The sequence below is a fragment of the Cibotium barometz genome, chromosome 1 (genome assembly GCF_041138505.1).
Source record: "Cibotium barometz isolate CiBa-2024 chromosome 1, ASM4113850v1, whole genome shotgun sequence".
NCBI classification, from domain to species: domain Eukaryota; kingdom Viridiplantae; phylum Streptophyta; class Polypodiopsida; order Cyatheales; family Cibotiaceae; genus Cibotium; species Cibotium barometz.
The window spans coordinates 17,181,334-17,325,512 of record NC_141046.1 but is presented as its reverse complement, the minus strand read 5'-3'; the positions used below and the strand labels follow the sequence as shown (position 1 = coordinate 17,325,512).

Below are 144,179 nucleotides of genomic sequence, written 5' to 3'. Positions count from 1 at the left end.
TTATATACTCCATGGATCACAATTCATGGTACACAATAGATCTTGCAAAGGACACTTTTCATGTATCCACCAATGCAAGTGCTAAACTAGGTTTTTTTTGTGGAGTTCATTCATCTGCATATGAATTACAACCAATATACTTATCATCCAAGACATGTGCTAAGCCAAGCTTTTTGTGGAAAACTCATTTTAAGTGTATATGAATTACAGTTGTTTACTTATTTGGTTTTTTATGCCACATTGAAAACTCTACACCAATCTTTCATCCACATACCTTAGCCACACACTTTTCAATAGAGCTCAGGGATGGGCACTAGAATTGGAAGGGAAAAATACTACGGCAATATCTCCGCAACAACAACTTTTGTCAAACGTCAAGCGAAGGTTATAAAGATAGCTCCATAACACAAGCACTTGTTCAAATTAGGTAGAGTTACAACGATAACTCCATAGAACAACAAAACTTGTTCAACATGAAAAGAGGCGGATTGGAGCAAGGACGCAAAGTTGGCAAAGCTAGCTAGAATATTGGAATGGGTGAAGTTATTGGTCAAGGCAAACATTGAGGCAGATATTAAAATTCCCCTTCCATTATAAAATCTGTTTATATATTTCACAAAGCGGGATTATATTAAATTATTAAGGCTCAATTAGAGTCCTAGCTTGTAAAGGATTCAAAAATGATGAGCATAGGTGAGTAGAATGGAGTTAAATAAGTTATTATTGGACCTACATGATCTTAGACCTTTCATTTTTTTGGAAGCCTTAAATATGAAAGTCACTTTTAACTCTATTTGAGAGGTTGTTGTTGATGTTAAGCAACACCGGGTATAGTGAGCTATTGTCACGATGTCAGATCAAGATTTCTTGCATCCATTGTGTTTGCTTTTGCAAATTCGAGTTTAAAGTTACTATAAAGCAAAGATGGGACTTGGGTCTTTGCAAATTCACATCCAAAGTCCACAAATGGTCTACTATGTAGGCCTCTCTACCTTCCAAACAATATGTACTAAACCATTACCTTCAACCTCTCTCAAAACTGTTTGTCTTATTGGCAACTTGCTAAGTATTATATTATTCAAGTTTTCTCTCTTGCCAAAAGATTCTTATGGGGAGGGGATAATCAAAATAAAAGGATTTCGAAGGTTTCTCAAGCCACTTGTTGCCATTAAGAGAACAAAGAGGAGTCTTAGATATACTCATTATTGAGGCCCTGCTATAATCAGTTGGTAGCGAATGGATTTACAAATCAATCATTTTTTGGGACTATTGGGCATGGTTGTTGAAGCTAAGAATCAAGGATCTTTAGTAAATGCTACAAAGTTGATTTCCCTCCTAGTTCATAACATGTGACCCTCTTGGTCAACCCTAAAGAAAATTACATGTCCACTCCTAAATTAAGTGCTCTTGGTCTTTTAAAATTCTTGAATCGATATGGTTTGGATATATTTTGCATGACTGTGTGTTAAAGATGGCCCATAAATGTTGTAAGATCGGAGTAAGTGCTTGAAAGTACTTGTAACTAAGGGGCAACCTCTTTAAAAGATAGCTATCATCAACACATATCATGTATTCAATGTGTACAGATCTAGTACTAGACAAGACTCAAGGTTTTCTTAAGCTAATCTTACACCATGTCTTATATACCATAGACCCTCTCTTTGTAAGGACAACCCTCTCTTTCTAAGGATTGTCTGCTCCTTTTCTTTGGGGCCCATGTACTCTCTTCGCTTTTTTAATAAAATGTTATCTCATTCTACCTTATGATTTTGTTTATAGCAAAATAATTTGGTTTTAGATCTAAAATAAATTACAATGATCATAGTGATTAGTAAAATAGTCCTCGAAACTATCAAGAAATAAGAGGAAATACTCTCTATTAGAATAAGCAAAGGTCAATAGGATAAGCTTTTATATCTAGTCTAGTATCTGTCTGTAGTAAATCACTCTAATTTATTCTATTTTATTCAAATGCATTAGGATTGGTATTAAAAAAATAAAAACTTATCTTGGGGCAATAAAGAAGGAAAAATACCCATAGAAAAGAGAGGTCGACATTGATTTATGTCATTTATCTTTATTATGATTTTTTATTAACCAGACAATGAGATTTTTCTTTTGTCCCATAATTTATTAGTTATTTATTCTAAGTGTAGTTAATCAAGTCGCTAGCAAGATCATATAAAAAAGACTTTATACCCAAGGTGCAAAGAACCTTGACGTTGACACAAAGCAATCAAGTAAGTCAAGGTGAGCAAATTGTAGTTGCACGAAATGCACATAACAGTTATACATTTCAAATTAAGCATCCATTTACTTGTATAGTTAGGATAAGAATCCAGTTAAATGGAAACATAGACCAAAACAATGAGGATTAACCCTAAGAAACGCTACGTGCACAAAAGAATACCGTAAACAACCTATTTGAGCTAGGAAAGAATGTTCATCAAATATTTTTATAAGGTTCCTCCTAAAATACCTTACTTAATAAGTATTGATTTACCATTTAATTAAATAGAGAGTGGCTTTCAATTAAGTCTGCTAAGGAAAAAATAATCTAAATTTATCAAGCGTTTATTCCAAGTGAACACTCAAGATGGTGCAAATCTTGCTGACCTAGAGAAGGTAGCTCAAAATGGCAAGTGCTCTTTCCTAAGGAGCATAGTGTTTTGTATGTATGAGTTGTTGTGACCTTGCTATGCAATAATTTTCATTGAAAGAAACCTAATGTTAATAGTGTTTTGCGTCAAGAATTAGTCTCTATTTTTGTCTCAAAAATGATATCCCCAGTGTCGCTTGCATAGATGCATTTTTAACAAATGCAAACTCTAAAATAATTAAGGAACAATATTTTGTTCCAATAGTGCAATGGTAATTAGATAAAGATAAATATTGGGTGAGCACTTGTGAAAAGTGGGATAATGATGCTTTGATGATTTCATTCTAAGGACAAACAATCTTGACAAGTCGGGTAACTTTTTGTTATTACTTTCAATTAGTTAACTAGTAGATGGCCTACGGGTAAGGTGGAGCTCAATTGTTGTGCCTCTTAAATGTGCAAACAAAATAGTTAAGATTTACTCCTCTAATGACATACTCTTTTGGTAGTTGCAATGTTAGGTAAGATAGGGTTATCCTTGCATGTGGTCTATTGTGAGACACGACCAATCCTTCTCGAATGGCTCATGCCCAAAAGCAACTTGCTCGCTTTTGTGAAGGGCTAATCACTTGCATACTTTCATGCACAAACAAGCTGCTCATTTTTGTGAACGAATAGTCGCTCTTACATACGACCTCAAAGAAATGAGGTCAACTACTATGCAAGATGCTCTTTTGAGGGCTAAATCTTAGCTAAGGACCTAATCAATCTGACAAAGTGAGCAATAAATCAAGGACTATCTACAAAAGAGGAAAATTAACAAAATGGAATTAGAGGACCCATAATCAAGCCTTTTAGCATTGCCTTATAGTGGTAGTTTTGGCAAATAAATTGTAAAACCTTAAGGTCATATGGTATGAGGGCAATGAGTTAAATCATTGTTCAAAGCAAACCAATGCCCCTAATGCATGTATAGACCCCAAGATAAGGACATCCTAGATGTTATGGAAGAAGGAATGGAAGCCAATGTTGATCACATGGAATGGTTTCACACATGTGCCCTTTAGGAGTCTCAACCTTGAAAGTAGAAGAAGAAGAAAGAGCACAACTAGATGCTGCCATCAACAACCTTAGAGAAAGTAGAAGAAGAAGAAAGAGCACAACTAGATGCTCCATCAACAACCTTAGAGAAAGTCAACAAAATCATCAACGTGAAAAACTCGAGGTTCTCATTTATTATGGTAGTACATATTTCATCCAAGTTTTGAAGAAGGCTAAGATTTAGCCAACGTCATGGGAAAGGAGAAGAATAGAATTTAAAAAATGGTAAATAAGTGACATCATGGTTTATCGTGAAAAGCATAAATATTTAATTAGGTTGTTACTCTACTTTGGCTTTATATTAAACTCCTCCAATAGGAATTAACCATGGAATTTTGGGGATTAATTGGATAGTCGGTCGCCATACTCATATCCATCATGCAAAAGAAAACCTATAGTTGATTGAAAATCAAGGACTTGACGTCACCATTCAAGGAAAAAACAACTCTCTTCGAATGTTCCACCATCTTTGGGTAGCGGTGGGTGTGTGTGTGTGTGTGTGTGTGTGTGTGTGTGTGTGTGTGTGTGTGTGTAAAATTGGCCCAATTCAAACGATGCAAGCCAATTTAGACCATAGAAATTAGAATATAAAAATTAGATCAAACATAACAACTTCTTTCAAAAAACTATACTAAGACACAAAGATGTTGAGGTAAAATCAACACAAGGGAAATACACCTTTTAGAGTAGATTTGGATAGTTTAAGGTGTTCATATGCGAGGGAAGTGAGTTTTCTAGTCAATTGGGAGCACCATATCTTAGCAACATCTTTTCACCATATCATAGGAAGTTAAAGAGCTAGTATTTACCATCGTCAACCACAAAAAATCAGCTAAAATTGGAATTTAGATGGTTGAAACCTTAGGTATCAATGCAACCCCACAATGATGCCCACAACGTCTCACTAGTTCAAATATTTATGAATGACTAAATGCTAGCATAAAATTTCATAAAGAGACTGAACATTTAGTCTAATAGAATCATTTCAAGAACACCACTATCTATAGAGCAAAGAGCCCTGTCCGGTCTCAAATATCTGCTTTCTACAAAAACAAAGGAACATCCTTGTTCAATTAAGATCATATCTCTTGCACTATAGAAATAGTGTTTATTATCAAAAAATAAATAGCACGATTTTAAGGAGATTTTAGTCCTTATTCCATTCCGACAAGTTGCTATTTTTCTTTGTTTTCAACCTATAGATGTCATAGACGAGTCAAAACCATGTCCGAATTCAATTATTGCATACAATCTTTGATTATACATTACATCTTTCCCCTGAAAAACACCATGTCACAACTTGAATTGTCATAATATACTTCTAACTAAAAGATTTCCAATAGCTTCACTTGTTTCCATCTTCTACAAAAGACATGAAAATCACCAAGTTGGAACTTATTGTAGATTGCCACAGCATATCTATACATGATATGCTTTTGGCAATAAGCCTAAAGCTTTTGCAAAAAGCTTCAAACTTCTCCCATGACAGCCTTTGTGAACATATCTGCCATACTGTCGTGTTTAGAGACATAAGCCACGCTAATCTCTCCTACACTGACATAATGATAATGCACCTCAATGTGCTTGATGTGAGCATGAAACATTGGGTTCCTGACAAATGGCAAATGAACTCTAGCTCTCAGTGAAGATGGAGGTGTATCTGCCAAAATGTGTTTGACCCATACATACACCATGTACTTAGCTTCATACATACGGTTGGCTCTCAGTGAATTTGAGGTGGATCTGCCAAAATCCGTGTGAGCCATAAATATGCCAGAGTTACTGTAAAAGCTTCCATGTACTTAGCATTATAGCTCAAAGTGGCCCCACTATAGCTTCTTCTTGTTGAGTCTAATTGGAATCACTAAAAGCATGCAACTGAACATCACCCCCCTTAGCATAGAATAAGCCAAGGGGCTAAGTACCCTGTAAGTATCTAAATACTCACGTGGAATCATGCCAATGCTTACTTCTGAGACTGTGCATAAACTTGCTCAACTAGGAGACCCCAAACTAAATGTCTGGCCTTGTATTACATAGATAGATAAGGCATCCAAGTGAAGCATCAAATGGTTCAGCCTAGCACTTATCTCTACTAGTGTAGCGACAAGCTTACAATCTTTGAGACCAAACTGTGTAAGCAACCTCCATATGTACTTTGACTACAACATCACAATACCAATTGTATACCCAAATAATAATAAAATGAGTTGAAATCTGTCATCTCAAATAACACATATAATTCAGTCTTGTGAAGGATGAAATCTTCTCCTCATTAGGGCTTGTGAGAGCAACATGTCATTAATGTATAAAATGGACCAAAAAACAATCTTTACTTCTCTTTACATAGAGGGTACTCTTACTGCGACTGTTGCAAAAAATAATCTTTATTTCTCTTTACATAGAGGGTGCTCTCAGTTGGACTATTTCAAAAAACAATCTTTACTTCTGTTTACATAGAGGGTACTCTCAATTCGACCGTTGCAAAAACTATTTGCAGCTAAGTATGTGTTTACCTTCTCATACCATGCTTTGGGAGCCTTCTTAAGGCCACATAAAGCTTTTCTTAACCTCCATACGTTAGATTCTTACCCTTTCTGAACAAAACCACGACTGAGATACATAAAACTTCTCATGCAAGTCACCATTTAAGAAGGTAGTCTTGATATCCAACTAATGTACATTCTAACCATGATACACTGCCAACTGATGTACATTCTAGCCATGATACATTGCCAATGTAAGAAGGTAGTCTTGATATCTAACTGATGTACATTCTAACCATGATACATTTCCAATGTAATAATACACCTGATCATAGATATACGAGTCATGAGTGCAAAGGTCTCATCATAATCTATGCCCATTCTCTTGAGCATAACCCTTTGCAATAAGTATAACCCTTTACATCATAATCTATGCCCTTCTCTTGAGCATAACCCTTTGCAACAATCCTTATCTTATAGCAAACACTACCATCAGCTTTACACTTTGCACTTTGCATTACCCTTTGCAATAATCCTTGTCTTGTAGCAAACACTACCATAACCCTTTGCAACAACAATCCTTGTCTTGTAGTAAACACTAGGTTAAACTTATAGTTGTGTATGGTGTGCTTAATAGTTTAAACTTATAGCTATGTATGGCATGCTAATAGTTTAAACTTATATAGCTGTGTATGCCTAATTTTACTCCATATATTTCTTTATAGTTGTGTGTGGTGTTCTTAATAGATTAAACTTAGTTTTCTTGTAGCTTTTGTTGATGTAAAACCTTGTAATAGAAGTCCACAATTTTTCTTTTCTTTTTTCTTTTGGATTGGGTAACTAGGAGACTGGCCATATGAAAAAATATACAATTTCTTGTTGAGATCTTATCATACTTGTCTATCATGTCCAACGAGCTAAGCCTTGAAGCAACACATGCTACAGTCCCCCTAGTCTATTCAACCATGGGTTTGATTGGGATCAATTTTTGGGGTAGTCGCTTCAAAATTTGAATTCCATGACTAAAAATGGGGGAAAATTACACTAATCAAGAAAAATTACACTAATCAAAATGTTTTCCTTTCTCCCCTCTTTTTGCTTGATCTTTGATGGCTATGGAGCTTCTCCCATGAGTCAAATTACTGGCCAGAACCTCAAGATTCGCTTGGGAGATGTCTTGAGCTTCTTTATGCACCCTTTTGAGCATGGAATGTTGTGTATTTTGCCCGTGAGGATGCAATGAAAAATGCTGCCGTTTTCTGTATAATGTGAGTCAAAAGGGCATGATAATGCTGAAGGAACAGCAAAGCTACAACTAGACTAGAAAGCAGGAGCAACTACACTAAGACAAAGCTATGGAGGAAAGAACTCAAATAATGAAGGAGCTAACTACTCAGCATAGACTCAAGTTCGGTTAGGTTACAAGATTGAGACTTGTACTCATGAAAAGACTTGAGAGCTTGCTGGATGATATATTCATGATAGAGACCTCACTTATATAGAAGTGAGGTACACAAGGTACAACGCCAGTCCTCTATATGGGACAATATGAAACGCCACATGGCAACACCCTCAAACTCCTACAATACTAGCACTCCTAGGTGCATACATAAAAGAGGCAGTTCCTTGATATTCCCAACAAACCCCCCCTCAAGAAAATGCCTCATACTGTATCAAGGATAAATCATAGGCTCATGGTTTCTCATGCCAGTTTTTTTGGACAAGGATAAATCCAAGGCCCTAGTTTCTCATGTCAATAAGGCCCTAGTTTCTCATGTCAATTATGGGCTTCCCTTGGGTAGAGACAAAATGTGGAATATACCAGGACAAACACACAAAACCCCCTCCAATGGTTATCTGTCCTGCATGTACAAGGATAAATCTTAGGCCATATGTGGACCTAGTGTCTCATGTCTGCAAAAGGTACCATGGTGGAACAACATACACTTGGCCTACATCATATGGTGGCTAGAGGTGTTCACAAAGAAAGAACACACACACAAAATACCATCGATACCTCAAAAAGAGGTTTACAACCCTTTGGAAGGTGTTAACAAGATCGCAACAATAGTCCAAGGAAGCTACAATGTAGATTGATTTATGATGTATGTTGCCACATGTGCTTAATGTAGAGCTGAGGTGTTCATGTGATTGCAACAAAGGTCCAAGGAAGAACTTCTTAAGATGCAACATGGTTGGTAAATATACTATGGTAAATTAGTGACAATTCTATTTGTTCTTTCAGACGTCATTAGAACTTTGTTTGTTATATTACTCCAATGCCAAATGCAAAGAGCAAGGGTAAACAAAGTTGTGCATATCAGAGTCCTTGCATCCTGAGGACTTGGGTGGTAGTCTAGTGAGGTCCAAACTTGTAAAGGTAAGCCAATGAACATTACCTTAGTAAAGGTGTGCCCGTAGTTGAGGGTTCAGATTCTCGGTGATACCAATTTGCCGCCCATATTGCTTTTATAAGGCCATGCATTGGGTGCAAGCACATGTCATAGAATTGACATGTGTCTATAAAGAGTCTCTATTAAAACAAGGATTAAAGAAACCCTTCCCTTTTATTAAGTGGCTTAAAAATCAAAAATTCGATTCGTAAATGACTTGAAGGACAAAAAGAAATAAGTGATTTTTTCTGAATAATTTAGTAAAATAATGGCTCTTAAATTGTCGCACAAAATCTTTGATAGAATATCAAAAGAAACATAGTGCTTCTGGATTTTTTAAATTCTGAAAGAAAACACAAAAGCCTAGATAGATATTCTCATATACGGATCAAGAAACTTTGATTACAATGCACAAGCCATGTGATATCGATATAATTTTATCTCGTACTCTTAACCAATAAATTAACTTTCATGGCCTGCACTAACCTTACTTTCTCATTCATTGAGAACTAAATTCAAAGAGCAAAAATAAGGAGTATATCTTCAGAAGGATTCCCACTATGAAATAGCATATTTATTTTAACACATTGTGAAGGCCTTGGTGGTAAATGGAATCGCCCTTCACTCAACGTCCAAATCGGAGTACTTGCCGGTGGAAACAAGGGCTTGCAAGTATATTGTCTCCCATGCATAACTACCAAAATCCACATCCCATATATCCACATATTACCTCGGATTAAACATGCAATCTTCATGCAAGAGGGGCATGGTCCTTTACAATTGCAATATCTATCTCCTAATGCACCCTAAAAGCTTCATAAACATTCTTCATCAATACCTACACTTACACGCCAATGAGATGATAGCTCCCGTGGTGAAGGTGTTTGCCTAGGACCAAGAGGTCTCAGGTTCAAAGTCCCCCTAGGTGCTTCCTCGGTGACATCACACATGGGAGCTAACCAATCGGGCATATATACTGTTTGCAATGCATTCTTCCGGTCCAAAAGCAAGATTAACATAGACATACAAAAGTTGATTCTCCTACCTTAAAGGAACTTGCCCCTTCTCCACATCTTTGCAGGACCATGCAAGTCTTGCATATATAAGAGCAGTACATACAAATGTTCTTAAGGACCTTCGCTCAATCAGATACGCAAATACTTAAGGATGGAGTCAACATACATTTTTACTTTCCTATGCACTCGCTACTACTAACTTCTCATGTAGCCAAGACTTCATGGCTAAGAAGGCATCCTCGGCATCCTCATCTTCATCAGGCGAAGAAGGACAGTGAGCAAAGGCATGGCCACGTCCAGGATAGATTCGAGCTTGGGAGTCCTTAATCTGACTTGCTAAATTTTGGAGCTTGTCCGAAGCACACAGCTCATCCTGGTCGCCAGAAATCAAGAGGATTGGCACATTTATCTGTGTAGCCAATGCTGCATCGAACCTTGTGGGATAGAAGCTCACGGCAGTCGCATATTGCTGTGGGCCATTTCTAGCGAGCACCTCCAGTGTACGGCCTCCTCCAAAACAGAAGCCAATAAGACCCAGCTTCTTTGTGGCATCAGCTGCAGCTATTTCTTCCATCAACCAGTCTGCTGCTGTGTCTATGTCTTTCGCAACTCTCTCTACAGGATGCTGGGCCCGCCAGTCCTCAAGTTCGCTCCTAGGTCTACCCTTAGTCCACGGCATTCCACGAAACAGATCCGGGACAAGAACACTACAATAGGGGACAAAACTCGAGGTCAAGCACTTCTCTGTCTAGGAATACATCCAAAAAGATCTCATGGAGACGGTGAAACATACTTATAGCCAAAACATGAGAGCCGATAAGCAAAGTCTCGGGTATCATTGTTGTTGTAGCCGTAAATATCCGTCAAGAGTAACACCGCAGCACCATTGTTATTCTTCATAGCTTTCACCAAGTAGGCATCAATTGCAGTTTCCCCTTCACCCAATGTCAGCTCAAGCCTGCTTACCAGCTCACAAACATCATCATCAGCCGAATCCATTTTTTCCAACTGACCACTCACAGCCTGCTCGGTCGCGGCTCGGACCACATATAAGCTTTCTTCTCTCCTGAATCTAGTAGCTGCACAGGCTGCTGTCAACAAGAAATTAAGCCACCAAAAAATGCATTATGCAGAAAAAAACACACAAGCATAATATTTTCATGCATTTGGCAAAGACACGAGAAAAAAATGCTTTCATGGGGCCACAGATAATAACATTTCCTTTTCTTTCGTGGAAAAAACCACAAGAACCCATCATATACCAAGCACGACATATTTTAAATCCCACAATCCAAACATCCAGAATGCAACAAAACTTTAAAAGCATCTGCTTTAAAAGCCCATACATGATATTTATGGAATGGCACTGGGATAACAAACACAGGCAACTCTCAGTTTGTCACATGAATAATGTTTCAGATGCACGGAAGCCATTGTGAACCCTATAAGGACATAGTCAATAATCGAGCAGACCAGTAGCCATAGTAGTACGTGCATGTGTGTGATGGGAGATTCCAATGCCTGGACGCAAAGGCCTACAAAATCGTGCAAGCTGGAAACAGAGTGGCCAAGATAGACATCATTTACAGCCATAAAATCGGCATTGAACCAAAGGCACATGTTTGGGCATTGAACCATAAAACTGGTGGTGCTGTTGTATGGTGATTGAGCGAGTATTTCATTATGTTTCTTGCTGTCTAGACTCTATCCATGCTTAAATTTTAATGAATTGAGAGGTCAACAACTACAACAGAGCAAGGTCAACAGCGAGTTTTAGGCATGCTCTCTCTCTCTCTCTCTCTCTCTCTCTCTCTCTCTCTCTCTCATGGCAAGATATCAACTGTCTCATTCAGCTGGACTTCCACATAAGCCGGACACGGGTGTCCCCACCACCTCAGTTTTACACAGCATTTTTTGAGACTTTCACGGGATGGGTTCATTGAGGCAAAGGGTACTAACAGATGCACAAGTCACATGCCATACGGATAGCGATTGGCCAGCTGAGGGTATCTTCTCATTGTCTTAGGGTTGAGCCTGACAGAGCCGAGGGCATCCCACAAGATGCACATTTATGCACTGTATGCACCACTGGGGGGGGGGGGGACGAGGAGCACTATTTATTCAGAAGCCAACCCTACTATGAGATTTTCATTGTCTCTAATTTGGCCCCCTCTCCACGTCATGTAGTATGAGGACCAAAGATGCGTAGGCATGCATTTGCTTGGAGTTTCACCATCACAGAGAGCTCATGCTGAGGCAGCAATCTGGGAGACAACCAATGAGGTGCCTCCCAGACCACCATCACAGATATCTTTGGGTCGTCACAGCAACTGACTATAGTGCCCAACAGGAGCAGAAACACGACCAGCTAGGTCCACGACAGCCTACACGGATGCGTGATACTCTAGCCCAATGTACACAGGTGTCACTAGTGAGTGTGCATGCTCCCTTCACAAAGCCAAATGCCCCCCATCTCAGAGGCCTCATCCCTCCACCCAAAGGCTGCAGATCCAGGATATCCTTGGACAGCTCCGATCACAGAGGGGAGACACTATAGCTTCTTTGCGTTCCATTATGGAGGGGGGTGATATCAATGTATGATCACATATTGTCATCATGTAGCATCATCAATTGGACATTTTAGCTTATGTGGCTAGCTTTACATAATACTTTTTCTTTTCCATGGTTCATTATTCATCATGGATAACCTTTTCGGTCTCATAGACCCTCTGAGTCTTTTGAAGACGTTACTCTCTCTCTCTCTCTCTCTCTCTCTCTCTCTCTCTCAATAAAAACAATAAAAAACCACACATGCAAGCGTGCGGAGATAAAATCTCAGAGATGCTTGCCAATGACATTGATGTGAAACATCAAAGGATGCCCTCCCGCACCAGCTCTATTTTGGCTTTGCATTACCAGACTCACACCCATGGTGCCATAACTATGCTAGGCAAGAAAACATATACAGGCCATGCATTGGGTTGACCCTCGTCTTCGTCATCACCAATGTAATAGCATGGGTATATGTTTGCGTATTTCTTACAGCCGCCTAAAGGGTAAATTTAGAGATAAAAGTGGGGCTGTTTGGTGCAGATTTGGTAGCCCTATAGGCACCCGGAGGTGCCCACCAATGGTTGGGACAAGTATTGGCACAATATGAACACATTTTAAAGGTATTTTATGACATGAAAAGAGCTGGCCGACCTGAATCCGTCTTGCCATCAAATGCAGGTCAAGGGTCATTCATGAGCATTTAACGATAGGGGATGCAGAGCCAAGACCAAGGGTAAGAGAGCCAAGACTAAGGGCATGCAGCTAGAACATTTGATCAGAGTACACCTCCATATTAGCATTTTTTGTTAACGCACAGAGGAGAGCAGTAAGCATTAGTTTATGTATACCATCAAAAAACTCAGTGGCCATACCATGTTCAAAATGCAATCTTAGACACATTCTCGGGTTTTATATTATCTGATGATCTGAGATTAATCTTCATGAAATATTTTGCACCTTAAAATGATCAACTAGGTTATCCATCCTTTGTAAAAGATACTTGTTCTTGATGGTGAGATTGTTTAACCCTTCGTAATCAACACACAATTCTTTCTTCTCTGATAGATGGGTGCCACCTGTGGAGACACAATTCTTTCTTCTTTGATAGATGGGTGCCACCTGTGGAGACTTACTCGATTGAACAAAGCCCTTACTGAGATACTCCTGTAATTGCCGAGCAATCTCGTCCTCTTCCCTTGATACGGTTGCCAAGAGATGGGATGGCTATTAGACAACTCAATTCCATGGTCTACAGTCCTCGTAGGAGGAATACCATTGGGCACTCACTAGGAAACACATCACAATACTCATGTAAAATTTGATCCAAAAGTTCTTGTTCCTTGGTTATTTCATTAGAAGCAACAAAATTCTGTTCACTAGCAAATGATCCCAAAGAAATTTCAGAATTGAAAAGATAATTGAAACAACACAGCGAAGATCAAAACGAGTTTCATACATTTCCTCAATTGAAGCTTGAGTCACAAATGCATCTGATAATTGAAGAGGGACATAACCTTGGACTCGAAACTAGTTAGACCGTTTTGTCTTGCCACACATTACGGTGGTGAGGACAATCCCACTCGTGTCTACAATTGTAACCTTGGACTCGAAACTAGTTGGACCGTTTTGTCTTGCCACACATTACGGTGGTGAGGACAATCCCACTGGTGTCTACAATTGTGGAGAGTTTTAGACGCTCCACCAAACAATCCCGCACAATTCCGTTCACAAGCAAATGATCCCAAAGAAATTTCAGAGTTTAAAAGATAATTGAAACAACACAACGATTTATATTCAAGATCAAAAAGAGTTTCATACATTTCCTCAATCGAAGCTTGAGTCACAAATGCATCTGATAATCGATGAGGGACATAACCTTGGACTCGAAACTAGTTAGACCGTTTTTTCTTGCCACGCATTACAGGGGTGAGGACAATCCCACTGGTGTCTGCAATTGTGGAGAGTTTTAGACGCTCCACCAAACAATCCTGCACAATGTCCTCGGAAGCACCTCCATCAAAGAGAATGGACACCGGATTCCCATGGAGGATACCACAGCACATAACTGTATCATGCCATCCAAGAACTACAGAAAGCTGACTAGAACGGGTCAGACATAAGGATGCCACAAAACTTGAGGTAGAGGGAGCTGTAGAAGCTGAAATTCTGGGCCGGAGGTGCAACTATAGCTGTGACCCGGTCTTTTGCTTTTCCTTGCCTTTACCATCCTGTTTTAGCTTCTTTTTTGGGCAATTCTTGCCAATATGCTCCGTACTTTCACAGTAGAAGCATTGTCCAGCTGCCTACTTAGCCCAACGCTCATGAGGGGTGAGCTTTAGAGACTCTCCCCCACTAGGCTTTTCCCTTGCCATCAGAAGGCTTGGGCCCCTTGGCTTTGTCCTTGCATTGCTACTGCTGCTATTGAGAGTTCTTGGGCTTGGGAGCCTCTCGGGCTGCTAAAGTGGTGGCCAAATTGAAGGCCTTTTCCAGACTTCAAGGCTCAAGTGCCGTGACGTCAGACTGCAAAGGAAAACGAAGACCATCCATGAACCGCTACACTTGCTCCGACCGTCGAACGGTCCAGGGAAGCATATAAGTTTCCAGAAGCGGGAGAGGTAATCCAAAATCTTCTCTCCAAAAAGCTGTTGCACGCGATCCCATTGCCGCTTTAAGCCGAACCAGAAGGAACTGGCGAAGGACTGCAGTACAACAATCTTCCCAGTTACGGATAGTGTGATGGCAAACATAGTCTTCCCACCAGAGAAGAGTACCACAAGAAAAAGCTGTGTGAACCGAGTGAAGTTGGAACATATCCGAACCACCTGCTGCTGCGAGCGCAGCTGACATCTACCGTACCCAATTGGTGACACTTCACCATCCATCTTACCAGAAAACTTAGGGGGTTTGATCAACTTGAGCAGCCAAGTGCACTCATCCCAAGTCATAACATTTCTACTCCGCCCGAAGCCGAAGGGTGCTGTTGTCGATGAGAGGAGCTTCGCGAAGGGGAAGAACTACAGAAAGAGGAAGTCGACGAGCTGTTGCTACTGAAATGACTGTCAGGAGGGCTGGAAGCCAAGCTAAACAATCGCTTCCCGAGAGAGCGTGAACGGCACTTGTCATGACCCTGTGTTTTTCTCTAGACAGTATGCAGGTGTGCACGGGGACATGGTGGACACACGGTTCTTTTTATTTAACCCATGTGGAAAAGGGGTTTAAAACCTTTAAAAATAAACCAATACCCTTTATGGAGGGATCGTGGCCCATAAGCTATTTTTGGGGGAGACCCTTTTTATGGAGAGAGAGTCGGGCTGCAACTTACGTGTGCGTGCTTTCTCTCTCTGGGAAGGGCTGGCTGCAGTACACACACAGGAGCTTTAGCTTGTGGGAAGACTCATGCGCTTCAATCTTGGGGAAAAAGTCGGGCAGCTGCAGAGGGGCTCTATCTCTCGCTCCTTGGAAAGCTAGAGGTTTGGGCTGCAGGAAACGCAGGGCTGTCCATGGCTTTGGGAAGGAGGTCGGGCTGCAGCACGTGTACTTTCCTCTCTTGGCTATTGGCGAGCTGCAGACAGTTGTAGGAGGGAGGCGCAAGACTGCACCTTCTCTCTCTCTCTCTTGTGGAAGGCTGCGCAGGACTTCTCTCTCTCTCTTCGTGGGCAGCTGCAGCTAGGAAGAGGCGTTTTTAACTTTTTGAGGACTGTCAGGGCTGAACTGTGTTTTCTCTCTTTTGGAAGGAGGGTGGCCAGACTACAGGTAGTGCACAAAGATGAACAGGCTTTTCTCTCTCTCTCTCTCTCTCTCTCTCTCTCTCTCTCTCTCTTGTTTGGAAGAGGGGCGGGCAGAACTGCAGGAGGACCAGAAGACTGTTTTGAGACGGTTTATGGGCTGTTTTTGGTTGGCTGCAAATTCAGCTATGTGCCTGGGTTTCCGGCTCCAAGTACAGGTCACTTGATGTGTTTCTTGGCATGGGTGTGATGCAAGCTCGCAAGCTCGCATGCTCATGGAGCAGATTGTTTTCTTCCTGCTGAAAAGGAACAGAGGGACCTACAGTTATGGGCATCTCTATGTTCCTAGATGTTTCATGAGGGAACAGGTAACTAGATGTATGCCGTTGTTGGCACTGTTGTTGAATGGTGCTGTGAATGGTTCTGTATGGAAACAGGACAAAGGTTTCAAGGGAAAACAGGCCTAAGAGTTTCATGTGGAAACAGGTCGTAGGTTTCTTGAGGAAAAATGTTTTTGGTTTGGCTAGGAGATAGGTCACATGCAGGCAGAGGGTATAGGAATGGACACATGTTTGGTACAGCCTTGCTGCTGATTGGACGGGTTCGAGAATCCATGACTGAGATGGATAGTACCCATGGAAGGCAGAGAGGGTTGGTACAAGTGTGTCGACTGTATGGTATGCTCTGCTGTGATGCGAGTTCTCTTTTGGAGAATAGTTTGGAGTCTTTGTTGTGATGCAGGAGCACTGGATGTGTCAGGGCGTGATGCTGTTCATAGGGTGAGAGGCTTTGGATGGTTGTAGCAGCCCTGATCATGGGAGAAAGCTTCTGTATGCAGGACTCAATGTGAAAGAGTCTTTTGATGTGAACAATAGCTGGAATTGTTTGTGAATGCTGAGTGGACAAGAAGCCATGATGCAGGGCCTTTGCAGGCTTCAGGATTTCTATTGTGACGGCTGAGCTTCCAGCCTTATTGTAATCAAAGCTCTCTTATAATCAATTAAAGAAATACTGCAAGGGGCTGTCAGAATATGCAGCGGAGATGATGACAAAATCTGAGAACACGAGCAAGTGCACTGCAGGAAAATACAGCAATGGAGAAGGAGAGAGAGAGGCATGTAACTCTGCTCTATATACACAAGAAAATTCCGAAAATATGATACAACAAGTGGGGGGCCATGGGGCCATTTTATATGGCCCCATATATGTGAAGTCGGCCAGCATTAAGGACAGCCGACAGCCTCACAACTAGGCCAGCTGCAGTCGGCCAGCCCCAGATGGTCCACGACTTGATTAGCATCAGTCGGCCAGCAGTAGAGAGAAGAAGGACCAACCGGCAAACACCTGGACCACTCAAGACAGCCTCCCACACCTAAAAAATAGGGAAAAATATGGAGAGTGGGAAAAAATGAGAAAACACCTAATCTGGGTGGGCACACCCACAACAGAGGCCTGAGTGTAACTGTATAGACAGAAATGACTTCTAACACCCCTCTCAGCTCTTGGATGTGGAACCAACCCCAGGGAGCTGGAGTGCCGCCGGAGCATAGCCTGAGGGAGAGACTTCGTGAAGAGGTCCGCCGCATTGTCCTCCGCCGCCGTCGAACATTAAAGTAGCAAGATGTCACCAGCCAAGATCTTCTCACGTACGAAGTGATATTGTATCTCTATATGCTTGGTCCGGGCATGGAAGACTGGGTTCCGAGCAATAGCTATACAGCTCTAGTTATCACACTGGATGACTGTGGGCTCCTTCTGTGGAAACCCAATCTCGCCAAGCAACCTCTGCAGCCACACAACCTCGCAAGCAGCACCACAAGCAGCCCGGTACTCTGCATCTATCGATGATAAGGCAATAGTTAGCTGCCTCTTACTACTCCAAGAAATTGCTCCTGAGCCAGGGGTAAAACTGTAACCTGAAGTAGATCTCCTCGTGTCTGGATCTCCTCCCCCAATCTGAATCACTCCAACCTTGGAGTCGAACTCCATCCATCAATCCCCCTCCTGTGTAGAAGAGTCCAAGATCCTTCGTACCCTACACATACCACAAGATCCGCAATCCTGCGTCCCAATGAGACTTCAACAGTGTCTGCATGAATGAGCTCAACAGCCCCACAGAAAAGCTCAAGTCCAATCTGGTGTTCAGCAACCAGATCAATGAACCAACCAGCGTCTCATATACTGCAGGCTGCTCAACATACACCTCCTCCTGCAGGTCACCATTAAGAAACGCAGATTTGACATCCATCTGATACACTTCTCAGCCATCTCAAGTAAATCTGCCATTGCGGGGATATAACTGAAAAGGGTGGGTGGGTGGGAAAAAAGAAGAACTTAAACCTGCAACAAGTGGCTGTCCAGCAAATCAGCCCGCCTTCCTCTTGCTTCTCCTCGTCCCGAACAGTCCAAAACAGTCCACCAATCAGCAACAAAACAGCCCCCCTCTTGCTCACACAATTCCCAAGATCTATCAAGAGCCTAGAGCTCTGATACCATGTTAGAATATGCAGCGGAGATGATGACAAAATAACACAAGAGCAAATGCACTGCAAAAAAATACAGCAATGGAGAAGGAGAGAGAGAGGCATGTAACTCTGCTCTATATACACAAGAAAATTTTGAAAATATGATACAACAAGTGGGGGGACATGGGGCCATTTTATATGGCCCCATATATGTGCAATCGGCCAGCATTAAGGACAGCTAACAGCCTCACCACCAGGCCAGCTGCAGTCGGCCAGCCCTAGACGGTCCACGACCTGATCAACATCAGTCGGCTAGTAGCAGAGAGAAGCAGGACCAACTAGCAAACACCTGGACCACTCAGGACAGCCTCCCACGCCTAAAAAATAGGAAAAAATATGGAGAGTGGGGAAAAATGAGAAAACACCTAATCCGGGCAGGCACACCCACAACAGAGGCCCTGGTGTAACTGTATAGACAGGAGATGACTTCTAACAGGGGCGCCACTGCGTTTTGGGGCCAATCGGTGTCCGTGTACTATTTGCAAGAGCACTCTAGCTCCCTCTCTTTGTTTTCCTTTTCTTGGTCCTCAAAGGTGTTGAAGTGTTTTGTGTGCAAGTTTGTTTTTGCACCGCCCTTTGGTTTTTTCTGAAGACCGAGGCCGGTTTACAGCACTAACTTGCCGAAAAAGGAGTCGTCGGGTCCCGATGCCGGTGCCGTTCGGACGGACGCGAGCTAGCCCTAGACGAGGGCGGGGATAAGATCACGAACGGGGTACCGGGAGTCCGATCCACAGCCAGAATGTTCGGAACCGGCAACCGCTGTCTGGACTCCAATTGCGCCATTCCGGCTGTAAGGTCGGCCATAGCCATCCGCATGGCACACATGATACCTACCAAAAGCTCCGCCATTTCCTCTACAGAAGCCATGGTACCGGTCAAAGTTGAAGAAGACACCGAAGATTCCTCCGCCAAGCTTGACTGCGCCCAAGGGAAGCAAAAATCCAAGGCACTGTTTGTCTTCAACAAGCTCGGTTGCCAGCAAGTTCAAATGCCTGGCTTGCTGGGTCAAAGTGGGAACCGGTGCGTGAAGTGATGAAGATGGGAGCGCACTTGATGCGCGATGAAGTTAGGGTTTTGGGTGTGGCTATTGGTTGATGAATCAACCACTAGTCCAGGGATGACCCAATACAGCACTAGCCGAAAACGCAGCTGTAGAGAAGAGAGTTCCGAACTGAATTCCGCTTGCCCAAACCTATGGGCCCTTGAAAAAAATCCGGCTGGTTCTCTAGGCTCTGATACCAACTATAAAGACTTTGCCCTCGAGTGTCTGCACAGAGAAGGAATGTTGCACAACGGAATTGAAGACACAACCAAGAATCCTTATTTACAAACACCTGTTACAAGTGGCCCCAAGAGCTCAAGCTCAACACCGGGAATGGTAACCAAGTACTAGTGCCGGAGAATCGCCCCAAACGCACCACTCACACACACAGATTCACCAGAGTGTCGCTTTGCTCAGAAAACGCTGAGAGGAAGCGAGCCCCAAGGTCCTCCTTATATGGGGGGAAGGCTGGTTGGCTGGTCGGATGGCACTGGTCAGATGCCATGCCAGCTGCCGCTGCCAGAATGGTAGTTCGTCTGATGGACTACCTGCAGGTGTATCCCATTCATAGACCCACACTATTTCACGCTTGCTGAATTCTGCACTCTCTCTAGGCTTTGGTCATGTTGATTCTATAGAGGAACATCATGCTACGGCAGCTATGGCTATGGACTCTTTTGGTGGGCAGCCAATACATCTACCTACCATACCGGAGGTCACAGCTGAAGGCTCCACTTAGCCCATGGATACACTGCAGGGAAATCAAGCACACTTGTCTCCTATTGTGCAGGTTCCACTTCAGCATATGAGACATCCCATCTAGGGAGCGGTATGAAGTATTGATCCAAATCATTTTCCTGCTTTTACTTCATAAGTTCAACCATTACAACAATATATGTGCTTTATGTAACCTCCTCTGCCTCTCAGACAGTCATCACCTACTCCTCATCCCCCTGAATCTCCTCCTCCTCTTGTGACTTCACTGTACTCCACAGTTCTTGATATGCAGAGACAGTTAAAGGAGTTGCGCTCCCAAACTCCCCAAGTTGCACCTGGTAAACTCCCCACACAGATCTCTATCCCTTCTTGGGAGAGCGGAAAGAGTTTGAGGAACTTTACATTGAAGCTAGCTTTTTTTGATATGTATGGATACATTGATGATCCAACGTATCAGTCAGATACAGCTGTCATGCTCACCAACCCATCATCATTCATAGCCCAAGGATATGACTGCCATCAACTATTGTCACCATCCAACCTGCATGCAGTTTCACCTTCTCTCAACTTTGCCACCATCGGAACAACCTAGCATTGTTGCTTGCACAAACTTCAGCATTGTCAGCTGCTGTGCCATATAAGCCGTTGAAGTTGTCATGAATCCCAGGTTTCCGTGTTGTCATCATTTTAACCTATGTTCTCTGGTTCTGCTACAGTTACCATGTGTCTATCACTGCATTCCTAGGGTTATTAACCTTAGTCCCCTTTTCTTGTCTAAACAAGCAGCCCGTAATAACTCTCTCTCTCTCTCTCTCTCAGAGAGTAGGAGAGCGAGATTCAATGACGACCCAGTAAAATATGGGTAGAAGAGAAAAGCTGGACTCTGAAAGTAGTTGCAAAACGCCATAAACTATCACTACACAACAGCATGCCTCAGACAAAAGTGAGAAGTCATCAAAAGCACGTGAGCCTGAATCGAGTAGAGACTGTGCTGGCATCGGCGAAGATGGCCTAGCTCAAACAGTTGTATATGGTGAGATTCTTGAACAGATTGCATTGAATACTACGGATACAGGAGGCAGCCTCTGACCTGAAGAACATGATGCTCATCCTTGACCTGAATTTAAGAAGGTTCAATACCAAAATACCGATCCTCAGCTGTTGTCTTCAAAGTGATTTTAAGTGATGGCGCTCATGCCCATGGGGCAGAGTGGCAACCATCCATAATTATCACGTGTAGAATCTAGGTTAAGGATGAGGGAAAACCTCACTCTTTGACTGGATTGCATCGTGGCTATGTAAAAGGCCATTTTCCTTGATTTCTGATATTAGTGGGAGGATTTGTCATTGCCAATTTGACTCACTACTCGGAAAAAGACAGAATCGGCTATAGTTTTGAGAGGCCTTTGATAGGAGGTTATAATTATGCATTTTACAAGAACGGGATTCTATGAATGAGAAGAAGATAAAGGTCTGCGCTCTACGGAGATTAAGCTTCTGCTACATTAAGATTGAGAAAACCCAATTTCAATCCCAGAAGCTTGTTCTTTTAACAAAGGGAGAAAAACCATTTTCGTCTGCAGGCCTGCAAAATTCAACTTTTCCTTTTCTTTTTTCATTTCAACAAATGAGAAGATAAATATTAAATTTCAATTGCAAGCATCCTAATCCAAAGGGTTTTCTACACGACGACCAGAGTAATTTTCTTAATGTTATTTCAATTTTTTTTAATTTACTTTATATTTACGCCATGGATTGTTGGGAAAGGGCTTACTTGGAGAAAAATCGAGGCGAAGGCTGGTGGGAAGATGGCGAGCAGCTGCAGCTGAGAGAGAGGGATGCCCAGATGATGAAGAGCGCACGACGCCCACAAAATCCAGAGAAGGGCGAATTGTGAAGGAGCTGGCCATTGAAGTGGGGGATACAGGCTACAGCAACGCTGTAAAAGCATATTTGTAAGAGATATCTTGTAGTATCCACTCATCCTAATGGCTTGCTGCCACGTGTAATATCTGCCACATCAGCGTGTCACACATCCATCTTTCACATTGCACTATAAACCCCCAAGAAGGGTGTTGTCTACTCTCTCTCTATTTTATACAATTTCAATCGCTTGTGCAAATCTTGCTTTTCTACTCTCTCTCTCTCTCTCTCTCTCTCTCTCTCTCTCGTGGCTATCTTTTGCGGAGTACATACATATGTCAATCTGACAGCTCTGCTAACTACAATGGTGGGATTTTGGCCCACGTGATGATTTAGCTTTTATCATTATGGCCATTTATGGGAAACGAATATTTTCTAGATTTCCCCTATCAGACCAAGGAACGTGCATTTCTACTTGCAAATGTGCACTCGCGGGCTCTATCTCATACGTAGGCAAAGCAGAGAGCTAGGTTATTTTCACAGTTTTGGCCAAAAATCTAGGTCTATCTCCTCTAATCCCTACTTAATGATGCATTTTTTGGGTTTTGGATTTGATAAGTTGATTAATGCACTCTTAATCTATCTAATGACATGCTCAATATACAACCTAATGGTGTTTCTACAAGGTTTAGTGGTGAGATTAATGCCTAGAATGAACCAAAACTTAAAAACTTCGCGAATGTAAGAAGAAAGAGCTTGAATCAAAGGAAATTGAAGATAATTCTTACTTGTATACATGCAACTTGAGCTTGAAGGGTTGTTCCATACTACATTGCACCAAGATAATTAATTAAACAACAAAACATGAGCTAAGCAATACCAACCGATGGATTTGCATTCAACTGGGCTATGTCAATACTGCAATTGCAAAGTATAGCAAGGGAGTCCTATGCTGGGGTGCTTCCCCACTAGCACCAAAGACGTTCATCAATTTGGGACATCAATTCAGGAACACTTGAGCCTTGCATGAGGGAGAGAAGAAGATAAAGAATGTAAGGTTCTTACCAGCTTGCATCTCTAGCCACTCTTGGTAGAGCAATCCTCTCTTGAGGTGGAGAGCTAGTGGTCGCTCCTAACCTTTCCTTCCTCATTATCGCCACACAAGGAAGCCTTGCAAATGGGTGGGGAGCAAAGAGGTAGAGAGCTATGGAAAGCTCAACCTCTACCTCAATGCCTTGATGTGAGTGACAGCATGGGGGAGAAGGGAAGAGAAGGAGAGAGGGAGAAGAGAGCTAGCATCATCGCACTATCACTCACACACACAATCCTCAAGAAAGCATACATCAAAGGAAAGAGAGCACACAAGCAAGCATTAATCACAAGACCAAGAAAGACTCAAACTCAATTGTGAGAATGGAATTACGTCTTTTCTCATTAGTCACAACGTCTTATATACAAGACTCATATTTACAATGCCCGACCACCCAAGTAATGTCCTATGAGGCCCAAATGTTATGAGAATATATTTTAAGCTCTCTTAAAAATATTATTATACCGTCTTAGATAATTTAAGGATGCTTGGATTGCCTTTGCATCATGCCAAGGCATGTTAATATCATGGGTGATGCCATTATATATAAATATTAATACGTTTGGTATACATTGATGTATGATTCGGGCCTCCAATGTTTGTTACAGTTGGTTTGTATGGAAGGGTGATTCTTGGGTTACTTATGCCTGGCAAACATGTGTGGGGTGATGGTTTGTATATTTTGTTTACCAATTTATTGTTGGTTATTTTTAGGTGAAGAGGATTCAGAAGATTGAGGAGAATACGCACAATATTATTTGTTGGCACACATTTTTGTAAATAAACATGTGCAAAACATTTTGATTTATTTTGAAAGCTTTGATTTATCAATCTTAGACTTAAAATTTAATACTTTTGTAAAGCATGATGTGCTTTAACCCTAGCCTCAATTTATGGACACTCTATTTTGAGCATAAGAGAGTGCCATGCAAGTAAAAGGGGAAAACCATTCTTCGAGCGAATTTTTTCGAGCAAAGGGAAAAGCCGTGTAAAACCCGCCAAACAACCTCCAAAAAGAAGGAAATAGGTACACTTTCTAAACATGCACATACAAGTATAACACTATAGTTGACATATAAGTTAGAGCATTTAATCAAACAAATGACACCAGCCCCATCACCTAGAAAAAAAACATGAAAACATTGGTTTCCTCGTATGCCATCAAAACTCAGCCAGAGTGAACCTAAGTTTAGGTTTTTTAGTGCTATTCAAAGCTAATTTTTTTATTTCCACAAGGGTATAAGCATACCTTTAATATTGAGCTCACCACAAGAAACTTCACCACAACCCAATAAAAGCATTCTTTAAGCCACATGCGAGAAAATCTTTTCAAACGAGGTAGATTTCTTTTACGGGCCATGGTTCAGACAAGGCAAATTTTCAGGTTATTAACTTTTATGGCTATTATCCAAAGCTATGTAGTGAGGTATTTACTGGTGGGATCATATTAGTTTGACCCACGTTCTGGTGACTTAATTCCAGTAGAGAGTGTTAATATTGATGGATTTTTCTTGCATCTTAATTACCTTAACACAGTGGTGGGCTAAGTTCGAACTTAAAGTCTCTCAGTCTGTCAAATAGTAGAAGGGAGGATACATCAAATTTGGTGGCACATTAGACATGTTCAGAGAGAGATCAACTGATTGATCAGGATCTACCTATGATAATACCGAAGGTTATCTTTGGTATATTAACCCAAGTTTCGCTTGAGAATTAGAACTTAAAGATGTAGTTTTAGGTATAGTCCTAGAAAGAATTGACCTGCTATATAGCTAATTTCATAGTTATGCATTTGGCAGAGGATATAACACAATAGGAGAGTTATATCATGGGTGTTCTAACTTGGACACTCTCTTGATAGAAATACTTTCACATGACATTTATAATGAGAGTGTTCAAATATGTGATAGTTATGTGGTTCTTAGAGAGGGAATGTATATGTATCCCTTAGGGCACGAGGATTTACTCAATCCTAATAGGATAGGTAATTTGATTAGCTACAACAATTGCATTTGTCATAGCCAATCAAATTATATCATGAGTGTTCTGGCTTGGACACTCCCTTGATAGGAACACTTTCAGAGGACCTTTATAACATGACATTTAGATTGTATAGCCATCATCAATAAACAAGTGGCGCTTGTGTGGCAATGCTCCTCATTGTCCATCTCAAATTGTGGATCTTCAACCATGGATCTTGCCATCGCTTCGGCATACTCTAGCAATTAACTTTCCATGATGGAAGTAAAAATAAAAACAAGTTTTTAGGCATTACAAACAATTATGTACATCCCAAACATAATACCACAGAACCTCGTATTCATGTTCCATCAACCATAATTCATTAGAACTACGTTTCACTATCACTACATCTATAACAATGACTAGCATCTTGGCTTCATGACGAAGACTATAGCAACACAACTATATTGTGTTATTTTCCATTCGATGAACCAAAAGACACAAGAATCCATAACCAAAACCACAGTAAACATGTAAGACCATCGCTACTAAAACCATAGCAATCAAAAGACATAGGAATCCTAACCAACTATTATCAAAAACACAAATGACTAGTCACCACTATTAGTATGAGGAAGGTGTAGATGCTCACTAGCCGTACGAGTTTTCTCCCACACATGCATTAATCTCATCATAGCAGTGTATGAACTGCTAGCATCCTCATGCTAGCAGTGTATGAACTGCTAGCATCCTCATGTTTTCCTCGCTTCCTAGAATGTAATAAGGGCTGAACGTATGAAGACAATAGTCTATCATCCTTGGCCATCAATGCACACACACGTCCTCTCTTCAAACATGCCTTAAGACCACATCCTAACTCAAGGCAAATATCATTGCAGTGGAAAAATAACTAAACAAAGCATGCCATAAATGTGATGCTCCTCTCCAAGCCACCATGCCACTCCTCCCTACTAGTAGGCTTTCTATCTCGTGACACCTATGGCAAATGGTGGTAAGCCACTGACTCCAAAGGTTGTATATGTAGAGCCTCAAATTATGGTGAACTCAAAAAGAAAAACATAAGAAGCACTATCCCTTGTCGACGCACTACAAAGAGCATAGAGGAAGTTCGAAGACATCTCCCATCATACTCTGTTATCCCTAATCAAAGCAAGGGGGGATTATTGTGTGTGAAACCAGTATAGGTCATGGTTCACTAACTCCTAGAGTTACCTTGGCCCTTGAGTCTAAGGTGGAGACAAGCTACATGAACCTCTAAGCTATGCTAGGATAAGCTGTTATGGCTCACCCTAACCCCCCTTGAAACACATCCAATAAGAGATTACCTGGTGAACCACAACTGTTGTGAGGATCTTTCCAATGGGCAAGCTCGTAAATAACCCTTGAGGTCTCCAAGCTCTACAACTCCTTGAGAAGCAATTCTGCTGCACCTCCGTGAGCATTATAACACCACCGCATTACACTACATGTACTTGTCCCTCCTCTCACCTCACATCACTCACACACACTCACTAGCATGTATTAGAGAGAGAGAGAGAGAGAGAGAGAGAGAGAGAGAGAGAGAGATTAGCAAGAGGATTAGCAAGAGCAAGAATCAATTGCACAATGGGAGAGTATATTGTATTATAAAAGATATTCACTTATATACATGGCCATAAGTGTTCACACTCACTTAAACTGTTGCATGAAAGATAAATTTTTATATCAAAAGTATTACTTCTATTATTTGGCCATAAGTGTTCACACTCACTTAAACTGTGGTGTGGCTGACCGAGCACTTTAGGCTCATAAGAGGCCTAATGTTATTATAATGGCTACTCTCATAATATATCCATGAAGTACATCACTTATTAGGACTTCATCCTAACTTACTACCACATGCTCTTGAAGTGGCAATTGCCATAAGTATTCCGTCACACGATTACAAGCGCCCGTCCAAGTTGTAGCTTTGGACACCATTGCTTCATATCTTAAATGTATGACCTTTTGGTGTATCTACCTTGACTACTTGATGTAAGATAATGGTAGTATCTCTTGTTAACCCTAGGACTGGGTTAACAAGAGATACTTTTCTTGATGTGCTCCTTAGTCTCCGTATTGCTTCTTGAATTTGTTTTGCTGAAATGATGTCGAGGCAGAGGGAAGACTACTAATTGTTTGCTTGAACAGACAAGCTCTTATGTTGGTACACTGAATGCACGAGAGTGGTTGAGTGATTTGCTTGCTGTTTCTTGGGCCTCCATTCTTGTCGAACTATAGGTGAAGTTGGGGTTGAGGCCGGAGGTGAGGATTTCTTCACATTGTTCTTTTTTAGGAACCATATGATGAAATTACCATCATAGTATCCTGGTTGTTGAAGTACATGCACACACACCAATCTTTGAGACGAACATTATAATTTGGTTGCCGATGTTCTTGGTGTTGATGCTTTTTTCTTTGTGTGCAAGCTTAGGGGACTTTGTTATACGCTTAGGGACCCAAGCTTTGGTATTTCTTTGGTAGTATCCTTGTGCTTGCAGTAGTGTTTTTGGTACCCACACTTGTTGCATTAGTGGAGTTCTTTGAGGAACTCGCATAGGCTTTTGTGATGGTGTTGTGGAGTACTCTTCTTCTTCCTTGTCTTTCGAGTGCTTCGTTGAGTCGAGGCACCCAAATTTGATTGGCACCTTCATAGTAGCCTTAAGCTACAAGTAGCTGCTTCTCCACCCACATTTTGATACTATTAAGATATCGTAATTGTGTGGGAGTCTTGGTAAAGTTTTCTTTAGGGTTGATGTGGAAGGTTTGGGGCCTTCCTTGACTTTGGCTAGTGCTGAGGCTGCGGGTTTGAGACTCATGGGCATTGTTGATGACGTGGCTAGAGTCTCTTATGGAGTGGCTGTCGATGAACGAGGCCTTTGAGCATGTGGTTGTCTCCTTTGGTGAGGTTTGTCGATGAAGATGCATAGGCTCCGGGGTCTTTCCTTTGAGTTCCTTGTTAGAGATAGATGGTTTGGCTGTGGGAACTTCTTCAAGAATAGATGTTGATTGCGAGGTTTTGGCATTGAACTTTGTAGGTGAGGATGGGGTTGAAGGAGTAGAGACTTTATTGCAGCTGGTTATTGACGCAGATGGTAGGTCATTGTGTAGAGGGGCTTTTGTGGAAGAGGCTTGTATCCTTTGCGTTAAGCATCATAGATACCCATTAAAGTTGGATCCTCTTCCTGGCAGTATGTTATTGTCAACTTTTTGTCATTGACCATCATGAGTGATGACTCTATCGCTATAGCAAAGCACAGTGGTGCTTGGGCAGCCAATAGTCCATATATGCCCCAAGATTAAATCTGCTTCCAATACATACTCAACCACAAAAAACTTGCAAGCGAGGGGATTAGTTTTAATATACATTGTATGACATGGCATGTTCAAGTCTTGTGTAAAGGTAATCCTTTCAGGATGTGCCGTGAGTGTTGGTTGACCTAAAAAATCCCATAGCTCGAGGGTCATGAGATTGTGTTCTCATGTTGGTGGATAAAGCTGTGCTTGAGCTCTGGTGATTTTATTTGCAATTTTCAATCCAACCAAAATCCTAGGGATCTTTTCAGTAAGATATGTTGGAAGTTCCAGCTCTTACGAGGTTTCTTCCTCTCATAAATAGCAATTGTACATTGCCTACAGGAGTGTTCAAGGTGGATGTTTGCATGGATTCATCTAGTGAATACAATGATTCACTTATCCAAGGTCCACCAAAGATGAAATCATACTCAAGGGATTCTAGGGTAACATGGAATGTAAATTCCATATCACCATCAATTGTTTGAGTAGTGTATTTAAAGTGACCTGGAACTTCAATGTTTTGTTCATTGGCTCCTCTTGCAAGACTATTGCTTGAGGGATGAGTTTAGGTTGTCCCAATGACACCCAAGTGTCTATTGTCACGATGTTATGACTAGCTCGAGGGCTAATCAATGCGTGTTTGCACTGAACATCATTACATGTAGGGAAATCCAACCATACCATAATAGAATCTTCCAAGGGAACCATGGGTGTTTTGGTTATTGACTTGATTTGAGATTCGGTTTCTGTTTCATATTCCCATTCACGTTCATCCTCTGTTTAGGTCTCAGCTTTTTCAAGAGTACCCCCAATGCGTACAATGGCACACTTGGCCCTTTGACAATTCTTAATGAGGGCGGTTTGGAAACTTGCAAATCCTCACAGTCCTGTTTTATGGAGTTCATTATGTCCTTGTATAACTCAGGTTGAGCCATTAAAGGTGCAAGTGTTGATGTGATGGCTTTATTATGAGAGAAGAGCATTCCTCCAAATGACGTTTTGAGAGACTGTTTTAATCTTGTAAGGGAATTATCGAATTTCTCACGTGCTTTCTCAAGCCTATAGTTCGTACAGTTTGTCTCAAATGACTCTTCTATTATAGAGAGTATGTCGTTCTCTTGAAAGGGAAAGTAGTACTCTTCGAGGCTTTAAATCTTGGTTTTTCTTTTAGGATTGGCATTATGAGGCTCAATCACAACCGGTGACCCTGTAAGACATTCAACAAAGCTAAGCATGCTCTCTTGAGCTTGCTTTTTACATTCCGTATATGTCATGTGATCATTATTATCCATTTGGGGTGGTTGGGTGGGTTCTAGTTTCTTAATTGGTCTATGTGGTGCACTGAGTGAAGAGTAAGAACGTGCTTCATCCTCACTTAATGATGTACTAGAACTTGTTTCATTCTCTGACTTTCTTTGGTTTGTCAGTTTTTCATTATGTTTACCCATGCGACGAGATCGAATTTTCTTTTTGGTTTTTGTATCCTGTGTTGTACATATGGGTGTTGAGGTTCGTGTAGTGGTCTTTGATGTGGATGCTTCTGCATCACGTATAGCTTTTGGCTCTTTTGTGTTTATATCCCCTTTTGGGTTTATGTCCTCTAGAGACTCCTTTTCCTTGTCTTTTAATTCGACCTGGGTTTCGACAGTTTGTTGTCCTTTGTCTTTCTTGGGTTTAGAAGGTTTTGTTTTCTCTTTTGGGTTCTGTTTTAAAGTATATTTTTCTACCCATGTTGAGGTATTGTCTTGTGCTTTCCTTTTGACTGTTTCTCGTGCCTTGGCTTGTAAGCATGCAAGCACATTCAAGGGTATCGTGGACAATTGCATGTTTTGTACACTTAAGATATTAAGAGTTGTATTTTGTGAGACAAGTTGCATTGAAGCAACTTGTCTTGGGCAATCTTGGAACATGTGATCAATGCCACATCGTTCGCAAGGTGTCAGTGACTATAGGCATGGAAGTATTCCAAATTGTGCAGTCTGCCATCATCAGACATCTCTTCAATTGAATATCGTTTAATTTTTCCCATGACTCACAACGTGAGTCCAAGAGTTTTATCCGAAGAATAAAATCTCTAATGGATTCATTTGGTTGATGCTCAATTGAATAGAGTTCTGTTGTTACACTCCACCAATCACCTTGTCTGGAAAAGCCATGTATAAAGGCTGATTTCAAAGTTTTGAAGCTAGTTTTAATCGCCGGTATCAATGTGATGAACCATTGACTAGCTTTTCCCTCTAAGCATAAGTTCAACGCATGTACCTTAGTGGGGCAATTGGGAATTCCAAAGGCTTCACATCTCTGTTCAAACATTTGAATGAATTGAATAGGGTCTATTGTTCCGTCATATTTGCCCATAATTTTGGAAATTTGTACGGCCGTATTTCTATATGAATCATTGAGGCCGTATGTGAGTGCTCTTGTTGGAAGAGACTCAGTGAGTCCTTGGGCCACCCCCTTCTTAGACTAGTTAGTATGTCCAAGGTGTGGCCATCCAGGAAAGGGTTGGTACTTAGAGGATTTGTGGGAATGTTAGGCAAGGGACCAAAGCCTAGTGGAATCGAAGTGACGGCGGGTATAAAACCCGATGACACGCTTGTTATAGGCATGGCCAATGGCATGGGGTGGTGAATTTGTGAAATAGATCTCAATGGCTCAAAGATGACAGCCATTGGGTTTAGTCCTTGTGTGATCCCTGGCAGTCCCTCTATCGTGGCCATGTCAGAGTGCCTAAATGCTCCTTAATGAACAATCACAATTTGTTTTTCGCAGACCTTTTCACGTGCCAAGCCGTTCACATCCCAAGCCGTTCATGCCCCAATCGTTCACGTCCCAGCCGTTCACGTCCCAAGCTGTTCACGTCCTGCACTTTCATGCCCAACGTTCACATCCCAAGACGTTCACGTGCCAGCTGTTCACGCCCCAGCCGTTCACGCCCCAGCCGTTCATGCCCTAGCTGTTCACGCCCCAGCCGTTCAAGCGCCAGCCGTTCATGCGCCAGCCGTTCACGCCCCAGCTGTTCATGTCCCAACCATTCATGTGCCAGCCGTTCACGTCCTGCACTTTCACATCGAATCTTTTCACGGCCTGGCTTTTCACGTCTATTTTTTTTTAGTCTAGTGGGAAATACGAATTTCCCTTTTTGGAGGGAAAATATTTTTGAATTTAAAATGAAAAGGGTATGGGCATTTTCCCAAAAAGGTAAGTGGGAATAAAAAAAAGTCGACCTTTTAATGACACACCTTACACCCTTCATAAATGATCCCCAAAATGGATAAATTGACAACTCATGAGCATCTACTCATTGACAACTCATGAGCATCTACTCATTGAATACTCATGAGCATCTACTCATTGACAACTCATGAGCATCTACTCATTGAACACTCATTAGCCTTAATGAGTATTCATTAAAACTAATGAATACTCATTAGTCTTAATGAGTTATGTAAAAAAGTGATTAAAAACTAATCCAAGATTAACCCTTTCACTAATATTTTCCTCTTTTACACTAATCAAGGACTCTAATTAACCATTAATCCCAAATTAATTCACACAATTGAGCACATCATTGGATAGAGCAAGGGGAACCTAATCTTTATGCATCAAAAATTGTGTAAATTAATTTAAATTAGGAGATTAATTAGACTCTTAATTACAATCTCCTCTTTTAAGGTAAATTTAAGCAAAGAGAGTCAAATTTCTCTAATTGATCAAAAAATTGATGTGATTAAGTGTTTTGATGCATCTAGATACTCTCAAAACGCTCAAAAACCCCAATTTCGACTCTCGTATGATCAATTTAGACTCCAATTAACACATTTTTTAAATTTTTAGCCTCTTGAACAAGATTAATCACCCTTAATGACAAAAACCAGTCCATTTAGAGAAATTAGTCAAATTCAAGGGTTTTTTGATGGTTTTGGCTCCCCAGTAGCGGCGCCAAAAATGTTATGGCTCACCCTAAACCTCCTTGAAACACATCCAAAAAGAGATTACCTGGTGCACCGCAACTGTCGCGTGAGGATTTTTCCAATGGCCGAGCTCGTAACCCTTGAGGTCTCCAAGCTCCACAACTCCTTGAGAAGCAATTCCATCATGCCTCTGTGAGCCTTGTCACACTGCCGCGTTGCACTATGGGTCCTCGTCCCTCCTCTCACCTAACTTCACTCACACGCACTCACTAGCATGCATTAGGGAGAGAGATTAGCAAGAGCAAGACTCAATTGCACAATGGGAGAGTATGTTGTTTTATGAGAGAAATTCACTTATATACATGGCCATAAGTGTTCACTCACTTAAACTGTGGGGCTGGCCGAGCACTTTAGGCTCATAAGAGGCCTAATGCTATTACAATGACTACTCTCATAATATATCCATGAAGTACATCACTTAGGATACAACTAACTTGCTACCATAAGCTCTTGAAGCGGGAATCGCCATAAATACTCTGTCACCCCATTAACGGGCGCCTGTCCAAGTTGTAGCTTTGGAAACTATTGTTTTATATCTTGAATGTATGACCCTTTGGTGTATCTACCATGACTCTTTGATATAAGATAATGGCGGTAGCTCTTGTTAATCCTAGAATTGGATTAAAAGTTGACATTCCCCCCTTCCTGATGCCGCCGATTGCGTCCTCGTGATCGCTTTGAAGACCTTTGTGTGGGAAGAATTGACAAGCTTGTTGATGGTTTATTATATAGAGTGGCATTCAATGGTCTTTGTTTCTCTGGAAAGAATAAGAAAAGCTAGTTAGTGAATGAAAAGGTTAGTGGTTTATTGGGAATTCCTAACGAGGTGCGGGGGTGGGGTTTTTGCGCGAGTGATTACATTTTTATATTTTTGTGAGCTTTTTTTTGCTCACTTTGTTTTTGGGACAATCATGTGCAATGTTACAATTAATATGTATTAGTTGGGAAACTAAGAGATGTTGATAACAGGGAGAGGAGGAGGAAGGATCCGGAGGAACATAGATATAATCATCAGAACACGAGATGGTGATTCTCAGTTCCTCATTTGATTCATTGAAGAGCGACATTCATCATTTGAAGAAATTGGCCTTCGGTGATGTCCTTTTGTGTGGCAGGATTCTTCTCAAATGTTGTTGAGTAGGACTTTTTTCTATGTGCTTTTTATGCTTTTATGTATATTTAAGAGCTCTAATGAAGCAGATATATATGAAGTACAAGAATTGAGTCAAATAGACTCTTATTAAGCTACTACTTTTTGTTAAAGAAGACATTGGCGAAACTTGAAAGAATTACGTCGACTTGCGAGGCTAAGATATCTTCACTAAGGATTTGAGACCCATGTGTTGTAAAGACTTGTGTTTGCAGAGATTTGCAATTTGAAGGAAAGCTCCAGGCGATGGGTTGTACCATCATTGACCAAGCTTTTTCCCACCATGGCCCCCCCATCTAGAGATGTACCTGGAAAGTTGTCGATGATGGGTTTTACTATCATTGACCAAGCTTTTTCCCACCATGGCCCCCCATCTACAGATGTACCTGGAAAGTTGTCGGCCTTGGTGCAAATGTCCTCTAGTGCATGGGTATGGATATGTAATCATGGAGCAGCTGCTACATTAACTTAGCCAAATGAATAGTAATCTATAAGCTTAACAAAATTGTATTGGCTATTGAAGTTCTTTGGGAGTTGCTTCTGATATTCGACCTTTTTTAGGTAGGCCATATATGTGACTCCCTGGTGTTTGTCTCTTTTTTTTTTTTCTACCACCTTGTGATCAACGGTTCTTGTGTCGATTCCCTATTTTTAGAGAATCGGTGCTTATGTGTTCCACGTAGCTTCTACACTTATACTTCACATCCAGAGGGGTGAAAAGAGCATTGTGAGTTTGTCTTTGATGCGCTCATAAGTCTCCATTTGTAGAAGTGGGAATTGATTCTTGAATTTTTTGCTCAAATGTTGTCGACGGGCGGCATGTAAGACTACTGGTTGGTTACCTGTTAGATATCCGTAACGCCGCTATACGGGTGTTACCACAAGAGGGGAAGGCCTCTGGCTCACCACCCAGCCATAGAGGAAGAATGAGGATTGCCCCTCATCCCCCAGGCTATATAGTGTGTGGCCTGCCATCCACACTAGCCTGGCCGCCCATGACTCCGCATGGGCGTCCTCTCCCACTGAACCCCGGATATGGCCATCCGGTCTGCCGTCGGTTCACAGGCATTACAGCCTACATGACATTACACCCCTCTTAAGAAGAGTTTTCGTCCTCGAAAACAAACTGGGGAAACCTTTTGGAAATTGCACTACGGCGTTCCCAAGTAGCTACCTCCTCATCCCTATTTGTCCATTTAACAAGTACCTCCTGGTACACTTTATGTTGGGTTTGTCTATCACGATACTGTAGAATCTTTTCAGGTTCATGTGGTATCTTTGGTGGCTCTATCAAGTCCACCAAAATCTCTGGAGAAACTGCGTTCTCTAACCCGTGAACTGATTTCTTCAGTTTACTGACATGGAAGACAGGATGGACTTGAGAACTCTCCGGTAACTCAAGTTTATATGCTACGTCCCCAATCTTCTTAAGGATTTTAAAAGGACCACAATATCTCGGAGAAAGTTTATTACACTTTCCCGTTTTCATGGTTTCTGACTGCGCAGGAACCTTGAGGAATACAAAGTCACCTTCTGCAAAGGTCACCTTTCTTCGTCCTTTATCCGCATAAGTTTTAGCGCGATCCTGGGCGCTACGAATGCTCTCACATGCGGCTCTGAGCATATTATTCATATCTTCAAGAAAATCCTTGACAGATTGAATCTTCTCCTTTTCTAGGCCTACAGTCATCGGAGATCTCGGCTGGAATCCATACATTAACATGAATGGTGTAAATCCAGCCGCTGAGTGTTTGGAGCTGTTATAGGCAAACTCCAATAAGGGCAAGTACTCTTCCCAATTAGATTGCTTCTTACTAACATAAGAACGCAACATATCCTCTAGAATTTGGTTAACTCTTTCAGTTTGACCATCAGACTCCGGATGATCTGCCGTACTCATACTCAGAGTAGTATCCAACTTTTTGAAGACTTCCCTCCAAAAATGACTATTGAACTTTCTATCTCTATCCGACACTATATCTGCGGGCAAGCCATATAGCTTGTAGAGATGTTCAATAAAGAGTTTTGCCAACTCTGGCGTTTTTACAGTTTTCTTCGTGGCGATAAACTTTGCCATTTTAGTTAACCTGTCCACTACCACCCACACCGCATCATTCCCTCGACTCGTCTTGGGTAAACCGGTAATGAAATCCATGGAAATGCTTTCCCATTTCCCTTGAGGAATCTCCAGCGGATGGAGTAGTCCTCCAACCTTAAGACGTTCATGTTTATTGACCTGGCACTTACTGCATTTCAGCACATAAGTCTGGACGTCCTTAAACAAACTAGGCCAATAAAACTGTCTTTTTACTAGTGCATAGGTCTTCTGAATCCCAAGATGACCCGCACTTGGACTATCATGACTTTCTTTAAGAATTTAGGCCCGAAAGTCACCAATAGTTGGTACACATACTCTACCCTTATAAAGTAAGTACCCGTCGTCAATGGAGTAATTAGCATATTTCTCCCCCTGACGAAGTTTATCACTCCCCTTTGAAGCCGTGGCAGTCAAAGGTGATGAAGGGCCTACGTCAGAACTCTCCGGTTCTAAACTATACCCAGAAGACACGGCTAGTCTCTCTGGACTAACTCTCGCTTCCCTTCCCGTTGCACCCTCGGCCAGTCTCTCCGGACTAGTAATACGTGCCAACGAGGGAGGTGGTCGCGTCTGTGAAGAAGTGCGTACGCGTACAGCGCACCAGACCTCTGTAAAAGATGGATCGTGCTCACATAAACCACGTAGGGACTCTAAGAAATCATTCTTGAAGACTGTGAAACTAAGTTCATTAATCTGTGGCATGCGACTAAGTGCATCTGCCACCACGTTATACTTACCTTTCTGGTAACGTATCTGAAGGTCAAACTCTTGTAGAATCTCCGCCCACCGAGCTTTTCTACCCTTCAGTTCATTTTGACTTGAAAGCCATTTCAGACTTTCATGGTCCGTCCAGACCTCAAAAGTAGCACCATATAAATAGTGTCTCCACTTTTTCAGTGCATGAACTATCGCTAGTAACTCTCGCTCGTAAGCCGAGTAGTCACGCTGTGCACGATCTAACTTTTTACTCTCAAATGCAATTGGGCGTCCCCTTTGCATAAGTACGGCCCCAATGGCCTCATTACTAGTGTTTGTTTCCAAAACAAATGGCTCATTTGGATCGACAATTGTCAAAACAGGTGCAGCTGCTACGGTCACCTTAAGCTTATCAAAGCTTTTCTGTTGGGCTTGTCCCCAACTAATGTTTTTTGTTTTTGACCAACTGGTCAGTCAACGGGACTGCGATCTTCGCGTAGTCCTTCACATACTGTCGGTAGAACCCTGACATGCCAAGAAAAATCTACAGTTCCTCAAGATTCTTCGGCGCTGGCCATTTAAGAATAGCCTCTACTTTTTCTGGCTCCATCCGCGTACCATCGGCGGATATAATATGGCCAAGGTAGTGAATTTTTATTTCAAAAAATTCACATTTGCTCTTCTTGGCAAATAGTTTGTGCTTTCGCAACAGCTCGAACACTAGACGCAAATGCTCTATGTGTTCTTTCTGTGTCTTACTGTACACAAGAATATCATCTAAGAAAACTACTACGAATTTTCCCAGATATGGACGTAAAATGTTGTCCATTAGCGTCATAAGCGTCGCTGGAGCATTGGTTAGCCCAAATGGCATGACCAAAAACTCAAAATGCCCGAAAAACGGGTCCGAAATGCTGTCTTCGATCGCAACATCTTCTGCTTTTATTCTAACCTGATGATACCCAGATCTCAGGTCTATTTTTGTAAAGTATCTCGATCCATAGAGTTGATCAAACAACTCATCCATGCGTGGCATCGGATACTTGTTCTTAATCGTTATTTGATTAAGAGCCCTATAGTCTATGCACATCCGCATAGATCCGTCTTTCTTCTTTACCACAAGAATAGGCGATGCCCACGGACTTGAACTAGGCCGAATAAAGCCTTTGTTCAAATATTCCGTCAATTTTTTTTCCACCTCCTGTGCCTCGGCGGAGTGGCTTAATCTATAAGCAGGTTTGCTTATAGGTTTTGATCCTGGCATAACTTCGATGCCATGGTCTACTTCTCTAGATGGTGGTAAACCATCTGGTAAATCATCAGGAAAAACATCCTGAAATTCCTCTAATAAATTCATTAAAGTATCTACGTACTTTTTCTTTAATGTCTCATTCACCTTGGATTTTTTCTTGTTTGAATCACATGCATGCCAAACAGGGTTTTCAAACAGTGGGTCTCGTCCAAGGTTATTTTGTTTTTCTTGTTTGTCTGCGCAAACATCATTTATCGTTTCATCTACGAAAACAGAATTCAAAAGAGGATAACAAGCATATACCTCTGCTATCTGGTCTCTGCGGACCGCTGTACACAGCTCCATGGAGGAAATAAGTGGTGTGGTAGGGACAGTACGGTCGCCCTGCAGGGTGATGACTCTACCTCCGTGCTCAAAACATAGCGTATTATGTAAGTAATTCCGAGCTAGACTAGGGCCCAAGTCATACAGCCACTGCCTGCTTAGATATACGTCTGCTCTGGCTAAGTTCATGACCTGAAAGTCAAGCGGAGCCTCGTAGTCCTACATAGATAATGGGACCCCCAATACTACGGTATTCCATACCGTTTTATCATATCCGTTGGCTAGGCCAACGGTATATTCATGATCACTCTGGGTCTCAGTCAATCCCAACTTCTTGACTAACGAGTAGTTCAAGAAGTTGTGGCTAGCTCCATCATCAATAAAAACTGACTCTACGACCACCTATGGTGCCATACATGCGCACCATGTCATGCGGACCTACAGTAGGCTGCCACATCGCTGGTGTCACTGAACAAGCGTGATGCTCATCACAATGACACACTGTCACCTCTCTGAACTCTGTGGAACTGAGAGGGAGTCTCTGCACTGTATGCAACTGCCTAGAAGATTTACCATCTTTTTTGGGCTCGTTGCCACTCGTGCTGGCTTTAGGCTTTGGACACTCAGCCTTCGTGTGCCCTACTTCATTGCAATTAAAGCAGCGATTTTCCTTTCGCGCTTTAATATACTGCTCTTTCTTTTGGATTTCAGTGTCTCTTTTCTTCCTGGATGGTCGCGGTTTTTTAGACCAATGACCACCCTGTCCTTCCTGGTCCGTCCTATCCCCTTGTTTCTCACTGTGGAACCCTTTTCTTTTGAGGCCTGACCTCCTTTTTTCACCCTGTCCTTCCTGGTCCGTCCTATCCCCTTGTTTCTCACTGTGGAACCCTTTTCTTTTGAGGCCTGACCTCCTTTTTTCACTACCCTCGGCCCTGCTAGAACCACCACGCACACTACGACGCTTGATGTCATCGAATATCTATGCATATTGAATTGCCTCTGCTAAGTCTTTAGGCTGTAGGGGTTCTACGTACTCAAGGTAATCATCTTTGAGGCCTCTCTTAAAGCCTCGCAATGTCTGGAATGCATCGATTCCCTTTAGCTTGAGTACTATCTCCCTGTAGTTTGAGATGTACTGAGTTAGGGATTTGTTCTCCATCGAGCACTTGTCCCATAACTCCCAGCTTCTCTCTGCCTCATTAACAGGCAAAAATTCTTTTTGAAACATTGTTTCAAATTCCGTCCAAGTGGCAGGGCGAGTTGTCAAACTCATCCACCACTTGTACGCTTTGCCGGTTAATGAGAGGCTAGCCTCTACGGGCTGTATACGGCTAGATTGCTGTCGCAGCGCGTGCAAATCTGACCACTTCACTAGAAACATATTGACTGAGTCCTTGTTTCTCTCCTTTTCCTCGTCACCAAAACTAGGTGGCTTTAAGTCTTTTAATAATGACGAAGCTGTCGCTACGGACGACCCCGTAGGCACATCGGCCTGTACTCCTGCAATTACTGGTGAGGCTACGCTCACCCTTGCCGCAGGAGCTCGGCTACCACGAGGAGTCGGAGTACTAGCCGAGGCGGCTGTCAGTGCATTAACCGTGTGGAGATGCTCTGTAGCATCGTGACTAAATCAGCCTGGACTTTACCCATAGTGTTCAATTTGGTATTAAGATATTTAAACAGTCCACTAGAGAGCTCCGTCTCTGTCAGGACATCAGCAGGGTCCAATAGGTCATAGTCGTCGTCATCATAATCCAAGAGGTCCTCCTCGGCCTCCTCGGCGACGTCGGTGTTCATGTCCTCTGGCTCATCGGCCAAAAAGGGGTCATCAGCCAATGCGGCCGCTGCGGGCTCGCTGGGTCCTAAGGCGGGGTCAATAGACGAGGAGGGCGCTGGCAGATCACGAGTGATCGACGAGCGCACTCCGGACCAAACAACGGTCGGGCATATACGGCCTGACAATTCGGTCGGGGTCAAACCCGCGACCGAGGACAAGAGAATGGAAAAACCTAGAGAAGTAGAAGGCGGTGGGGACACACTACGCCTAGCAGACATTTTAATCTTGCAAAAAATAATGCGAGAACTCGGAAATTACTAAAAAAAACGCTAATAAAAATGAGCAGTGGTGGAGAGAGAATAGTCACCCCCCTTTACGGTCGCCTGTCGATTTGTGTTGCGTTGCGAGCCTCTACAAGGACGCTTCCAAGATGCTCCGATCCACGAGAAAAATGCCTGCGATGCTGCTTGCTGTGTGTGACGGGGAGAGAGAGTGAGAGAGAGAGAGAAAGAGTTCTTCCCTTCAAATCTTGGCCCTCCTCCCTCCACACACTCCCTTGTGGAGATAAGGGTGAGAAGATTGTGGATGAAAACCATCGAGTGGGCTCCGATCCCCCGTTCACGCGCGGACTCTCACGATCCCCTCGAACCACGCTCTGATACCAGTGTTAGATATCCGTAACGCCGCTACGGGCGTTACCACAAGAGGGGACGGCCTGTGGCTCACCACCCAGCCATAGAGGAAGAATGAGGATTGCCCCTCATCCCCCAGGCTATATAGTGTGTGGCCTGCCGTCCACACTAGCCTGGCCGCCCATGACTCCGCATGGGCGTCCTCTCCCACTGAACCCCGGATATGGCCATCCGGTCTGCCGTCGGTCACAGGCATTACAGCCTACATGACATTACCATTGGGGTTTCTTGAACACACAAACTCTTGTGTACGTGCTGAATGCACAAGAGTGGTTGAGTGACTTGCTTGGTGTTACTTGGGCCTCCATTCTTGTCAAACTTTAGGTGAAGCTGTTGGGGTTAAAGTTGATAGCGAGGTTGTCTTCACTTTGTTCGATTTTGGCAACCATATGATGCATATGATGGGATTACCATCATAGTATCATTGTTGTTTGAAGCACGTACATAGGAACCCATCTTTGAGTGATGAACATTATAAATTGGTGGTTGATGCCTTTGGTGCTGAGGTTTGTTTCTTTAAACAGGCTTAGGGAAATTTTTGATGCGCTTGGGAATCAAGCTTTGGTATTATCTTGGTAGTACCCTTGTGCTTGTAGTAATCTTTTTGGCACCCACACTTGTTGACTTGGTGGAGTTCTTTGAGAAACTTGCATAAGCTTTTATGGACGGTGTTGTGGAGTAATTTTATTTTTCCTTGGCCTCTGAGTGCTACGTTGAGGAAGAGGCTTTGATGATCGCATTACCAAAATTGGATTGGTGCCTTTGTAGTAGATTTGGGCTACAAGTAACATCTTCTCCAGCCACCTTTTAATACCATTAAGATACCTTGATTTGTGTTCTCTTGGTGGATTTTTCTTTCTGGTGGAAGTGGAAGGTTTTGGGCCCTCCTTCACATTGGTTGGCGTTGAGGCTGCAGGTTTGAGACTCATGGGCATTGTTGATGATAAGGTTTGAGTCTCTTGCAGAGTGGTGTTACTGATGTGGAGGCTTTTAAGCATGCATCCCCCTCTTTTGGTGAGGATTGTCGATGAAGAGGCATTGGCTCCAGGGCTTTTCCTTTGAGTTCCTTGCTAGGGATAAATGGATGCGCATGGAGAACTTTTTCAGGAATAGCTGCCGACGACTACGAGGTTTTGGCATTAAACTTTGTTGGTGAGGATGGAGTTGAAGGACTAGATGCTTTATCAAAGTCTATCGTTGTTGATACAGATGGTAGGCCATTGTGTAGAGGGGCTTCTGTGGAAGAGGCTTGTAACCTTTTGCGTTCAACATCATAGAAATCCATTAGGGTTGGATCCTATTCCGTGCAGTATTGTATTGCCAACATCATAGAAATCCATTAGGATTGGATCCTATTCCGTGCAGTATTGTATTGCCAACTCTGTATCATTGACCGTCATGAGATAACCCTATCGCTAGCAAAAAACAATGGTGCTTGGGCAACAATAGTCCATTTATGTCCCAAGATCAAATATGCTTCCAACACATACTCAACCATAAAAAAAACTTGTAAGGGGGTTAGTTTCAATATACATTGTATGTTCAAAGTACCCCAGACATGGCATGTTCAAGTCTTGTGTAAATGGAATTCTTTTACGATTAGCTGTAAGTGTTGGTTGACCTAACAAATCCCATAACTCGAGGGTCATGAGATTGTGTTCTCTCGAGTTGGATAAAGTTGTGCTTGCATTGTGGTGATTTTATTGGAAATTTCCAATCCAATCATAAATTTTTGGAATATTCTTAGTAAGGTATGTTGGAAGTTCCAACTCTTCCAAGGTCTCGTCCTCCCATAAAAGAAATTGCACAATGCCTGCAGGAGTGTTCAAGGCGACTGTTTGCATGGATTCATCAAGTGAATACAACGAGTCACGTATCCAAGTTCCACCAAGTATGACATTATACTCAAGGGGATCTGTGGTAACATCATGGAATTTAAATTCCACATCTCCACCGATTGTTTAAGTAGCATAGCTAAAGTAACCTTGAACTTCAATATTTTGACCATTGGCTCCTCTTGCAAGACCATTGTCTTTAGGGATGAGTTTAGGTTGTCCCAATGACACCCGATTGTTTGAGTAGCATAGCTAAAGTAACTTGGAACTTCAATATTTTGACCATCGGCTCCTCTTGCAAGACCATTGTCTTTAGAGATGAGTTTAGGTTGTCCCAATGACACCCAAGTGTCTAATGTCATGGTGTTATGACTAGCTCGAGGGCTAATCAATGCGCATTTGCGCGTAACATCATTGCCCACAGGGAAACTAACCATACCATGATAGAATCTTCATCAAGAAGAACCATGGATGTTTGAGTTTATGTTTTAGCTTCAAATCCTGTTTTTCGGTTTCATATTCCCATTCACTCTCATTCTCTTTTTGGCTCTCAGCTTTTTCAATAGTACCCAATGTGTACAATAGTACACTCGGTCCTTGATAATTCTAACTGAGGTCTATTTGGAAAGTTGTGAATTCTCACAGTTATGTCCTATGTAGCTCTTTATGTCTTGATATAACTCATGTTTAGCCTTTAAAGGCGCAAGTGTTGATGCTATGCTGTCTTCACCCCCCATGAGAGAAGAGCACTCCTCCAAATGAGGATTTGACAGACTACTTTAATTTCACAAGGGATTCATCGAATTCCTTACGTGCTTTTTCAACCGTATAATTCGTGCAGTCTGCATCTAATGACTCTTCCATAGACAGTACGTCTTCCTATTGAAAGGGAAAGCGATTCTCCTCAGGTTCTTGTATTTTGGTTGCTTTTTTAGGATTGGCATTATGAGGTTCAATCACAATCGAGGATCCTATATAACACTCAACTATGATAAGCATGCTCTCCTGAGCTTGCTTTTTGCGTTCCGCATATGTCATATAATCATGATTTTCAATTGGGAGTGGTTGGGCGGATTCTAGTTTCTTGATTGGTCTATTAAGTGCACTAAGTGATGAATCAGAACTTATTTCATCCTCACTAAAAGTGACGTACTAGAACTTGTTTCATCTTCTAACTTTCTTTGGATCGTCAGGTTTTCATTATGTTTGCCCATGCGACGAGATCGAATTCAGTTTTTTAAATCATGTGTTGCACATGTGGGTGTTATGGTTTGAATGGTGGTCTTTGAGGTGGATGCTTTTGCATCATGTGTAGCTTCAAACTCTTTGGGTTTATGTTTTCCACAGGTTCCTTTTTCTTGTCCTCTCTTTCAACCTTGGTTTCGATAGTTTATTGTCCCTTGTTTTTCTTGGATTTAGAAGGTTTTGATTTCTCTTTTGGTTTCTGATTTAAAGCATGTTCTTCTACCCATTTCGAAGTGTTATATTTTACGTTATTTTTTACCGTTTCTCATGCCCTCGCTTGCAATCGCGTAAGCACATTCAAGGGTACCATGGACAATTTCCCGTTTTGTACACTTAAGATGTTTCTAGAGTTGTATTCTATGAGACACGTTACAGCAGTGAAGCAACTCGCCTTGGGCAATCTTTGAACATGTGGTTGATGCCACAACGTTTACACAGGGGTTGCAAAGTGTCAGTGATTGTGGGAATGGAAGTATTCAAAACTGTGCAATCTACCACCTTGTGCGGTCCAAGACAATAGAAACATTGAAGTGTTTGCTTAACTGCTTTTTGAGCAATTTCTACCCTTTGGACTGTTTCTTTTTAGTGCACGGGATATGGAGGTTTTGAGTCAATTGTTAATGAATTAGAACATTGGGTAGTATCATGACTAAAGGTTTTGCAATATATGCAGTACAAAAAAATAGGTACCTTCTTGTATGCACAATGGGGATTGGCATGGTCGTATAGTGATTGCACTTAACACAAGGCATTTCACTCATCACTTGGAGAGGCATTAAGGATGTTTGGTTTTGAACAATCTCATCCTCTCTTAGAGATGTCGATTGAAAGCTTTCAAGCAAGGCTGCATAGAATTCAGGGAATGACAATTCCGAGATCGATGTTCTTTAGCCATTACTTCACTTGGTTTAGATGAGGAACATCTCGTATCATGATCATCTTCCATCATGTTGTCATCTAAATGTATTGCTTCTTTACAACATTGATCAAATGTTTCTAGATTGGATACAATGATCAAGTTATGTAAACGGTTATTCTTTAAGCCCATCATGAAACACATCTTCAACTGAGAATCGTTTAATTTTTCCCAAAGATGTTAGCCATTGGATTCAGTGAGAGTGTCGGCCCACGTAGTACCTCTATCGTTGCCATGTCTGACACTATCAATTTCTCCATAAATGAGCAAGTACACGTTTTTTTTTTGCTTTTTAGATTTTCTCACAGCCGGTTATAGTCTCAAAAGGCCTGGCGTACTCTTCGTTGGGTTAAACGAGTATCCGTTTGCCCTAATTAGCTTAGGCGCTACACGTACATGAACGACCTTAGATATATTTTTTCAAAAAAGTGCATGCTAGTATCATCCCAGATGGAAGAGGAGGTCTCAAAACCTATTTTCCACCTGAAGAAGATGAAAAAATTTTCTAGGAATTTTGTCCTATTTCATAGCCCGTTTTTAAAAGTGAACCAAAAGGAATTTGGAAAAACTCTGTATGAGAGAGTTGTGGCATTTTTGGAGTACTACAACTTTCTCTCTGAGTCTTTCGTAATTTTGTTGTTTAAATCCTCAAAAAGTAGCCCGAATATGGTTTGCAGTCATTTTTACGCTGTTTTGGGTGATTTTAGTGCTTTAAGGACCGTTTTTTACCTCAATTTTTGGGTCGAATTTTGAGGCTACTAGTTAGAGGGGCCAAAACGATCAATTTTGACCTCAGACGGTCAAGACCAATTTCAAAGAGCTCCATGTCAACTTTTCGATGAGTACTAGAGCGCCTTCATCGAATTCACGGTTTAGGAGATACAGGTCCTTTTTTTTGTCGATGGACCCCTTTCACGACTTGAACTAGCAGAGTGCATTCATGGCGGCATGAAACAGACCACGGATTTTATCAAATCTGATGAAACAGTAGGGGCTCACAGTCTTAATGTAGCTTGAACTACCTTCCCTTGAATCTCCACTCATGTAATGGTTGGATCTTGGAGGTTCTTGAAGGTAGCCACCAAAGGGATATACTCCTCTAGTGCCGTACTTTTTGACAATATGGCTATGGCATCCTCTTCTTTTACAGGTCCCCTAATGCGAGCCAATTGTTACTCTATGGCATCTTCTTCTTCTAAAAGTTCCCCAACGCTAGCCAATTATTATGCTATACTCTTCTATAGGTGCCCCACCAATGCTAGCCAATATGGCTACAACATCTTCTTCTATAGGTGCCCCAATGCTAGCCAATTATTGCGTTATACTCTTCATTTTATTAATGTGTGCTTAAAAAAAGTCACTGTCTTTGATGTCTAAGACAAAGTGTTGTATTTTTAAGCTTATTTTTGAATTATTTTATTTTTCCCAAACAATTTCTCTAGCACCCCAAGTACCCTTAGATGTACCTTGTGATGCAATGCGATGGATAAATCCATCCCCTAATCCTAATGCAATGATGGCTAATCTCTTTTCGTCCTGGCTTACCCAAATGTTCTTTTCATTACCTTCATCCTCTGGGCACCTCTCTCCCACTAACATGTTGAAAGGTCATGGCCTAGCTGTCTACATACCACATGCATAGTGCCAAGGTTAATGAGATCATACATAAATAATAGAATACTATGGACATTATCATCCCTCCTCTACCAATTTTCATGGCTTGGAAGGGATTAGAGTGGTGGAGGCTAAGCATGCAGTGGCGTGAACACTATTGGGATGGGTGACCTCTCAGGAAGTGGCCCCCAATTTCCAACATGGTATCAAAGCCAAGTTATGCATGTTGGGATGTTGTTAGCAGAGATGGTCGTCTTGCCAATCCCTCTCGGTGGAGCTAAACAAAGGCCAAACGCATGTACGACTAAGAAGGCTACATCATGATGGTATGCTCGGAGTAATCACTAGTAGCAGGAAGGCATATGCTGGAATAGCCAGGTGACATCTCTATGAGAGCAGGCAGACCTCTAAGCCAAGTGTCGTTAGAGCCTATGGGTACGCTACATCTTGGCCATCGAGGGAGGGTGTTGGAAGGTCATGGCCTGGCTACATCATGCTAGTATGCCACCCGGAGTAATCACTAGCAGCAGGCAGACATATGTTGGAATAGCCAAGTGACATCTCTGTGAGAGCACGCAGACCTCTAAGCCAGGTGTCATTAGAGCCTATGGGTGCCCTACATCTTGGCCATCAAGGGAGGGTGTCGGAAGGTCATGGCCTGGTCGTCTACAAACCACATGCATAGTGACATGGTTAATGAGATCATACATAAATAATAGAAGACTAGGGCTATTATCATCCCTCCTCCACCAATTTTTATAGCTTGGAAGGGATTAGAGTGCTGGAGGTTAAGCACGCAATGGCATGAACACTACTAGAATGGGTGACCTCCTGAGAAGTTGCCCCCAATTTCCAACATAACAATCCCCCAAAGTGATTCCTTTATTAGTAAACACTTGACTTTGACTTGCAAGGTGTGAAACCCTTCACTGCTAAACTTTTTGAACACAAATGAGGTTGCCATCGTATGCAAATAAGGTGAATGGGAAGGATGTGCCTCTCTTTTTTTGCTACCTTGAAGCCTTCTTGAATTGCTCGATCCTTTTACCTCCCTTCTCCCTCTCTAATCTATGCTTGTTGTGGGTAGAAGTACACCTTCACTTGTTGGAATATTTGAGAGGGGAAGAGCTCTAAGCTTTCATTAGTTCTAGCCAATGCTTCTCAGCATTCAATGAAGCTTTTTCCCACACTATAAGGTCCTTTACTTAGAAACAACTCTCTCTCTCTCTCTCTCTCTCTCTCTCTCTCTCTCTCTCTCTCTCTCTCTCTCTCTCTCTAATCAAGAATGATGGGTTTTCTAATCTTTTCTTGTTGATCTCACTAATAATGTTCGAGTTAGACTTAATAAATGTTTTCCTAATCTTATCTTCTAATATCCAACCCTTAGCTAGGCATTCAATGAAGCTTTTTCCCACAGTTCTTGGCTATAAGGTGCTTTGCTTAGAAACAACTCTCTCTCTCTCTCTCTCTCTCTCTCTCTCTCTCTCTCTCTCTCTCTCTCTCTCTCTCTCTCTCTCTCATCAAGGATTATGGGTTCTCTAATCTTCTCTCGTTGATCACTACTAATGCCCTAGTTATTCTTAATAAATTTTTTCCTAATCATAGCTTCTAATCCAACCCTTAGCTAGGGTTAACCTAAGCCCTGATACCAAGTTGAAATTTGTGGGACTAGAGTGGATCATAGAAAGTAATAACCTCCATGATTAAAGACTAAGTAAACCACTTAAATAAGGATTAAAGAATGCTAAATTAAGATATAAATCAAGGCACTAATCTCATTGAAAATTAGCTCTCTAATGAGAGAACCCAATTACATGATTTTATAGCTCTCAAAGGATCTCTCATCCACCAGATACATGCAGCCTTATGCCATCCATGTGTCAATAAATGCCCACACTCCATGTGCCTCCTTGTGCTTTCCATACGTTAACTTTTTGACCATTGACTTCACCTTTACAAGTAACCATATGATACAAATCAACCTTTGAGTTAGGACCCTTAGTCTTTCTTCCTTCCTAATGTCATGCTCTCCCCCTTGCTTTATTCATGTTGTACCCTCCCCTATCGCTATTTCAACATCCATCATCTTTTAAGTACTTCCTCTTTCATTGTGCCTATAGGCATGATTAAAAAATTCCAAGGTTCCAATGTTAAATAGAGTGACAAAACCCCTTTACATGCTATAGGTGCTAGAGTCAGTAACTTTTATTACCACCTTGGAAGGCACAAGTCTGGGTTAACCTAAAGCACACCATGTTTCATTCCAAGGCATCATGTTATGGGTGGCACTTGTGTCAAAAAGAGAAAGATTATGCTCAAAACCATTGTTTGTGGTCATTCCACCCAACTTCTCCCTTACCACAATCCTAAGGCTTGGCACTAAAAATTCCATGGGAACCATTGCATCAAAGTCCAAATGTCAAGTTCAAGGGTGTTGTGTTTACAACCACCTTATAGGGGAGTATGAATTACCATAATGCTAATGGTAGCTTTTGCTCCCAACAATCATTACAATTAGAATCTAAAGTCTTAGTCAAGAAAGCACAAATGATCTTGTTGATGCTCTCAACTTGGGGTAATAAAGATATTACTTTCAATGAATGACCAAGAACTATTTTATGAAGAAGGCCATACCTTCATCTTGGGTAATAAGGATCTGACTTTCAATGAGAGTAACCAAGAACTATTTTATGAGGAAGGCCATACCTTCATCTTGGGTAATAAGGATATGGCTTTCAATGAGAGTAACCAAGAACTATTTTAGGAGGAAGACCATACCTACATCTATGAAGTGTGTCCCTTATTAGTTCCAGAGGGCATCCAAATCTAGTGATAATGTACTCATACAGAAACTTGGTTCTGGATCATCCACATGCCTTCTATGTCACTTTTTCCTTAACCCACTTATTGGAATAGTTTGTGCGGTAACAATGATGTATCTGGTGCTTAGGTACCCCTAGTTTTTGGATCGATGGGTCCGACAAAGTTAATAAATATCCCATTTTCCAAAATGTCATAGAGAAATGATTGGAGTTAGGAACATTCTTTCCTTTTGTTGGATTATGGTGAAGCATTCAATACATCTTTTCACAAATTAAATTTCCTGACCAGAGTAGGTAGGGCCACAACTTGGAGAACATTTTGGGCATGTGTTAGCTGTGAAATGTACACCCACTACCCCATAGTGCTTTATCTAGAACTAAGGTGCATTCATCTTTTTTGACACACCATCTCATGATTCCACCTTGACCTCATTTGCACATTTACTCTATCAACTACCCTTTTGAGACGAGGCATGACCTCTATCAAGGTGAATAAGCTTTTCATAGGGTAGTCCATTAATCAAATAATGAGCATTTTCTTCTCCCCATTTGAAAAGAAAGATGCAACAAGTCAAAGTAATGAATCCAAAAATGGTAGGCCATGTATTGATGGATCTATTGAGAGTTGCATTGCACTAACCAATATGTCTATAAATGAAATACTAGGTTTTGATATTAAAATATAATGAAATAAATAATATCATGGAGTTTATACTTCATTCGATACATGATTGAAATTCACTCAAAAGTGGGAAAAGACATAACAAGAAAAGAAATCTAAGAATAATTTTATCATGCCATTCTACAAAAATCAAACATCATAGATCCTATGTTCCTTTGCATCCTTCCAAATTTCAAAAACTCGATCTTGTTCAACATTATCCAACACTAGGCTTGTTAATGATGCTCACATTAGATCATTGAGAGTCTTGATTGATAACATGGTTCACGTCACATCCTTTATCATGTTTTGCTTTGAAAAACCCTTCACATGTCACAATGTTGTCCTGGATGACAAGTTGGACATGTTGGCACCATCCCACTAATACACCAACCTCGACGTTGGCAACAAGGCAACACCGTCTCACTAGTAGAAAGCCACCAACAAATAAGATCTGAACTTGTGCAAAACAAGGCATGAGTATCAAGCACACCCATTAGTTATACATGATAAATGATCAACATGTTGTGATCCTTTGGGCATAGCAATGTGAAGTAGAACTCCATAAGGATCAAAATTCATCTTGTGATCCTTTCGATTACACATGCCTTGTTGACAAGGTAAATAAGGGCTTGATGAGCTATACAGAACACAAATTTGCGCGCTAAAACATAATGGCAATACGTTCTATTGCATAAACTAACCCTTCCCTCTCAATTGTGGTATAATTTTAGTCTACATCATTCAACTAATGTGAGTAAAGAAACTTACTAGGAAAGCCATGTTGTGCTAGCATGTAGTAAATGCAAATGTATCAATGTGTACATGAGAAATGATATTCAAATTGGAAGGCCTCATTATCGACACACTTTCCAAAGCTCATTTGAGTGTTTCACACACTCTTTGTCACTCTTATGTCCACTAAAATTTGGTACATAGGTCTACCTATGTCAGCATAACATAGAAAGATAAACCATCTATAGTAACCTTCCATGAAGTGTTACTCTTGAAAATGGTGGGATGTGGTAGCTTAAGGACTAGCTTGACATTATTGTCCTCTATTGAAATTTCATTGTTAGAGACAATGTGTCCCAAGATTACTTCATGTTTTACTTAGCATTGGCATTCCAACAGAGGTGAAAAGACATTTGGTACAACTCTCAAGCACCTTTCTTAGGTGGTAAAGAAATGTGAAAAGACATTTGGTACAACTCTCAAACACCTTTCTTAGGTGGTAAAGATGTGCTTTTCCACATGGAGTTGACATAGAGGTTGTCCACGAAAACTTTAAGTAACTCTTGTAGCTTCTCCTTGTTGTAAAGCTATGCACATGAGTCATTGGAATGTTCTCTATGTGTGTTGGTTAATCCAAAGGGCATGTCCTTATAAGCATATATACTATTCTCTCACAAAGCCAAAGGGCATATCCTTGTAAATATACAACCTATTCTATCACAAAGATTACCTTGTGATGGTCTATCAAGTCTATCATCACTTGATGTGATCACCTAGAAACATATCTACAAAGATGTAAGCTTCTTTGATTGCTTATCTTTCAAGCACATATGTTATGTGTAGGACGATAGATGGTCGTTCTTCATGGGATCTACCATTTTTTGAGCTAAAACCCATGAGCTCCCAAGCTAAGGTATCACAAAAGAGGAGCAATTACTAACTTTTTAAGAAAAATCACATGATCCCACCAACATGGTTATCCAAGAAATATGGATATATTATTAAATTATGTATTTTTTTACATTCCAAGAAAGAAACATTGATATTACATGATGGCTAGAAAACAAGCACAACTGAATATTAGGAGTTACATGTGAGGGTGGTATGGAGAGAGATTGGTGGATTTAAGACACGTGAATGTAGGCATATGTAAAGGAGATCATGCCCATGTAAGAGACTCCTCTCCACACACTTAATCAACAAAAGTAGGCAGGACAAAGAGTTCATAGATTTGTACAGGAGATCATCCCTAGATACGTAGTAGGATAGACTTAAGTAATGTCACTGAAAAAAGCATAAGAAATAGCTTTTAAACTTATCCAATTGTAGATCTAGATCTTTATTTTTTAAAATTCATAGGTAAATCATGTTTTCTTTTTGTAAGATTTAACCTATTGAATACGCTCAAATGGCATTTTTCCTTTGATTTGAGTGGTTGGATGACTATATTTGGACATTAGATGTGAGAGTTATGGGGCAATTTTAAAAATTGTCCCAAGTACTTTCGCTAGCAAAAGTACTTGGGCTTGCCTTCTTTCACAAGCTATCCCAAGTACTTTCTCTAGAGAAAGTACTTGGGCTTTACTTCTTTAACACCATGTTATCCTAGTTCATGTGCATGTAGACGAGATCTTGCTATCTTAGGGACTCCTCCTTAAGTACTTTGCCTAAGGTGAAAGTAGAGAGAAAAAGGAGCTCATGGTAATGTAATGGAGAACATAGCCATGCTAGGGACTTTTCCCTAGGTACTTTCTACGAGTAAATAGGGAGGATATGGAGGTGATGTGTGCTTATACAGGAGGCCATGCCAAGAAATTCTATTGAACATGTATCCCCACCAACCCTTTTTTCTAGTATGTTGTGTAATTTATTGGATAAATATATGAATTAATGCATGTGGAAAATTTTAGCTCGGCATTTTTAACTCAGAGATTTTAGATCGGTAAATGCGCATACGTATCCTTCACCATGGTGGCATCAATGTTCTTGAGGTTATTGCACACATATACTTTACCATTCTTCTTAATGACTATCAGTATTAGTAGAGAAACTCGATATGCTTTATTGATGAATCCCACATCTATGAGCTTTTAAAATCTTTGACCAACTAAGAGTGCTTAGGGATTTATAGAATACAATCTCTATTTCACTAGCCTTGCTTTGCCCTCTCCATAACACGATGTGTTTTTCGGTGATACACCTTCATAATAAGCATACTTCTAGGCAAAGCAATCCTCAAACTCTTTCAACAATGCGGTGAGATCTTTCTCCTCATATGGCGTGAGGTTTTTTGTAATGAAAACTAGCTTAGGATCCTCACCCGATCCATCCTGTGATATTCTACGCCCTCCATCACAAAGATTCTTTGTTTTATCAACGCTCTCTCATATTATACGTTTTTGTAATGCTCAAGAACAAGTCTAAGGCCATCCAATTTCACAATTTCAACCAAGTTAAGCTTCGCTTCTTTTTTAGCATCTGCTACTAAGGCTGTATTTCTTTTGTGATGTGCGGACTGAGAAATTGTAAGAATATCCATGGTGGCCAAGGTATGAATACAATTCTTAGAGTCTTCAAACTAAGGGAGAAGTACAAATTCAAGGTCTTCTAGCCTATCTTCCATGACTTGTTGCAATGTTCGATGAACACGTTGACTATAGTGGATCTAACACTTATATTTGGTTCCTCTCCCAATAGCCCTCCACTCATGGTATGTACCTTCCCAAGGATATGATCTCATCTTTCAACCAAGCAAGTTGCTCTCATGTATGGGCATCCTCAGATGATGTCATAGGAACACGAGTGTTGAGTGTAATTTATCACAACAAAGGTGTGATGGAACCTCACACTAGAGGAGGCATGTTGGTCTTGCAATGGTAGCATCCACAAACTTGACCACAAGATTGGTCTCTTTCATTGGAGATTTTTTCTCAAGTCTCCCTACATTTCTTAGTGATGATACTAACACCAACATTCCCTCCAAAATTCAAATTCAAATTTTGATGGTGTATGTAACATAGGCGTGTCTCTCATTGGTCTCTTTCCACTTTTCTCACATGAGAGGGTTTTGGTATAAGATACGAGAGAAAGTTTTCCCTCCAAAATTCAAATTCAAAATTTGATGATATGTAACATAGGCATGTCTCTTATTGGTCGATATCCCCTTTTTTACGATTGGGTGGCGTCCAACCAACTTTTCACTTCTTGGGTGGCTTTCAACTAACTTTTCACTTCTATAAGATTGGGATATTATTCAAGCAATATGATGCAGATGATGCCTCGCTTTTAGTGGCCAGCTTAGGTTTCACAATCATAATCTTGAGAAGATGATGAAGATGAAAAGCTTTTATGGTAGTATCCTCTCCTCATTCACTTTGTATGGTGACTCGGTTGTCGCCTTTACCCGTGCCCATGGCTCTCCGCATTTGGCTCCTCAATGAGGGTTTTCTTTCCATTGTTTCCTCCTGTGAGGTAGCGGCCCTTGATTGCTCAGGGGCTTGAGAGTTCCTAGAAGTTGCCAGCCACTCTTCTCCTTCCTTGCATATTGGTGACTGTATTCAGGGAAATTGACTAAATGAACCCCACTCACTCACCTAGGGCATGCTTGTATGGTTTCGGTGGCACACATCACAACAAACCATGTCTCTGTTGGGTACACAAGTAGGTGACCCTTCGGATCGCTCACAATTACTAAGCCTTCCACACAAATTTCCTTTGTATTTCATCCTCAATAGGTTTTCCATCGAAGTGGTTCCCATCTTTCTTGGGTGCTCATGAGCTGACATTGTTTTACATCCATGAAGTTCCCATCAAAATTTATTATACCTCTCAACTAAGTTGCTCGAAGATGTTTTTGGCCATAAAGTAAATTATGAAGTGTCAAATCCTTAAGCCCTTCCAATCAACCTTTCATCATCAAATCTCTTTCTCTCTTCACCCCCTTGAGTAAAGATATCTCACCCTCTAGCAATGTAATCTCTTACAAATTCACCATCGTGCTGCTTGACATTGTAGAGCTGGTCAATGGGACTCCATCTTATCCCTTTGCATATAAATCCAAAAGTAAATGTGAGTTTTAGGGCATTAAAGCTGGCCTTGCCCTTTGGCCTTAGTCATCCAAAGCATTGTCCCCTCCAAGGTTAATTTAAACTTGGTCCTGTTCATGACCAACGTTGAGGGAAATAGGTACGAGGGTTTTGCCCGAGCAGCTCTTAGGACGCTAGAAGCCCAAAAAATAAGGGGGCACTAAAAGCCCAAAGAACAAGGCTAGTTCAAATATCAAAACTCATGAGCAAATCTGGGAGAATTAGGAATCCTATAAATGTTTAACCAAATTCGCAAAGCCTTTCTAACATGCCTACAGTAAATTCTACTACTGGTGGGGTGGAGATGCGTATGGTGGAGGTGGAGGTGGAGGTGGAGGTGGAGGTGGGCAATATACCACTGGGTGTAGAAAGTAGTGAGGTGGAGCCCTATGGTCATAAGGATCGAGAAAATACCTTTTATGGCATAAAAGCTAGCCTTGTCCCAAGGTTAATTTAAAAGCTACTTGACCAAAGGCTTCACAAATTTGGTTAAACGTTTCCAATTGTGGAATAGGATACCCACTTCCCTTAAATTTTCTTATGAGTTTTGATATGTGAACTGGCTGCCTTCTTTGGGGTTTTGACGCTCCTTGTTCTGGACCCTAGGAGCTAGTGTTGTTGGGGCGAGTGCCATTAAAACCCCCCTCCCTATTTCCCTTGCCATTCTGAACATGCATTCAGTGAATTCTCCTATGAAGCTGGGTGTTATCCCATCAGGTGAGGATAGTAGAAACCACCCAACCTTGTGGAGTCATAAGTATGGGGATAGAACCCATGGTGGCGACCTCTTATTGGCATGACAACATGTCCAATGGGTTAATGTGACTCGATGGGATCTCCTAAAGGAGAGAGATGATGGCACTTTGCATGTGTCCCAGTTATGTATGTAGGTCTAGGGAGTCAAAAGAGACGGCATCAGATAACCTCTTGTGTGGGTGCCTACATGTGTGTTATATGAGTTGCGGCGATCAACTAAGTTCGGGGGGGACGAAGTTTCTCTCCCCCCTCTAGCCCAGTAAGGGTCAGGGTTTTTTGCGGTAAAAGTGTGGGAAACAGCATGTGTTGTGTGTGATGGTGGGGTAAAGGTGTGGGGAACAGCGCGTGTTCTTTGTCTAGGAGTACGCTTTCTAGGCACAACCAGATCTTCTCTAACCTCTATCGTCTCGGGCTGCAACGGGGCTGCAGCATCATTTGGGTCGTGTCCGAGGATTGATTAACTCAAGCTGCCTAAGTGGTTGGGGTCCAGGAATAATACCTCCCAAATGTATACCAGTAAGCACCTGTTCAGTTAGTTTACACTACATAATAACCCTCCCCCAATGAGGCACGACCACATGTTTTCCAAGCAAAAATTCAAAAATTCATCGCGAAGTTGTTTTAACGGCTGTGTCAAAAGTTACAGTACTAACCATTCCCAGAAAGGAATAAATTTCAATGCGCAGAATGATGCATTTAATTTTGCACCTGCATGCATGTGCACTATCTCAACAAAATTTTTTAGTGCCCATCAAAACTGCACATCCTATGAGAGAGGGTTTAACAATTCAATTACTTATGACATGAAAGACAATTGGCATTATTTCTTCACCACCTTTTTATATCGATTATCAGGACAACTCAGATAGCGTTGCCTTCACAGTATTCGCCAAAAAAAACTCAGATAGCATTGCCTTCACAGTATCAGGACAACTCAGAGCAGTATTCGCCAAAAAAACCAATACAAATCACATGAGCTTAATTTCCCTACTAGGATCCGATGTGGAACTTCCCTTCATTCAAAAAAAACTCGTCATAAAATGTGCAGCTTAAAATGATGAATATTTTAGTCTAGGACCCTAATTCAACGTCAATTCCAGCTGCCAAGCTAATTAAACAACCTCATCATACCAACTAGCTGCTCACAGCTAGACACGGTTATAGCAAGAATAACCTTTCTTAACTCTAGCTATACTATTCACAGATTAAGCAAGTTGGACAGCTCTATTTGAATGCACCCCGCCATCATCTTCCAGCCATGCTATCCGACTGTACCCACTGCAATAAGGTGGTGGTTGGCACTGCACCAATCTGTAGGAGCTGTCTCAATCAGCTTCCGTATGTCTGGACTTGAGTCCAGACAGCATCCGGACTGTGCTGACAAGACTAGAGATGGGTGTGCAAAATCAAATCATGGCCACAGGTATACCTTCGACTCCAGAGGTACAAACTAGAGAGGAAAAACTATCATATGTATCCCCAACACTTTCAGGTGCACAAGGAACCAAATGTGCTGCGGATGCATGAATTTAAGTGGGAGTGTACGAGGATCTTCTTTTGGGTGCTGCACATGCACATGCCGAGAAGTATAAATTGCGTCCAGCCATGTTAGACATGATATGGAAATTGGAGCTGGTTGTCGCAAAACCATCTGCAGTTCTTCAGACCCATATGCAAGGCCATGCCACACGTAAGAAGACACTCTTAGTTGAGGAAAAGCAAGCCAAATATTTCAGCAAATATAGAGGGAAAATAAGGAGCATGTCATCTTTCAGACTTTATGCTACAATTCCATGAAATTGTACACAAATTAACAAAAAAACACGTCATTTGGATGCATTTGCAGTGTTGACACACTACACTTCGTTTGGATGTGTTTTAATAGCACTTAAAAAGTGCTTATAGATTGCACCATAGACATTACTTGGCCAACTCACGTGTATACATTGCTTGGCCAACTCAAGTGTATACAAACCCACAACGCTCCCAAGCTTTGCATGCACAGGCAAAAGCATGCCCACTGTACTTTCTTTAGCCTGGAAATACTCACAAGCTTTCAGTATAAATTCCTTCAAAAGGAATGGGCCTATTATAACTCCCCCCCCAAAAAAAAGGATAGTATCATCCATAGCTTACTAGGCCAAATCACCCTCTGTAACGCCTAAAATAATGCTAAAATCAGAGCATCTTTATTGAAAACAGCCAAAATCTTCCAACTCCCCTTCACGAACGCATGTGCCTGGCCCGCACACATTTGAACTTCAATCGTTGAAACAAACGAGCAAAACAAATCATCATTTAAAATCACCTTGCACTTCACCAATCCCGAGTCTCTACATGTGCAAGGAACTAACTCCCTGGAGACTGTTGCCATAAAACGAGCAAACAACATCCTCTATGCCAGGGGAGAGCCAAACTTAAATACAACATGAGACAATTGAGGGATGCAATGTACACCCACACGTATCAACTACATACCTGGCACCAAGCAATCCGAATCCACAGGCTTCTTAAGAAGAAGCTTGTGTTTTGTCAAAAAAACAAACTCACTAGGACAAGATCCAGGCAAACACGTTACCAGCATCACACACAACTGCTAGCACCTGGAGCAAGAGCTTTTCAGCTGAGCCCATAGATCTGGTCATGTATTGAAGAATAAATACCAACTTTCTTTCATTTATAAAAAAATTTACAAAGAGATGTCAAAATCTCATCCACTATGATGAGAAGACATGTAAAAGATATATACAGATGTGAGTTGGTGATATCTGTTACACAACTCATTCATCTCTAAAGAATCTGTGGCAAAAGGCCCTCAAAAGCTTTCAAGATATAATCTGCGTAGTAAAATGTACAAATGCAAAACTTGAGCCAGAACAAACCAGGTCGGTCTGGTCAGCCTGCAGGCACTATCCAAAGTCAACCCAGCAGCAACCTTTAGTCAGCACGGGCCCTTGCACGTGTGACTTGACCACCTTGCCAATGCTCTTTGCTCCATTTGAAACTGCCAATAGCTCATCAATGGAATCAGAAAATAAATTTGAAAGTAAACACCATCTAATTGATCGTATGGATGGACCAGAGAATAAAGAATAACTGAGCTCTATGATCATGACAAAAAAATGAGAGAAGGATTGTGGAAGGGTTGAGAGCCATTGGGAAGGTTGAGCAACAACTACAAGTGCCTGCTATTTTACAATCATTTTACAAGTGACTGCAGGAGATGGGGTTATGCAGTAGATTCCAAACTCTTGAAAAAATGGCGAGTCTGGGCATCTGATTCTAGGCTCGATCACGCTGCTTGGGTCTGCAAGAAGAAGAAACCAGGATTTTCTCGAAGAACAGCAGGTGGGTCGACATCAGATAGGTCAGCGTCTGGCATTGACTTTGATATATCATCCACAGAAAAGGGAATGCTGCAACCAAAAACAGAATAAAGAGTACTAAGACATACTAAGACAAAAAAATCTTCCAACATCACACACACAAGCATATGTGTACAAGATCTAGACCTTCAAGCCAACATACTATAATCCATATTTGAGACTACTATGTGAAGTTTTTACAAACCTTGAGTCATCATCCAGTAAGAAAGAGTTGCTCACTGCATTGTTTGAATCTTCTGTCATCAAAACCCTCATATTGGCAATAACCTGGTAAACACAACAAGTGTTAAAATGAAGGATACAAAAATGCTAAACCAAACTAGTCTTGTTGACTGACCCATAAGAATAGAAGTTTCAATCAAAATGGACACAAAATGCAACGCTCCTCATATAATATAAACTCCTGATTTAGAATCTGAGAGAGGACAAATCACAATCAGCCTATTACATTCTATACTGTCTCCACTCTCGCTTCACACGTTCTAGCCTTTCACCTACACCATGAGCTAGATCCTACCTGTTATGCTAGGTATACAGCACCTTGTCCAAAATTGAAACCCTACCTAGCTTAAATGCTGAATCCCACCCCCTTACCTGATCTCTCCACAAGGCCATCCAGCAAACCTTTTCCCACACACACATTTGCTAAGGAACCTCCTAAAGCCTCAACTTCACAAACAGGTAGTAGGATTGTTATATCCTTCAAATGTACAGGCTACAGGTTTTGATAAGTATTTATTACATCACGCTGGCATAAAAATTGATTAATGCAAGACATACTTGACAACCTCATGAAGCCACGGCTATTAATAGACTACAAGGCCTATATAAAACCAGTGGTGTGCATATAGCAGGGTGATGAGCCAACAACATGTGGATTTTGGTTTAATTTGGCCCTTTAGGCAGCTTGTGTCTGGCCGCCTCACTCGCAAACTCTCTCACATCTAGTTTTGTTGTATTCAGGTAACCGTGGGGTAAGGGTACTTTCTAACAGTTGCCATCTACGTCTAGGTCTAAGTCTAAGTCTAAGGGTGCCAAGTCATGCATTGTGTCTCATAAGTATGCAACCCGCTTGGATTATTCTTTGTACAAATGTCCAGGTCCCAAAATGATTATTAGGGCAAGTGTTGGGTGCTGGGCATAGTCAAGTACAAAGTCTGAATAGGGCTAAAACAAGGTCACCGCGAAACGTTTCACTATTGAAACAAAACAATGCTGAAACGATTTATTTTGGAACAAAACGTTTCAACACCAGGTAGGTGGACAGTGAAATGTTGGACCGAAATGATCATATACATAAAATGTGAAGGTACTAGCCAATAGTTATAAGATGATACTAGCATATTTATCATCAGTAAACAAATAAGACATACAAAAGAGAAGAGAAAAGAACAAATATGATGAAAGAAGGAAAGAGAAAAAAAATATTTTAAAAAAAAAGATAAAAAGCACACAAAATCACAACCTTTTTCCCCACATGAAACGATATGGTTTCAATATGCACATGAAATGTTTCAACATTGAAACGTAAAACGAGTTTCATAGCCACCAAAACTAGTTTCATGGTGACCATGGGTTGAAATGATCAGCATCCGGGCAGCCATATGGACACAAGGAATATTTGCAAGCACCAAGCATGGGCAGTAAGGACAGATTTTGGGCAGTCAAATGTGTAGATCCACATGTCCAAGTCCCGAAATGGTGGAGAAATAGGCTGCCATGAAAGGCTGTAGGGCTGACCGACCTAGTCATAGGGGTCCTACATAGGATGCATGTTTTGATATCTCACAACCTTGGAGCAAAACGCTACCATCAAAAGTCATCAACAAAGGCTCGCTGTCCCACTAACACTCTCAAGGTCCCCCACCGCTGGTCAGTGTATTTGCTAGATTGCCCTGGAAAGATGAAGACTATAAAATGACTTACTTGCTGTTCACTGTGTGGGACTGAACTGTACCTGTTGTAAATTCTTTTGGGCCACCCCAAAGAGGTGTATTTGCTGTCCCAAGTAGCCATCCTGCTGCTTCCCCGAACGCTCCTCGGAGATGCGTTAACATGCACAAAAGCCGCCAGGTGTTTTCCTCTCCTTGATGCCCTTTGGCTGAGAATAGATTGCTCCACATATAGGCTATGGCAAGATCTCAGCCCCCGAAGCCCCTAAATATATATGGTACATGCCCCCGAAGCCCCTATATATATGGTACATGGATGTGGCTAGGGTTGGCAAAAAGCACCCCCATGAAAAGGTGTGCCTAGGGCACACTTCCACATGGTACTTTATGTCCCACCAGAGATGGGCGCCCCGTTTTGGTCTCTTAAGATCCCACTTAACCAGACAATACCCGTTGCCCCTTTTAGGTCCTGGTGCCTACGGGCTGTCCACAGCCACCATGGCCCCAAAATGATCATTGCTAGTATCACAATATGGCTTTTACACAAGGCATGACAAATTTGCCTGGGACTTTGACAAAGACTTGACAATGGACTTGGTTGTCCCACACACTTCGACCATAGGTCTAATAAGTGTCCAATAGGCCTGTACAATGTTACATCTTGCAAAGAGGGTTACATATGACTTGTACCACAGGCATGACAAGACTTAACCCTAATGACCTAGATGGCATCCAAACTGCGCTATATTCCGTTACCTCCATACGAGTATAGCATCAAATATTGATACGGGAATTCATTAGTATATCGTTTGTCCCTCAGGACCAACAAGGGGCAGTACAGGAATATTAACCCATTGTCCCGATACTGAGGGAAACCCATGAAAAAACCAGATGCCAGGTCTAGGGTCCAGTCAAGTTATACGCAAGTCCCCCACAATTATAACTCATATTTAATCCACTTGCAAGTTGTAATGATGTACATGTGGCCCAAGCACTTGTTAGGCCCGTGGTTGGGCACCTGGTTACCGGTCAGGTCATTTAGGATTAGCAACGTCTACATGTGCGAAAGCCCTTTCCATCCAATGTGACTAGCAAGGTAAAGGATGATCAATTATGCTTTGAGGGGCTATGGGCCAGGGTCAAATGCAACCCATGGGCACCGAATTGGGTGCCCACAATACATGGAAAAAGGGACTATGGACTAGGCAAAGGAAGGCAGCCATGAAAAAAAGCGCGAAGGAGGGGAGGGAGGGGGGTTGGGGTGGTGTGGGGTGGGGTGGGGTGGGGTCATTTAGGATTAGCAACGTCTACATGTGCGAAAGCCCTTTCAGGTCATTTAGGATTAGCAACGTCTACATGTGCGAAAGCCCTTTCCATCCAATGTGACTAGCAAGGTAAAGGATGATCAATTATGCTTTGAGGGGCTATGGGCCAGGGTCAAATGCAACCCATGGGCACCGAATTGGGTGCCCACAATACATGGAAAAAGGGGCTATGGACTAGGCAAAGGAAGGCAGCCATGAAAAAAAGCGCGAAGGAGGGGAGGGAGGGGGGTTGGGGTGGGGTGGGGTGGGGTGGGGCGCAGGGGGGGCACTTTTTGCATACTTTGTCCAATTTACTGAAAACAGCTTGTAGGGCTAGCCGACCAGCATATTTAAGCTGTATTTATAGGTGCCTTGCAAACCATCTCTCCCATCTACAAATCCCTCAAAGTCCAAGGCATGTGCTTAAGCCCCATGCATCAAGGAGAAGCATTAACACAAGCAAGAGGAAACAGGTAGGTTTTCTAGCCCTCTGTGAGAAGAGAAAAAACCCAGGTCATCAAGCATCTCTACAGGGCGCCTATGCACAGTTGTATGTACACAGCTTGGGAAACCACTAAGCCAAGCCCATTCATTTGTACTCATTCAGTTGCAGCAATACAAGCAAATACTCTCTTCGGAGGAAGGGCCCTTAAGTGGGTGATTGGGACCCCATCGAGTGTACTGTGTATGCTTGCTCTGAGCACCATCTGATCCTCAGAGATACCACATACATTGTACATGGTTTTGTCTCATAGGCCAGTTCTCTTTGGCCTGAGAGAGACATTAATACAATCTTTCTTTCTTTCTTTCTTTCTCTCTCTTCTTGCTCTCACCATAATCAACAGTTAACGCACACCTAATCATGGTTAAGAAGACTTCCGCTATGCCACATGTAACAGTAGCAGCCCACTACTCCTACTTCACCTACCTCTGCCACCTCATTTCTAGCACCTTTTCCAACCTTTGAGACAACTCTAGCACCCACAGTTGGTACCTTGTTAGCTGGACTTTCTCCGATTTTGAGTCAAATAACATATTTAAATGCTTTGGCTTTGTATGTGGCAGAGGTTTGTTGTCTTGTTTGACTGTGGCAGCACCGAGGACATCATCATGAAGCAAGTTGCTCGGCATGCTCGTTTTGAGTTGACTTTCATTGACCAAACGGTAGCGGGAATGCATAACTTAACATATAGCAAGTAGAGTTTGAGCGTGATTTCTTGTGGTTCCTCCCCTTACAGGCATAGTCAAGGGAAACTGGGACACGGATGCGGATGTGATGAAGTTCATGGTTGGTTGTACACACATGTAATCACATTATGACATGAATTTTAAGGTTTATGAGAACATCAGGGGAATAAAATGAATATCAATTGATGAAATGGACATTTTCTTAAACATTCATGTTGATCTTGGTGGAAAAAACTCTGAAATGCATGGTGTACTGGAAACAGCAATCCGAAATGTTCCCCCTAGTGGCTCAAACATTTCCGTGACAGAAACGCGTCGGCTCCTTTCCTACCTTGGAACGTGTTTCAGCCCTCTTGGGCACCCGTTTCCCATAACAAGGTTCACGGGTGTAGATGTGATATATTGGACATAAAATGGTTCCATGAGTATAAACTAATACTGGATTGGGATAGACACTTGTTCAATTATGGCTAATGTTACCCTCTTGTCACTCTAAAAGAGGGGAACCAAACATCCAGAAATTTCCTCTGATCTCTCGCATCATTCATTGAAAATGGCATGTTAAGAAGGGTGCTAAACATACTGTAATTTATATTCAGTCCAATAATATCAAGACCAATGCCCCATAAAAGTACAAACCCCTCTTTGCCAAGTTCCAAAGATTGTTCTAACGAGAGACGACCCCCCCCCCCGCCCCCCACGTCTACCCCCATCTCCTTAGGAGGACACAGTAACATCGATCTTCTCTGAGGCTCGGAACCAACCCCCCGCAGAAAACAAGTAGGTTCCTCATCGCCTCAGCAAGTCTCCAGAGGTAAGGCTGGAACAAAAGTTGGAGGAGTTGCTACAACCAGGTTTTATCTATGCGGTGGTCTTAATCTTCAACTAGTATTTATGATCATGTTTATCATCCTAAGCTTTGATCCACTGTGAAACTTAACAAAATGAATCAATCTAATTGTTTGCAAGGAAATTCTGTTGCCAAACAATTGCAAACAAGCTAGCCATTGTTTTCTATGAGCATCCACCATTATTACTATTCAATACGACTGGAGTAATAACTGTTCTCATCTTCATCCTCACCTCAGAAGAAACACTATGGGTCCCATACTTGTCATCCCAGTACATAGTGCTGATACGATAAAGTTGTTGTATGCTTAAAACCTGCATCAAAAGAATACAACTCATGAGTTAAGAATTACATTAGTAAAACCTTTTTAAACCTATAACAGCAATTAACAATCATCACTCACAGGACAAAGATCATGTGTTATCTCGTCCAGTGATTTCTTTGGTTTCTGATGTATAACCTGCCAAAGATATGAAAAGGTTAAAGCATATTTGATTGCTTGACAACCCAACCCAAGAAGCATTCACATCAACAAACGCTCAAGGAAAAGTTTTATAAGCATGTGAAACTTGACCCAAAGAAGGTAATTTTATAGCAGCAAAGCCGAGGGTTTGGTTAATAAGGGAACAATGTAACTTACCAAAAATCCCACAGCCTGCCTTATATGTTTCAGCTCATCCCAGGATGAGCCAGCATACTGCAAAACCCATATAAGCTTGCACTCAGTAAAGGTTCAACCAATGCCCCCCACTCCCCCAAAAAAAGATGTTACCTCCTCAGAAGCTTCATACACCCAGTGTTCCAATTCTGCCAAACCAGCCTTGACATACTCCCCATTGCTAAATGAGCAGCATTCTCTTCGCAACAGAAGACTGAAATAACAAGAGGCATGGCATGATCCCAATACATTTTACCATATGAAATTTAAGTGCTAGCAAAATCGCTGTTCCTCATGGACTTTACCTGTTGAAAAGCTGAACATTTATGTAAGAAAATATCTGAGTAAAAACCTTCCTGACAAAAAATGCTGGCACCTGAGGCAAACGTTTGAAAGAGAAGAGGGATCAATACAACTTAAGACTGGCACAGAAGCGATACTTTGAGATAAAAGAAACAGGATCAGGAGGGTGAACAGTCTGTACATGATTAGCTCGCATAGTGCTCAGCAAGCTGCTCAGGCTTTTAATGATGCTGTGCCAATGACTACTCAATATCTGCTGTGCTGTACTACTGGCATGCACAGACCTTGATGCAGCTTTGCCTAACGTCGCCCTTGAAGTTCTAGGTGCCTGCAAGGAAATTGGTGATCTCAATACCATCTTGATGAATGTTTCCATGAGAAGATCTTCAGCAGTACTGTGTGCAGAGTTAATAAAACACTTGTGATATGAAGGTTGGATAAGGCACTTGCATTCAACCAGATTGCTAGGGTAACAAAATACCCCCCAACAACAGGCGTTTAGTGCTGCAATGTTTCTGATGCCTATTAAAATTTGGCAAACATCACATGACTACATATGCAGGATTCTACTGTCAAGACTTTGTGACACCCAAATTGTGAGCAGAGAATACTGGAAAAATCTCCATTTACACTTCAAGGGATAGTCGTCCAGACTTTCAAATCATTTCTTCAATAGCAAGCATAAAACAAACCAAAAAAAAATGCTAAAACCAAATTAAACTGTCTGCAAACCTGGATGCAAAGCCCAAGTAAAGGTGTTATTTCTTTCTTTAGGTTGTCTCGAATCATTCCATAAATCTTCTCCACATATGCAGTGAGTTGTTGTTTAAACAGCAAAGCAGGATATTTTGCCTCGACTTGCCGCAGCGCATCTAAGCCACCTATAACTCCTCCATTACCAAAAGATATGCCACCACTAGCAGGGGAGGAACGAAATCCCTACAGAAAAACTATGTAAGTGCCCACACCAACACCTGACAGAGAGCCTGCACTTCTGACATGAGATCAACTTGACATAAAACTATGTGCATAAGGCTTGATATTCTGGACACCAGTGTGTCATGGCATCCAGTACAGCATCCCACATCTGAAAAATAATAGCTAATGATTTACCAGATTGTCAAAAGACGTCATAAGTTCTTACCTGTGTCATCCTTCCGAAAAGAGTAGCTGAAGAAGATCTGCGCCGCTGCTGGGCAAGACCTCCTGCACCACTAGCTTTGAGAGTGCGTTGGAGAAGGAAAAGAAGCATTGACGTGTTAGATAACCAGTATGCCAGAATGTCATTATTCTCTTGGCTCTGCAGACAGCCAAAGAAAGGGTCAAACAAAACACCATATACCACATGTCACTCATTGGCTAGCAACAAGAGGGAACACCACATGGTAACCCATCGGGTGGTGGCCAGAAATACCCCTCACCCAAAGTCTGGACATTTGAAATTGTCCTAAATGTCAAAATAAATTATCATAAAGCTTGGAGAAAAGGGCCTCTGTTTGAAATTATGACAATTCCTCACAAGTCCAGACCAATAACATTCAAGCAAGGTGGCAGGGTAACACCTGTCTTCAATGAAAACTTCGAACTTGAGGAGTGCACATTAACATATACCTCAATAGCTGTCCCGATTGTCTGTATGATCCGATCAAAAACATTTGTTCTCTCTGCTTCAAAAGAACGCCATTGCAATAGGGATTTATAAATTATGCAAGCTGCAACAGGTCTGTCTCGACTGAAACCAACATCTTGAGTGACACACTTCAATAACGCATCGAGATTCTCCTGCATGCAAGAGGGGGCATCAATAACAGGCAGTGCTTCAACCACGGCTTTCCTGTAAGTGTTTTTAGCTCTAAGACAATGCTGCTTCCAGGAATATAATCTACCCTTTGCCAACCACATTGTGGATGGGCAATATGCTGGTGCACATGACAATCCCTGAATGAATTCAAGAGAGTAAATGTCCCTAGTACAAAACCTTGCATATGCCATCCCCATGCCTCCCATATTAAGAGAGGATCCACTTATTAATTACCTGCTGTCTGTCCGCTGTGAGAAGCTTCTGGCGCCTCTGCTCTGCTTCAGACTGCTCCCTTTCAGAGGCAACAACTAGGGGCGTTTCCTGGCAAAAACAAGTATGCAAGAAATCATAATATTGACAAGCATAAATTCTGATCACATCAAAACCAATCATGCATTAAAACCTCAGTTGAAGCATGTGTGTTTTTGTTTACAAAGTCTATTTTTATCAAGAGGTAAGAATTTTCAGTTCACCAGCAGCTCGAGAGCTCAGGTAACTCTTGGCAACAACTTGCCAAGTAAGTAGAATTTAGGGCAGTCAAAACCACAAGTCTGTGGCCTAGAATGGGAGCCTGAATAGATCAAAGGATGCAGGACACAATACTTAGTTACAAAACTTTGCTCAGCGATCTGTTGTCTTCACCCTCTTACTTACCGTACCTAGATGCATTTACCCCATGCCAACACATCAAGTACAGCACCTATTTTCAAATCCCCCACACACAGCATCAGCCCACATTTGGCCATTTATGCCATGTCTACCTCAGAGTGTCAAGCCTTCTTTGAAATAACTCACAAAATTGAGCTGACTACCACCTACCTTCCTCACAGGTAACATGTAGCATTCGCTCGGGGTAATTTGAAAATGCTACTATTGGCTCTAAGCAGCCAAATCACAAGATACCTTTATAGCCATATTGGTTGCAGTGTGCACCTGGAGTCCAGCCAAATCCTACCAGTTTTACAAAAACATTTAAGACTTTGATAGGAGATGCAAACCTTTTTATTTTGCTTGTTCTCTTTCCTTGACTTTGAAATTTTTCTTTAGTGCATAGGTGCATTAAAGAACCGCCTAGCTCCAACAACTTCCATTTATTAATGTGGTGTGTCTTGTAACTTGATATAACAATGATTAAAGATAAAAGAAAATATGTACTTCAAATTAGCAGCATGCCAAGCACATGCATTACAGGAAACATAAACTCTGACTTACAGGTGTCGTTCTCACTTCACCATTTGTAAGAAGTCCATTCTCCGGGCTCCTCTGTAAGAACCAAAAACAAAAGAGGAATTAAAGAAAGCAGTACAAAGGCGATGCACCTAATAACATTTTTTTGCACAACTATAGATCTCAAATGCCACCCCACCTGCACGACTGTGCTTTTGAACCGGTTGCTCAAACCCTTGGCAGGCGAAATAACAAGAGTTTGCTGACGAAGGACTTGATTTTCTGATTCCAAATTGGACAACTTCTCTTCCAGTCTGCACAGCCACCTCTCCACAAATCAAATTCATAAAAGCCAACACCTGATAAAGCTATGGGAATAATCAACATCAGAGTGGAATATTTGTTAGTGCCTGAATTTCTTTGAAAAAAACTTCCTAGAAAATAAAATGAAACCTTTGCATAGCTTCCTGCAGCTGCTCTATTTTAGAGTCAGACTCCATTGCTCTTTTAGCCTTCTCATCACTGTCTTTCTTTGCTTCCACAAATTTTTCCTCTGCCTCGAGGGCTCTTTTTTCTAGGGAACTCACCAAGTCCTGATTTTAGCCATCCAAAAAGAAGCAACCAGTCAGAACAAAGGTGTGACACAGCATCTTCAAACAAAGTAGACAAACAAATCACAAAGTTTGGCATACCTGGCACCCATCCAGCTCAACTAAAAAAGAGAACCTTATCTAAACTTTAATCTAACATGTCACACACTAGACATCCAGAGAAGAAGATGACTCCAACCATGCAATGTACAAAACAATAAGAGGTTTAATGCTCAAGTTTATACCAAAGTTGCAACACTTTGCTAGACCTCTAGTCGGCACGTTTCTTTGGAATGCCTTTGTATTAATGTAGCTGTATTGTCTCTCTCAAAAGAAATCACAGGAAACACTCTCTAGAAATACATCCTCCACTAATAAAAGGAAATTGGCAGTGGGCAGAATTTCTAACACGCCAAGAGGTAAATATAAAAGTTTTCTGGTGATTTCGTCCATAGCTCAAACTGTTCTATCTAGAAAGGTAAATATATATGCCTAGATGAATCCAGGAACATGGCCAACAGAAAAGACATGTTGGAATAAATAAAATGATACCAAAACAAAGGCCAAGCCATCCGTGCAATTCATAGCCTCTAGGTTAAATGAAATACACAAAAAAGAACAAGGTACCTTTAACAGAAAACTAGTCTCTAGATGAGAAGAAGAGATGAGGGCAAGATGCTGAAGTAAATGCAAAAACCAGACAGGATGCCATGATGGCGGCAAAGGATTGACAAAGTTTTTTATGAATCTGAACAACTAGCCAAAAGAAAGGGCCTCAGAAAGATGAGAGGTGGTCTGTCAAGAAGAGGGTTTGTGGATGGGAAGATGACAATCCAGCCATCCTATGGACAGTAAGATGGGCCAGAGCCTATGAATCAAAAATAGAAAAAGTAGAGTGGTCCAGTGTGCATCTTAAGAGGAGAATTGAGAGCTGCAACTGTGCTTCTTCTAAAAGCACGCGAATAAACTTACAGTGGCCAAGTGTGCAGCTAAAGAGGAGAATTGAGAGGTGCAAACTGTGTTTTTCCTGTGCATGTGGGTGGGTGTGTGCATGTCCATGTTAGATGGGAACTGGATTATGAACAGCAATTTAATAAAATGCCCAATCTGGGAGCCACATTTGAGGTCAGCAAGGATTGCAACTGATGCATATTACATTTTAACTCTACCCATGATTATGGTTGTTCAAACACGTCGTTCTTCACAAAAACACAATTATTTGCACATGCATTTTAAAAATTAGGAACCACCTTTAAGCTTTCGTTTTCAGCCTCAAGTTTCTCAAGTTTTGCATTGCTAACTTCAATAACTTGCATCACTTGTGTTTCCTTCATTGTGGAAACAGCCTGATCTGCAGCTTGCTTGCTGAGAACTCTCTCTTTTGCGACAAGTGTGTTTGCTGTCTCCAACTGAGCCTGCATTTCACTCAATGCAGACTGCAACTTCAATATCTCTTGAGACTTTGCTTCCTCTAGGTCGGTCTGCAGATATCAACCAATACGAAACAACACTTAATCACCTTAGAACAAAAAATCATTCACATTTCACGTGCTGAAAAAAACTTATTTTCAAAGAAGAAAATTGTTTATTTAATTGCAAAGCACACAGCCCACCTCATTCTAAGAGCTACAGTTTTAATCCACAACACATCTCTAACAAACTTTACAACCACAACTTATTCACCAACAGGTTACTTTTGCTACAAGTCTACACTCTAAATGCTCTAGGTACCTACAAAGGCACATGTTGAAATTTCAACAAACCACACCTTTGGTACGCACCGTACCAAAATGAGTAAGTAACGTACACATTAGGATAAGGACTTTAAGTACATTCACTTCTTTTTCTTTTTGAAAATATAAGTTGAAAATACAAAACAAAAAAGAACAAGGAATGATTCACTTCTGGGAATTGGAGAAAAATTGGGGGAAGGGAGGAAAATGGAGAAAATGGTCAAGAATTAGGGGAAATTGGGAAAATTTGAGAGAACTAGGGGAATTCGAGGAAATTCGGAGTAAGAGGGAACATGGGGGGAAAACTTAGGGATATGGGGAAAAATTGGAGGAAATGGAAGAAATTAGAGGAAAATTGGGAAATTTGGGGGAATTGGGTGATGTTCAAAAATCTAGAGGAAATTGGGAAATTGAGAAAATTTGGGAGCATTGGAAGAAATTGGGGAAATTAGGGAGAAATTATGTGTGTGTGTGTGTGTGTGTGTGTGTGTGTGTAGAGAGAGAGAGAGAGAGAGAGAGAGAGAGAGAGAGAGAGCGAGCACTGCACATGCCTAGAGGCTGGGGGCGTGCAGGCACCACACACAAAGTGGCAACACGTACCGATCTCCCCCCCCCCCCCAAAAAAAGAAAAAGGCGCCAATAAACCAATACTGAATCAAGATAAGGGCAAAAAAAAAAAGTCGCATGTGCTTTAACCATGCGGGTAAAGAACACACGGAATAGGTACAGTACGTACTATACAATTCGTACGAATTCGGAGGAGTATGAAATGCAACACTATGGTCTCCCCCATAGCCCTCTTAGCACATTTGAGCCACTTGAAAGCTTAATCATTCATCATCTCATCCTTTCAACAATGATTGGCAAACCAAAACTCATGCCAAAATGTTTGTAGAAATGCCTGTTTTAAGTGGAATCCTAAAAAACTAGCACTAATCATCCCTTCCTCCCAAAAAAAGGGTTAAAGAGTAATAAAATTTTTTGGACTCTATACCCTTGCACTTCATTTTCTTCTACTCTCTGGGCTTGCACTTCATTCCCTAGGCTTGCACTTCAACCTTCTATATTTGATTTCTATGGTGCGGAGTGCAATCTAGATCTGACACCAATAGGACACTAATACCTTACTCCAAGGTAGTGATCCATGCAAAGACCGCTCATGGAATGTGTTCCAAACTCATTGTCAGTTATTCTTTGTTAACCCCACGGTTTTGGGAATGCCCCGAGATACATACACATCATGTGCTTGATAGAGATTTGAAGTTTTCAAGCTTGAAGCTTTGGAGATTTGAAGACTTGACATTGACACTTCGTTTGGAACTTCTTTTCATTTGCATACTGTAATTGTAAACCCGGTGATGGAAGATTACCCACACGTTCGTGCTAGAAACAATGTTACGTGCATGATGCTAACCTTGAGTTAATGGACCTAATTTGGTGTTTAGGGAGTCTTGGGATTAGGGATGAACATTGATTCTAAAGGTTAAGGCTCATATATTGATAACCCCACAGTTATGGCTATTTATATCTATAGAATCCACTTATATAAGTGGGGGGTTGATTGAGAAGGTACCTAGGACATGAGTGAGAACTACTCCTTATGTTCCATAGCATGTTTGTAGATAGCTTGCCAAGCTTCAAAGGCCTTAGCAAGCAGGCCTTCGCGGTATGGGACACCAGGGTTGACTGACATGGATCTCTCACAAGAGCCTTAGCACCTAGGCTCGAGGAAGGCCTACCGATGTCCTACAGTTGGGTGGTCAGCTTTCGCCTTCTAAACCTAGTTAGGATTAATCATCGATTAGCTGATGTTTATGAGATGTTGGGTGGGGTTGGACAAGGCAAACCCGTAATAGTTGGTATCAGAGCAGCCTAAACCAAGAGGCATTCAAGCACAAGACAAGGTTTGCATGTTCTTTATCATCCTTTGGTTTTGTCATGAAATCTAGGTCCTTCTCTCCGTTGTTTTTGCTAGGGTTGAATTCAGTTAAGAGGTATATTACTCTTGTTTTGTCATGCATGCTTGAAAGATGTGTGCCTTCATAGAGGGTGCAGAGGAGAGAGAGAAGAGAAGTGTATGCATGTGTGTGTGTGCGCGCGCACACACGCGTGCGCGTGTATGTGTGCACACGCGCACTGTATGCCCTCGGCGGCTTTTTTTTTGGAACATCTCTCTATTAAACCCTTGGCTCGGGTATAAATATGGGGGCATATGAAGCGCTGGACAGAACGCTGAGGAATGTACAGCAATACAGACCAGTACAGCAGGCAGGTCGTACACCACACGGACTGCCCCATGGCATCTGTTCAAAGCCTATCAACACGCTAAAATAGTGAAAAGGGGGGCGTGAAAAGGGAAAACAGGGCTGTTTGTTAGTTTAAAAAAACATGTGTTTTTTTAGAGCCTTACGCTATTTCTTTTAAAGCAAAAGCATTCACATCAGGCTTTTTTTCAATGTTTATTACATGAGGCTTTTTTTTCAACGTTTATTTACATTTTAAACTCACAAACACTAAAACGGGCCTCTTTGAAAATTGGAAAAAAAACATTTTGAAATCAAATGATTTGTAAAAAAACGTTTTGAAAAAAAAAAAAAGAGGGATCTGTCAAAAACTTTTTGGAAAAAAAGAAAGTTTTCAAAAGCTCTCCTTTTGGGAAATGCAGAAAAGCAGTTTCGTGTGAATTCCTATCTCGATCCCACGTGTAGAGAGAACCTTCCAGCACCGAGAGAGAGCACCACATTCATCTTTCAGTGCATAGCAAGACTGTGGTTCCTCAACTCAGGGTTCAATCATGTTCAACCCCATGACTGTGGTTCCTCAACTCAGGGTTCAGTCCTCTTACAAAACACCTGGCTGAGGATAGGGTCCAAGCCATCCAGTGGCTTCACTAACTCCCAAGTCAATGCTGGCCACAGATTCAATAGACCAAGTTTGTCAACGATCGGCTTTCAAAAAATCCAATCACAAGCTAATTAAAACCTTACACTTACAAGACCAATCTTGCCATCCACCACGCGTGTCCACAGCTATGGTTGTCCCACCTCAATGTTCAGCCAAGCAAACAGTTCCAAAGAGTGCCTGAAGATCACTAGCACAAGCCACTGGTACACACTGCTTGTGCTATGCCCAGCAGTGTGTACCAGTGGCTGTACACACTGCTGGGCATAGCACAAGCGCTATGCCCAGCAGTGTGTACAGCCTATCCTATGGCGCATGTACAGCCACTGGTACGGCGATTGCACGGCGATGAAGAGTTTTCGGTCTTACAAGACAACCCTCTTCATCCAGCTCCTAACTCACCACAGCCTCAAGTCCGCATCTGGTTTGCCATTGCAAGACTCAGTTGATGCGGGGCCCCGCAAGAAACTCAGCGACAGTCATTGGGATTGCCCGAAGACGCAGCAGATCTGGTGGAGAGCTCTCTGATTGTTTACTTCAAAGTCCAGCACCCTCCACCGTTTTGTCACGTGGGGGGCACTGGCTTGGGCTACAAAGTCTCAAGCAATGCTCCATTACGAGGATGACGGCACTAGCCTCGCACTTCAGCTCTCTCCAACCATCCCGGTCTCAACAGTGTCAGTACCCCAATAGACCCACGTGTGCCAATCGTAACCCGCCTCCTACTTTGTTCTTCAAATTGATCATTGTTTAGTTGAAAATCGTTCCATATGTGAGTTGGTGATTACTAGATAGCTCATGCACCATGAATTGTGATTTGTATATCTTTTGAGTAGCTAATTAAGCTAGAATGCTCATTTCTATTTATGGGTGGCCATTGGCCAAAACGCCCAAAGCTTTCAGTCCGGTGGTCATAGACCAAATGCCCAGATGACTAGTTTAGCACTCGGGTGGTCAAATTGACCAGAACGCCCCGATGAGTGATGAGTGGTTTCGAAGGCGAAACCAAATGCTCAAATCATTTGAACAAACCATGAACAAGTGAATCTTTACAGCGAAACCTTCTTGGACCTAAAGCCATGCAACTCCTAGAATCTAGGAGAGTTGCTATTTTTGGCAGAGTCTAATTGAAATTCCGTTTGCGTCAAAACCTCCGAATTTTCGCAAGGATCAAGAATTACTAAAGCACCTTTGTCAAATTCTTTACAAGTTGACACGGTCCCTCATGGGACCTGGTCACTCAACATTGCACTCAAGACCCCCAATGAGGCTCTTCCTTCCTCCACTCTCCAGGTAGCTTCCCCTAAGAGCGGTTTGCATCAAAACCTCCGGATTTTCGCAAGGATCAAGAGTTATTAAAGCACCTTTGTCAAATTCTTTACAAGTTGACACAGTCCCTCATGGAACCTCGTCACTCAACATGGCACTCAAGACCCCCAATGAGGCTCTTTGTTATAGTACTGAGTATTTTACCTCTTCTGTGATTATGTTTAATCATGTTTAGCATTCACTGATCATGTTTAATCTTGTATGTGCATGTGTAAGTTTGTACACGTGTGTGGATGTAGATACATGTTTGGTGTGTGTGTGTGTGCATGCTCATATGTTTGTACATGTGCATGTATATGTTTTTGGGTATTTCTCTTACCTTGTTGCACGTGCAACAACTGAGATCTCCTTCTTCTGTTGGGCACTCAAGGCAACCTATGGGGCAACATAGGGGTGACCAAGGGGGCAGCCCAGTAGAAGCTCTGCAGAAGGTTGCAGCCAATACAACAAGGGGCAACCGGGTCACAGTGTAGAGGTGGCCGAGTGCAACCAGTCAACAGGCAACGCAGCAGGTGACGTGGCGCTGCAACGTGGCACTGGCGGCTGATGCAGGCGCTGATGTGGCACATGCGACTGATGCAGGCGTGGTGGACTGCAAGCGATGGCGAGCTGGCCCTCGTGAGGCGGTAGTCAGCTAACGTGGCAAGCACACACGCGAATCCCCAAAACGCAAAGAAAAGGCGCCGGGCAGCAAAAGTGCAAGAGAAACGCCGAGCAGCCAAAAACGCGAAGAGAAAAAGCAACATGGAATTCAAAAACGCATTTGCCATGTATTTTTTTAATAAAAATAAAAGAAGGGAAAAAGCTTTCGAAGAGTTTATTTTTTTAATAAAGGAGAGAAAAGCACTTGTAGTAGTTTTTTTCTCTAAGGGGGAAAAGCTATGCTTTTCACCCCAAAATTTGTATAAAAAGGGGGCCAATGTTCTTGTATCCCACAACACAAACTGGGTGAAAGTTTGAGAAGATCTCCTCCACGTGAAGAAAGGAGGCATCTTCTCGGGAATTGTACAAGGGCTACACCGACCTCAAGTGATAAATAAATAACTGCGGGGGCGCCACGCTTTGGGGCCAATTGGTCTTTTGTGCCGTAGCACTCTAGATCCACTTATTCTTTTTCTTCTTCCTCCAAGTTTATTAATCCAGTTCATAAAGAGTTTTAACTGTGATTAAGTGTGCTCACCGCCCATCAAGTTTCCGAAGGCCGGTTTCACTCTTCCTCCACCATCCATGTAGCTTCCCCTTGAGGGATGTACTTTGTTGCTCCGCATGAGAGTTGTTTATAGTTCGCTTTTGCGAACATTTCTTTTATGACTAATCAATGACCTTTTCTTAGAATAAAGTGAATGGTGGTTGGCATGTTAAGGAGAGGAGAGGTGGGCCACTTTTGTGAAAAGGGCTGCCTCCTCCTTAATCTGGCCTGTTATTCCTCGTAAACCCGGTGGCTTGGGAATGGCCCAGAAGTCCATACACCACATGTGCTTGGTAGAGATTTGATAGCTTAACGATTGAAGTTTATTTGAAGACTCCACATCGACAAATTTGTTTGGAACTTGTTTTCATTTGCATATTGTACTAGCAAAGTTGGTGATGAAAGATCACCCACAAGCTTGTGCTAGAAATACTCTAAAAGATAATACCTAAAGGGGGCAGAAAGAGGGGGGAAGAGGCGCGGGGGAAGGGGGGAGGGGGGATGCATCTTCAGCCCTCAGTGCGGTGTTGATGGTCTTGGTATTGTTCGACGCATTCTAGCGCCTTGTTCATGGTGAAGGATTGTTTAAGTGTGGTTGAGTTCTATGGTGCATTTAATGTGATTAATAAGTCAGTGTTGAGATCTTGTGGTACATTCAATGTGATTAAATAAGTTAGTGGTTTGAGTACACTGAGATCCACGCCATAACACCTTACAAAACTTACCCGCAATCGCTTCTCCAGTTGCAGACGCCATGTAAGTTCTTCACAACGTTTCTCAAGTTTTGTCTTCGCTTCTTGTAGTGCACCAGTCTCTTTGGCAGCCTGCCACACACAGTATATTTTGAATGATAATGAGTCCATATTGAAAAAATAATCCTAGGAACATCTTCCAACTTTTCTCTTTTTAAAAAAATTACAATGAAGCTGATAAACAGCAGGTATTACCATGTGAGATACTTAATTGCACTCAACCTCAAACTTAATTTCCATGTACCATTCTGAATGAAAGTTTGAGAAAGATATACCCAGTACAATAGTAAACCCTTTTCAACAAAACAAAACAAAGAAAACATCTAACATGACACTGTCTGTGCCTGCTATTTCTTGAAAACTACAGAAGTGGACTACTGCCATCATTCCTCTATGTCCTCAGAAGCAATAGATCACAACTAAGAGCGGGCATGATAGCAAATGAGCAGGGAGAAACAACCTACAGGTGCAATGAGGTCTCATCACAACCTTGAATTTACAATGTCCAAAAACTTGCACTATATCAGGAGACCAAATTGCGAAAAGAATGTGCCTTCTACTGAATATAACCATACATCCAACAGTTATGCATTAATATTTCCTCTTTGAATGTTAAAAACTATATAGCAGCACATAGATACTTAGAATTTGCTGCATGTCATGAGTGAATGTTCGCATACCCGCATGCAAGCACATAAGCATAGGCCAGTGTGCACTGTGAATTAATTTCAATCAAGGCAAATGATAAGCATATGACTCTTAATGCCCAACAGCTTAGTATAAGTTGACTTCTTTTTAGCAGATTTGATCGGGTCCTTAATCATGAAGATCCACTATCTTCTTCAATAATAGAAAAACTCCATGATTAGTGTAATGCCTCGTACCTTTTCATCACTGGTGCCCCATGGTACTTGATAATTATAAGGAACATGGTAGTGCTTATAAAATGAACTTTTGCAAACATTGATGTTTGCCCCAACCACAGTAAAATTTTAAAAAAATCCATGGCAAGAAAACTTGCATAGCTTCTCTCTCTAGTCTGAAGCATGGCTAGTTGGCAACAGAAGTATCCTTGATAAACAGCTCTTAAAAATGTGCAAATGTAATGAGTTAAGTAAAATCAATGCTTCACCCTCATCATTGTGTTGCCCATAATCTTGCTAGCTCATGTTCAAGCGACCCAAATGCCTTGCATCCCAGTTTAAATATAAGGTAAAAATGGGAAGTCTCATTCCATTCGGACACAAGGTAAAAATCTTTTCTCATGGGAAGTCTCATTCCATTCAGACCCGTGTATACTCAGTACAATCATTATTGGGCATTGGATCATACTTGGACTGGAGCTCACGATTTGCAGTTTTAGTAGCACTATGGAAGTTAGTTCACACGATATGGCTGCTTGACCTTGGTGATGGTGCCCATGTTTTTTTTGCCTACAAGCACTTGTGGCAGCCCTCTAAGCTTTTTCTGCAGCACACAGCATGGATGTGCAGCCATTTATTGTATTCTGCCATAATCAGCAGTAAACATTATTCCTCCATCTCTTCTGTTGGTGGGAACAGGGCAGGCATTTGAAAAGATCTTGAGTTTGAAGTTAATAATGCATGGTTGTGTTTTCTTACAAGACTCAAAATGCATGCAGAGCCCCACAAATTCCTTCCAAACACAACATAGTTTACAACAAATCATATACTTTTAAGTGGTTTTTTCAGCTCAAGACAGGCAAACCACAAAAAGACTACCCCAATTTTCTCAAAACTCCAAGTCTCAAAGCAAGTAGCAGAAAAAGCAGACCAATATGACAAAAAAGCACCGTGTCTAAGTTCTAGCATCCTGTAAAGCATTTCAAGATGCATGTTTGGTAACAAGAAGGCCAGCATCTGATATTTTACCATTTTAAGTTTTTTAAGCTCCTTCCTTGCAATCCTTCCCCTCCAAATGCACTGGAATATGAGTGCTGCCTTTCGTAGTTTTTGAAAATCAGAACGAGCCTTGTATCCCCGCCATCTTGTCTGAGTCAGCCAAAAAATTTGAGCACCCAACCTTATTATGTAACTCGTGGATTTTTATTGCAATAAAAAAAAACATGTATGACGGTAACTCATGGATTTTTGTTGCCATTTTTTTTTAAACATGTATGCGACAGAAATCCCTCAAACAAGCACATCTTTCAGTCATCATATCGTAGTTCTTACAACCCAAAAGAGAAATCAACTTTTGAAAGAGCATCATAAATACCTGGATCTTGATAGCAGCCCGAGTTTGCCGCCTGAACCTGAATTCCTTCCGAGCCTTCATTCCACGGAAGCCTGCTTGAATAACAATAGCAGCTGCCCGCACCTTTTTATAAGCCTTCCGAGCTTGCCACCCACGCACATGTTTCTGAATTCGAATGGCTGCAGCTTCCCTCTTCAAACTTTCATAATGCTTTCGAGCAAGCTTTCCTGAAATCACAGCGCATCATCAACTACTGCAATTCATGGCTCCCATTAACAGATAATTAGCTGAGCAACAGCTTTCAAACATATGCATTGGACTGCACTGAAGTGCCCATTTGACATTTTATCAGCATATAAAAAAGCATTACTTCCAATATGCTTTACCTCGCCATCGAGCCTGCACACAAATAGCAGCCTTACGTAAAGCCTTGAGTTCCCTCTGTGCGAGGAATGTACGAACTTTTCGCTGGATCACTTTCGCAGCATTTCCTAGCATTTCTGCCCGTCTAGCATCCAACTCTGCCATTTGACCAGCTCTAAGGAACACTTTTGTTTTACCTATCTGATTACACTCGGGAAAAAAAAAAGTTCAATCAGAACAGGAAATATAAATAGCCTTCCACAAGGTCTATCCTACACCACAAGCATTCCTGAACCTATTTTTAAAAACACCAGGCTCGTACTTTCCCCTCTTCAGCAGCCATACTTTTTTTTCCCAAAAAGGATCCTTCTATTAGTTATAAAGAAAAAACCAGCAGTTCAGCTGAATACAACACTGAATAAAAGCAGTCCAATTATACATATGAGATACGGCGTCGCACGGTTCCAATGAGCAAGCCACCCAGTAATGGGTGGTAAGTGAGCCGGTACCGGCCCATGAATCTGTGTTCGGTCAGCGGCGGCATTGATGACACTCCCTCTGTGCCGATGTTGCACTCACAACAGACTGCCCGTAGTTCTACTAAGGGGGGGCTCGCTCCTCGACTGGCCACTCTATCAGAGGGAGACTACAACACTGGAGGCAGAGAAAAAGCCACACTAGGGGCTTGTAGTGCCAAGAAACTCCACCGTACTCCCTGGACAGGAAGGGTCCAGACATGGAAGAAAGCATCGCGCCACTGCTACATGTGTTCTGAATCACCGGCCAAGCGCTCAGCGGCCCCGGAGGGTATGTACGAGGTCTACCCATCTGGAAAGGATGACCTCAGCCCCGGGCGGGCGGGGGGGGGGGGGGGGGTGGGGGGGGTATATCAAACCGTCGATGGCCTTGCTGCATCGGGCTCGCTAAATGTGCCAGGTTGCTATGCTACTGATGATCTCTTGTAGCGAGCTAGTGTGTGAGTGGGGGGTCCAGGGCTGTCTCGGAACTGCCGCTGATGCGAATGCGAGTGAGACTCAAAGTGAGGCCGCGTCCATCATCCTTGTAAAGTAAGGCCTCACTGCCTTTGCAACCCAAGCAACAGCCCCCTATGTGACGGTACGGGCAATGCTTGAATCGGAGGTGAATAGGCGGAGGATGTGCTGCCAAACTTGCTGTGCCTTGGGGCAGTCCCTCAGGTAATGTCTCTGGATCTCCCCAGGGCTGCCATTGAGGCAGCAGCTTGTTAGTCTGCCTGTGATCACCAACCACATGCCCACCGCGAAAGCTCTGATGGGCTAAGAGCCAAAGAAAGGTGGGTAGGTGCGAGGAAATGTGGCTGATCAGGAAATCCTTCCAAGGGTCCTCCCCGGGCTGCAATCCACGCACGATCAGCTTGCCCAAAAGGGCCCCGCTCTAGGTTATGGGATCAAGTCCATGCCTCCCTAAGCCCAAGGCTGGATCAGTGCGCCCCGGGCTACCTTCACCCAAGCTCGGCGACCATCTCCTCCATACCAACGAAAGTTCCCGATCAAATGTTGCATCTAACCAATGCAAGAACGATGGAAGGCCCAGCAAGAGGTAATGTACCACATGGTAGCCAAAAGAACCTGGTTGGCTACCACCACTTGCCCTACAAGTGATAACCAAGGCTCAGGAGCAGCGGGGCTATCTGCTGCTCTACTGGAATATCTATGCCCACATGGCATCCAAGATATCACACAGCCGTGCTGTGAGGAATCCATCTAAACTCATCAACTGGGCGCCAACCGGCGCCCAGTTGGGAGTGCTACTAACCCAAAAGCCACAAGACTTGTGCCAGTTGATCCTCGCCCCCTAAAGCCAAGCAGAACTCCTACAAAGCGACGGAGGGTGTCATCCGCAAACTCTACATCCACTAACTCCTCCATGCTGCAATGGGCAAGGGCAGTCCGAGGCGCAAAACGCTCTCCTAAGCCGCCTTGAAGGACTTGACTGTGGGCTCCCGTGTAGAGGACCGCAACTCTCGGCGGCATCCACGCAATCAAGAATCCAAGTCTCAGCATAGCCCCCTTTAAAAAGGCCCTCGTATGCTTTCTCAAAATCAAGAAGCAAAACAGCCATGTCCTCCCCCCTATGTCTGGTGGTAGATGTCGCCTCCCAAAAGGTGAAGATGTTATCCAGGATGCTGCGGTCCCAGAAGAGCCACTCTGGGTAGAATGGATTAAATCTGGGAGGGAAGGCTGAAGGTGCAAGCTGATCACCTTGGCCAGGATTTTGTATGTCGTCCCTAAGAGGGTGATGGGTCTCTACTGTTGGATCTCCAAGCGGTCACCACCCTCCATCAGAATAAGGCACATCAAACCCTCGAATATGCGCTCGGGAGTAATCATGCCTGCATAACCTCATTGAAAGCAGCCCAAAAGCCTGCTCCCATGAGGTCCCAATGGCAAAGGAAGAGGGAGACGGGCAGACCATCCTCTCCTGGGAACTTCCTGCGAGGAAGGGCCTCTAGTGCAGCTGCTAGCTCCATCTAGGAGAACAATGAGTCCAAGTGTGTCCGCATGTGTAAGGCTGAACATAACACCAAACTTGTTAGCAAGCCGCCTCTCTCTGAGGGGAGTCTAGGTCAGCAATAAATGGGGAATTGTAAAAGGTACAAGCTACCTCTCGGACCTGTTGAGGCTCTGATACCATAGCTCCGTCAGGCCGACAAAGAGCTCAGATCCCCTCTCACCGAAAGTGGGGTCCTGATGCGGCAAAAAACTCACGGGAGACCCTTTCCCTTTGCCTGGTCCAAAAAGAAGCCCGTGCGTGGTATCTGTACTCGATCCGTTGCTCCTCCAAGCTCTCCAATGAGGTGTGGGCTGCCTCCATCTGGGCGTGAACCCAGGGCCTCTCTGGGATCTACTCTTGAAACCACTGAGTAGAGTGGCTTGATAAAGTTGCACAATGCAAAATCAAAACATACGAGAGAGGAAGAGAGGAAGAGAGAGAGAAACATCAAACAATGAACATCTTTATTATGTAGCAAGAGGCTTTACAATGGCAATACCAGCCGGAAGATGGGTGTTAAACAATATGCCTATGAATGATTGGATACAAGTGATGAGAGGAAGAGATCTTCATATAGGGAGGAATGTGGTTGGCCGACTGCCCTCAAGAAGCTGGCCGACAGGCCCACGACTAGCAAAAATGTGAAAATACATATTCGCCAATAAAAGATCCAGGTTCCCACAACACATGAGATATACAAATTCTAACACCCCCTCTGCAGCTCATAGTGTGCAAAACTCTGAAGAAGATAAGCTGATGAAGATGCAAACATGGACACTCCGATAGTGCAGATACCGGATACACCTCAGAAAGAGCACCTGCCAACTTGACTCCTCGAAATAAAATGCCGCCTTGAACAGCAAAGAAATCCGTTTGGCTCCTTGTATAGAATTATGAGTCTGCGAAAAACACCACGCCCATCAGTAGATGGTGAACACATTGCGTCCAAAAAACCTCAATCAATGAGCTTGGAACTCATCCAGTCCATAATCTCTCCTACACCAAGCAATAGACTTGGAACACATCCAATCCATAGCTCCAAAAATGACCTTGTCTCGCCAGATATTTTACCTGCTTGGAACTCCGACACACTAGTCCCATGCACCAAAAGTCATGGCTTGTGACAGCACCGACCCTCTCCTGCCCACAAGCCTCTTCTAGCTTGAAGCACACACCGCCGCGGCGGCGCGGGGGGGGGGGGGGGGGGGGAGTATCTGTATAACTATAGAAGCTGACCATCCACGTCCTCCCTAGCTTTCGCAACCTTGGGGACACTAGAAGTATCAGAGTCATCATCTTGTATATGATCATTGCCCTTCTTCGAAAACTTGGTCCAGGCCTGGGCTTTACCTTTGGTTTTGCAATCCTTGGCCAAATGATCCTTCTTTCCACAAGAGTACCAGTGACTCTGTCGTGCCTTTGGCACTGTAACAAATGTCTGATCCTGTCTGTTGGGGTAAAGGCACTATGCCCACCCTTATAGTGTGTACAAGCCCATAAGTTATAGTACATAGTACACTTAGTACTTTTAATGTACTAAGTGCACTATGTGTACTAGTGCAATATACATGTGTGATAGGGGAGTCACACACTCATGCCTCATGAGTTGACTTATCCCCACAACTCTCTCTCTCTCTCTCCCTTGCTTCTCTGTGTATGTCTCCCACATAACCTAACCCTAATTCTCCCATCAACTGGTATCAGAGCTAGAGGGAGGTTTGCCTGGTTCATTCGGAGCCTGTAGGTGTTGAGAAGGGCGCCCTTGAAGCTTTGTGAAGGGCGTTGGTTGCTCAGCCATGGCATGGAGCACTTGGACGTGGTGAGGCGTGCAAAAACTGTGCTGAGCGTGTGGGCGAGTGGGTTTGGCATGCGTGTGCTGATCGCAGTCAAGGAGAAGGGCGTGGCCTACGAGTACCAAGAAGAAGATCTGGCCGACAAGAGCCAGCTTGCTCCGGTGAGAACCTTAGTGTGAAGCGAACACAAGCACACCACAGGCAGCGCTGGCCCTTCAGCGTGAGAAGCGAGCGCTAGGCGAAGCAGGCAAACACAAAGCGTATTAGCGTTGGGCGGAGCCCGTCATATAGACTGGGCGAACTCAGGCGAACATGGTGCCGGCTGTGCAAACTCAGGCGAACATGGCGAACATGGCGCCGGCTGTGCGAACTCATAGCGCTGGACCCGACGGAGCAAGAGTACCTGCGACTACTGCGAGCGCTGCTGTCTCGTAGACTTTGCCACCTTCACATCGGCGTCGAAGGTGCCAAGCATGGAGTCATAAGCGCCCAGCTCAACGGCAAAAGCCCCTTGACTATTCGTGGCTTCATCGACTAGCCCCTTCTCCTCTACAACAAGCAAGCCAGCAGCTAGGAGAAGCCTTGTACGCCTGCACTTGCCCATTTCTGCACAACAGCATTAGAATTGCCCCCCTCTCCTGCAACAGCATCTGCAATCATCATTCAGCCTGCAAATTGAAGAAAAATCAGAAAATTACAAGGTATTTTCCTCAATTTTTTTTTGGGGACTTGCAATTGAGCAGGTACAATCAACAATTGAGCAGATACAGGTGTCGAATTGCTCAATTTTGAGCAAAATTGGCAAAATTGGGTGACATTGGTCACAATCAGGATCAATTTGCAGGAAATTGGTCACAATCAGGATCAATTTGCAGGAAATTGAATGTCGAAATTTGGTGTTTTTGATGTAATTGTGCAATTAAGCACTCATACATGCTGTGTGATGTGAGAAATCGCACATTTGGGCAAAATTGCAGCAAATTGCAGTGCAAATCAAGGGGCTTTTGTGCCAATTTGGTTGATTTGCATGCAGGCAATCGCATTTGATGCTGTGGATAATGTGTTGACACCTTACAAGCACTCAATGTGCCTGTAAATCAAGGGGCTTTCATGTATTTGATGTATATGTGGCCAGGGGGAAGCATCGTGAACACTCTGGATGCCTTCATGTGCATCAATGTACCATGTATGATCAGAAATTGATCTTAAATCAAGGGGCTTTTCAAGTTCGTATGCTTGTTGAGCTTGGCAAAGCAGCAGGCAAGACATTTATGCCTTCAATCCTCAAAAATCAGCTTGCAGTCAAGGGGCTTTTGCCCAATTTCTGTTCGGAACTGTTGTATGCAGTGTTCGGGACTGTAAAAGTCTGATTTTCACTCATTTGGACAGCCAGGAGAGCATTTATTGCTACTGTACCTGCTGGTACAGATTTGGCACAGCTTTGTGCAAGTTTTGGCATGGCTGTACACTGTTTTGAGTGACCAAAAGGTTCAATTTCAGCTGCTGTACTTGCCGGTACAGGTTTGGTACATCATTGGTGAGCACTTGGTACTGTTGTACAGTACTTTGGAAGGGCAACAGAGCACATTTAAGGTGCTGTCCAAAATCTGCAGCAACCAGATTTTGGTGATTTCATCACATAAAGTGGGAGAAAAGTTGCATTTGTGCTTCCGCAGTGAGAGATAAAGCTTGGGAGAAAAACTGTGAGCACTTTGTGTGCTTTTTGGTACAGTGTTTGCACATTTTTGCAGGGAGTCAGGCATTGACAGGTTGCATTTTGCTATGGCAACCACAGGTGAGAGCTCTTCATTGCTTCACATCAAGAAGCTTGAAGGCTCGCATAATTATGATATTTGGCAAACCCAGTGCTACAATGTGTTGCTCCAGAAAAAGCAGCACAAGCCTATCAAAGAAAGGGGTGTAATGCCCGCTTCTCTTACTGCTAAAGAGTGGGAAGATATGGATGAGCTGGCAAGATCTACTATCATGTTGTCTGTGTCAGACTCGTTACTTTTCAGCATTCGTGAAGAGAAGACAGCTTGGGAAATGTGGCAGAGATTGCAAGACTTGTATGCCCAACAAAGTGCCTCAAGCAAAGTGTATTGGTTGAAGAAACTCATAGGTCTTCAGATGAAGGAAGGGGCGTCTATGACAGCCCATCTAAATGAGTTTAATGGTATTGTCAGCCAGGTCATTAATCAAAAGTTGGCAATGGACAATGAGTTCAAAGCCACTTTTCTGTTATGCACTTTGCCAGAGAGTTGGGACACATTCAGGACAGCCACTAGCAATTCGAATGCTATGCTGTCATATGCAGATGTTGAGGGTGCTCTTCTTCAAGAAGAGATGAACAGGAAAAACAACTCTGTTGGAAAGTCAAATGCAATGAATGCACGTGGGAGATCCCAGCAAAGGGGAAAAAGCCAAGAAAGGGGAAGGAGCAAGTCTCGCTCCAAAAAGGATTTGGAATGCCATTATTGTGGCAAGAAGGGACACATTAAAAAGCAATGCTACAAATGGAAAAATGATCAAAAGGAAAAGGGAAAAGGCAAAGACAAAGAGAAAGATGAAGCCAAAGATGTAAAGCCAAAGGGCAAAAGTGGAGTCAAGATTGAAGAAATCAATGTGTCACATGCAGGTGGCAGTGAGGATGAGGTCCTCTTTACGTCTTCACTTGATGCCCATTCACTTCTTACAGGTGGTCATGGTATGCACTCATGGATCATTGATTCAGGTGCCTCCTTTCATGTCACAGGTTGCAGAGACTTGTTTGTCAGGTATACTGCTGGCAATGAAGGAGTGGTTTATTTGGGTGATAACCATGCATGCAAAATTCTTGGCAGAGGTGATGTGAGGCTTGTGTTTTCAGATGGCTCACAGCTTATGCTCCATGATGTCAGGCATGTGCCTGAGATCAAGAAGAATCTGCTTTCTACTGGACAGCTTGATGATGCTGATTATGTTACCACATTTGGTAGTGGAAAGTGGAAAATTAGTAAGGGCTCACTGGTTGTTGCCAGAGGCTCTAAGGTGGACACTCTTTATTTCATGCATGCAGGTGTTTGTCACCATGCTAATGTAAATGCAACCGAGCTGCCGGAAATCTCTATGTGGCATAGCCGGTTGGGACACATGAGTGTCAAGGGAATGGAGCAATTGTCTCGTTTGGGTTACTTGCCTTCTCTAAAGTTTTCAAGTTTTCAGTTTTGTGAGCATTGTATATATGGTAGGCAACTACAGTGCCCCCACAAGAAAGCTCTTGGACAGAAAGATGCTCAGTTAGAGCTTGTGCATACAGATGTATGTGAGATGCCTCAGCTTTCTTTGGGAGGGGCAAAATATTTTGTGTCTTTTATAGATGATGCCACACGCAAGGTGTGGGTTTATCCTCTTCGTTTGAAGAGTGATACATTCTCAGTGTTTGAGAAGTTTGTTGCTCTTGTTGAGAATCAAACTGGCAAAACACTGAAAGCTTTGCGTTCCGACAATGGTGGAGAGTACATGTCGAAACAGTTTCAGGACTTTTGTGATGCTAAAGGCATCAAGAGGGAGCTCTCTACTCCTTATGATCCTCCACAAAACGGGACAGCAGAGAGGATGAACAGGACCATACAGGAGAAGGTCCGTTCTATGTTGTCACATGCTACATTACCTCATGGTTTTTGGGCTGAAGCTGTTATGACAGCCGTTCACCTTATAAACAGGTCACCTAACACGAGGCTTGGTGGGAAAGTGCCAGAGGAAGTATGGACAGGGAAGCCTCCGTCATACAAGCACTTGAGAGTGTTTGGTTGCGTTGCGTACGTGCACATACGCAGGGAAATGCGCACCAAACTTGATCCTAAGTCTCACAAATGCATATTCCTAGGATATGGTGACAGAGGTGAAATGGAGTATAGACTTTGGGATCCCATGAATAGAAAGATCATACGCAGCAATGATGTCATTTTTTATGAAACATGCATGTATAAGGAGCCTGCAAGGCAACAGGAGCCTGGCAGAGTCATCTTTGATGATGATGGACATCACGGACAACAACAAAGGGCTGTAAATCAGCCATTACAGCAGGAAAACCAGCCCTTAAATGGTGCTGAAAATGGTCCAAATGGACAGCCAGAGATGGCAGAAGATATCCCTATGGATATACCACAGTTAGAGGAGATACCGGGCATGATTTTTCAGCCTTATGGCATGGAACAGGAGCCACCAATGGGTGATATGCAGGCTGGACAGCAACCTACAAATGATGGTCATTGGGTACGGAGGTCCACTAGACCCTCCAGAGCCCCTGACAGGTTTGTTCCAGGGGTTGACTACTTGATGCTCACTGACTGTGGGGAGCTCTCATGTTATAAGGAGGCTTTACAGAGGGCAGACAATGCTCTTTGGGAGCGTGCCATGAAGTCAGAGATGGATTCTCTGCACAAAAATGGAACTTGGAAGTTGGTGCATTTGCCTGCAGGCAAGAAAGTTTTGCCATGCAAGTGGGTATACAGGCTCAAAGTTGCACCAGATGCAAAGCCAAGATACAAAGCCAGGTTAGTGGCTAAGGGCTTCAAGCAGGAATATGGTGTGGACTTTGATGAGATCTTCTCTCCAGTGGTCAAAATGACCACACTTAGAGCTGTGTTAGCTTTGGTTGCTCATGATGATCTGGACTTGATTCAGATGGATGTGAAGACTGCTTTTCTTCACGGTGATCTCCATGAGGAGATATATATGCAGCAGCCAGAGGGTTATGCAGTGAGTGGAAAGGAGAAGCTTGTATGCAAGCTGAAAAAGAGTCTTTATGGGCTCAAACAGGCACCAAGGGAATGGTATCATAAATTTGATACATTCATGAAATCCCAGAAATTCAGGAGAAGTGACATAGATCACTGCTTGTACACCAAGAAAGCTTTGGATGGCAGTCTATTGATCCTCATCTTGTATGTTGATGATATGTTGATTGCCGGGAAATCTCGTAAGGAGATGGATACCTTGAAGCAAAGACTGCATCAGACCTTTGATATGAAGGATTTGGGTGATGCAAATCACATTTTGGGTATGCGGATACTTCGGGACAGAAATCAGCATGTGTTGTATTTGTCTCAGAAGGAATATATTGGCAAAATTTTGCAGAGGTTCAATATGGACGGGGGGAAGAAGACTAGTACTCCTTTGCCTCCATATGTGAAACTCAGTGCTATGGACAGCCCACAGTCAGATAGAGACAGGGCTGATATGGCCAAGATTCCGTATGCTTCAGCTTGTGGCAGTCTCATGTATGCCATGGTTGCTACTAGGCCGGACATTGCATTTGCAGTGGGAGTGGTTTCTAGATACATGGCCAACCCTGGCAAGAAGCATTGGGAAGCAGTGAAAGGTGTCATGAGATACCTGAAGGACACACAGGATATGTGCATTTGCTTTGGCAAACAGGATGCATTAGTGCATGGTTACACGGATTCGGATTATGCCAGTCATCCAGATAACCGGAAGTCTACTACCGGTTATGTGTTTACATTCACAGGAGGTGCTGTGTCATGGATATCCAGGATGCAGAAGTGCATAGCCTTATCTACTACAGAGGCCGAGTATATTGCAGCCACAGAGGCTTGCAAGGAGGCATTATGGCTATCTCGGTTAGTGGTTGATTTGGGTTATACAGGGGATATTCCATTGTTGCATTGTGACAGTCAGAGTGCCATCCAGTTGGCAAAGAACCCTGTCTTTCATGCAAAGACGAAGCATGTGGATGTGAAGTATCACTTCATCAGAGAGGTGATAGAGAACAAGCAAATTCAGCTTGTTAAGATTCATACGGATGACAACCCGGCTGATCTGTTGACAAAGAGTTTGCCTCCGGAGCGGTTTGCTCATTGCAGACACTTGATGGGCATTGGATGAGGCCAGTTTCAGCCTTGATATGGCCTTGTATATTATCATGTACATGCTGATTTTTTCTTTTCCTTTACTTAAGGGCACTTTGCCTTTAAGTGGGAGGTTGTTGGGGTAAAGGCACTATGCCCACCCTTATAGTGTGTACAAGCCCATAAGTTATAGTACATAGTACACTTAGTACTTTTAATGTACTAAGTGCACTATGTGTACTAGTGCAATATACATGTGTGATAGGGGAGTCACACACTCATGCCTCATGAGTTGACTTATCCCCACAACTCTCTCTCTCTCTCTCTCCCTTGCTTCTCTGTGTATGTCTCCCACATAACCTAACCCTAATTTTCTTTCTCCCATCACTGTCCACTAGGAGGGAACCTTACCTTTCCCTAAGAAACAAGGACAGATTCCTCCTTCAAGAGGAAGCCCATATCCATGGCAATAGCAAAGCTCCGCAAGCAAGCCTTTGTGCCACCGATGATCTCAGCAGGTCACCACCAATCTCCAAAACTTCTCGAGCAGCAAGACCCACAAAGACCAATCCCCTCAAAAATCTGAGATAGAGAGCGGCTGGACAGCCGCAAAACAGTCCACAAAAATCCTCCGAGAAACACCCACCAGCAAGGGAGGGAAGCAGCGGAAGAAGATGAATGGCAAAAGCCACTTGTCGGGCTGCACCACAAGCAAGAAACATACCTCCGGCTGCAATCCAAGGTGTAAAAACAGCCCACCAATCACCAACAAAGCCCCCCTCTCGATTTCACCTTGAACTCCGCAAGGAAAACGCAGGGCAGCAGCACCAAAAGAGAAAACGCTGATGAAGAAAAAAAAAAGCAGCCACCTTCAAGCTCCAGAAACGAAGCGCCATGAGGTTGAAAAATGCGCATATGGGCAGGCCAGGTACTTAGGCTTAGGTGTCAGTCTGTCAGACACCACCCACGAAGAGGAAAGCACCTGGAAAAACGCTGAAGTAGGAGGGCCAAAAAACTCGCAAAACCACTGCTGTAAACACAGTAACCAGCCACCTCGCCTGCTTCAAACTCCACCAGAAAACGCAGATGCAAAAGCCAAGTGTTGGACCGCCGCTGGGAGGCACCAGAGAAGGCCGATTTGCAGAAAACGCAGATGGAGGAGAGAGGACAGCAGCAAGGCGCAAACAAGATGTGAGGAGGAGGGCCGGATCAGCCGGAAACCTGGGCCATGATACCATGATAAAGTTGCACAATGCGGAAGAAAATCAGCCTGCATTGAAGGCTCCTCTCCAACTCTCTCAATGCCCCGAGCCTTTCCTGGGCAGAGTTCTGAAGGAAGAAACCACCGCGGCCACCCCATCCTGTCCAGGAGAAAAACTGTGGGAGGTCCATACCTCCTCAATCTGGGCAGAGGTGGAAGGGTCCTGAAGCAGGCAGTCTAGAATCCTCGTTGAGTGCTGGTTGTCCGCCTGGCTCAGCTCGGCAAAGATGAGAATCATTGGTGCATGGTCAGAGAGTGTCATGCCAGCGAGGATGCCAATCATGCCTCCCCTGTCGCAGCCCCACTCCTCTACACAAAAACGGTCAAGACGAGAAAGTGGGCCTCTCGGCATGTCGTTCAGAGCGGGAGAAGGTGAGGCTTCCCTTCAAACTCAGGAAGATGCCAGGCAACCTGGCTGCAGATGTGGAAGAGAAGCTCCTCCCAAGTGGCACCCTCAGGGCCATAGACTGTCAAGACAAGGCACCCTCCACCACTGCGGCCTTCAGGATCCTCAAGCATATTGAAGTCTCCACCCATGCACCATAAGTTTGCCAAGCAGAGTCTCTCCCACACCAGGAGCCAGAAGGTTGTGTGCTCAGCAACCCATTGGGGGCGTAGACGTTGAGGAGCCTGATTCAGGCCTCCCCAATGTGTAGGATCAGCCCCTGGGCACGGTCGGAGATGATCATGCCTGACTCTTCCACCAAGGGGACTAGAGTCTGGCTCACAGACATGCATACTTCTCCCTGGTTTCCCAGGGACCCAAGAGTCAGGCCTCCCCAATGTGTAGGATCAGCCACTCGGCACAGTCGGAGATGATCATGCCTGACTCTTCCACCAAGGGGACTACAGTCTGGCTCACAGAAATGCATACTCCTCCCTGGTTTCCCAGGGACCCAAAAGCTGGGGACCAGACTGTGTCTCCCACCAGGGAGGATCTTCCCGCAGCTGCGAGTCCTACCTGCTGTGAGATGATGCTCCTGAACCATGAGAATATCAAGATCACCACAAACCAGTTCTCCCTGAAGCTCCTCTCGGATCCTCTGTGCACCTCGTCAACAGTAGGCTCCACCCAAGCCTCGAATGTTCCGTGCAACAATCCTGATGGCAGGAAGCTGAGGTGGCGTGCAGCGGCCAGAGACTCATCAACCACTGCACCTGCGGGACTGGCTTAGAGGGGGAGGAGTGGCTGTCCTCCTGTGGCCGAAGCCACTCCAAGTAACGTTAAATGGTGGTGGCTAGGTGGCTCCAGTGCACAAGGGCCTCTGCTCACGCCTTCTCAGGCGAGATCTCGGGCCGGTGAAGGTGCATATATGTCCGCTTTCCTGTGAGAAAGGTCAGGTGAAGTAGATGAATAGATGAAGCCCCTTCCGCTTTGGGAGAGGCAGCGCAAAAGGTCCATCCTAACCATAGCCCAGGCCGCCTCCATAATGTTGCTAACACAAGGGTCTCTATGCGAGATATTCTTGGCTGATGCGAGAGCTTGAGGCTCTTTGTTTTGTTTTTTTACGGATAGTTTGTTTTAGTTTTACTTTCAGTACCATAATGATGTATTCCATGGATATGATGTAACATTTTGGTCTCATAGGTCATTTTGGCCTTTTGAAGACATAATACAACTCTCTCTCTCTCTCTCTCTCTCTCTCTCTCTCTCTCTCTCTCGGATTGTACTTGCTGGAGCTGCGTAGACATAGAGAGGGTCTCCTGAGAGGGAGGGGATCAGAGAGGGAGAGACACCTACAGAGGCAAATTACAGACTTCTTTCGACCAGAGATTGAGCAGTCAGGTCAGCAGGCATTGCAGCTAGCCCCAGAGTACAGCCGCACCAGAGGTACACTGATTGATCGGGCTATAGAGCTGGGGCGGTCCAGGCGCCCCAAGATGAGAGGCCCATCTCGACACCGGCGGAGACTACAACAGAGGATCAGGATCATACTAGCACGGCATGGGAGACGTCCAGTCAGAGTACTCACCATGGAGGACATTGAGGATATCCGCCATCGACCGATGAGAGACATCTTTGGATAGTGATGTGTATGATGCTTACCTTTGTTGCTGGAGTTTTCCTCCTAGATGTTATCCATTAGGAGTTCCTGGTACCGTACTTTTCCTCATAGTTGTTTCAGTTTCAGTTAGTTGTTTAGTTGTTTTTAGCTTTCCTTACACAGACATTGTATCAGATCCACCAATTGTTGTAACCTTTTTGGTCTCATAGGTCATTTTGGCCTTTTGAAGACGTTAATATATCATTTCATTCTCTCTCTCTCTCTCTCTCTCTCTCTCTCTCTCTCTCTCTCTCTCTCTCTCTCTCTCTCTCTCCATATTTATGTTTTCTTTCTGTTTTATTTTCCATTCCATGATGAGATATGCCATGGACATCATAGTATCACTTTGTTCTCATAGGCCCATTGGGTCTTTAGTAGACGCTTAATATATCTTTCTTTCTTTCTCTCTCTTTTGAAGCCATAATTCCCAGACAATTGGTCGGCACATACTATTGTACCTCTATTTAAGAGTGGTGACCCCATGATACCAGGGAACTATAGGACCATCATGATTGGCCATTGCTTGGCCAAGATATTCGGATCTGTTTTGGATCGAGAGCTGAGTAGATGGGCTGAGACACAAGACCCAGAGCACCTTGGCAGGCAGGTTTCAGACGAGGTTTCACGACTTTGGATCACATATTTACCCTCATGGCTCTCATTGAGGAGGAACGAGCACGGGGGAAGAGGATATATTGCTGCTTTCTGGATTTCCGCAAAGCCTTTGACACGGTGCCACGTGCCAGACTCATGAGAAGATTGCATGACATTGGTGTTCCCGAGGTGATGCAGTGGGGCATTTATTCATTATATGAGGCGGTGATAGGCAGAGTACGGACTCCCGGAGGCATGTCGGATACAGTGACTAGCACCCTTGGGGTGAAGCAGGGATGCCCACTGGCACCCACCCTTTTTGGACTTTACATTGATGAGATATCCGACTACATTGACAGGATGGGGGGACAGGGGCCAGTCTGGCAGGGGTTTGGATACCCATATTACTATATGCCGATGACATTGTACTTATTCTAGACTCCCCTAAGGGTTTGCAACAGCATTTGGATGCTTTGCAGTCATTTTGTGCAGATAGGGACTTCTCAGCAGTGAACCTTGGGAAGACTTAAGATTATGGTCTTCAATACCGCACAGGCCTGGTGACTAGATCCAACCATCAATTCACTTTTAGAGGTGAATCAGTGGAGCACACCAGATCATGTGTACCTAGGAGTCACATTCAGCCGACCACAGTTCTCTATGAGGCAGGCAGCAGAGGCTAGATTGGCACATGGATATGCAGACCTAGGGGCACTAGAGAGACAATGTGCCTACATTCAGTTTCAAGAGCCGCGCACCAAACTCTGGTTGTTTGACACATTGGTCACACCTACACTCTTATATGGCTCACCCATATGGGAGTCGGGACCCAGCCTCTACCACACGAGGAGGGAGACACTTGTCGACCAGGTCGGACCACAGAGAGATTTCTATGATGGATGGCAGGTACTAGAGAAACCACTGGTGACTATGATCGCACGCATGATTCAGAGCAAACCATCCGTACCTCATGAGATTGTCAGAGCAGAGATAGGAGCTGCACCAGTGGTTACCGAAGCCCTATTCTAGTCAATGACATTTTTGCAAAGGATATGGGAGCTCCCCAGACAGAGATACCCACACCTAGCACTTATCTCTTCAAGGCAGTTAGCAACAAACGGCGATACACGATGTTGGTAAGCCCAGATGTGTACCTGGCTGAGATTACATGGCATGACGATTGATGCACTCCCTCCATTTGATTAGCCTGGACTGCCCCTTCTTGGACCTTAGTCGCTCTGAGCAGAATAGGGTGATCAAGATGGAAATCGTGAGGCTAGATGCAGAAAGGACATCCCCCCCCCCTAACCACTACGCACGAAGATGGCCCACTACCGGGACCATTTTCTACATCTCTCCCCAGATGGCTTTGTGACACGGTCTACATACATGGACACCCATCTCTCACATGGCATTCACAGTGCCATTGGACAGATCAGGCCTTCATCACATCAGCTGAGGGTAGAGACTGGCAGATACGAGGGGATGAAGCCAAAAGACTGCATTTGTCAGCTATGACACCAAGAAGTGGAGTCAGAGGAGCACTACATATGCCCATGTACTATGTACTATGAGATACAAGGGAGATACTGGTGTGTCTTCCGAGAGGGTTTTGGACCATTACGACATGTGATGGAGTTTGAGAATCAAAGGTGTTTGGGGCTTTTCTTATTGGAGCTCAAACGCCATAGAGAGGCTCTCCTACGAGCCAAGACAACACACCAGGACCCATCCCGCTAGCGAGCCATGACAGATTTTTCAAGGCCAGGACCACCCCGGCAAATACGACCAGGACCTCCACTACCCCCTCGGCGAGCCAGACGTCCTTCAAGAGGAGTCACCCTTGATAGGGCCATAGCACTTTGTCGAGCGAGACGCCCACGCTTACCAGGACCTCGTCCATTCATCACCGGTGGATTAGAGCCATCATCACCCGCCACAGGAGACGACTGCCCCGCCACTTTAGTTTCTCTATCTTACAGCACCCCATGAGAGAGATATTGAGATGAGCAGATTACACCAGTCTTATGCTAGTTGTAGATATTATACACTTTTGTTGCACCTCAGTAGGAGTATTTTCCTTTCATAGCTGTTTAGGACTGTTTTTATGACCTTTTTAGTCCTTTTTGTCTTACTTTTGATGAGACACCATCAGTTGTGTACTATGTTTTGGTCTCATAGACCATTTTGGCCTGTCACAGACGTTAATCTCTCTCTCTCTCTCTCTCTCTCTCTCTCTCTCTCTCTCTCTCTCTCTCTCTCCACGCCACAGTGGGTTAGGCGATCAGCTTCCACATTTACATATGGGCAAGAGATTGTGGAGTATACAGATGCATATACATATCTTGGGGTAGTATTCAGTGGGCCAGTGTTTTCGATGAGGAGAGCAGCAGAGACTAGATTGACTAGAGCACATGCAGCCCTGGGTGGTTTGGAGAGGATGTGTTCGCAGGTTTAGTTTCAGGAACCTCGAACGAAACTTTGGCTTTTTGACACTCTAGTGACATCAGCTATGCTTTATGGAGTGCAGATATGGGGACCTTCAGTGGGCCATCATAGCGCAGGCGGGTGGAGAGGTATGGAGAGGCCTTTGGTATCTATGATTGCTAGGATTATAAGAGCCAAGGCCGTGGTACCTCATGAGATTATTCGAGCAGAGCTGGTGGCTGCCCCTCTGGTGATTGAGGCTCTTACGAGATCAGTCTCCTACATACATGGCTTGTGGGATCTCCCCCGAGACAGATATGCACGCCTCGCCCTGGAGTCCTCCCGACAGTTAGCTTTACAGGGAGACACGGCTTGTTGGTATGGATGACATCTTGGTTCCAGGCACATGGTTTTAGCATGGACAGATTGCCTCCCTTCCAGTATTCTCTGGAGGCACCCTCTCTCACTCTCACACGGACAGAGATTACCAGACTCATCCGTCAGGATTTAGTTCAGCTGGACATTAGGAGGACATGGATACAGCCGACTGAGGAGCTGGGCACGAAGATGGCTTTCTACAGAGAGCATTTTCTTCAGCTCACAGCAGATGGTTTTGTGATCAGACCCAGTTACATGGATGTACACTTGTCTCATGCAGTACGATGTGCTATTGGTCAGATTCGCACATCCTCACACCAGCTTGAGATTGAGATTGGCCGATATAGAGGTATACCAGCTGAGGCCAGGATATGCCGAGTATGCCATGGGGAGCCAGAGACAGAGCTGCATTATATATGCCATTGTACTGCATACTATGAGATACGTGGTCGTTTCCACTGTTTATTCAGAGAGGGTTTTGGACCACTTTCCAGAGTCATGGGGTACCAGGACCAGAGGTGTTTGGGATTGTTCTTGCTTGAGCTGCGGAGACATAGAGATAGCCTGCTTAGGCACACAGAGAGCCAGACTCAGAGGCACATTACAGATTTCTTTAGTCCAGCCATCACTGTGCCAGATGGACCACAGCAGCAGCAGGACATGGATACCGCCCACACCAGGGGTACACTGATTGATCGTGCGATTGAGCTTGGGTGGTCCAGACGCCCACGACTACGGAGGGGGGCATCCCAGCATAGACGGAGGTTGCAGCGGCAGATTCGGATTATTCTTGCGAGGCATGCGGGACACCCAGTCAAGGTGCTGACCACAGAGGATATTGAGGAGATCCGCCAGTGTCCGATGCGGCACATACTATGAGATGGAGGCACCTCCATAGTGTACCCCTCCGTCCCACATGATATTGTATCCCTTCACTATATTCCACTCACCTCCATAGCGTACCCCCCCCCCTCGCTATATTCCAATTCCAGTTTCATTTTCTAGGTACCAGTAGTATCATCTTTATTTTTCATTTTTCTGGGTTTTTTTATCCAGACATTGTATCAGATCCACCATGATGTAACTTTTGGTCTCATAGGTCATTATGGCCTTTTGAAGACGTTAATATAACATTTCATTTCATTTCATTTCTCTCTCTCTCTCTCTCTCTCTCGGCCATACTCATTAGCCCCATGCTTTTGATATTTTGGAGAGTGGTATACCATCTACTCGGACCTGATGCTGCTCCCATGTTTCTATGTTCTTAGTATTCCATGATGAGTTTCCATGGACAGTTTTGTATCACCCTAGTGAGATAGCTATGTTTATGTTTTCATTCTGTTTTATTTTCCATTCCATGATGAGATATGCCATGAACATTTTTGTATCACTTTGGTCTCATAGGTCGATTGGGTCTTTAGTAGACGCATAATATATCTTTCTTTCTCACTCTCAATAGGTCCATTGGGTCTTTAGTAGACGCATAATATATCTTTCTTTCTCACTCTCAATATTCCAATGTTTGTCTGACTTTCTCAGTAGCCATACTTTCATCTTTGTTCTGAAATATAGTAATCTCCTAAAAACAAAAAAAAATATCCCCACAACTACGGTTTCATGAAGAGAGATTTCTTCTCCCCTGGTGGGTGATGCTGAAATATTTCTAAGACTGGCCTGGGAAGTCAATAGCAATCCCTCGATCAAAACCTGAAATAATTAGGTCTAAGAACGCTCAAACAATACAAGCAAACTCTCCAAAACAGCTCATAAAGTGGTATTAAATAACTCCTCTGGCTCAAAATAACCCTCCAGATGATAGCTGCCTTCTTGAATTCAGCTTAAATTGCAGTCACATTATGGGCCCCCTTTTAAATTGGCATAGGGATAACAACATGAATAAACTGCAGCCTCCTACAAAATGCAGAATGGCTTCACCTGATAATTACTCAGTTTGATCTTTTTCAAAATCTGTTTGGTAGCTGCCTTTTCGTCGTAACTGCATGACAAACAAAAGTTCTCAGGATAACTGTTGAAGGTCTGTTTCCCCATGCCCTGCAGCAACATCATGACAATGTCGCCTTTGAACCAAGCCCCAAAATACATTACAAAAAATAAAAAGTTTAAAAATCATTACCTGTCTTCGTGCACCTCAGGGGCTAGCAGGCCAAATCGATCAATGAATTCATCAAACGTCCTCCTTGTAGGATAACCAGCACAACTAATACGCACTGCTTCAAGTACCCCCTGGGAGAAAACAAAAACTAGTGCACCTTGGTAGCATGTTACCACAGTCAAAAGCTCATGTTTTACTACAAAGTTCATGCTCTCGAAACAACAAATATGTTCTAAAGAACTGATACATACTCCACACCGAAGTTGCTGCAGCACATTCAGGTTCTCAAAACGACCCGGCTTATTGTACTGATTTGGCTTCACACAACGAATATAGTGGGGCTGTGTTGAGTTCAGTGTCTCCATGAGTGCTTGCAATTGTTGCTGGAAAACAGCCAGTCAGTTTATGCAGTTACTTATGGTAGAAGTATCCAAACAAACCGCACTCTTTGCACCCCCCATATCTGATCAGCCTCTGCACGGAGAACCTAGCAGACTAGGCTTTCAAATACTTAAAATCTGAAATTAGCCTTTCAAAATGTCAAAACAGTTACCTAAAACAAAATGGTTATCATGTCTTCCATTTGACGCAAAAACAGACTACCAATTCAAATATATGCACTCCAAACCTTGAAACGAGTTCCAATTGACGAAAATTTGTACGATGACTTGGAGGATTCCTCAGGTGATGGAGGGAAAAGGCTTGCCACGAAGGGACAGTTAGAAGAACCCAACAAGGCTTGGTGCTCAGCAACGACATAATCCTTGTTCTTGTCAAGGAACAAATCTGCCTGGTATGTGACCTGCCATCAAATAGAAAGGTACAAAGATTAGAGGAACTACATGCCAAAGAAGCAAATTGACACAACATACTGAATCATACGGCTTACCTCACCAGCATAGTGAGAAATGGTGAAGTCTGTTCGAGAAAGTTTGGGTTTGATAAACCGTTTGTGATTTTTGAAGGTCTGAAAAAGTTTACTTGCAAAGGTTTCATGGGTTGCTTTTGGGAACATGCTGCAAACAATTAGATAAGCCACATCTGTAACAAAGTAATTTAAGGAGAAGATTTCATTCTAAAACTCAAAAGAAAAATGATTTCTTCAATACAGGTAAATATTGTCACGATAACAGTCAGCAAAGCTTCATTGCTTGCTTTGAAAAGAAAAATATCTACAGGACTATTCTACAAGAATTGAAAAAAGGTAGCATGATGCATGTGAGCACTGTGTTGTGAACAATTAGGCAGTTGCTAATTAGACCCTCCAGTTGACTATATTTTTAAGGAAGGCAATCTCAAGGGATGCTCCGCTTTGTTCACTTCAGCAGGCATGTTTTTAAAACTGTAGCTAGGCTGATCCATAAGCCTGCAAGAGAAAGCCTTAACCCATGGAAGAACTTGTAAACTAATCCTGTTATTTTAGAATCGCATGCAAAGCGACTGCCAAACAGTCCAAAAATGAGAACTAGAAGATCAATTACAGGAAAAGGTTGATGGTAATTAAAAGGCAGAACTACATTGGCAATCCGCAAAAAACTGAGGGCGAGACTTATAAAGGCCAGTGAACCAACTACCCTCAATCTTGCTGCTAACCATACAATTGGACCTCAGCACACTTCTAAAAAGCTTATAGACGTTCAACATACTAATCGCTTGTCTAACTTTGATCATAACTGAGCAACAAAATGTTGAAGGCAAGATTGTAATCATCACACCAGGAGCATCATGATAAGCAAACTTGAGGGCAGGAAGCAAGGTTGTCTCGCCCAACAAAAAAAAAGGGAAAAAACACTTGCAGGCACTATAATTTCATTAATCCATCCATATAGTTGTTCTCACAATCTGAACCATTCAATACTGTTCATACATAAAAGATTATTGTTTAAGCTAGAAGTGCATACCAGGCTTCATCCAAAAGAGCAATTATCCCTAACGGTTTCTGTATTACAAACAAAAGAATGAAACAGGCATAAAGTAAGTACAACTACATGCCATTAAAGAGCTGTTCAGATAATTGCCAGACAATAGAAGGCTTCTTATTTCCTGATATTTAGAAAAAGAGACAGAGGGAATCATTTCATGCATCAACAGAAGAAGCATGATTTTTTTTTTAAGAAATTCGCCGCCATCATGCAGAGTCACATCCACATAAACAGTTCTGGAACTTTGCACTCAACATAGACGTGATTTCGCCAACATGAAGTAACATAACCTCATAAATGTTATATACCTTCTCTATCATGTCCAACACATCTTGGTTATCCACAAAATCAATATAGCTCCAGTCTATTTCTTCTTTTGTGTATTCTTCCTGTTCCATCTTGAACACGTGCTGTTCAAACATGAAGCAAATGATTTAAAATGTCTTTCATCAACTGAATCCCTAGGCATGCAAAGATACCCAGAATCTATGCTCTGTTTCTTTAAAAATATAACTTTGCCTTGGCATTACTGAAGAGACATCAATAATCTGAGCTATAAAAACTTTGATGAAGCAAACCTGATTGAAATGTTGTTGAAGTTTCTCATTTGTCAAATTGATACAGAACTGCTCAAAACTGTACGACAAGCCAATGATACAAGAATGCAATGTTTCAATACATGTGTACCTTGGAATCAGACAGTCCGATATAAAAACAGTTGAAAACTGTCTACGGAGATGTAGCTCTATCTCACATAACAAAACACAGTTTAAACTTTTTGATTTAATAATGTACTCTAACAGTGTACTCTAATGGTGGTATAACATCAACACAAACACCTCACATCAGCACAATGAACAGACCCAAAAAAGAACAGCAAAAATCCAAAATATTAGCAGAAGAAAGATTTACCCTCAGACTTACGATAGATAGGACATTTCATGCAATTAAACTCCCGTCACCCCCCAACCCAAACATATGCACTATATCCCCTCCCTCTCATATAACTAGGGTTCCAAGCGTCGACTAACACCTGTTGTTCTTGAAGCTTTCAAATCCATAAATATCAAGTACACCAATCAGTGTCTTCGATTCAGGATCTTGACCAATGGATTTATTGACTTTGTCAACGAGCCTGCAAACAACAAAATTAAGGTTAAAGTCATTTTTCCGCAGCAGAGGTAGAAAGGCACAAAAGTAAGAAAAGATAAAACTACCAATCAAATAGCCGCGAATAGACAGTCTTTGCCAATGTGTCACGATTTATTGTTGCAGAGTTCGGGTCCAATGTTTTCTTGATGTTTCCATCCCGTGTAACGATAATTCGTATCGTAAGAGACTCCAGTAGACCCTTCAAATCACACCTATGATTTGATCCCAAAAAAACAACTATTGAGTAACAACACTTTTCAAGGACAATTTTAAATCATTTGCAGCATAAAGTGGTGATTTCAGCCAGCATACATCAGTAGATCAGCAGCAGCTTGCAAGTGGAACCGAGATTTTTCGTTCTTCAATACAGAAGAGTCAGCTTCCTTTCCTTGGATAAAGTCAATATTTCCTAGATGAAGTATTGCAGCCACTACACGAAAGATAGCCTCCTGGATAATGATCAGCATTGCAAGGGTTCACCATCTTCTGATTAGAAAAATTCAGCAAGAACTGAGAAAAACATCTGGACCACCCCAGTGTGTATCCAGCTCTGGGAACAACTGTACCTGTTCCTCCAAACTTATGCCAACAATATCCATGGCTCTTCTAGTCTTTGCATACTCCCGACTACTGTTAGTGTGATCCAATTCATAACAGCTGCTTTGATTGAGATAATGAAACATCTTTGGATCTCCAAGCTTGTACTTTTCGGCATCCTGAACAAGCAGAATCCCAGGCTTAGCCATAAACAAAACAGTTTCAAAACGTGGTCTCATCAATACCCCCAACATTGCATAACAGCCTCCATAATCACCTCAACTGAAGCGCACAACTGATAGAAGCAATGATAGTTCCTTTCAGGATCAGAAATCTGCACCACACGAGATCGTTCTAAAAGATAGGTCCGAACTGCAGCCCCTGATATCCTTCCGTTTCGATCAAACTGAAGCTCAACAAATTTCCCAAACCGACTGCGCCAAATTTTCAAAAGACAAGTGTTAACATCTAGAAGATAGCCATCCAAGTAAATATCAAGTCTTATTTTTATATTTCAAAAGACAGAATGCAACTGTGTTGATGGAATTTGAAACTTGTTAGGTTTAATTATATGCCATAAATTCCGCAGATTAAATGAGATAAGTGACAAAGCATGCCGGCTACTTTCACACAAACATGATATACCCAAAAAGTCCTGTTTTGCTATAATCAGTTTCAAAAAGAGCAGAGAACATCACACCAAAAGTCCTGCTACATGTTCATCTCCACGCTTGTGAGAAACTTGCATGGACCACAATTCTTTCATGTCTCTGACCCTATAGCATACTGCTCTAGTCCATATAAGTTACTCTAATGGGGGATGATCATCTGAGTGGATGAGAGTATAGTGCAAGGACATCCTCGGGGTGTGTCTTGGTGGTTTGGGATGCCAAGGCTTATTGCACTCGAAGCTTTGCCATGCATGAGCACCTTAGTCTTTAGCTTGGGGTTGGATTCAGATAGATCCAATTGCTGGGTGGTGAGCTTGATGCTTTCTTCTCAGAGATCCTAGGTTAAGCCAAGCAGGGCTTTTACAACAAGTCAATCCTTTTCAAAAATTGGCAAGGGGATTTTTTAAAGCTGTTAATTTAAAGATATAACATATAAAACATGTGTGAAGCAACAAAATGTGTCAAGAATGTTCCATAGTGTATGAAATGCATTTTGTTGCAACCATGGGAATTTCTTTGATCCACCTCTCCCATCATGACTCATGAGACATGAAAGGTGCACATCTCCTTTAGCTAAACCCTAAATATTAATGTTAGCCTTCCCTTTTGGATGCATTTATCACACCATGGGATATCCCCTAATCTTCACAAAACTTGGGACTTAACATACTTCCTTTAAAAACCACTAATGTCCTCGGCAATGAATTATCCATGTAGAGGCCAAAAAGAGTGGGTGATAGAGGGCAGCCCTGTTTCACCCCAATAGTGCTAGAAATCTCCTACAATGTACCCTCCTAGGGCTCTCACTCGTCCGGTGACAGACTCAGAGGGCGATAATGCTCCAAACCATGTTAGATGGGACTCCTATCTCCTATACACGGTGTAGGAGGCAGGCTCGAGGTACAACATCAAAAGATTTGCAGAAATTCACAAAGTAGCAATAAATCCTTTTGATGTCATGCTCTACCCTCCTCGATGATGACCCAGAGGGTGAAGATGTGGTCAAGGGTAGAGTAGCTCCTCTGAAAGCCAAACTATCCTAAGGCTCTGCAGCCCTATCTCTCTGCAGATGAACTGCGCTCCGTCTCTAGCACCGATCCATAGAGTTTGGCCAATGTGTGGCCAATCACGATCGCCCTATAATTATTAGGATCAAGTGGATCTCCGGCTTTGACAATGGGGATGATGGTCTTAGCAGACCAAGAGGGTGGAAATCCTTCACAGAGCTCTATTGAACATGCAGGCTAGTAGGGGCGCCAGGGTATCATCGGCATGTGAGATGTACTCCGCAGTGAGTCCCTCAAGACCCTGGGCTCGCCCATTACTAGTCTACGAATGGCCATGAGGACCATGCCCTTTGTGAAAAAGGTGGAGGTGGTAGAGCGGGGATTTGGTGGTGGGGTTGGGGGTGGCTGATTAGGCATATGATAGAGGGAGCGTGCATAGGAGTGCCATGTGTCTGGGCAAGTGATAGGTGTGTAGGGGGGATGTTCTCGGAGTTTCCTCCAAGCCTCTTTGCAGTTCGGCCCTAAGAAAAGTCGATATAACTCATCCTCTTTCCGAGGGTAGAAATCTCGTTTCTTGTGTTGGCTGAGGCATTGAAAAATCCGTTGTGCTTGGCGCTTCGTGATTTGCTATGCAATGTTTGTATGCAAGTATACACAAATCAGTTATATTTAGTTGGTCACGTGTATACTATATTGATGGCCAATTGAATGGGACTTTACCCAAACATTGATTCGTGTGTGGGTGGGTGTAAAACTAACCATGTGGTGAAGCTTACCTCATGCAAAGATAATAAAACACCTCTTCAAGAAGAAAAGACACCATCATCAACTTTTGTCCCATTCCCTTCATCATTCTTAAAGGCACATTGCTTGTTTAATCTTCCATATCCTAGCTCCGCGCAGTTCTTCATACTTGCCTCTCTTCTCCGTACAGCCCTCCATACAGCCTCGTGGCTGTTGTACATGTTTCATACAATCCCCATGACTTCTATTCCTGCTCCGTACACCCTCCATAGTAGCCTGAGATTGCGGGACACATGGTTGTGCTACTCACTATACTCCAAATCGATCTAGCGTACTTCTTGGTGTTGGTGGTAAGTGAAGACCACAGGCTTCCCAAATATCAATTTGGCTACCTGGTGAATGGTACCAATATACAGTGAGTTTCCTCTTTGATCTAGCATATATGTTTGTTATTGGGCTATTTTATATGATGTGCATTGTCACCAGCCTAGACATTTCCCAGTATGAAAGGGGTCTGGTGGACTCCAGGATGTCTAAATATTTGGAAAGTATAAGCTTTGGGAATCGGGGATTATCCTGGAATACAAAGGACCACACTACTAAAATTTAGGAGAGTTGCTATTTTTGGCTCGACACTGATGGAAATTATGTTCGCGTCATTACATCTAGAATGGGGCAGATACCAAGAGTTGCCAAAGTACCTATGACAAATGGGCTACTAGTTGGGATATTTTTAGAGGTAAAGATTATGAGAGAACCCATGTCTTAGATTGGGACATGTGGCAAGAAAGTGAATCAAAGTGAGACAAGTGGCCTTACACACTTCACTTCAGCTTCTGTGTGGCTCTCCACTTGTCATCATAACCTTCTCTTTCCTTTTTCACTCATGGGAGCCCCAAATCTATAAATTGGAGCCCTCTCTCTTCATTAAAAGAGGCTCTCAATTGCTGCACACTAGCCTCTCCCACCGTTACAGGTTGCCCTAATGATGGCTACTCTCTTTCTCTCTCTCTTGAAGGCGCCCATGAAGAATACCGCCTGTTTGGGGACTATTTTTGGAGGCTTCCATCACAAAGAAATATTGAAGGCAAGGGTATTTAATCATTTTATTATAATTTCTAGCCACTGTATTTGTTGTACTAGCCCTTTGTACTTGATGTATCTGCGGTACCAGCCACTGTACCTATTGTACCAACCACTGTACCGGCTATACCAACCACTGTACCGGCTGTGCCAACCACTGTACCAGTTGTACCAACCACTATACCTTGGTACAGCTATACATGCCGTACCAACCATTGTACTTATTGTACCGACTGAATGGAGAGTTGTACTTGCTGTACCAGCTCTATTGCATGAAGACCCATGGTTTTTGGGGAAGAATCAGTACCCACACGGAGGTATATGGATTATATTGTTGGCTTGACATTTCTACAGCCTGTGTTCCGGCTTGGTAGCCTCCTGCAGGGCTGTGTTATGGCATTTGTATATGAATAATCCGGCATCTCCTGTGGGAGAGTAAGGCCATCAAAGCTTGTACATGATATTATTCTCCTTGGGTAATAAAATACTCCAGGGAGGGGGAGGGGGAGGGGGGGGGGGGCCCATTCCGGCCTCTATGCGGTGTCACATGTGCAAGCTCCATTTTCAGCATTTGTGGATGTTTTGTCCAGCTTTTATGTTTTATGCAAAGTGATGATGGATATGTGTTAAGGCTGTGGCCATGTTTAAATGTTTTAATATGCATTGATGGTATCAACAAGTGTGTCAAAGGCCCTAATCCCCCGGGCACCACGAGTTTCATGCATGGCCTAGCAAAAACCCTAAATTTTATCCAATTTGTATTGGATATCGAAGGGTTGCATTTAATACAAGTATACTGGTCAGTGAATTTTTATATGACGTCATGGCTATACAGTAACTCAGAGATGCTTAGCTAGCTGTGACATTTGTTTGTGAACTCTTGATGTACTAATGAGCTACCCAGCTGCGCTATGAGTTGCGAAAAAGTCCGGCTGGAGTTTGCCTTGGATAATGATTCTATATGTGAAGACATCAGCCTTAATTCAGCCTCGAAATCATCATTGAGTCGATTGCTATTTGTATGCTATTATCGTGGAGAATCCGGTTGCCTGGCTGGGGACTTCATCAGGAGCCCACAAAGCTTTGTAAAACACAAATAATCTTGTGGTAATAAAATACCAGAAAAAGAGAGTCAGCCTATCTCTGCATCCCCCACCCCGCATGAGTGGTGTTCATGCATGGACACAGCATAGAGCATTTGTATATATCTTGTAGATGCTTATTTTTACAATTGTGTGTCACATGAATTCTATGATGACTCTCGGAGTAAAGATGGGGCATGTGGCTGACTGAGCAAAAGCACCACTTTAGAGATGGAGAGATCATAAGAATAAATCAAAGAAGAAAGAATCTTCACAAGATGGCCTCTAGATCAAATGAATCATTTAAGGTTTGAATGTTTTTTAAAGATAAGCTACACATATTTTGTAGTCGGTACATCAAAAAGGTGATCAGTCTGAATATACAAACACCGACCGATGAGGGTACTTCTACCTTCCTATAGGGAGTGTCAAAAACTAGACACAATTAAAGGCCTACACGGTATATTTTTAATACAAACACAAGCACAAAAATGGACAAGACCCCCTCAGAAAATTGCATGATAGAATAAAACAAGAAGGCAGCTGGCAACACGCTTACCTTGAATTGTCATTTCGAACAGTTTTTGCATTACCAAACGCTTCAAGAAGTGGGTTTGACTGCAACAAGCTTCCACGAATGTCAGTTAGACATCAAACAACTGCCATATAAGAAACTGACAGGAGACATTGAAACTACAAGCCTAACCTGAACAAATTCTTGCTATAAGAAGTTATGCAAACACACAACTGATTTCAAGCATGTGAAAAGTTGAAGTAACAATTGAGCGAGGGTAATACTTCCAAAACTTGCTGTTCGACTGTTCTGCCATCAGTCATTGCTCGGCCACCCATGAAGGCAATGTACTGCATCAGTAGCTTGGTGGTTTCTGTCTTCCCAGCCCCACTCTCTCCACTGACGAGTATAGACTGGCTTTTACCTTCATTGATCATAGCCCTGATCAAAAAGCTACAGTAAGACACTTACACAAACAACCAGCTTTACAGATTGCCAACTTAGTAGCACCACTTGCCTATAAGCAGTGTCTGCAATCGCAAAAACGTGTGGACTCAGTTCACCAAATGTGGCTCCTCTATACTGTTCCATCATATGCACATCGTACAAGTGGGGAAGCTTTGCAAATGGATTGACAGCGATCAAGATATTCCCTGTGTAAGTCTGCCACATTAAGAAACGATTAATCCACAAAAATTGAAGAAACAAAAAGTTAACCTTAATATGCAAAAACAAAGAAAGCGAAATTCCCTATAAAAATTTACGTATCCAATCTTTGGTGCATACAAAATTCACAATACCTTCCACTTCACCTGACAATTAGATTACCTAACAACCAACTCACAATTAAAAGTCAACTTGTTGAATGTTAAAGTGTGCTACAAATAACAGAAATCCTAGAGTAATGAATCAGTTTATTTTTCACAAGATCCTATTTTAAAAATGTAAAATGATGGGGTCATTCCTACAGGACAACTGACAGTACTGCCAAGGCCTATTTACTGGTGAGACAGTCAAGATTTTGACAACACTAGATAAGCCCAATCAGAGTAGACAAAGGAAATAAGCTGTTAGCCAGCTTTTCATAAATGCGGTCAGTCTGCCTCATTTTCAAAATGAAAGACTATAAATAATGTCAGATCAAATGCTAGGGGGACAAATTAAAATGCCTTGAGTACCTTCTTCTTCTTCTCTTTTTCCATGCGTAAATTGTTCTCTAGTCACAAGGTTTGGTTCCCGCCTGGAGGTGGCTTGGTCTTTGTCATCATTTGGCCATTTATATGGTTTCCCCAAGTTTCTTGTGCCCAAACATGGCCAGTTTCTCGCACCCAAATGTGGCCAGTATGTGGATCCGAGAGTTCTGGGTCCCAGTTCCACACTTTCCGATGTGCCACATTCGTGCCCAGAAATGCCAATGATGTACATGTTCCATGACCAGGAGATTTGTCCATAAATCAAGTGCACATGTTTGCATGCTTGACATTGTTTTCGTGTGACCTGCATTCGTGTGTTTGCTTGCTATGAATGTCCAGATCACGGGCCTCTAACCTGTTTTGTGGCCTATAACCAGGTGGTAAGTTTGCTCAAAAACTTTGGTCATTTTTATTAATATCTTTTAAAGTTATAACCTTTGCACGTTCACACTTGTAATAAGTGAGTGGACATTTAATGAGTGTGCCCAGGCCCAGCGAAGTGAGCACCCTTCCTTGGGCACACAAACGATCAAAGGTTGTGGAGAGGGCCACCCACTCATAATTGGTGACCCCCCATATATTGTTGGGGTTTGTGAACAATTGAAGGAGACTCAAAGGAGGGTGGAAAAACGAAGACCATCTTTTTTCTTTTTCATGGTGTGGGCTGCCGGCTCCCCATTCGCTGATCTCCCTTGCTTCATGCGCTGCTGCTGCTGGTCGCCTCTCCTACGAGTGCTTCTGGTGCTGGCCGCCTCTCCTACAAGTGCTGCTGGTGCTGGCCGCCTAATGTACAAGCATTAATGCTGCTGGCCACCTGTGTCTACAGTGTGTGACAAAACAGGCCCAAAAGGGGCGTCAAAAAGGGCCCAAGAAGGCCCTCTATATTGACCTCACAAAGGCCTAAAAAGGCCTTTTCTCCAGGTCGGCCAGGCTGGCCGACCTGGCATTTGTGGGGGGGGGGGGGGGGGGCAGCACTATATAATGCTCCACACTGCCCAACCTTTCCATCGGCGCTCTGCCCCTGTTATACCAGCTCTGCGCAGTGCTCCTTCATCATCCACACCATACAGCAGCCGCCCTGGTTATTCATCATCAAGCATTCTGCATCAAGCAGCACGGCGCCTCTGCTTCACCATCTCAGCACGGCACTCTGCCCCCTGCACAGCACACATCAGTGCCCAGATCTGCTCTGCTCCCTGTGCACCACACATCAGCGCTCAGGTCAGCACAACACCCTGTTTTCAGCAGACTTGCGTTCTGCAGATCCACCTGTGCAGCACTGCTCCATTCTGCAGCAGCCCTGTGTTTGCATCCTTCGACATCGACATCCTCACAGAGTGCCACCGCAGTCCCCGACGCGAGCCTTCGTCCTCGACCGTGCTCTTGCTCCGACTTCGTCCTTGCTTCATCGCCAGTCTACTTCCTCTGGGTCACTTCATCAATGCCTCACACAAAGGCCCTCTTGTACTGGATTACATTCACCATTATACATATATTCATTCATCCATTTCATGTTGTGCTGAGCTTCTCTGATCTCTCGCACATCAGATTCTTTCGTCCTTTTGCCCTCACATGGTATCAGAGCTATCATGAGCAAAGGGAACCAAGACCTTGAGAGCATACAGCATGGATCGACTACCCGCGATTCCGGAGGACCAGCCTCTGTCACCAAAAGTTGATTCTCCATACTCAGATCAAGACCATATGGAGGATGAGACTTCTTACTCATTGGAGAGCCCCGTTTGAGGTCTTACATTGGGAGTCAACCAACCTTTCACCTTCCACACCTTTGGCATCACGATATTCCTCTCTGAGCTTACCACACTTCGCTTCCAGAGGGGGATACACGCCTACAGCCAGTGTGCCAGTACCTGGACCCCAGTATCCAGCCTTATCTGGAGAGCCCTGATGCACAGTCTAGCCGACAGCCTGGACTTCAATTTGGGTCATTCTCTCAAGGAGGACAGGTACCAACATGGTCATCTGAAGATCCATCCTCGTCAACTCGACCGGAGACCGTGTCAAGTTCTTATGTACCATTGAGTGCTTATGTGCCTAACACTACCTAGGTCCACCACTGCACCACAAGTTCAGCATATTGTACCACCTACCCTGAATAGAGGAGGGTCTAGGAGTAGCATACGCTCTCAAATGACTAGTGTACAAGGAGGTAACACAGTTTTCTCTTCTAGTTCACTTTCTATTTCTGCTCCTAATGTGCTTTGGAATATTGCACTACCTCAAGCACAAAACCCTCCCACCCAACCCATGTTTCTTCTGACTAGCGTTGGCATGCAGCCATTACCAGCCGCAGGCCCGCACCTCCACAGGGACCTGCATATGGGCATGGAGAGTCACCTCTAGAGGTTTCCTTTCTCTACAATACTCCTGGTCGATTTCTTTACAAACTGCTGCTCGACTTCTTTATAGAACTGCCGATCGACTTCTTTAAAGAGCTGCTGGCCGCGCCTTCGCTGCAGAACTGTTGGCCATCTTCGTTACAGATCTGTTGGCCATCTCCTTACAGGTGCTGTTGCTGCTGGTCGTTTTCCCACAGATGCTATTGTTGGTCGCCTATTCTACTGGATGCTGCCGATCATTTTTGGATACAAGCTGCTACTGGCTATTGGTTGCCTCCACGACCAGGGAGGACAACATCGTCATTTTGCTCAACGAGTTACCTCCCACCGAGAGTACCCAGTCCAGGCCCCAATACGGGCACGCCAGCATCGTGAGTGGACCCAGAAAACCAGTATCGTGACTGTTTACTTCAGTAAAGAAGGGCGGGAAGATTTTCTCGAGGGACTTCCACTACGAAGGGATTTCTTCTCCAAATTACTTGTTTGGTATTTGTATTCATGCCTGGTGCATTTATGGAAAAATCTGACTTAAAAGCCAGTGGAACACTGTACCAATAAAATACTCCGATAATATACATAAGGATTTCAAGTGCTTAAGTGTTGCTAAACCTCGATACGGTGCCCAATACGCAAAGCAGCCACAATACCAACCAGGGCCTGCTGGGATTTGGACTCAGGACCTTCCCTCCCCAAGTCACAAGCCCACACCACAAGGCTATGCGCCCGTAGGCTGTCTTGAGTACCTTCAACAGCCCTTATGCATTTAAATCCCAAATATGCTATGCGGTCAAACTCGCAAAGAATGATCTCCCCCAAGCAAAATCCCTTGCCGCCGCCACATGAGGTCTAAAAGGAACTGCAATACCTATGCAAGAGTTCGCAAAGCACATCATGGCATACATGAAGGGAACTTTGAAGGTTTGCCCTCGTAGAATTAGGGAAGTCGAGATTCCACTAACACGCATGGCTCTCTCCTGACGATTTCTGTGCAACTCTCCACATGGAGTGCCGCATGTCTCGGTGGCCCCACATTGTTGGGGTTTCGGAGCTCTCGTGTGTGTATTCGCCATGTCTGTGAACAACTATTTGTGTCCCTGCTTATGTGTGTGTGAACTCCCCTCAAGGGCTAAGTGAATGTGTGAGTGTCCACCCTGTGTGTGTAACCTCATCCATGTATACGTGTGTGAAACCCTACTAAGGTGAGAATGCCTCTTATGTGGATAAGATAAGTGTATGCCATGTGTCATGTGTTTATGTGATTTGGGTGAGATTAAACATTCCTGCAAAAAACAATTTGGGGGTTTTTCAATTTTTGACCAAAATTAGCTACTTGAAGCTGCCTCTACTTTAAAATTGGGGGTTTTGCAAAAATAAAGCAAAATCAATCAAATTGAAGTCATAGACATCCTTTTTGAAAAATTCAGCAATTAATATCAAATTAACTCCTAATTTGCCTTTAAAATTTGGGGCTTTTGTATAATCCATAATTTGTCTCACAATTTGAAGCTATTGTAGCCCACAAATTAGGGTCTCTTTCCCAATTTGACCATTTTTAGTCAAAATTGAGGGTTCTAGCCTTGCAGTTTTGAGTCTCATTGACTAAACACCCTAAGCGGTTGTTCCCATGGGCTACATCAACATTATTTTCTGGAGCATTTTTTCCAAGGACTTCACCGACAACATCGACAGAAGAGTAGGAGTATGCACACGTGTGCAACAGCTCTACGGAGAGCATCTCTCAACTTGGGAGATTTACCTTTTTTTATGTGTAAACGTCATGGGTCCTCTGTCCGGGCTGTCCATTTGTAATAAATGTTCATTCTATGTGCCTTGTTTTATAAAAGGCTTCATCTTTCCATTATCCCAAGAATCTAGAGCCAATGGGCTAACTAAAGTGCTGGCCTTCCTACCTTGGTTGCATAACATGTGTGTATTCACCGTGTATGTGAACCACTGTTTGTGTCCCCGCTACTGAATGTCACATGCACTCTGCACTCAGTGCATGGTGACAAGATGGCTCATCATCAGAAGTGCAACAGTTGTACAGTATTAGAACCCAGTAGGATGATATTTCTCGATACGCCGTGACCCCATTGTACATCCTCAGTACAAGATAAGTCAAGCACAAGCTATGTAGGTCATTCCTCAGCCTTAGCGGGTCAGACAGTCAGTCAAGTCCCTTAACCCACTTGGAGAGAATCATTCATGCATGTAGAGTCAGTAGAAGCCTTAGGGTTTGCATCAGAAAGCACTCTGCATCCTGCATAATATGCATTCATATGCTTGTGCATCATTTAGAACATCCCAGAAGCCTTAGGGAATTTACTAGGATTTATCTGGTATTTTTTCCATATTTTTTAGTATTTATTTAGCATTATTTGTCATTTATAAATATAAACTTTATTAAATGACCAGCCAACTTGACCAACCTCTAGTTAGTATAAATAGGCTTGCATAGGGCTTAGTTTCTCATTCAGTCTTCAATGTGCTAAGAGCTTTCCTCCTCAGCCCTAGGAGTTTCCCTTGCCTTCAGCACTAGACTAGTCTCATCCAGCCCTTGGAGTGTTTGAGGTTGCTTCAGCCAACCCTGTTCAGCCATAGGCGCCTGCATTCAGCATCAAATCAGTCCCTGATTCAGCATACAGTCCAGCCTCAGTTCAACGCCAGAATTCAGCCAGCGTTTTCTGCATGTGCACCAGCCGCCTACAGTCATCTGCGTTTACAGATCAACAGCCGTACACTCTGCGTTTCTGTCCAGCAGCAACACACCCGCGTTTCTGTTCAGCAGCAGCAGTACAGACCGCGTTTCAGTCCTACAGCCTGCGTTTTCAGTCTTGCATCAGTTCTACAGCAGTACCCCGCCTTCTATGCATCATCCATACATGCAACAGTCATCTGGTGAAGGTAACACAGCATTCATAAGCATTTACAGCATTCTAACATAGCTTAGAACAGTCCACCATCTCCTTTTCTCAGCCTCAGGTGTGCAGCCCTTCCTCATGCCCTTGGGAAGAGTGCATAGGCTCGAGATCAGGTCATCGAGGTGTTTCTACAGCCGTGTACAATTCAGCCAATCTCCGATCCTCCGAGATCTTGCGTTTGGCTTATCTACAGTCCATAGTCATTCTCTCTAAAGAAATAAAGCAAATACTATCTCGTTATCGGGATAGGGGGCCCTTCGGTGGGTAATTCGGGACCCAATCTGGTGTACAGTTCTCATATCTCTCTCTCATATCTTTAAAGTTTGAAGTATTAAAGTGGATTGCTAAACTCACGAAACTCAGGATATAGAAGACGGTGTGAGCATTTGTGTGACAGGATCTTCCAATACAAAGACTTCCAATGCATATCACATTGGTATCAGAGCCAGATTCTCCACACACACCGTATCCTAGCACGGGGGCATCCTTGGATGGTTAGATTGCGTTCCGGCACGACCACCGACTTCAGCATCATGTCTAGAGAAGAGAGTACTCATCAGCCGGAAGACGTCTCCCCCGAAGGAGACCATGTTCTTTCGCCTACAGCAGACACCATAGCTCTTCTTAGAGCTCAGAACCAGCTGCTCATGGAGCGTCTCCAACTCTTGGAGACAGCAACAGCACGTCCTTCTACACCTCCAGCAGCACCCGACTACATCTCCCTCTTCTTTCAGATGGAACAACAAAGGAGAGGATGAGGCCCGAAGGAAAAGAGAAAAAGTAAAAAGATGGGACTATGAGGACGCCCAACGCAAGATCAACGAAGACCGACGTCAGGCTAAACTCACCGCTCAGGAATACCAACGTGAGCTTGATCGAGAACGTATGTTACTCGAGCACCAACGGGAAAAGGAGGCCATACACTTGAGGTATCAGCAGCTCTCCTCAGTCTCCCCAATCATAGGTGTCACCAGCCAGCAGTCCGCAGCAGCATCAACCACCATCATTCGCAGTCAACCAAACTTTAGTAAGTATGATGGTAAGTGTGATCATTCATCAGTTAATCAATTTATTCATCAGTTTAATGCTCATTTTCCATTAGCTAGGATCACAGACCCTCAAGACAAAGTCCACTTAGCGGCTCCCCATCTCACTGGTGAGGCAGTCACTTGGTGGCAGCATTGGTCTAGTATTCATATAGACCAGGCCACAGATGTCACAGCCTTTGACTGGGACATCTTTGTCCATGACCTGAAGACCAGATTTCTCCCGCCCCAGTACATGACCGGTCTGAAAGACGAGTTCTATGGACTCAGACAGAACGGATCCCCAGTGCTTCAGTTTTCCAGTAAGGTTATTACTTTAGCACAGCAGTTAGGGTTATACGAGCAGGCTAAGATGGAGCAATTCATTCGTGGATTGGACTCTAACATTCAGTTCACAGTTCGTAACTTTGAACCAAGTACATATGATCGGGCTCTGACTCTCGCTCAGAATGAAGAAATGAAGCTTAACGGGGGCAAGCCCAAGCAGTCATCTCAGTCCAGTACCAAACACCAGCAACAACAGCAACAGCAATCAGCTGCACAGACAGGGAAAGGTAACGCATCTTCTAAAGATGCTAAAAAGAATAGCAGTAATAGCTCCAGTTCAGGGGGTAAGAAAGATAAAGAACCTAAGAAAACCCCTGATGAAAAGGCTAAAGCAGGCATTGCTGGAGGTTATCTTCCTCCAGAGGAGCAAAGGAAGTACCAGTCAGAAAATAGATGTTTTTTCTGTCATATTATATGGCATGGTAAGAAGGATTCCCACAAATGGCAAGCGGCACAAGCCGCCAAAGCTCCTTCTGCTACAGTTGCCATAGCCTCCCCAGCTCCTCCACCCCCGCCTACTACCTCAAATGCAGTTCAACTTTTACCTTCCATGCATCCTGTGCCATCCGTGGTATTTGATGCTAAGCAGAAGGGTGAGAGCGATGCTGCTCAGAAGAGCCTCATCCGAGCTTATGGCTCTGCCCAGGGCCGACAGTTTGTAGTCCTTTTCGATATGGGTAGTTCTGAAGACGCCATCTCTCCCCAGTTGGCTAATAAATTGAACTGCACATTAGTCCCATATCATCTGGATGTGGACGAGTTTACACCTGGTCTTCGCACCCACATTTCCCAGAAGGCACATCAATTTGCCTTTGAAGTTCAAAAGGCCTCATTTCAACGAGATTTCATCGTCTCACCTCTGTTGGGGTGTGACATGATCTTAGGAATTCAGTGGTTCCGTCAGTTTGAGCCTATTCCCGATTGGGGGCAAGACACTTTTACTATTTATAAAGGTTTTCCTGATCCTGTCATGATTCGTGGGGATAGAAGCATTCTTGGCATTCCATTGATTTCGCATCTCCAGGCCAGACGAGCTATCCACAAGGGAGCAGAAGGAGCACTCCTTTATGTTCGTGCTCAAACAGCCCCTGTAGCATCCGTTCCACCTTCAGTCCCTCAGTTAGCAGACCTCCTATCCAGACACCAGGACATTATGCTTAGGGACGATCTCCCGCCCAGTCTCCCACCCTCTCGCCTTGAGGACCATCACATTGATTTGGTCCCTGGATCAGATCCTCCTAGTTTCCCTATCGTCTTTCCAAGACTTTAGAGGGCAAGTTAGAAAAGCAGTTATCTAAGCTTCTCCGAGCCGGATTCATTCGGCCTTCTTCCTCCCCATTTGCTGCACCTATCCTATTTGTCCAAAAGAAGGACAAGTCTGCACGCCTTTGTGTAGATTACAGGACATTAAACAAACTCACTATCAAGAATAAGTTTCCTATGCCCAGGATAGAGTACATTTTAGAGCGTTTAGACGATGCTAAGTTTTTCACGAAGATCGACCTCAACAGTGGTTACCATCAGGTCCGCATTTTTGAAGCTGACATTCCAAAAACAGCTTTTCGGACAGAGAGTGGTCACTACAAGTTCATAGTCATGCCTTTTGGGCTTACAAATGCACCCGCCACGTTCAATAAGATGATGTCGCAGTCCACATTGGGAAGTGTGTTTTCATATTCCTTGATGACATACTGGTCTTCCGGCTACTGCGGAGCAGCATGAGAAAGATGTGGAGAAAGTCTTGCAACTTTTGCGAGATAATCAACTCTACATAAACGCCAAAAAGTCTGTCTTTGGTGTTAAGGAAGTTCAGTATTTGGGCTACATCATCGGTTACGATGGGATTAGACTGGACCCATCAAAGGTTTAGGAGATCTTAGATTGGAACATTCCTAAGACCGCCCAAGAAATCCGTTCATTCGTAGGTCTTTGTCAAGCCTACAGTACCCATGTCCATCAGTTTTCCAACCTTGCAGCACCTCTTACCGACCTACTCAAGGGGGTGAAGACTCGCAAGCAGAAAGTCTCAATTACAGGGAAGGCGCTTGATGCATTCCGTGCACTCCAGAAAGCTGCCTCAGAAGCACCTGTATTAAAGTTAGCATCATGGGACGAACCTTTCAAGGTCATCACCGATGCCAGCAATGTAGCGATAGGTGCAGTCCTCCAGCAGGACAATAGACCCATGGCATATTATAGTAGAAAGTTGAATGTCACCGAAAAGAATTATTCGGTATATGACAAAGAGCTTTTGGGTGTGATCACAACGCTCAAACATTGGAAGCCTTTTCTTTATGGACAGGCTTTCACAATGAAAACAGACCACCAAGCACTAAAGTGGCTTCAGACTATGCCCAGTGCCCAGTGGAGTGATCGACAGGCCAGGTGGAGTCAAATCTTCCAACAGTTTGGAGGTATGATTGAATACATCCCTCGTAAGCATAACCCAGTAGCAGATGCTCTCAGTTGAAAGTCCAGGATCTAGGCAGTCCAAGAATTTACCATTCTCGGAGGGCATTATTTGAAAACTTTGGAACTAAGTTGCAGTTGTCTAGTACATTCCATCCCCAGACAAATGGCCAAACAGAAATTTATAACCAGTTGGTCTTTGATGTTCTCAAGTCATACTGTCATGACCAGCAGTCCAAATGGGAACATTATCTTCCATTGGTTCAAGCTATCTTGAACGACACTCATTCATTCCAGTGTCGGACGGACTCCATATGAAGCAGCCTTTGGTCGCCGTTTTTCTTCTCTTTTGACGAGAATGGTGTCTCCATCTTTAGAGGCTAATAAAACCACGGAAGCATTTTCCGAGATCATTGAGTCAGTCAAAGACCGCTTGACCAAAGCTCAGGAAGCATATAGCAGACAGGCAAATAAGTCTAGACGAGATGTCCACTTCAAGGAAGGGGATTGGGTCTATTTGCATATCATGAAACAGCGATTGAAACAAGTGGGCAAACGTTGTCCCAAGCTTTCATTCCGTAGTTTTGGCCCTTTTCCAATAGTTAAGAAGTTAAGTGATGTCTCCATGAAGTTAAAGCTACCTACCAGTTGGACAATGCATGATGTTTTCCATGTTTCTTGGCTAAAACCATATGTTGGTCCAGAAGTGTTTGATGTTTCAGATGAACAGCAACCAGACGTGGTAGACGAGGCAGAAGTTATTGAGCCTGAGCAGATCCTTCTTCATCGATGGAAGCATGGTTCCGGTCGGCGGATACGTCAGTTCTATACGAAATTCCAAGATCAACGCACCCACGAAGCCGTATGGCTCGACGAGGAGTTCTTCCAGGAGTACCCCCAGTTATTGGCGGACTACTTGGAAGCCATGAACCTGCCGCCAAGCTAAACAGGAGGGAATGTCACATGCACTCTGCACTCAGTGCATGGTGACAAGATGGCTCATCATCAGAAGTGCAACAGTTGTACAGTATTAGAACCCAGTAGGATGATATTTGTCGTACGTCGTGACCCCATTGTACATCCTCAGTCCAGGATAAGTCAGGCACGAGCTACGTAGGTCATTTCTCAGCCTTAGCGGGTCGATCAATCAGTCAAGTCCCTTAACCCACTTGGAGAGAATCATTCATGCATGTAGAGTCAGTAGAAGCCTTAGGGTTTGCATCAGAAAGCACTCTGCATCCTGCGCATAATATGCATTCATATGCCTGTGCATCATTTAGAACATCCCAGAAGCCTTAGGGAATTTACTAGGATTTATCTGGTATTTTTTCCATATTTTATAGCATTTATTTAGCATTATTTGTCATTTATAAATATAAACTTTATTAAATGACCAGCCAACTTAACCAACCTCTAGTTAGTATCAATAGGCTTCCATAGGGGTTAGTTTCTCATTCAATCTTCAGTGTGCTAAGAGCTTTCCTCCTCAGCCCTAGGAGTTTCCCTTGCCTTCAGCACTAGACTAGTCTCATCCAACCCTTGGAGTGTTTGAGGTTGCTTCAGCCAACCCTGTTAGGCGCCTGCATTCAGCATCAAATCAGTCCATGATTCAGCATACAATCCAGCCTCAGTTCAACGCCATAATTCAGCCAGCGTTTTCTGCATGTGCACCAGCCACCTACAGTCATCTTCGTTTACAGATCAGCAACCGTACACACCCGCGTTTCTGTCCAGCAGCAACACACCCGCGTTTCTGTCCAGCAGCAGCAGTACAGCCTGTGTTTCAATCCTACAGCATGCGTTTTCAGTCTTGCATCAGTTCTACAGCAATACCCCGCCTTCTATGCATCATCCATACATGCAACAGTCATCTGGTGAAGGTAACACAGCATTCATAAGCATTTACAGCATTCTAACATAGCTTAGAACAGTCCACCATCTCCTTTTCTCAGCCTCAGGTGTGCAGCCCTTCCTCATGCCCTTGGGAAGAGTGCATAGGCTCGAGATCAGGTCATCGAGGTGTTTCTACAGCCGTGTACAGTTCAGCCAATCTCCGATCCTCCGAGATCTTGTGTTTGGCTTATGGACAGTCCACAGTCATTCTCTCTAAAGAAATAAAGCAAATACTATCTCGTTATCGGGATAGGGGGCCCTTCAGTGGGTAATTCGGGACCCAATCTGGTGTACAGTTCTCAAATCTCTCTCTCATATCTCTTTAAAGTTTGAAGTATTAAAGTGGATTGCTAAACTCATGAAACTCAGGATACAGAAGACGGTGTGAGCATTTGTGTGACAGGATCTTCCAATACAAAGACTTCCGCTGCATATCACACTGAATGTGTGAACTGCCTCTAAAGGGCTAAGTGAATATGTGTTGTGTCCACCCTCTGTGTGTGTGTGTGTAACCTCATCCATGTATATGGTGAACACCTGCTAAGATGAGAACCTCTTATGTGGATAAGATAAGTGTATGCCATGTGTCATGTGTTTATGTGATTTGTCTCAATCAAAAGATAAGGTTCTAAACCTACAAAAAGCATGTACTTGATTCAAGTTTTACAACATTAATCTTTGCTTATTTTAGTACGCATGATGATGTATTCCATGGACATGATGTAATCTTTTGGTCTCATAGGTCATTTTGGCCCTTTGTAGACGTTAATATAACTCTCTCTCTCTCTCTCTCTCTCTCTCTCTCTCTCTCTCACCCACGATGGAGTTTCATCCTCCATAGCAACAGCTGCTGCCTACCCCTAACCCTACTGGTCTTCAACGATTCTCCTAATAGTCTCCAAGTACATGTTCAAGTTGAGATGGTATAAAATGATCTCTTAGTATCAATCCAATCCCACCACAAACACAATCCAACTGTAGAGGGGAAGAAAAACGTTCATCAATCACCAATCATTCAAAGTGGAGTGCAGAGTTCATTCAATGTGGAGTGCAGAGGGGAAATGCTAGTTATTGTCAAGAAACAGTCAATCCGGCAGAGGGGAAACAGCTGAAAAGGCTGAGCTAGTCAAAATGCTCCATTTCGAAAATAGAAACAGTAAAAGCAATTTTCAAGCCCAAGATCTATTCAAAATAAATGTTTCAGCCGCCAGCTCGGAGCCCTTGCGATTCCGCCATACCCTTAACTAGCTATGCACCATAGTTGTCAAAACTTGCCATTCGCAAGGCCCCAACCCTGTTCTCACGTTTTGGCCTAGGAGGAGTTCCTGCCAACCCCATTGAGACGTCTTGCCAGCCCATCAAACAAAAAATCCAGTAAGTTGCAGCATCTAGAAAGTGTCTCACATAGATGTCATTGAGCTCGTATCTGCTTGCTAAATTGTACAGAACACCTGGCTCATGCAAATACGCCAGTTTGGTCATGTCATCTACACCTCCAGGTTGTGCATCCAGATCTTTCGGATACACATTCGACAATTTCGTGACAACCTGAGAATCAGAAAAACAAGATATTTAAAAAAATAGAAAGCCCAACATAACAGCACATACAATGGGGAAATCTATATTGGGAAAAACTTTAAAATAAAAGCTCTATCTAAAACTATCCACGTTAAGTGCAGGTCCAGAACATCATAAAACCAACTTCAATTTATTCATGTCACAGTTTTCTAGAGCTCTGGGATAATTAGTTTGAGTTGCTGCACCAATTTTCCATTGCTTGTCTGTGCTTTCACTTCATGACCATTGATTTCCAGCACTTCAGCCTCTAACCAAGCCAGAGCAGTATCCTCCACCCATATTTGGGATCCAACTGTTATGTTGTTTTCGGTAGCCTGTTAAAAACAAGGACGTTAATTACCAAATTTTGAATCCACTAACAGAAGCATCAAACATTGAACTTCTTTCCAATTTTCATCTATGAGCACAAATTTTAGATGTGTTTAACTACAAAAGGTGTAATAATGGCTCCTGCACAATTCAGAGTAAGCCCTCCATACCACACTCCATGGCAGAGTTTGGTGAAGCACCTCAGGTGGTGATTGCGATTTTCAAGACTGACATTTCTGTACTGCATCTATACCCTGGGCAGACAGACTTCCTAGGATTGCACTGGAGTCGTATAGACCACTGGCAGAGTGTGGTATGCCAAGGTTACCCTATGTTCCTCTCACATGGGCTTCATATAAACCGACTGCAACCATTTGGATGCACCCCTACTACACCCACCAAGATATTGACAAGCCCATCCATCCATTCCGACCTACTTCATCTGCATACTCATACTACATGGCTAGCCATGATTATCTCAAAAGATGCAGTTCTATTGAAACCATTTTTTGCCAGTGACAGGATTTCTTTGCCCATCTCCACAGACATATGTTAAATGCCATGTGGATTGCGATCATGCCGATTTAAGTTTCATCACTATCTAAAAGTGGAGATAGGGAGAAAGAAAGAAGTTCTATTAACGTCTACAAAAGACCAAAGGGTCTATGAGACCAAAAGTCTTAAATATGTCCATGAAGTGATTGAATCATGGAAAACCATTTTTTAACAAAACTGAGAAAATCAGCCATGTAGGTGCTAGTGGTACAATGATACAATGATACAATGTGATGGGATCAAAGTGGGTCCTCGGCATCTATGGCTGTACAAGAGGCTCTCCACATCCACTACATGTAGAGAGGCACTCGATCTCTCGGGTCGTCTGAAGCTGTCAAGTAGAGCATCTCCTCGGGCCAGTGGGTATCATGCGTCTAGCTCACTGCACCTAAATCGCAAAATCGAGGGACACACTCACGAGGCGAGGTGGTACATGGACTGCCAATGTGTAATGCCTGGTCCATTGAGTAGAGGGCATTATATGTTACGACAGAATAAGGACTCTGCTACCTAGAGGTCAAGACAAAGGAGCATTGTATCTGCAGGTGCCCAGTGTATTATGAGATACCGGGGAGGTTCCCCTGTCTATCACGAAGGAGTTTGCCCCACTATTTAGGATCATGGATTTCCAAGAACAACATTGCCTGGGTCTCTACTTGATGGAGCTACACGCACATAAAGAGTTACTCTTGTTGAGACAGGCTAGGGCTCAGACCACAAAACCTCAATCACCTATTACCAACATCTTCCCTATAACATAGGAGGGAAATGACCAGCAATAGCCTCAAGAGGGACAGGATTAGTAATAGGCACCAAGGAGTGCCCTTTAGTAAGCTACACTCAAGGTCATGTCCACATGGTGTGATATGCAGCGGAAGTCTTTGTATTGGAAGATCCTGTCACACAGATGCTCACACCGTCTTCTGTATCCTGAGTTTCGTGAGTTTAGCAATCCACTTTAATACTTCAAACTTTAAAGAGATATGAGAGAGAGATATGAGAACTGTACACTAGATTGGGTCCCGAATTACCCACTGAAGGGCCCCCTATCCCGATAACGAGATAGTATTTGCTTTATTTCTTTAGAGAGAATGACTGTGGACTGTCCATAAGCCAAACCCAAGATCTCGGAGGATCAGAGCTTGGCTGAACTGTACACAGCTGTAGAAACACCTCAATGGACTGATCTCGAGCCTATGCACTCTTCCCAAGGGCATGAGGAAGGGCTGCACACCTGAGGCTTCACCAGAGGGCTGGTGTATGACTGGATGATGCTGATTACTGATGTAAACTACAATGGGACTGAAAACGCATGAAAGGGGCTGCTGGAAATCTGCAAACGCAGGGCTGGTGTATGACTGGATGATGCTGATTACTGATGTAAACTACAATGGGACTGAAAACGCATGAAAGGGGCTGCTGGAAATCTGCAAACGCAGGGCTGAATGGCTGTTTTCTGGCGTGGAACTGAGGCTGGACTGAAACGCTTGCTGAATACTGATGCTGGACAAAAAACGCAAGCTGAATACTGGCCTGAATAGATGCTGAAAGCAGGCGGCTGTTCACATGCAGAAAACGCAGGTATCTTATGCTGATTTGGGGCTGATCTGATGCGCTTATGGCTGTAGGGCTGCTGAAGATGCATGCGTTGGAGAACCAAGGTTGGCTGAAGCAAACTCAAGCACTCCAAGGGCTGGATGAGACTAGTCTAGTGCTGAAGGCAAGGGAACTCCTAGGGCTGAGGAGGAAAGCTCTTAGCACACTGAAGACTGAATGAGAAACTAAGCCCTATGCAAGCCTATTTATACTAACTAGAGGTTGGTCAAGTTGGTTGGTCATTTAATAAAGTTTATATTTATAAATGACAATAAATGCTAAATAAATACTATAAAATATGGAAAAAATACCAGATAAACCTAGTAAATTCCCTAAGGCATCTGCAAACGCAGGGCTGAATGGCTGTTTTCTGGCGTGGAACTGAGGCAGGTTTACTTCAACCTTTGCCTATTCCCGACAGACCTTTCATCGACATATCTATGGACTTTGTAGGGCCTATACCAGCATCCTCCGGATCCCGTAACACTCAGTGTTTTACCATTGTGGATCGCTTTAGTAAATTCTGCATGCTCATCCCATGCAAGCATACGGCCACAACCGAGGACATAGCCCGTCTGTTTCTCAAGCATTGGTATCCAATTTGTGGTTTGCCTAGCACCATAACATCAGATAGAGATTCCAAGTTTACCTCGCATTTCTGGAGGGCATTATTTGAAAACTTCGGAACTAAGTTACAGTTGTCTAGTGTATTCCATCCCCAGACAGATGACTAGACAGAAATTTATAACCAGTTGGCCTTTGATGTTCTCAAGTCATACTGTCATGACCAGCAATCCAAATGGGAACATTATCTTCCTTTGGTCCAAGCTATCTTGAACAACACTCATTCATCCAGTGTCGGACGGACTCCATATGAAGCAGCCTTTGGTCACTGTTTTTCTTCTCTTTTGACGAGAATGGTGTCTCCATCTTTAAAGGCTAATAAAACCACGGAAGCATTTTCCGAGATCATTGAGTCAGTCATGGACCGCTTGACCAAAGCTCAGGAAGCATATAGCAGACAGGTAAATAAGTCTAGACGAGATGTCCACTTCAAGGAAGGGGATTGGGTCTATTTGCGTATCATGAAACAGAGATTGAAACAAGTGGACAAACGTTGTCCCAAGCTTTCATTCCGTAGTTTTGGCTCTTTCTCAATAGTCAAAAAGTTTAGTCATGTCTCCATTAAGTTAAAGTTGCCTACCAGTTGGAGAATGCATGATGTTTTCCATGTTTCTTGGCTAAAACCATATGTTGGTCTGGAAGTGTTTGATGTTTCAGATGAACAGCAGCCAGACGTAGTAGACGAAGCACGTCACCTAGAGAGAGAGAGAGAGATGGGGTCCAAGCAACCAGAAAGAAAGAAAGAAAGAAAGAAAGTTGCATTAACGTCTGCAAAAGGCCAAAATGACCAATGAGACCAAAAGGTTACATCATATCCATGAGGTACATCATCCTGGGTACAAAATAGTAATAAAGAAAGATAACAAAATTCTAGAGCTATAAAATCTGTTCTGCAAAGAGCTCTCATATCACCCTAATACATCCCTCCTGGGCCGCTGTGACATGGTGCTCAAGGTGGTAAAACTAAGTCGACGCGAGATGGTCCTCCGATGATGGGAGATGATGGCCCAGATCCTCCTGTGGTGGCATGGCCGTGGCCGTGGCCGTGGCCGAGGGCCATGGGGTCTGGGGCGTCAAGCTCTGCATAATTCAGTGGCTCTGTCGGGTGTCACCTCTCTCGGCCGAGCTCTTGCCTAGCCTGTGGTCCGGGTATGGTGGGTGGATCGGCCCTCGGAGTGCTGGTATGGGAGAGATGCTAGTCCTCGAGCAAGTACAAGTGATCTGGATCTCACTAAGGACTCCCTGTATCAACGAAGCTCTAGAGGAAGTCCATGATCTTGGAAAGTGGTCCGAACCTAGCTCGGAAGAGGAAATGGAATCTCCCCCGAATCTCATAGTATACAAGGCATCTATGTAATGATCCTCTGTCTCGGGCTTTGTGACAAAGCTGGCATAACCTATCCTCTGGTGCAGCCGCCCTGGGTCCATATCTGGCAGTCTCCACTCTCAACTGGTGGGACGAGGTGCGGATCTAGCCAATCGCACATCTCACCCCAAAAGATAGGTGTGTGTGTCCATGTAGCGTGGGCAAATGATGAAACCATCCTCTATCAGGCATAGGAGGTGATCTCTGTAGAAGGCCATCTTCGTCCCCAATGGACGACTAGGTGAACTCCATGTCCTCTGAGTATCCAGTCTAACAATGTCCTTCCTGATAACCCTGTTCCGCTTTGTGCGGCTGAGAGCAAATCACGAGGCCTCTATGCTGTATTGGAACCGGGGGGGGGGGGGGTGCCTCCATCTGCATACCGTGCATGCCAAACCAACTGCCTACCTATGTATACCAGCACTCTGTCTCCCTGGAGTGTCAATTGAAAACACAAGTGCGAAGCACTACAGGTAGCGACTAGGCTCACGTGAAAAGCGGCAAAAAACAACACCAATCAGTCTCCAATCGAAGATCCTAGGTCTCGACGCCTCTGCTCTGATACCATGTCAAAGGGCAACAGAAAGATGTAGACGAATGACCAAAATGCTGAAGCACCAAGCGAGAGATGAGAAAAAACGACAAAACACTGATGCACTAATCCTCAATATTAAGATGAAAACAACTAGCCTGTAGGCGAGGAGTGGTCTCCGTAGGCAGAGGGCTAAACGGTGCTTGCCAAATGACCAAAAAACGATGATGAATGTAAGGGGTACCTGGTATCAAGAACTTACTATCAGTCTCGACCATTACTAGAGCAGGTCTAGAGGTCACATTTGTGGATGACAGAAGCACAAGTCGTGATCGGAGTGATGGTGACATCATTCTTGCCTCTGGTACACTACTCCATGGGCTTTATAGGTTGAACAAATATGAGATATTGGCACATGATGCATGCTTAGTTATTACCACACATGCTATGATAGATGCAGAGCTATGGCATGCCCACTTTGGTCATCTTAACTTTGGCAGTTTATTGCCCTTGAAAAGGCAAGAGAGGGTGTCAAAATTGCCATAGCTTGAAACCCTAGTCAGGCATGTATGTAAGGGGTGTATTTTAGGCAAAATACAACAAGCATCATTCCCGAAAGATGGTTCAATAAGGGCTGTCCATTGAGCTGAAATCAGAGATATTTGAGTGCTTTAGACACTTTGTTTCTATGGCTAAAAATGTGTTTGCTTGCAGAGTTGGAACCCTATGTACCAATATGAAATGAAGCCGGGGCCGAGCCGGGTACATGTCCAAAGAGTTTTGTGTATATATATCTAAGAGACATAAAACACCAATGTACAATGCCTTACACACCTCAACAAAACGGTGTGGCCGAGAGGAAGAGTAGATCTCTCAAACGTTGCATAGTGAAAGGTCAAGATTCGCCTCACAGGTTTTGGATGGAAGCGATTATGTGTGCAACTTACGTGCTGAATAGATGCCTTGAGAAGCAACGCAATAAGCTTGATGATAAGGTGGTTGAACACATTTTTGTGGGATATAGCTTGGAAAGCAAAGGGTATCATCTCTATCATCTAGCTACTACGCGGATTTTGGAGAGGAGAGATGTCGTGTTTGTGCCGACCATGTGAACACCCTCTTATCCACATTTTAGGGTGTACTTATGTTTTGTACTTGGTACACGTTTCATTATCAAGCAATCTACATCGAAATGTGTGCTCTCTTCCCTCTCACACTTCTCTGCATCTCCACGACTATGTGTGTGCATTGTTGTACGTACCGTACCAAACAGTCATAGTGCATTGTAAAGAAGTGTGATTCTTTAACTACAACAAAAGCTCAAAATTGAGAAAGACATCCGACCATCAAAATTCTTGTTAGGTCTGCACTCAGCATTCCAGGCAACAAGAAGGTGACTTTAAAAATTGGGAAATTTTTACAACGCCCACATTGCACTTTTAAAACTACCGAGGATAACGTCAATCATGTGTATCACAAGCGCAATGCATAAGTCTGTCGTCTAACAAAGGTTCTTCACAATGCAAGTTGGTAGCCGCCTAAATCAAAACACAAAAGGTGATGCCTATGCAACAAACATGACCTGAAACTAGGAAAAAAAGACAAAGAAACAACAATTATCTATCATTATTTAGTGTACATGGAAGGTAAAATCATAAAATTATATAGAAATGAATAAAAAGTTGAGAGAAATAGAGGAGAAACATGAAGTGGATCATAATTTGAAGTAAATGACAAGGAAATTTGGAAAAAAATATAAACTTTAAAAAAAACCTACAGGGAAAATCTTGAAAAAAGATTAGGAAATGGAAAACAAAAACAGAAACGACGACTTGAGATAAACATTACTATAGCCTAATCAGCAACCCATACTAGGAAAATAAAATATGTCCAACTGCATACAAATGCACTCACCCCTTTATTTTCTATTTGAACACATCAGATACTTGTGGCATTCTTGGAAATAGTCCCCTTTTTGCAATGTCTATTAAAAGCATCGCTTAAGAGGAAGAAAGAGAAAATTAAAGTAGAAAATTTTATCCTCGTCTCCTATATAGCTCCTGATTCTGAAAACAACTCTCTTTGTGCTCTAGGACAGGCGCAGAGCAACTTAGTTTTCCTCAAAACTGCAGGTACTTTTGCTGATTTGAAGGCTCTTGAAAATCTTCACCTTGTTGCTGATTACTAACAAGCTAAGGCCTCTAAACTAAGGCTGATTTCTGCTACTAGAAAGCTGAGGGATGAGAGAGGTTCTAAATGCACAAATGAGCCAGAAAAATCCCTCAATATATGCTTCAAATTGAAAGTGACCTCCAAACTGAGGCTGATTTTTGCTACTGCAAGCATAAAGGTTGAAAGAGGGGCTAAACGCACAAATGACAATGGAAGGCCCTCTTTCTAGGCTGCGAAAAGCACATTTGCTCGTCACTCAGGTCATCAAACTGCACAACAAATTTTCATCCACTATCTCCGTGTAACAAGCACATCCCTGACAAAAGGGTGTGACTCTTGAATGAATAGTTATGTCATTTGGACATAGAGATATGTCCTTTGAACAATAGATGTGTCTCTTTGTCATGTGCAAGACATGCACTAGCTGATCTCAGAGCTAGACCTAAAGAGGCAACAAAAGAAATAACCAGATTTTGGAGCATGAGTTGCTGTTTTGGCAAGCGATTGACGGATGGTGGACAAAGGGGGGCTGTCGGCCAGCATGTGTTCTGTCGGCTGTAGCAAGATCATTGACTTTTATCCAAGAGCTGGCCGACCAGCAGTCAGCCAGGTCAATAAGTCATTCCAAGGCCTATAAAAGGGGCACAAGTGCTCATTATAGAGACCATTCAGTCCAGCCAGGACTGGGTCTTAGACCTAGGGTTAGAGTAGGTATTTGATTACCTTTTTAGGCACGCCTAGGGATGCCAAGACTTGTACCTTTTTGTACATTATGAATATAGTGAATACTCAGCTATCTCTTTCTCTCTCCTCTAGCATCTACTTGCGTTTTGCATCAGCATGTTCCTAGATGGTGTTTAGGGCTGAAAGAAGACTCCCAAACCTTCCGCATAAAACACTCTTTGAAGAGATATGTCCTTTGGTGATGACCCATGTGATAGGGTGTGACCCTTCATTGGTGTCCTTTCAATGATTGAAGGCTAATCAAGAGTAGTTAGAGAGATTAAGTCACAATCGTGACAAAGATTGGGGTGCGACTTGGAGATTATGCAAATGTGTAGGGCTAAAAAGTTGTGCTCTTTTACAATGGGGTTGGGGCAAAGAGGCCACACATTGTTGTCATCACTGAAATTTTGTGTGTAGATTTTTCCACATCAAAACTAATGTCAAGGTTAAAACTAATTGACAAATGAATGTTTGTTGTAAAATTGTCTAATGAACTTAAACTGTCCACATAAACAGACAAGTGTTGGGTGTTGCGTACAATGTTTGAACATGGAACTTTTGAATTGTGTGTGCGCGCGCGCACGTGCACGCACACACATACATAAATTTATTTATTTATTTATATGTATAGTTATACATATACATGTATATATATTTACATATATTTGTGTGTACGTACAAATAATTGTGTGTGTGTGTGTGTGTGTGTGTGTTGAAATGAATTCCTTGCCAGACGATGTCGAAGCTGAAGCATGGTCGGTGACGAAGGCTGGCATCAGCAAATGCAGAGGCACTCCGAGGTGGTAGATGTTTATAGTGGGTAGCGGAAGGTGAAGTGCAGGCTTTGGTGACGAGTGCTGCGGTACTTGAGGGGTGTAAACTCTGGTGACGAGGGTGCTGCGGTACTTGAGGTGACGAGGGTGCTGCGGTACTTGAGGGGTGTAAACTCCGGTGACGAGTGTGCTGCAGTACTTGGAGTGGTGCAGGGCTGGATGTCGAAGGCACGCATCGATGTGAGGCGATGACTCTCCGAAGGTGAGGTGATGCAGACAAACGCAAACCTGCAGATGAGTGGCCTGCAGGAGAAACGCAAGTCTGAGCAGAGAGGGCTGTTGTCCTAGGCAGATGGTGTACTGCCATCACGAGGTAGGTGGTGAAGGGCAGAGAGGGCTGCTGTCCTGATGTCATCATGTGATGATGGGCAGAGAGGGCTACTGTCTCAAGTCGACAAAGAATGATGAGCAGACAGGGCTGCTGTCCCAATGTCAATGATGATGATGAGCAGAGAGGGCTGCTGTCCCGATGTCGAATGATGATGATGAGCAGAGAGGGCTTATGTCCCGATATAGATGAGATCTTCTGCTGCAAGTATCAAGGGCTGAGCGTTGCAGATATCAGATCAGGGAGTGCTGCTGCTGTAGAGGGTAGAGCCAACAGCACACAGATATGGACAGAATCACAGGCAGCTGCTGTGAGCAGGGGATGGAGCCGACGGATGCTGCAGATGATAAACGATGCTGCTGCTGCTGTTGCAGAGGTAGCGCCGGCAACAGACAGGTTGATGATATGATGTGTTGTACTTGTGCTGAATATGAAACAATGCATACATATGTATGGGGTTGGACTGTTGGTCGGCCCAGAGCAGGGGGTGTCGGCCAGCAGCACGAACAAAATCCCAAATAAAAACCCCTTTTAGGGCTAGGAAAAATAACATTTTCACACAGCTCTCACATTCCTCATCCACGTTTTATGACAAGTTTGACACACGTTTAGCTCAGTGGTGTTATAGGTGGTTATTGAGTCTTTGGCAAAAGTTCCACCCCTTATAGGATGAGTTATCCATGTTCGTAAGTTTACTTTTAGGGTTTCTTTCCTTTTTTTGAACATAGACGTGGTCTATGTCCCAATCATAGACCATTCAGGTCTCTCTTATATGCCTTTTCTTTCCCTAGTACCGAGACACCAATAGCTATGTTCTCACACCTACATCTTCAGGTACTTTAAATGGAGCTGTTTTTCGAGAAAACTGAAGTGATCATTATAATTTACTATAAAGGTCAGTTGTAGCTAAGCTGATTCAGAGCAATCTCTCCTTTGCAACTGAATTTCAGGCTTCAGGTTTAGAAACTCCTTAATCTACACATCTCGAGTTTAGACAAATTCAAATGTTGTATCTACTTACGTTAATAATTGTGGTGTGTTTCTTCATTGGTGAAGGATAGACTCAGCTGCAGTGAAGGCTAAGATTGTGTCTCCTATCTACCTATGTATATTTTGTGTGTATACACACACACACACACACACAAAACACACAAACACATGTGAATATGTGTGTGTGTGTGTGTGTGTGTACATACATATAATTATATGTATTAATCTACTGAACATCTTTGTGGCACTGTTGCCCAACCCTTTTGAGGGTGGTTTCACAAAAAAAAAAAAACTGTATGTATATGTGTGTGACAAGGCAAACTAAAACAATCCATGGAAGTTGGCTAACACTCAAGTTGAAAGGTTGCCCAGAAAGAACATACTGTGCAAGATTACAATTCATATTATGACCTCTAGAAAAAAATTTCCAGATCATTGCCCAATCTGGCCTCATGAGTCTTTAGATCACAATAGTAACTCTCCAAACACAGCAATGAGATGGAGAAGAAGCCAGCAGTGTCATCTTAAGATAAGGGCAAAAGATGCATTCAAGTTTAGACATCTACTAGCAGTTCCAATAATCTGCAAAGCATGCTTTTGCATAGTGGAGAAAAAATCCATGGTGGACAGTAAAGCAAACCTAGGCCAAAGCACCCTTTTAGATGCGGCTGAACAAGAAACAGCCATCAGCACTCTAAAAGGAGGACCAGATGAACAGGCCACTGGCTGCTGATTCATGTCACTACCTGCAATACCTTCTTGACAACCTAAAACCTCTATTCACACAGCCTGGCTTTCGACAATAACAGGCAACACAATTTTGAGCCTTCCACTTTCCGCCAGCCAAAAAAATGACTCATTGAAATGAGCCATAAAAGTGAGCTTTTTTTTTGGCTTTATAGAGTGTACAATCTCTAGACTGCCAAAAACTCCGTTCCAGCACTGCAACAGTTGCTCCCCATCAATATAGAATAGCTGGGTAGCTTGGCAAAAACTTTCGCTTCTTTGTCCTAGTAGCCAAAGATTTCTGAAGCACATGATGCTTACACATATCTCATTTTAGAGGTTTTTCAAACTCAAACACAAAAAAGAACAAAATTTATGTTATCCACTGTCACACTTCAATCCTTTAGAGCTGTTCTTAAATTACGAGGCTAAAGCCCCAAGAACCTATTTGGCCTCCACTTTAAAGGATGACAAAGAATTTTGACAGCAGTTTTTCAAGATCGTTTGAATATCGAAACAACAGAAGCACAAAACAACCTATATGTCTTTGCAGGTTTCAAAAGTACAAAAGCAATGCATGCTTCCAATTAGACTGTTGTCGGGCATCGTTGCTAGCAGTCTCTGAGGTTGAAAGCCCAGCCTAGAAACTGTTTGTCTCCCCACTAAAAGATGTGGCATGCTCGCTCGGTTCTCAAAATAGAAACAAAAGAAGTGCAAGTAGTCTAAAGAGGAAGACAATGATGTCGATTGATGCGCGATCATCGATTGGAAAAAACTCGAATCGGTAGAAAATGCATAGCCGACCTTGGCCGACCATGCGCTTCGAGAATAACCAGGCCTTGACATAGAGAAATGGTGGCCTTAATTATATTAGGTAGGCACCATAACATGGGATTCCAGTGACGGGCGAAAGGAGAAAGTGTACGCTATCGGACATAAGCCTTTAAAAACATCGATCGAGGGTGATTAATTGCTAATGAGGTTTGATTAGCGCAAATGGTGAAGCTACAGAGCGGTAAACTCTCCAAATATCCCCTAAAGAAAACGTAAACGATCGAAGGATTTAAACGATCAAAATGAGCGATTTCGATAGCGGAGGACACTAACCATATTCGTTTAAGATTTCTCGTCTGTGGCGAGCTAGCGACGTCGAAGCCGGTGTGCTCCCATGGAGAGGGAGCCCTGCAGGATGGAATCGGATCACTTGACGAAGGGATCGACGTGCAGGGGCGAGCGATCCGACGACGGATCTGTGCGATGCGAGGGATATCAGCAGGGGAAATGGAACAGTGAAGCTCTGCAGGAGGGGTTAGGGTTACAGGAACAGCAGGAATGCAGAGAAGAAGGGAGAAGAGTTAGGGCAAGGGCAAGGAATGAGCAGAGTTCAAAAAACAAAGGGGGGGGAAGGCAGAATATACGGCAGCTTGTACACAGAAGGCAGGGGCGGGGGGCAGAGGTAGAGAAAACCGTGTGTGTGTTGGGGGAGTGTGTGTTTTTTTTTTGGGGGGAGAAAAATGAGAGAAGCGGCGGCTCATGCCTAAAGGGAGGTTGTGTGAAGACCGCAGCATAATTTAAATTATTTGTTATTATCTATCATGGTTTTTGTGTGTTATGTTTTTCCTAGGGGGATCCTTCGCTGGAAAGTCCACCTTTTTCTTGATTATAAATTCTTTTTCTAAAGACAAAAGTAAAAGCAATGATCACGCATATGTTCTCTCTCTCTCTCTCTCTCTCTCTCCTCTCTCTTTAAGCAAGAGATTTGAGGTTAGAGACCCATCTTTTGCACTTCAATGTGAGATTCAAAGCTCAAAGCTGATTTTTTGCACTTTGGTGTCTACCTACGGTTCATTTTGGTCATGTCTCTTCTCTGTTGTCATCTAAAATTGTCCTTCCCTACTCTCTCTCTCTCTCTCTCTCTCTCTCTCTCTCTCTCTCTCTCTCTCTCTCTCTCTCCAAAGTGGAGGTGGTGGGTTCAAATCTACCCTAATGGCATGTAAATTCAATACCAACTCTTGCAATTTTAAAATATATATATCATTACGCACAATAACAATGATTTGGGGCAACAAGTTGAGGCTACACACAACACCCACATGAGACTTGCATTTTATGCAGTAGTCCATCCATGATTGTCGTACGCCAAAGTCCATCAATAAATATTCAAATTGTTTCTTTCTATATACGCCTCAAATACTTTGTTCTCTTGGTCGTCCTACAAGTGCTTCTTAAGCCTTCTCATTTTGTACCTAGCTTTATTAGATCGCACCTTCTCCAAACTCCATTACACCATGTTTTAAGTTGTGGTGTGATCATGCTACATTATACAAAATCTCTCTAGTAATAAATGATCATGAATTTTGCTCCACTACTTGGAGTGTAAATGGAGTCTAAACTCGAAATTGAATGGTTACAAATGCACCCAAAAAAAAGTATTTAGCATACTTCTAACTAGATAATATTTGCATTCCTAAAACTTGATAGAAATTTGTTAGTCTCATGCACATTATGTTAGCTCTAATAAGTTTAGGGTTAAGAGCCAAAAAGGGTAATATTACTTACATGGAGTGCATTGAAAGCTCTTATTTTTTTCCTATCGAATGCGCTTAATAATCTAATTGTGACAATATTTAGCCATGCTTATGAACCGTTTGAGAGAGAGAGAGAGAGAGAGAGAGAGAGAGAGAGGAGCCATTATGTGTTTTAAAACTTCAAATTTTGAAATACACTTTAAAGTTTGAAATTGAAGGTTAAAATTTTGGTTATTTGAATTTGATACCATGTGGGATAGCATGCAAAAGTGGGGGTGAGAAGAACAAACATTACACAAAATGCATTGAACCAATCAAATGAATGTATGTAAGATGAGTCTAAGTATCCCATACCACATAGGCGCGTTGTACATACACACATAGGATGGTAGAAAGATAGAAGACATAAATGTGTCTAAAGTAAGTATATAGAACTAGTCTGATGTCCCATACCACCAGATTAATTCCATACATCACTTCCTTTTAAATAAAAGTTTGAGGCGAAGTGGCCAATTCCCTCTGAAACTTAAATTCCGACACAAACTTTCTCTATCTAGAAATTTCATTTAAGTTATTTAACTTGAACTAATCCTAATGTTGAATCTAAGGTTTATTAATTAGGTTCTTAGGTTAGATAAATATTATAGAAATAGTTACAAAAAGTTGTATAAAATGAAGTGAATATATATATATATACATACCTCCTTCGTTGGTGTCATTGAAATTATCTGTCAAATGAATTTTGACACTCAAGGATACGTGAGATTATAAACCAAAAGTAAATGAAATTGATTAAGTAAACAAGTCTGGATGACGAAAGGTTAGTTTACTTTTGAAGTTGAAATAAACTTAAATAAAAGCACGAAACTCAAGCGTAAAGAGTCGTACCTTTTTATATATATTCAACTGTAATGATACTTTACATTGAGAAAAATGAGAAAAATGAGACAGCATGCGAACGGATTATTATTCCATATGTAACTACGGTTATATTTAATTATGACTTTATAAGAAATAAAATCTTGAAGTTTTATCAATGAATATTTAGGCATGATTACTATTGTAAGGTTAGAAACGAGAAGCTTACTTGGAAAGTGTTTAAATCACCGTATGGAAGATTAAACTTTCATATATTGGAAACATAATTCACTAAGTTATAGAGGATACATTGTTTAAAGGATACAAATTTCGTATGCAATTTCACAAAAAATTTAGAAAATGGAGAATCAATTTGCTACGGTCATGAAGACAATGAAATACTACTTTCAAAATAAAGAGTTTTAACATAACAAGAGAAATGAATTAAAAAATTTTAGATAAAGTTTACATCCTTCTAATGATGCGGGTATGGTCAGGTATTAGTATCTTCTTAGGGGGTAATCTGGTCCTAAGGTAACATAATCGATTTATAAATTCTTCATCTATTACTGATGAATCATCTTCTATAGTATATCCACGTACGATGTCCATTCACTCCAGAAGGTGGCAAAAACGTATACTTGGAGCAAAAACAGCGGTGTTTCCAATAGGTATGAATACAAAGCATCCCTTGTGATCATGTATCCATAACAGTGGTCGAATATCCACGTACGATGTCCATTCACTCCAGAAGGTGGCAAAAACGTATACTTGGAGCGAAAACAGTGGTGTTTCCAATAGGTATGAATACAAAGCATCCCTTGTGATCATGTATCCATAACAGTGGTCGAATCGAGGGTTGCCCCACCATTTTTTCGATGTTGATTTCAAACCAAGGTTGTCGGACTTTACAAGACAAGGAAACTCGTAAGAAAATTTTAGGTAAGTCTTTTAAATATCACATAACATCTAATCTAAAAGAAAACTTAAACGAAAAAGCATATTTTTTATCTACCCCAATTTATGTGTTATGCTTTGTTGTTTAATAGTGAGAAAGCATTGTAAAATTTAAATAAAACATGTGAACAATTAGTATAACTAAATTAGGAATGAGGTGAGTCAAGGGATTTTAAGTGTAAGCGTATAAACTTTTCTCTTCATGAAGATAGAAATAAAATGGATAGTTGGAGTAGACTTTACTAAATTACTTGTCTAATTTTACAATGGACATTTAACAAGACGTTTTCTTCTAATTTCCCTTGGCCAATGAGTGTCTATTGTCTCTAGGCTTTTTAGAGGGATGATTAAAGCTATTAAAAGCTTTAATTTTGGGTCTCAACGTAATTTTGGGTCTCAACGTAATTACTATTAAAAGTTATAAGCAACTAATATATTAAAGATATAAAGTTCTTGTATATATATTTAATTATTATCCTCAACTGCCTATCATGCAGTGATGATCATTGATTTTACGATTGAGATTGGGTATATATATATATATATATATATTAAAAAAGCTTGATTGTTAAGCCTTTAAAATCTGTTGTATGCGCAGAAAGGAGAGAGATAGATGGAATAAGATATATATATATATATTTTTAAGTCTTTTATATAAAGCTTATCAAAGCTTTATTATTTAAGCTTAACAAAGCTTTATTGTTTTAAAGCTTTGTTATTAAAGCCTAACACCAGTGCAGCTCACAACCCCAATATTAAAAAAAAGAACTTTGTATTCTATACTTTATAAAGCTTATATTTTCAATAAGCTTTTTCCTTTTTCAAACAACGCGCAACGCTCTTTAAAAAAAACATACTTAGTCTAATAAAGCTTTATTTAGCAAGCTTCAAATTGTATAGCCTCAACGAATTATATATATATATATATATATATATATATATATATATATATATATAAGGTTTGTTGTCAAAAGCTTATCAAAGCTTTAATCTTAAAGCTTAACAAAACTTTTTAATTAAAATGATCAGCGTAGCTTGCTTATTTTAATAAAGCCTTTGTAAGCTTTATTATTTAAATGCTTACAAAGCTTTTAATTAAGCTTAGTAGTAAAGCTTAAAAGGCTTTTATGAACATAATCCAGTGCAGCTTTGATTAAAAGCTGAACAAAAGCTTAAGTGAAGCTTTAGGCGTAAACGGCAGTTTGCATAATTGGCGCATCAATCACCCCGCTCCTTTCTTCATTCACGGTTGCGCAGAGCCGCCATGTGGCCATCCGGGGAGAGGAGATTAAATTAAAAAAAATTAATTGAAATTTGGGTATGCTGCCCTTCACAATTTAGGAAAGAAAAACTAATATTTGAGAGCTGAAACTCTCTCAGACCGTCTAATATAGAATCCTTTTCCTGGCCACTACCCAGAATTCTGAAAATAGGAGAGTGCTACTCATGCCTTGGTCATCACATCTATAAAGAAAGATCTCCAAACCAAAATCAGATACTCAAAACCACTTTTGTGAAACCAAACGTGGTTTCTCTTCCACAGTAGTGGTATTTGAAAGAAGGGTGACATTAATTCCTAGCCATTGATTCTAATCTCTATCCAAGGGTCTATACAAATCCCATAACCATTCAATCTTTGGCCCAAAGGTCTTCTAAGATTTCTCTCCTTTACCCTTTGGTTTCTTGTAAATTTTCTTCAAGAATGTACACCCAAGCTTTGATACCACTGTCTCACGGGACCCTTTTGTACTTCGTGAAGAAATAATTAAAAAACTCATAAAATACATCAATTATTAAAACAAAGGCTTGAATTAAATTGAAATCAAATAACATAACATAACATAAAGCAAAGGAAATAAAATAATGTCATCATCAAAGGATAGAGAATACCACACAAAGGTAAACTAGATTGGTCTCCCCTCAAGCGTGTAGCTCCACTTCCACGACTTGAGTATTTAGAGAATTTTTATTTCAAAAAAATAGTCCAAGGAGATAAGAATAGATGAGCGGATAAATTGGGCCTGCTTTTCCCACTTTTGGGGTATTGCTTTACACATTTTCAACCATATGAAGTCTCCTAAGGTTTGTACATATAAAAACCTTTGCCCAAATAAAATTACTAGTGGGCCTTGTTACGTAAAATGACTATGCACATATACACTTATATATTAATCTTGTGCCCACTTGCACATTCCATTAAGCTGAATCCTGCACAAATTAAATTAAACATATTTTTGTACGATTATTAATTCATCAAAAATATGATAATATATATATATGTGACAGCTGGCGAAGACTCACTTGAGCCGGCTTGTCGCTCTCTCAGGCTCCATCGTTTGATCCTCCCACTCCTCAAAGGGATGTCTACACTCTAGGGTGGGCTTATTCACCGCACTAGCTTGGGCCTGCAGAACTAGGCATCATCATAATACTCCAAACCGGTGAATCTCATCTTTCCAATGGTAGGAGGGATACCTGGGCCAACTTCAGGCCTCACTAACATCGTCGCTCGGCTACACAACACGGAAACGGGGTCAGCATTAAGGTAGGGAGAAGATGTACCTATATGTTTAACTTAATCAAGATAACAACACAATTGCTTAACTAGACCATAGGATTCAAGAAACAACATCATTTTCTTGAGAAAGCAACGTTTTCACAAGAATTTTAGTATTTTTTAAACAAGATAAAGTAGCAACTTCTTTCTTACATAAGTAATGTTAACATTAAAAGTTAATAAAAAAACCTATTGTTTAAATGATCATTAAGCTAACGTGGCCATTAGTTCCTTGTCGGACTCCCAAGGGGAGAGTTGGGGCCGCATCCGAAGTATTCTCGCTAGGGTCGTTATGCACGCTTCTCGAGGTGATATTTTGGCATCTTCGTGGAGGATCCATTCTATCCACCTTCTCGTAGCCCATGTCATAGCAAACTCAACGCTTCGGTCGGATCACAAATCAAAGTTCGTTTTCTCACTTTACGAGCATAAAACTCTTAGGTAGGAACCGCTAAAGAGGCTTTACTAAAGTCACTGCTGCAAATGGGAGGGAAGGTGTCCTTAAATTGGAATTTGGGGCAAAAGGCTACACCTAGAGGGAGAGAAGGGGAGTTCTCCCTTAAGTCTATTCACACTAGGAGGGAGAGTAGTTAAGGACACTCTCTCAACCAAGAGTGAGATGAAAAAAATCTCAAGAGCCTACTTGGAGATGGGCTGAAAGGGGCTTGCTGGGAGAGAGGGGCTGCAGAGGCCTCTCGGGTACAGTCCCGTACAAAGTGTCGAGTACAGACTATCGAGTGCAATCTCTACACAGAGTGTCGGGTACGGGAAGCGTGGGGTGTTAGTGTGTCGACCATGGGGATGTTGGGGGTTTATATAGGGGTTGGTACGGGTACGGGTGTAGGGAAAGCGAGAGCAAAGTGGGGTGCAAAGGACAGTGTACGATGAAAGTACACCGATCTGTGGTTGCATGAGTTTGGGAAAAGAGATGGTGCCTGTACGTAGGTAAAAGATGAGGTACGCATGTATCTTCCGGGTCAGTGGTCGCATGTGTCCACGTGAGGGCCAGTGGGGACCATACGCTAGGGCGGTCGGGGCCTTTGGTCCTTACGCGGCCATTGTACGGGCACCTGGGTATGTGAATGGCATCTTTGTTGGAGTAGGGACCCCTTTTTAGGGCTCCAACCTCGATATGCATACTGGTGCGCTCGATGGCAGTGAATTTTTTTATTCGGCAAAAATGACCGAGGTGTCTCCCTGGTCGTAGGGGTGCAGTCCATTTGTCAATCAGGCACTCGAACATACATTTATTAAGGTCAAAAATTTACCGTACTTTAACTAAAAATCTACATAAAGGCTTATTCCGGTGTCCGTTTTGAGTGAAATCCTATACTAAGGTAAAATTGGGCACAGATTCCAGATTTGGACTCATAATTTTAAGATTTGGAGTGGAAATAGTCAATTATTAAAATTGATGATTTTTACACCACAAAAAAAGCCATAAATTCATCTATTAAATGGACATATATTATTATTGAAGATCGGCATGTTACAAGATCCCAACTCTAATGCATAGATCTATAAGCCAAAAAAGCTTTGTACATAGTAGTTTTGGGCCATGGGCACCCTAAACATATAGTCTTGGGTGACCGACCACATGTAAAAAGGTGGTCACTCTAAACACATAATCTTGGGTGACCACATGTGAAAAGGTGATCACCCCAAACACATAGTCTTGGGTGACCACATGTGAAAAGGTCGTCACTCTAAACACATAGTCTTGGGTGACCATGTATGAAAAGGTGACCATGTATGAAAAGGTGGCCATGTAAGATACTTTTTGCTAATGAGAGAGACACAATCCCATTAGCCAAACTAGGGGGTTTTTTCTGGTAGCATTTTCTAGCGAGCGCTTTTTTTTGGAAACGGGCGAGCTGATTCCAAAAACATTCTCTCCCCTGTCCATCAAGAGAGAGAGAGGGACAAAGAGTTGGAGAGAGATTCATGACATAATTATTTGAGATGGAGAGGCGAGAGGAGAGAGAGAGAGAGAGAGAGAGAGAGAGAGAGAGAGAGAGAGAGAGAGAGAGAGATTCATGACATAATTATTTGAGATGGAGATGTGAGAGGCGAGAGAGAGAGAGAGAGAGATTCATGACATAATTATTTGAGATGGAGAGGCGAGAGGCGAGAGGCGAGAGAGAGAGAGAGATCATGACATAATTATTTGAGATGGAGAGGCGAGAGGCGAGAGAGAGCCAGAGGGAGTGAAAGAGAGAAAAAACATGACAACATTACATCCTCAACATCGAGGTTATTACTTCAAAGTGAAAATAAAACTAAGTTCATTCACATACAGCTTCCAAATACATAACTATTGTACACCATCATCATTACTTCTATGGACCTTGCTTGTTCTTTGGGGTGAAGGCACAAATTAAGGTAACAATGTTTGTATCCTTGAGCACTTCCTCTAGTAAGACACACATAGACACATCATCAATAAAACCATGAGCTCACCATATTGCAAATAAGCCCACCACTTTGGTCTTCACTAGAGAAATATCATCATCATTACTAGGAAGTGGAAAGGATGTAAGACCTTTCCATGCTTATGTACCATCTACGGACTTTTTATTTGATGAGGCCATCACAAACAATATGAAGGAGGATTGAGGTGTACTCTACTTTTGCAACAAACAAAATAAAAACACATTTCTTCTTTTTTAATGTCAATAATAAAAGCATATTTCCTCAAATTTTACACCACAACAATAAAGGCATCTTTTGTACTTTTTTGGGGAAGAGCGAGTATGTATTGTTGTTTTATTCTGTACATGCAATTTCAAATAAGGGTTTGTGTGCTTTGTGGCCCACCTTTCCTCTCTCTAGATCGTCGTTCCCCTCTCATTTCCCTAAGATTTCTAACCGTTTTAATGCTCGAAATGTGAATACCATTTATCATCAATAGACGACCATATTCTACAATACCATACCTGCTTGAAAATGCACAACCCATAGCGAGAGGGGGGAGAGGGAGGGAGTGGGGAGAGAAAGATATTGCATAATCGAACCCTCTACAATGAGGTTTCTTCCACTGAAGTTACGAAAGTCCCAAAATACTACAGGACATGGGGGGAGAGGGAGGGAGTGGGGAGAGAAAGATATTGCACAATCGAACCCTCTACAATGAGGTTTCTTCCACTGAGGTTACGAAAGTCCCAAAATACTACAGGACATGTGAAATTTCATGTATTCAATGGTCTAAATTAGGGTAGGTTCTCCTACGAGACAAGGCATTGTAGAGCTCCAAATCTGATAGGATAGGTTGGTGGATGAACATATTCTCATTTTTACATGCAAATAAATGAAGTACAAGTGCTTACATGCAAGATATGGCTTCTTCTTGGATTCTCTATCTGCAAAATTTGGACACTTACAACACGATTCGTCTTTCAAATGCACATCATATTTTCCAAGGTGTGCATGATCCCCATGCGGTTTGATCTTGAAAACTTCATGCTTATGCTCCAGTCTCTGCACTTCTTTTACCACTATAGCTTTCATTTTCAAAGTGGCCATTATTTTTTTTGCTGCTTCATTTGATATCGATGTGCGATACTCTTATGCTTGAGCCACCTGCCTCTATGTTAGTAGTGGACTATATGGTGGTTCTTTGGAAGTTATTGTTGTAAAGAACCTTATAGTCCCTTTGCTACTAGGTGGGATGGGCATAACACCTTCTAAATTCTTGCTCTCTACTCGATATCAACCTTCCCATAATGAATATACCTCCTCGTCTGTGAGGTGAGTTGTTATGGGATGCTATACCTCCCAAGAGAACTCCACACATTCACCAATGGAACAAGCAGTAGAAAATAACCATCGTAGGGTACTTACCAAGTTCTGAGCTCACGTCTTCTGAGCTCGCTTGTAGAAGCTCCAATCCTCTAATCTCCACCTCCACTCTGTCACTGCAGAGCCGCTCCACACCACAATGTAAGGCAACCGTCCTCTCAGTCTCCCACACCTAAGCATAGAAGAGGCACATGACTAGAGTACTCTCTCTCTCTCTATCTCTCTCTCTCTCTCTCTCTCACACACACACAAGACAAGAGCTCTCATAGCACAAAGGGGGACTGTGTCCTTCCAATTAATTAAAGCCTTGGCTGGCCAGTATCTCATAATGTACAACATTTATAGTGCCGTTACATAACACTTACTAATTTCCTCAATGGTAGGAGCATCTTTGTTAATCTAAAATGGGATTAACAGCCCCCCTACCTGATGTAGGTTATGTCCTCTCATAACCTCTTACCTAGGTCAAAAGACCTGGTCAAACCGAACTCATGTTTGTAGAAGTTACGCAATGACTGAAGCTTTTTGAGGGTTCTTCTAAATGCTGAGTGGAAAGTCCACAACCCAGTGTCTATCATATCTTTAAATGTTACATGCATGTATCTAGGTAGACACCTGAGGAGATGGTAGTAGAGCATTATCCCTTGTACCTCTGGGCCTTTGTTCATGTCAAAGCAAAGTTGTTCTACATCATGCCCATCATATCTTTCTTTTGGGTGGCTAGTTGATTATAACCACGATCAACTTTAGAAATCAAACTAGCCACTATGTCCGGATCCGGGATTCTACGCCATGATTGAATCCATGTGAGCATTTGATTCCATTGAGAGTGGATATATCCGGAAACTCTGAGGGCGAGAACTTTGGAAAGTTGTAGCACACATGGGAGTCCCTTTGTTTTGCTTTTTTTAATTGGTAGGGCATAAGTCTCTGCTTAATTGGTATGTACAGTGGGTCGACTCTTTAGTTTGGGGGGCGGAACTTTGGTACTTCCAACTGTATTTTGGTATGGTGAGGTACTCCTTTCGCTAGTCTGGTTGTATGCCTAAATCTTCCAGAGGCGAGGGTTGTCACCATCTGTTTCTATTGCATATAATACCCATCCCTTGTATGCACTAGATTTTTCTTTTGCCACCTACAGAAACAATAACTTATCATAAATGTAACAATTCAAATTTCTAGCATATCCTGCTAAGTGTGGATTCGCTAGCTTAGTGTGCCACACCATATTCTCCCACAAATTTCCTTCTCCGCTCATCGGCATTAATTCCTCCATGTCTAGAATTGGGGCTCGGAGAGGGTATGAAACATACGGCTACTGATTCGATCCTATTGTTGAGTAGGCTTTCGGTAGGATCCTGTGTGTGGGCTCAAAGGGTGTGATCTGCATGAGTACTTAGAACATTAATTTGGCTTTAATAGTGGGTTCTCTACTTGGATTAGGCCTTTGTACTCTGCAGACAAAGATTCCATTGCATTTTCATTACTAAAAGGTGTTATCTCATCCCGTGGGTGTACAGTATGCAACTCATCAAGCTGCATGTGTGGAGAGTACATCCATTGCTGGCAACTCCTTGAGGTTGAGAGTGTTAGTGGGGAATTCAACAGGGGTTAAAGTGCAACACGAAAATATACACTCTACCTCAGTTTTGTTAGTAGGAGATATACTAGGATAAGGATTTACTAGAGAGGAAAGTAAACACGAGATCAGAGGTGGGGGACCTGAGGGTTTCTTCTTGCCCTTCCCCTGAACTACGTGGAGGTTGGTGAGGTTTAATAGTCTTCATAAACTCGTGGAGGTCCGTGATTTCTTCTAGGGCTACATTTGGATATTCTAAGATGATGTCCACACTTTAACCATGGGCATCCCTCGTAGAGAGAGAGAGAGAGAGAGAGAGAGAGAGAGAGAGAGAGAGAGAGAGAGAGAGAGAGAGAGAGTGAGTGAGTGAGTGAGTGAGTGAGGGTCATGGATCAAAATTTATAGAGAGATAGAAATCAAAAAAAAATTCAAGAATTAATTTAAATTCAAACAATTCATTGAACATCACATGATCATGACCAAAATATTCAAAAACAAATAAAATACTTAGCTCACAAAGATTCGGCTCCAAGATTGGGTGCAATCATCCCCCCTCATGTGTGTATGGCCTATTTTTCCCCACACATGAGTATTTACGAGATACTTTATTCCAATTTAGGCCATAGCCTCCAAAAATACAAAAAAGGGCGCTTTTTTTGCATGACACTCTCTTATCTTCAAAAATAGAGTGCCCATAAATTGAGGCTTGGGTTTAAAGCATATCACGCTTTACGAAATATTAAAGATCAAGTCTATGCTTGATAAACTAGGGCTTTTACAAAATAAATCAAAATGTGCACAAGCTAGCACATGTATATACAAATCTTGTTTACAAAATGGTGTGCCAAGGAATAAATTTTTGCGACTTCTCTTCAATCCTCTTCACCTGTAAAATAACCAACAATAAATTGGTGAAATAAATATTCCATAAGCATACAAACCAACATCACACACATGTTTGCTAGGCATAAGTAACCCGGGAATCACCCTTACATACGAACTAACTGAAACAAACATTGGAGACCCCAAGAATACGTCAATATCCACC

The 144,179-nt window shown here is 42.7% G+C and overlaps 2 protein-coding genes across 3 annotated transcripts; both read right to left on the bottom strand.

Annotated features, from left to right (window-relative positions):
- Nucleotides 1-9,555: 9,555 nt before the first annotated feature.
- On the bottom strand, nt 9,556-22,095 carry LOC147641662 (alpha/beta-Hydrolases superfamily protein). 2 transcript variants are annotated; one of them, XM_086797800.1, is made up of 3 exons: nt 21,932-22,095; nt 10,389-10,686; nt 9,556-10,302 (listed from the first exon to the last, which is right to left on the bottom strand). In XM_086797800.1, the coding sequence occupies exons 1-3, from the start codon at nt 22,065-22,067 to the stop codon at nt 9,774-9,776; spliced, it is 963 nt and encodes a 320-aa protein (XP_086653926.1). In that variant the 5' UTR covers nt 22,068-22,095; the 3' UTR covers nt 9,556-9,773. The 2 variants fall into 2 exon arrangements, with proteins under 2 accessions (XP_086653926.1, XP_086653987.1); XM_086797861.1 differs by having other exon boundaries at nt 10,389-10,683; nt 21,932-22,093.
- Nucleotides 22,096-57,688: 35,593 nt separating this feature from the next.
- Nucleotides 57,689-132,393, bottom strand: LOC147641661 (myosin-9-like). The gene is made up of 39 exons (XM_086797936.1): nt 131,962-132,393; nt 120,283-120,411; nt 119,924-120,067; nt 106,888-107,033; nt 106,655-106,811; nt 106,416-106,474; nt 101,547-101,703; nt 101,299-101,448; nt 101,045-101,181; nt 100,798-100,944; nt 100,614-100,715; nt 100,159-100,216; nt 99,889-99,990; nt 99,560-99,597; nt 98,548-98,674; nt 98,287-98,460; nt 97,910-98,041; nt 97,680-97,789; nt 97,481-97,541; nt 78,687-78,864; nt 78,322-78,527; nt 77,976-78,095; nt 76,057-76,155; nt 69,430-69,660; nt 68,043-68,182; nt 67,789-67,903; nt 67,635-67,685; nt 66,657-66,743; nt 66,233-66,403; nt 65,766-65,921; nt 65,354-65,560; nt 64,803-64,949; nt 64,624-64,694; nt 64,433-64,532; nt 64,301-64,357; nt 64,064-64,120; nt 63,894-63,974; nt 58,611-58,693; nt 57,689-58,456 (listed from the first exon to the last, which is right to left on the bottom strand). The coding sequence occupies exons 1-39, from the start codon at nt 131,962-131,964 to the stop codon at nt 58,333-58,335; spliced, it is 4,614 nt and encodes a 1,537-aa protein (XP_086654062.1). The 5' UTR covers nt 131,965-132,393; the 3' UTR covers nt 57,689-58,332.
- Nucleotides 132,394-144,179: the final 11,786 nt, after the last annotated feature.

Coding starts and splice junctions, on each gene's coding strand:
- LOC147641662 (XM_086797800.1), bottom strand. CDS start 22,067: ATGGCCAGCTCCTTCACAATTCGCCCTTCTCTGGATTTTGTGGGCGTC. Junction 10,687..21,931: donor TCGCCTCGATTTTTCTCCAA/GTAAGCCCTTTC, acceptor TCTTGTTGACAG/CAGCCTGTGCAGCTACTAGA. Junction 10,303..10,388: donor CTCTCATGTTTTGGCTATAA/GTATGTTTCACC, acceptor CCCCTATTGTAG/TGTTCTTGTCCCGGATCTGT.
- LOC147641661 (XM_086797936.1), bottom strand. Junction 106,475..106,654: donor TCGAACAGCAAGTTTTGGAA/GTATTACCCTCG, acceptor AGCTTGTTGCAG/TCAAACCCACTTCTTGAAGC. Junction 76,156..77,975: donor AGCTTAAAAAACTTAAAATG/GTAAAATATCAG, acceptor TGTGTGTGGCAG/GCTGCCAAAGAGACTGGTGC.